General features: G+C 37.3%; 3 protein-coding genes across 5 annotated transcripts; 1 reads left to right on the top strand and 2 right to left on the bottom strand.

Moving 5' to 3' along the window:
- Positions 1-2,510: 2,510 nt before the first annotated feature.
- Positions 2,511-6,609, bottom strand: LOC108682687 (procathepsin L-like). The gene is made up of 7 exons (XM_047884533.1): positions 6,585-6,609; positions 5,850-5,939; positions 4,721-4,873; positions 4,335-4,544; positions 3,793-3,978; positions 3,213-3,372; positions 2,511-2,824 (listed from the first exon to the last, which is right to left on the bottom strand). The coding sequence occupies exons 1-7, from the start codon at positions 6,585-6,587 to the stop codon at positions 2,607-2,609; spliced, it is 1,020 nt and encodes a 339-aa protein (XP_047740489.1). The 5' UTR covers positions 6,588-6,609; the 3' UTR covers positions 2,511-2,606.
- A 4,381-nt stretch (positions 6,610-10,990) lies between these two features.
- Positions 10,991-14,817, top strand: LOC108682686 (procathepsin L). The gene is made up of 7 exons (XM_047884534.1): positions 10,991-11,015; positions 11,458-11,547; positions 12,246-12,398; positions 12,611-12,820; positions 13,383-13,565; positions 13,822-13,999; positions 14,372-14,817. Exons 1-7 carry the CDS (start codon positions 11,013-11,015, stop codon positions 14,596-14,598), a joined length of 1,044 nt encoding a protein of 347 aa, XP_047740490.1. The 5' UTR covers positions 10,991-11,012; the 3' UTR covers positions 14,599-14,817.
- A 12,090-nt stretch (positions 14,818-26,907) lies between these two features.
- Positions 26,908-84,119, bottom strand: LOC108682689 (proton channel OtopLc). Of its 3 annotated transcripts, none has more exons than XM_018171907.2 (8): positions 84,039-84,119; positions 31,633-31,868; positions 31,148-31,356; positions 30,049-31,033; positions 29,665-29,840; positions 28,824-29,471; positions 28,163-28,591; positions 26,908-28,015 (listed from the first exon to the last, which is right to left on the bottom strand). In XM_018171907.2, exons 1-8 carry the CDS (start codon positions 84,074-84,076, stop codon positions 27,896-27,898), a joined length of 2,841 nt encoding a protein of 946 aa, XP_018027396.1. In that variant the 5' UTR covers positions 84,077-84,119; the 3' UTR covers positions 26,908-27,895. The 3 variants fall into 3 exon arrangements, with proteins under 3 accessions (XP_018027396.1, XP_018027398.1, XP_018027395.1); XM_018171909.2 differs by lacking the exon at positions 84,039-84,119 and adding an exon at positions 83,214-83,245; XM_018171906.2 differs by lacking the exon at positions 84,039-84,119 and adding an exon at positions 36,545-36,923.
- Between the last annotated feature and the right edge of the window lie 60,060 nt (positions 84,120-144,179).

Raw genomic sequence — 144,179 nt, 5'->3', positions numbered from 1 at the left:
GTCGCCGTAGGTCTTTAAATCTTCGTTCACTCTCTGCACAGTTGTGACAATGCAACAAGCCAACAAGTACTGCTCAATCGTATCCACACTACACTGTTCACTATTGCACATATAGTCATAGCCATAGCCCCATAGGGCACATTGATCATGACCAGAGTCGCTCATGTTGAATCTATGTAGATTGTAGATGGCTTCTGACACCCGGCCAGAGGCATGTCCAATTATGAGTCGAGCGGCAGCACACTATATTCTGCAGGACTTTAGGCAAAGCCAGGGTCACAGTCTGGGTTCATCCGAGATGTTGCTCAAAAAAGTCCCCTTCTGGGTGGGCCTGGGCAGTGGACACTGAACAAGCATGGCGAACAAAAGATCTATCAATTGCGGGGGAGAATCGGGTGATTCCATATTTTAGACAGGAAGAAGTTTTGGATAATATTACTAAAAATCGCTGATGAAATAAGAATTGATTTTTTTTTATACCTGGAAGAAATAAGGTCGAGCTTCTGAGAACTGTCGGAGTCCTTGTTGCTTTATCATGTTTATGCACAATGCAGTATTGTTCAATTTGTTCTTTGCCACGTGATTTTTTGAGCGCAGGGAGGTGATTTATATAAAATTATTGATCGATCCATCTACTGGGTGATTTACGATAATTTTATGTTTTGTATTTCGCGCCAAACAGCCAGATGTTAGCATTACTAGCGAGTACGGGCCCCATACACCATAGAGTCCGACTCGCGAGTCTAGCCCGGCTAGCCTCAAAAACTCCCCAAACATGGCGCCAAACGAGCAGAGGTGGGCAAGAAAAGGCGAGCCGAGCCAGGGCTTCCACTGCTGCTGTATTGGGCGGCAGTGGCGGCTGCATACATCCGAGAGGATGTATGCAGCGATGGCGGACTCCAGGCTATTCATGAGCCCCAACTTTTTAACTAAAACAAAGTTCATAGAAGACTACCGCAAACTGCCGTGCCTTTGGAAAGGTCGTTGCTCAGAATATTCCAACATATCAAAAAGAGATAAGGCATGGAACATCTCGTTGGAATTACGCGGAAAAAGTAGTAAATGCAGACCTTAAATTTGTTAAGAAAAAAAGTGGATAATATTCGAGCATCTTTCCGGAAATAATTGAGAAAGATTCGCGAGAGCACGCGATTATATGTACGACCCACTATTACATGTACTTCTATTCTCAATTTTTGCACCCATTTTTACCCAGTTTTACATGTACCAAAAAACTAGGTACATTGTAGGTTTTTTTTTATGATATGATGCATCATGCACGGGTCGCGATTTAATATAAAATGAAAGGAAATTATTCGCATTTCTTGAGTCATTTTTTGTGATATTTTGCAGCTTTAGCTCCATTTAGCCTTCAACCTTCTGAAATTACGGAATACCCTGATTTTCCGCCGCATTCAACGGATGTTTTGTTCGCCGCACTCTTTGCATTCCAGCGTTTTCTGCGCCCTCAGCATTCAAGACTGACCCTTGAGCCCCTACTGCTTCCGGCATTACCCACTAATACATAACTTTCGAACCCATGGTTGAAATGGTTCAACCATGATGAGACGGGTCTGGGTCAGACCCGCGGGATAGTTTTTAGTCGCGTACTAGTCTGGAGCGGTGATGCCAGCTTATACGAACGCTGGTTTTCACACCAGTCATCATCCACTGCATTCTTAAATTCTGGGCTTAATGATTGAATTATACCGTAAAGAGGTGGCCGGTAACCTATTAGTCATTTTCAGAGACGATGTGTCTATGTACATACATGCGTTACAAAAAATATTCATTCACATGTAAAGATAGTTCTTGTGAGTCCCATTTACCCAGAAAAAATACTGTATAGAAATTGTAACTATGGATCTGAAAATATGTGGATAATTTGTACTCTCTATCAATCCGCTAAGGCAAGTTTTACGCCAAGGATGAAAATTCCAAACTGTATCGCAATCGTCAACAACATTGATCGAAAAAATTGATACAATAATTTTAATGTTCACGCATAATCCCTACCCTATTAATGTATTATGTTCCATAATATTGTTTCAACTAACCTAGTGCATGACATCAAGGGGAAACTGAGACAGATAATCCTTGTTACATTTTATTAACATAGTAATGCATGGAAATACAAACCAATTAGAAACTGCGGTATATCAAGCTTAGGTGATTTCGTATGAATTGAAACAAAGTGCCTCTTTAACGCCTTGACTACGATTGCTTCGTTCGGTGCTATTATTAATTTCTAATACTTTCTTGAAACAGGGTTGCCAGACGGTATTTTATCCCCGGACAAATTCCGCGATTTAGTTTTTTCAATTGCGTTGGCCAGCTATTATCTATGATAGGGTTACTTCGTAATTAAATTTAAAAAAACTGTAAAATATTTAATTTTTACACCGGAACTTACAAATATGCTAGTATATGTGTTGGGTTATAGGCCCTATTGGCCTTTTTTGTTCGCGGACTTGGCCAATTTTTCGGCAACCCTGAATTATGTACCACTACGTCCTGGAGAATTTCGTGTTACGCATATTTACCACTTCGGATTCAATGCATTAAAGAGCAAAGTTGCACACCTCAACCTGTTATGTCACTTTATCCTAGTTCCCATGAAACCAAACGTCTGGAATGGAACTCTGGGCGGCGATGAAGCAGGTGTTGTTTTTGTTCCTGGCCATTCTGAAGTATCCTCTTTCCCCCCAATTAACGCCCCACGAATTCTTGATGATCCAATAATCTCCATCGACTTCATCACTGCCGTAGCCCACGAGCAGCACAGCGTGGTTGAGCGCGGCCCGTTTGCTGCACTCGTACACACCTGGGACGAATACTCAAAAATAGTTCCGCAATCGTGAACATACTACATCTACATGAATTACATCTTATTTCGAACTTATACCACTGACAATTACTGATGCGAACAATCAATTCAAAATTATTTTTATGGCGGCATTGAAAATGGTTGTGAATACATTTCTTTGGTAGCGCATCCAACAAAATGTACATGCTGTCCTTGCGAGAAAAAGTAATGCACGACGAGGAATTAATTAGCACATATTAAATAAAATAGTAATGCATGAATAAGATAGGTAGTGATCATGTTAAGCGTGTACAGCACGTATGATAGAAGACATATTCAACCGTGGGAATCAGAATATCCTCCAGGATAGGTATTTAATTTTGAAATAATAATGCTTCTCACTCACCGCGCTTGTAATGAATAAAATCATCAAGTACGGAGAAGGCGACGGAGATGGGGCCATACTTGGAGACGGCCTCCTTCAGCGCCTGCTCGTCGTTCTTCTTGAAAGCGCGATAGCCGTGGTCGACTCCTCCATCCATGTGTCGCATGCTACAGTTTCCTTGCTAAGAAAGAATGTCAGCATTAACATGAACATTCTCAATCAATCGTCAGCTATGGAATGATCGGGTTCCAAAGGCCGGATCCCTTGTGAATCAAGTTACGAAAAGTTCAAGAATCGGCAACAGGCCACGGGCCTATTTCTTCAACGCCGACACTTCTATTCTATTCAATTTTAATACTGCCATATGTCTATAAATAAATATTATTATTTAACTCTATTGACATTTGTATGGGAATCGGACAGGCTATTATAATTCATTACTCTATTCATTAAGTGTGATCGACGACCCTCATAGGTAATTTAACACACATCTTAACTAATGCATATCAATAAAAAAAATTAAAAGTAATGTATGACTTTCGAGGGAGACAGTATACTCATTCCGTTCGTAAACATTATGAAATTAGTATTTAAGGCTCACATAAGTAATGTATGGGTAATCTTCTTCGGTGGCAAGACCACCGGACCTTTCGATTTGCTCGTAAGCCAACGCTGGCAGACCTCCGGCGCACCCCAAAGCGTTTTCAGTGCAGTCCACTACTTGTTGCACTGACAGGCTTCTCAAAACTCCAGTATTCCGGAAAATCTGACCCTCCAATGCTCCTACCTGTGGAATTTCATCGCTTCAGTTAAAAAAGAACTCGACGGTGTAAGACATGGAATCTTTGGTGGTATAACGATAGGAGCTGATTCATGCATGGCTTTGTAACATAGAAGATGCTTAACATTTTTCTGGAGTCCTGTTAGCATTGGAAAAAATTCCATAGACGTGGATCGCTGACTCAAGGCTGCTCACTGAATTGGTTTACCCTGACTATTACATTGGCAATATCGGATTCATTATCGTATTTATGGAGCGACTAGAAAGGGAACATCTGTCATGCTTCGAAATAATTTTTTATACAATAGCTAATCTGAGCAATTCTCAGTCAAACCAAAGATCTGACTTCCATACTAACGTACCGCAGAGAAAGCCCAACACGAGCCACATCTATCCTGGTTCTTGACCGGAGTCACGGCGCCCTTCTCCCTCCAGTCCAGGTAATCAGGGAGACCGTCGTCTTTGACAGCAACAACGGAGGCAGCGACACGACGAGTTTCGCGCTCTAGGTACGCGACGTCGAATTCAGGCAAACTCAAAAGGCCTAGCACTTGCCTGTGCTCGTCGTGAGTCTGTGGTATGAAATTATTAAATTAAAGACAACAAAGCGTTATTGAACCTGCAGTAGACAAGTAGTACATGTAAATGAATAAGTCGTAAATTTCAATCCAAATCTGATAGCAATTTTGTAGTACATTTAAATATTTAAAAGTTTTGAATTCGTAGAAGCCGTATTGAGAAGACTCGCCTGGTCAGCAAACTGAGTTTCGCCAAGCTCGTAGGAGACCTCGCCTCTCGCGAACTTTTCGTTGTGCTGCGACATGCGGAGTTTGTTTTCGAGGAAGACATTGTAGCGGATCGTCTCTTCTACAAACGAGCTGTAAGTTTTCTTATGGGTGATCTGGCGAATAAGTTTTTATAATCATGAGAATGACGACATGAAGTATACAAGTATACTCATCACTATGCTATGAACATATCATATCGTATATAATCATAAAAATATCAATAGAACAATACAATAAAAATATCATTTATAATTGTAAAAATCATGGACATTTTCAGCCATGTACGTCATCGAAAAGTACATGAGTACAGCTACGAATACATATTCTTATGGACGAATTCAAAGCTGTGACTGATATAAACTCTGGGACAATAATTATGATCAATTATTAATTATATTGATCGCATTAGAAATAATCTATTTTATTTTTCAAAACCCCTTGAAAATTTGACTAAATGCATGCAGTGGAAGATAAAATTAATCATGTAATTAAGTGTTCCCTAAATATTTTCTTTCATCGCCAAGTCGAAACAAGTCGAAATTTTCGCACTTCTTCTGCGTTCGCATCTAAAAAAAACCTACGACAGTATAACAAAATGATATTCACTCGACTTTATATATGCACGAGATAAACACTTGGCGTTACTCAGGAGGTAATGTATCTAACAGGTAGAAATAACAGGTTGATAATATTAAATATTCCAATGCTTGCGACTGATCATAACATTCTGATAGTCATGATCACAACTGTTGTTAGGAAAATGTCTGAAGGATGTCGGAATATTTTGTGCAGAAAGAATAGGGTATGCGTGTATATAGAATGAATTAAAATTCTTAAGACCATTCTGACCAATCAGCTCCGAAAAAGTCGCGCAGAAATCCGTTGATCGAAGATGCAGCCATTAGCTAGCATGGGAAACATCAGGAAACAATCTTTGTCTTTCGAATAAGGAAAAGTACTAAACTCAGTCGTAGAATTAGGAAACTAATCTCGCTTGTCGAGCTTCACTTGTCATGTCTCAGCGCCCTAATAGTGTGTCGCGCTTCACACTTCGATAACTACAGATTCAATTCTACGTGATCCACCCACCTTGTAGTTTATGAACTCCTGGTCGAAGATTTGCTTGAAGTGCCACGCAGACGCGATGGCCAAGAGAGACAGGAAAACCGCCAATGTAGCCTGTGTAAGATAAAGTTATTGAAGCTGTCGTGTACAGGGGGAGAGATATTGAAGAATGTGCGAGGGTATCTACGCATGAGGAAATCGCGTTGAGTGTATTAGAATGATGAATAGATTTCATGGTAATCAATAGAAGAATTTTTTTTATAACTCTGATGATTAAATGTTCTGACATATACTAACGGCTAAGCTTGTGTTATTCATGCATAGATCGGGGACTTCAGTGCTATCCAAATGACTGACTCCATTAATCAAATTATAATACTGAACAACATATCGTTTGAGCATAGTTCTTATAAATTTAATCAATTAAATCAAAATCAAATTATTAAATTAAAATCAAATTATTAAATGATATTGTTAGCTGAAGCTGTAAATTGTCCTCATTCATCCGTTCAAATTCATCGAAGAACAATTCAGTTGATAATTTCTTCGCAGATCAAGTTATTTACTTTGTGCTTTTCAAAATGACCAATAGCTTTAAGCATTCAATTTTTAAAGTTAGTTTTAAAAAGTAATCTTTACTGATTTTTTTGCTTTGAGACTAAAAATAAAATGCCGGATTTTTTTTCGGCAGAAAGATGTATTCTGAGTTTTCAGAAACTGCAAATGAATTACTTGCTGTAGTCTAGTCACAGTTCTCACCATTTCTTCAGTGTCTCCACGAACCCACAGTCAGATCAGAAGTGAAGAACTGAGTGCGCCGACCTCCTTTTATAACCGAGGACTCGCCCGAAAATCATCCTCAGTAATCGGAGGCAAAAATTATCAGCCTCGTCGTGAGATAACCGAAAGAGCTGTGATGCTTATCTTGTATTGACAAATGATTTGAACGCCTTAGTATTAAATAGAACAATTAAATATCCTTAGTGCTATACTCTTGCTGACATATGTTATCCTATTATCTGTTTTGTATTTCTCTCTTTTCGAAATCATTGTTTACGGTTTCCGAGATCGATGCTATCGTATAAACATTCGGTCGTTGATTGTGACAATCAATGTCGCATAAATAATAATAATCTTGACTTTTTCGAACCATTTGAGGCATTTTTATCAAAATAGAATAACATTCCTTTGCATCTTTCCCTGACTAACGTATTCATTAACAATTACCACAAAAATATTTAAAATAATGTTTTAAAAATAGACTCCTAGTTTCATCATCAATGTAGATAAAATAGTGTTTAATTATTACGAACAACTTTCACTAAAGTGCCCAACACGTAACAGCCTCCCTGATAGCATCGTTGAAGCTCCGAGTATGAACATCTTCAAAAACAGACTAGACGAAGCTATGCAGGAGCATATGTTCAGTCTTAAAATGCCTAGCAAATTACGGAACAGGCAATAAGTCTAGCAACTATCTCAATCAATCGTCAGCTATAGAAAGATCGGGTTCCAAAGGCCGGATCCCTTGTGAATCAAGTCACGAAAAGTTCAAGAATCGGCAACAGGCCATGGGCCTATTTCTTCAACGCCGACACTTCTATTCTATTCTTTTCTATTCTAACCCGCTGGTAAGCTTCTATACTTCAAAGAGGTCGCCACGCAGACGTCGATAACAGAGGCTTGGAAGCTTCATAATCTTTAATATTTTTTCATAAGGCTTGCCTTTTAATTCCAGAATAATCCTTGTTGCACGTCTTCGAACACTTTCGACTAAATTTTTGTCCTTTTCTAGTTTTGGTGACCACACGGGTTTTCCAAACTCTAGGTTCGAACGCACAACAGCGGCAAACCACATCTTTATCGCTTCAGCTTCTATGTACTCGTAAGAGCGTCTGATTGGTCCAAGTCGTTTATTGGCTTTATTAACTTGAGCTTCAATATGCTTAGAAAACTTCAGCTCATTGTCGACATTAACTCCTAAATCTTTTTCCATTATCGACTTCGACACCATCTCTATGTCGTTGCAACCATGTCTTCAAAAATTTATAACATTGGGAAACATATAATTATTACCAATATAAAAAAATTAGCCAAAACGGTTATTATTACGGTTATTAAAAAATACGGCCATTAAAAAATATAAACTTGAAGAACTGAGTGAACCATCTTTTTCCGCAAATGTGCATATTCTGTTTGCTCTTTACGGGGTTTTAAAGTGTCACAAATCTGGTGAAAAATTCGAACGATTGCCATGGAAGCCGGACTTATCGATTGATTGTAAGCGGAAAAATCTGTATTCGTTAACCGATAAAAAATTATTTTGTAAACTTGTTCATGACTGACCGAGGGAAAATGTTAGCGATCACTCATTTTGCTCAATCATAATAATGGTTAGGCCGCCAAATTAAGCTTTCCTGCTATGTGTAAAGTGCAAGTAAAATCGTTCATTATACTCTATTTGCATAGCTACTAATCGGTTAAAAGGAATAAATGTATTAGCAAATTTTAATTCGTTCGAACTGCTAGTTTCGTTTGATTTAGTGGCCGCCATCATAATACTATATTAGTGGAAAAATCAGTAAAAATAGAATACAAACGAATGTGAGGCTATTAATGTCAATAATTTCAATAGAAAACTAATTTGGCATAGCTAAAATATTCATAATGTACATTTATGGGCGATTGACATTCATTCAAAAAATCATGATCATATTTTTATTACCAAGTAAACCACAGTAAAATTAAATTTTTTGTTCGAAAGAAGTAACATTTTGTAAATTAAAGAAATATTCATACCCTTTAATACTATTTGTCATGAATTCGTAACATTTCCATAATATGAACGCATCAACTGAATTTCTGCCAATTATTTGCACATCTCATCGCAATAGCGAGCATTTCTCATATATAAGCCTAAATTCAGAAGCCCATTGTTCATACAACAAGCGTATACAACAAAGTTCCGAGTCCTGGACCAACGAAATTCAGAAATATTTAGTTTGGGATAACAAAATAATTCTTTCCGTGGCAAACACCTTTGGAAATTTGTATTATCTCGACCTGGAATTTATACATTTAGTTTTTGATAAATCTATTTGAACTATTAAAGTCCTTTATTTACGGGCTTCACCAAACAAGCCTGAGTATTTAATCACCATCATTAATAGGTAAGAGATATTACCGCGGTATCGAAATAGCCGCCTAGATTTAATAATGACAGCGACGTACAGATTGCCTTGAAGGTTTTTCCTTAGTGGACCGGATAGACCGAAATATTGATGACTGAAAGGAGGCCACGTAATGGTTAATTTCAACATGTTCAGGTGCGAATTGGTTTGAATAGAAAATTCAATACATTCTGCGAGTCTGATGGACTGCTGCGGTGTGTAGAACTCGGCCCTTGCGATGATCCTTTAAGGTTCTAGAAATCAAGATCGACACATAATCAGGAAAAATCGATTGAAAGAATGCCATTTTAAATTATAACTTCTTTGGTATTTTGTTATTCCAGCTGTCCAATTATAATTACAATAGTAGGATAAACGAATGGTTGGTGAGATGTTTTACTTACTACATTTCCGTTTGGATAAATTGAAAAACGCGTTGCCTCTACTATTGTACCAATTATTTAACAGCTGGAGCAGCTTAACTCCAAAGAAGATCTCAGTGGCAGTTGCATTCGATTCAATCAAACTTGTCTTAATAGAGGGCTCTACGTTTTTTCGAAATTATTTGCATATGTTCCGTTTTCTATTTAAGTGCAGAAACTTGTTAATTAGTTTACCATAAGAAGACTGAACTCTTTAAGCGTTGGTGCCAAGCCAACTTTGAAAGGGAAAGCTGAACAGTCCCACTGGTTGCACATCTAAAATACGATTGATAAATGACAGTTGTTTCAATGAAAAATATTCTGAAATACATAACTGTCGAATGTGTCACAGATCTTATATGAGTTGCACAAAACTGAAATAAAGTGTTGCTGTGAAATCGCTAGTTTCAACATCATCAATTTGCAATTTCGAATTATCCTGTAACAGTATGAATATATGGTAGTTGAGCGTACAGAACTTGGCAGGCAACTTTTATGATGAATCTGTAGCAGTTTGTTGGTTTAAAAGTTACATGATAAGACTCAATATATGACATATATTCATGCGTGAAGCGATGCCGGCAAAACTTATTCCCAATCCCATAACAATCATATGAATAACAATATTATAAACGTATGCTATAATATATCCGATTCTAATTTTTTCATTNTTCAAGAAACATTTATACTAATGTCTTATAACGTTATTATTTGCAATACTTTAAAACGTGAATGATGGAAAAAGATATTCCATCGTTCCATTTTTGAACGTTTGTATTTTATAAATAACCGCAAAGGCTATTTTTTGGTGTTGGTAATCATAACATGTTTACCAATTGTCATAATACTCTTATTAATCAAAGTTCAAGGTCACTAAATCTTATTTAACTTATTTACGACATTCGAACAGTGAATAAGCATTAACTGGAACGTTTTATACATTATTATTTGCAATATTTTATAGCGTGATTGGAAATGCTCCATATGATTTTGGCAATACATTATATTATACGGAAAAATGCCGTGCACTTTAGTGATAAGCTGTTCGTAATAATTCAAAGCTATTTTCTCTAAATTGATGATGAAATTAGGGATCAAGTTAAAATATTATTTCAAATATTTTGTGCTTATTATTCGTAAATACGCCAGTACTTAAAAAAGGAAAGGAATATTTTTCTATTTCAGATATAATGACCCCAAGAGATTCGAAAGAGCCAAAAGTATAATTTTTAATGGTATTGGATGTTATACAATCAATAACCGAAGATATAGACGATAGAATCGATCTCGGAAACCGCAAACAAAGATTTCGAGAAGAGAGAAATACAAAACAGATAATAGGATAACATATTAGCAACAGTATAGTACTCTGCACCAGATATTTAATACTAAGGAGTATATCAATACGTATATCGAATCGTATGTCAATAGAAGATAATCCTCACAGCCCATGTCTTATCCCTACGAAGAGGCTGATAATTTTTGATGCCGATTACTGTGGATGATGGGCGGGCGAGGCCCGGGTATAAAAGGAGGTCGGCGCACTCAGTTCTTCACTCCTGATCTGACTGTCGGTTCGTGGAGACATTAAAAAAATGGTGAGTTCTTGAGATATAATTTAGTGTACTATTAACCGCCTTTGAGGTGAAATCAGTTAGGTATTGTCTAAACTCTGAAGTTCACCTATGTCACCTATCAAACCTATCAATGTTCTTTTTATTGATACCTTCATAAACAAACACAAAAGAGATTTGTTCAATTAATAATTTTAACAATTCCTGAGAACTGATATGGTCGAGAAGTTTGAGTGATCGACAACAAGTCGAGAAGCTGAATTTAGATTCATTGAAACAGCAACATCGCTGTACGCTGGCCATATCCACAGGAATATTTTCTTGTCAGAATCGGTGTTCAACAAATACCCTTAACCGGTTGATGATAATGCAATAATTATATTTAAAAAGAACGGGTTTCACTAGTGTCCTCAAATGAAGCGCATGTACATTTCAATTCCAATCTCAATGTATTAATATTTAACAGATGTCCATCAAGTTTTTCATGGCCATTTTGGCCGTGGCATCTGCCTGGCCATTCAAGCAGATATTCGACCAGGAGTTCACAAACTTCAAGGTTAGTCAGTTAATTTGTGTAAGTGGTGGCCCAGTGGTTAAGGTTCAGAGTACTAGGATTGGAGCAGAGAGGCGCGGGTTCGATCCCAGCTCTGTGCGCCAGTTTCTGGTCAGAATCGGCAAGGAGGCCGGGCGGTTAAGCACAGCAGAATGGAAGCAGTGAGTTGCGAGTTCGAGACCGCAAAATGCTGTGAATGTTCTGCGATGTTAAGAATCGGCGACAGGCCTACGGCCTAATAAACGCTGAAACCGCTATTATTATTATATTATTATATAACTTTTGTGAAACATTAGATTTTGAAATTTTGTCTAAAATGAGGCGAAAAGACGTAGAAGTGATGATAAGTTATCGTTTCCAGCCTAAGTTGTAGCTGTCGGCGTAATGCTCGATTTACAGAATCTACCAATTATAATTATTTATTTTTTTTATTGAGTAAATAATTGCGTTTAAGCGGAAAATAAAAAAGTACAAGTATTTACAGAAAGGATAAATATGAAATGATTCATTTGTGTCCGTTGATATTTATGCTCATCGCCAATGATTTCAAACCGAGAGTATGATTGTCGCAAGCATTTCTGAGCTACACCGGTTTTGTACTAGAGTGATTTTTTTAAAATTTCGCATTATAATTTAACTTTTTTTTCAGCGAATATTCTCATTTAAGGTCTTTAAAGTCTGGCTTCGGATTTATTCTTCAGATCGAACACAACCGTGCCTACAGCAGCCCTACAGAGGAGAGGTTCCGCTACAATTTGTTCATGCGCAGCAAACTTCGTGTCTCGCTGCATAACGAAAAGTTTGCGCGAGGCGAAGTGCCGTACAAGGTCGGCTTGACTCGGTTCTCTGATATGGTGAGTTCTAAGATTTTGTCTTATACAAATTCCAAAACTTAATCAATATAGCAAGAAAATTGATAATTGGATGATTAAGATCACATCTGTAATTCAAGTGCTACTGATCGTATCACTGATTCAATCGGTAGCCTTTATCTCTGTTATTATATAATTTATGCATAATTGTAAATTATATTGCAATAATTATAATTATACGTATAATTTGACAGACTCGGCAAGAGGCAAGTGAAATGCTCGGGCTGCAACACATGCCGGAACATGAAGCCGCTTACCTGGAACGCGAAACTCGTCGTGTTGCGGCCTCCGTCAGGGCTGTCGAAGATGACGGTCTCCCCGATAAAGTGGACTGGAGAGAGAAGGGTGCCGTGACCCCAGTTAGGGACCAGGGTCATTGCAGGGCAAGCTACGCATTCTCGGCAGTACGTTATTTTTAAACGAGTTCGATTGTAAGGTCAAAAATTATTCGTATCACGGTACGTTCATATCAAAGGAAATTGCTTTGTGTGAGAAATTGTGTTTTCGGATGGAAGAAAATCTTCAAATATAGGTTGTCTTACACGTTTGAAGATTCGTCTTATCGGTGTAGGAAGGAATATATCTTGGCCTGACACTTCAAGTGCACATCTCTTTTTACTACCTTGAATCAAAGTACCAAATATTGTAATTGTGTCATTTTATTTCTGCAGTCACGTCTGTATTGTATGTTTGGTGAAATTCTTTAGGCTCTGTTTACAAATTCAAATATAAAATTAAGTAGTCTTTAACCTTTGTAACTTTAAATAACCAGAAGACGGTTTTATCACTAATTCCAACCAACACACACAACTCAGGGCAATGGTTTGAAACTCCTAATGGTAGAAAATGTTGTAATTTTGTTATCGGACAATCGTTTAATATAGTCCCAGGTTAAGCTGGAGTGCTGCTTCAATGGTATCTCCTTAACCGCCTATGTTGGAGAAGACATAAAATATTGTTTTTCAGGCCGGAGCATTAGAGGGCCAGATGTTCCTGAAGACTGGAGTTCTGCCAGTGCTGTCAACGCAGCAACTGGTGCACTGCTCTCAGTATCGCTACTGTAAAGGTGGTCTTCCTGCACTGTCATATGAATACGTCGAAAGAAACGGGGGCCTGGCTACCGAGGAGCAGTATCCATACCATGGCCCTGTGAGAATAAAAAATTGGTTTTAACTTTATTTTCCTCTTAATATTTTCCTCTCTCAATATTTTGCTAGAGTTGCCGATTTTTTTAAACTATTTTTCATATTAAATGACATGGTTTTGTGGGCATTATATAAATTTGGTCGATTAGTTAATTGAAGGCAGGCGTCCAGATCAGATATCCAATTTTGTAACATGAAATTTAAAATATCTTCTTAATTTTGCAGTCTCCCCATATTAATAATGATGTTTTTATCCTAAGGGAGGACAGTGTCAGAAGAATATCACATCTCAAGCTGCCGTCAGTCACGGTTATCGCGCCTTCAAGAAAAACGACGAGTGGGCGTTGAAGGAAGCCGTGGCTAAGTATGGTCCCGTCACCGTCGGCATTTCGGTTGTTCCTCCGCGTTACGGTCCGGATTTCTACGATTACACCGGAGGTGAGTTAGATTGTCATTTGTAACCAACGCTTGATTTCAATGTCTCTGGTATAATGTTTCCCATCAATGGCTGTTAGTTTTACCTAAGGTTTACTCGAAGAATATTTCACGAACCTCATTTAACAAGGAATTATATAGTTCTTTGTACAGCTGACTAGGTATTTGGAATGCAGATTTTGTTGTGAGTAGTATGAATATATAGAATTCATTTCCAGGAGCCATGTTAACGCGAGAATTAGAACAGTAAATGTCCGGTTTTCATGCATTTGTTTTTCAAACATAAACTGCGATCAGTAGGCTCTGATCAAAACCTGCTGTTTGTTGCACGTATGGACTTGAAAAGTTACAATGATTGTTTACATCTCCTGCCAGGGGTTTTCTATTGCCCAGAGAGAGGCGATATAAACCACTCTGTGCTGGTCGTGGGATACAGCACAAGCGAAAAAGGTTGGGATTATTGGATCGTTAAGAATTCGTGGGGCGAGAAGTGGGGTGAAAATGGATACTTCAAGTTAAAAATGGATACTGAAAATAATGAAAATACCTGCTTCATCGCCGCCCAGAGCTCCATCCCAATCGTGTGGAGTAATGGAAAATGAACCCACGATATTGGATACCGAACGTTCCGTTCTGGTGCAGCGCATTCAGCGGACGGACGACTTTGTGTTCGCTCGATAAGATATTTCTTGTTAGTGATACGAGTTTCTTTCATTTGATTTAAATTTAATACCGGAAGGTCGAAACTTGAACTCACCAGATATATGAATGTTCCTGTGTTTATGTCGGTTAATGCTAGAAATAAAGATTAACTAAACATGTCTCGTTATTTTTTAATCACCCAATGAAGCGGGCGCGATTAAATAAGGCTTTACACAGCATCCTAGAATAAAATAAATAATTTATCTTCTCTTTAAAACTCCTACTAGCCATTTTAACGAGATATCAACCGCTTGAAACCGTGTACAATACAAAATACTCACTAGACGCGAGACTATAAGAGGTGGAAGTATTTTATGCTTACATTGTAAGACCTAAATAAACACAGTCGGTCATTAATTAACAAGTTTCAGTAACATGGAGTTAATTTTTCAGTATATTGAATTTTAATTATTTAGCTTCGTAGCTACGCATCTTTCACAAACAATCTAACTAAAAATAGCCTTAACAATTAAATAGTTTGCACTCCATGCAAGTTCAAGGATGATTTATTAGGTTAAGTTTACGTTTAACTAGGTTCGTGATCAGTGAACTAATTGACTCGGCTTAATTAACAATCACACGAAAGAATAGTGAAGGAGCACGCCATAACGAGCAATGATGTCTCTTTGTCTCGAAATATTTTTTTTTGCTGTTCTGTCATCGAAAATGCTTTTGTCATCGAAAAATACAACAACGAAGCTTAATATAATATGAACTTGCCAAAGTTTGTGTTGGTTGGTGTGAATCCGGCTACCACAAATATTTATAAGGGCTGTTCGGGATCCATATCGTGCCGGGATATACTGGAAATGATCGCGCCCTTGACGGGAAATATCATTCTAACTGGGAGACTAGGAAAAGATTTGGTCAAAAATTAAAATTAAACTTTGCGATTGGTGCAAATAAAATTAATTTAAAAGTTGAATAGTTTTTTCAGAATTTGAAACAAGAGTTAAACGGAAGTTATATCTTCTATGTAAAAAGGTGGTTTGAAAAGTAATAATTAGTATAGGTAAGCTTTATTATAATTACGGGATTAGGTGTTATGAGGATGATAGGATCGGATTCCAAAATTGCAGGACATATCAAGCAAGGCAACGCCGGGCTAACTTGCTAGTTATTATAAAATTAAAACACTAAAATTTGAAGTAACGCGCTAATGGGCATTGAGGAAACTATTGGAAATTATAAATTTTGCATCTTTGCAAATTAGACATTCTCGTAAACAAAATTTCCTAATTTCTTGCTGAATTGAAGAAATATATATATCATTTGCGTGATCTTTAAATTTGAAGAAAGAGAGACAAGGTAAGACAGCCGATGGTGACGCCTTCTTGTATTCTACTGCGATTTTCCCTATTGCTTTCAATTATCTTCTTACGCATGTATGCAACCATTAAGGTAAGGACACTCGAGCTAAAAAAGCTCGTCCAACTCTTATGGCTTTAGAGCAGTGGTTCTTAACTTTTTTGGTGGTACCGAACCCTGCAAGTTCCATACATGTATATATCGAACCCTTCGTAGGTGGTAAAATAAAATATGTTTTTTTTTAATTCAAAACATATGTCTATGCTGTATAACTTTATACTGTATAACTGCATAAACTATACCATGCATCATTTGCACACAAAATCACTTTCTTGAAAGAAAAAACCTACACAACATAAATTTCGCATATAAACAAAAACAAAATGAATATTCATTGCAAATCAATGTGACTTTTGTTGTTGCCTCAGTGCGGCAATTTCAGGAATGCGCGGCTTCACTTTCGCAAGTACCACTCTCGATCATATAATTTTCGCAACAAAGTTTGTTCCTTTTCTTCGTTTTAATGTTTACCATCATCGAAAAGGACTGCTCGCAAAGATATGTTGTAACAAACGGCATGAGAATATCCAGGGCTTTCTTAGCAATAAGGGGGTACGCTGCGATTTAGAGACACCAAAACGTTGAGAGCGTTGTTGTTCTGAAGAGTTGCTGTTGAACCTGGCTCTCCTGTAGTCCAATGATTTCGTCCAGGTATTCATCATTCACGTCTGCGGTCGCAACACTAAACGTGAACGGCTGTCTCACCCATGTCGAGTATGAGATTCTGGTGGAAAAGTATCCGTCGAGAGACTTTGCAAGCTCATCTAAGTGCATTGCAATTTTTGTTCAGTTCCCTGGGTACAGAAATGTCTCCGGTATACCGGACATGTCCTTGATCTTACTTACACAGTAATCCAACAGGTGAAAGTTTGCAACGTTACCATTCTCTGTCCGTCGTTTCCATAGCTGTAGCTTTTTTGAGAAGACTTCAGATTTTCTTCCGCTGCGTTGATGTTGCCTCCACCGCCCTACCGTCGAACCCCAGAAAACGACACACCGAACCCCTAGGGTTTAATCGAACCCAGGTTAACAACCACTGCTTTGGAGTGAAGGCTGCAGGCGCTCATCTGTTGACTATCGGTAAAGTGAAAGGGTTTCAATTAGTGTTAATCCATTGACTTTTCAAAGGTTTTCTATGTAGAGTGGTACGACGTTGGGTCAGCGCACTTTTTTCAATATTTTCAACACAGTAAATCCCGTTAAAATTAGAGGTGCTCGCTGTGAAAGTTTTTCATTGCCCCCTTGAATGTAAAAATGGGAACAAAAATCTGCGGTTTTACGACAAAGAACACAGAAATCTTGTAAAAGAGTTGCATTTCATTTAGCATCGATGCACTAGGATTCATATGCGTTTTTTGGTACTTTAATTATTACAAATAAAAAAAAAATGAATAGGAGCGGTGAGCGAAAGATTAAAAACGGGAAAAATATTTTAACACAAAAGCAGACTTTGATGTAATCCATATCGTTCTACTTTTCGAACAGCCACGTAATGAGTCTGGCTGCTACTCCTGATTGTTAGATTTTGAAATTGAGAGCATATTTTAAAAACTTTTCGAGGACTGACCGATGGGCAACATATTTTTTTAGACTGCCTGGTAGTTCCATAGTATCGTTCTTATCACGGAATTTAGAAGGCTAGCCATTCTTCATCAAAACTAATAAAGGATTTTCAAGCATTTTTTTTATACTGCTTCAGTTGTTATATTATTTATGCTGGGACTTGCTAATGGTTTTTCTTCATTTTGGGCATACAAATTTGATTCAACGAGTATTTTTTATTTGCAGGGGAAACTTCCCTATACAATTAAAGAGATTTGCCTGTCTCCCCATACAGATTACCCACAGGAAAGCAAGGTCCATCTTGCGTCTCTGCATGCAACCATTAAGGTAAGGACACTCGAGCTAAAAAAGCTCGCCCAACTCTTATGGATTCAGAGTGAAGGCTGCAGGCGCTCATCTGTTGACTCTCGGTAAAGTGAAAGGATTTCAATTAGTGTAAATCCATTGACTTGTTGAAAGTTTCCTATGTAGAGCGGTACGACGTTGGGTCTGCGCACTTATTTTCAATGTTTTAAACATATTAAATCTCGTTAAAATTAGAGGGACTCGCTGTGAAAGTTTTTCATTGACCACTTGAATATAAAATGGGAACAAAAATCCTTCGATTGTACGGCAAAGAACACAGAAATCCTGCAAGGGAAGTAGCATTTTATTCACCATTGATGCACTAGGATTCGTATGTGTCTTTTGGTACTTTATTTCGAATGAAAAATGAGTAGGAGAGGTGTGCAAAAGTTTGAAAATGGGAAAAATAGGTGAACACACAAGTAGACTTTGATGTAATTAATATTGTTCTACTTTTTTCGAACATCTACGTAATGAGTAGGTTTGCTACTCCTGATTGTTTGAATTTGAAATCGAGAGAATATCTTATATGACTTTTTCGAGGACTGACTGGTAGTCATAATATTTTTTTAGACTGCCTGGTAGTTCCATAGTATCGTTCTTATCACGAAATTTATAGACTATTTTTGTTATGAAATAGTCCGTAAGTTTAAAACCTAACTTTTTGGTAAGTCGAGGCTGTTGACGTAGGCTCGCCATTCTTCATCAAAACTTATTAGGGGTTTCAAGCTTTTTATTTTGATACTGATTAACTTTTTATATTATTTGGGCTGGGACTTGTTAATGGTTTTTCTTCATTTTGGGCATACAAATTTGATTCAACGAGTATTTTTTATTTGCAGGGGAAACTTCCCTATACAATTAAAGAGATTTGCCCTTTTCGGCGCAAAAAATCTTCCCCAGAAATCACAGACCCGCACAATAGAAAAGAAATAACATCAAGGAAACAACCTCCTCAGTATCGACAAACTTATTTACGACCTGAAGAGCAATTATAATCTATCTTTGTTTGGGAATGTCAGTTTTCAAATCAAGAAATTTATCTAAAAATTAATATTATTTGCGACTGTGGATGGGTATTACTTTGAACTTCGTATGCATTTTTGGTCATTTATGAATGGAAATAATTTGGTTTTGCACTATCACAGAAGGTACTCGTATTTTCCTAAACAACAGTAGAAAATTCGTTCGTGGACTAAAATTTTCAATATTGTCACATGTTTTTTTTGTGTCGGAAACCATGCATGGATTGGAGATAGTGAAGCCAAAATTCAGGTAATGTCTTTTTCCATAAAATTTAGATTGTATAATGATATCTTTACTAGTTCTTTTTTTTTATTGAGCTTTAATGTCAGGAGTTTCCGTGAATCACCCTGTATAAGCCATTCTGGCACCTAGGTATCCACGTTATCTACGCGTCGGTATAAGACCCGGACCCTATTTTTTTGTATGGATTTAATCACAGGTACTGTACGACTGGGTTAAGTAAAGAATTAATGCTTCATTTTTTTAATAGTTGTCAGAAGTGAAATTTTAATTCATCCACATTTATATTTTATTTAAATTTAAAACGAGGGAAATGTGTGATTTTGTTACTTTAAATTATTTTTATTGATAAACATATCTTAGTGTCAGAGAGAAGATTTGACAAGCAGATCACAAAATCACATATATACTGTAGTACCTATAAATAGCAACGCCACGCTAAATTACTGCTGTTAAATGCAGTTGCTAGGTCATCTTTCTAGTCTAAGGTGGTAATTCAATTACGTGTCTACATTCAAAGCTAAACTTGCTTTTATTTAACTTAGTTCATTTGAATTGTGAAAAAATCATTATAAACCAATTGTCGCACTCTCTTTCTCCATGTTAATTCCCTTTACTCGCCAACTAATTAATGAAAAATGTCAGGAATAATTTCTCAATATGTCCAGAACAATCGAACTTGCGATCAGTGATAGATTAATTCACAATGACAAGAGTGACCATAAATATACAAGGGCGCAACAGACCGAGCGGATACGAAATGTAGCGGGAAAATTCCCTGCTACCCCAACACGACTCGAGAAAAAAATCCCACCGAGCCCCACCTCGATTGGTCAAAACTTTCGGGATAAGTCATTAGTTGAAGATTATCAGCATCATCAAACTGGATGATTCGTTGCGGAAAGTTGCATTAAAGTTACCACCTGTAACATAATTGATGGGTTTATCCAGGTTATTCTGGGTAGTTGCATGATTTCACTCTTAAATTGTCTGTGCAGATGTAAAAACTTTCTGGGGAAAGTTTTATTTGCGAAAAAGTGTTCAACCCATAAAAAGCTTTGAATTTCCAGCTCTTCTGATTGATGGAATTTTTTAAGTCATTAAGTGTATCCTGAGCAAAATATTCGTATCTATCTCGATTGTTATTATTAGAATTCGTTTGTACGTTAATTGCCTCAAAAGGATATCAAATAAAGAAATTAATTACTAGAATTGCAGATATTTTCTCCAGTGTGCTAAATTTCAGCCTAGTCTTCCGTTTGAGGGATCACTTAAAATTTAACTACCCTCTGAACACGATATTTCTGAGGAAAGACAGGTCTAAGAGCTACGACACGCATTCATATCAACTCACTTCTTGAGTAAATAGCGTGATTTGGATTTGCATGCGTCGAAAGTGCATGAGATGGAACAGAAGATAAGAAATGAGCCTTTAAGTCATTATACATGCATACTATTGGATTAAATTTATATAGGGCCAATTCGACAATCGCCTGTGCTTATAACGGAGTTCGGCTCGGTTTTAGTGGCTCAAGATACATGAATGATTTTCGCTAATGCGCTCTAGCATCACGCCATTTAGAATTCGGATCAGCACCGATGATGAGACAAACTGTGCAATTTTCGAAATTTCTAGAGAAACTCAAAAACTATACATTTTGTGGCATTATGTAGTGAGAGAAAATAATTTATCGCATGAATTTTATCGTAATTACGAGGCTCTTGTACAGATATCAGGGTAGCTCAGTGACGAATTCAATTTCAACAGAACTCATTTAATGAAAAGCTCTGTGTCACATGATGGTATAGGTAAGATGATTCGAACGCGATCAGCCTGTTTTTCTGCTCGTTTCTAGCGTTTATCCTAACGCATTTATTGAGAGCGACTTATCGTTTCAACGTTATCTCATCTACATAATTGAATAGAGTGTCACAAATAATTTTACAAAGTGTAATTACCGATCGAGTTACACATAATTAAACGTAGGACCACGTGAAAATGAAGGGAAAATAAATAATTTAGAATAATATTAAAGAATTACAATGCAACTTCATTTCACATAACTGTGAAATTTGACAAATTGCAGTAAATTAACTTGAGCGTTCGCACAGCAACATATGTACTGTAAGAACGTCAGTCAATTTCATCGCACAATAAGAAAAAAGTTGGATGAAAGCGAGATCAGCAGGCGGGGAATACCCGGCGAATATTCAGATCAACGTTTCACCTTAGCGGGCATTTGCCTGCACCACAACCTTGTTTGATCCCGAGTCACAAGGCGTGCACAAATCAAATGCATGTACTGGCAACATTTTTTAGAAAGCCAGGATGATGTGCTGAATAGACTTTTACGGCCGACTGCGTCGGCATGCGTTTTTATCACTGGGTTTTTGAAGTTCTTGATAATGCGCTCACGGCAATTTATATTTTTCTCAAGTATAGCTGCTTATATTTTTCATTAATGCTGCTTGTAGTAATTAGATGAGTGTATGCGATCGAAGTGCATTTAACCTATACAATACAACTCATCCAATTATGTTGTTCACAAATAGGCGTTCTTCTTCAGGAGTATGCGCAGTAAACAAAAGCATCTCGTGAACAAATGGTTGTTCAGTGAGCTATCGCTACATTCAACATATAAAGCGATAAAATGACCAATTGTAAAAGTAATGAATAATTTACGAGGACCAAAATTGTGATGGGAAACTTTTTCGTTTCAAACGCCAATATAATGACATTAGTTATAACTTTTATCTTACTACAGCTCGCACGTTGCGACGTGGAAGAAGCGCAACAAGTGTTTTTACCCTAATTTTATTGTGTACTGCGTTTCTACTTGCCAAGGACATCAAGCAGCACTCTTTCATACCTCAACGGCATCGAGTTATACACTATTATACCTCACAAGCATCAAGAACACGCTTTCATACCAATGACATCCAGTAACATGCTGTAATACCCAAATAACATCAAGAAACACGCTTCTATACCACAATGTTTCTGACTCATTTTATCCAATGCGGCGTTTCGGAAAAAAAGGTAAGACTTGGTTTGGAATCTGGCAATTAAATCGGTCATTGCGACGTCATAACTAAAAATGACGTAATTCATTAGAATGAAATTGTAAATTATGACACAACTTTGATTATAGTGACCTTAATAACCTAACCAAATCGGGAAGTAAAAGAGTACGAAAAAAACGAATAATTTATTGGAGAAAATATTGCGAACTATATTGAAATATTAATTTTCGAAGTTGTGCTTACGTTTTTTGGAACAAATATCAAAAACTACAGAAAATATTGATTTTTGTTTAAATCTAAACATTCTGGATTCGAACACTTCCCGACGAGCCCACTTTTTGCGATGTGGGGTTTGGAGATGTCAGCTTCCAAGTTATTGTAATTATAATTGGACTAACTGAATTCCTTGATAAAATAGCGATAACTCCCGCAACGTTTGGAATTCAGTGATATAGAGTGGCCGTAGCTGAATAATAAACAATTTCTTTTTCTTTGTGCACTCCAGTGGCAACAAATGATGACATTAGAAGATCAGTATTTTACGTTAGAAAAATAACAATTTGACTTACAATTTTTATGATAATAAGGTCCGTAAGAAAAACTAATCTTAGATTCAAGTTGGCGAGATCGTTGAGGATGGAGTGACAAAAAACTGAGGATGAAGCACCCAAACGACATTTCTCCGCACCCACCCAAATACAGACTCGACAGCGGCGGAGTGCAATGCAACGACGCACGCTAAAAAGAGCAAATGCCCCATAATTCCAAATTGCTTAATTATTATTTGGCTGTTCCGTCGCTCAACCTTCTGCCGCATGATATGGGTAATGGGAGCAATATTGTCACAAGCCTACTTACCAACAAGGATACGTTCTAAACTTCTAATGAACGCATAATGACTTGCAATGATGGTTGCCGCCACGTACGACGACTTTAAAATGTTTTCTGTTGTGTACAAACGTCCTCAGGTTGCTACACTCGATAGTTTACGTATAATCTAAGTTGAAAGTTGTTATGTTCCCGGAGAGTGACATACGGCGGTAGAGGGTTAAAAGAAGTTGTATCGGTATTATTACGCCGCTGCTAGCATCGCGAGAATTTTTCCTTTTTTGGTTCGCTTCTATGTAATTAAAGCGCAAGTTTTAAACGACCACTCAGCAGGTTAGGATAGATACTGCCATCAACGATGTCGACCATGGGTACTGCCAGGTTTGTTACCTAGCATTCGTAAGTTAACCTAATCTTTACAAATTTTAATTGTTCTATTCTAAAGCGAATCGGAACGAGAAAATTTTTCCAATGCTCGCGCCGGGGCATTAGTACTAATATTCTAATAAGAAAATTTTCTTATTTCAGTTCAGAGTTGGCGGAATTATGAGTGTGGCGCTGGTACCTAACGTGCGCTCTGAGCCTTGATTGTGTGCAGCACAAGTTACATGCTGGTGCGCCACGCTTGCGTCGCGTGATGAAACCTGATTAGATTTTGACTCGTCACTGGAGACTAACTCTTAGCCCTTCTTAATATAGCAACTGGACTCGTATATTTTTTAGCAGTTGAATATTACGAGAAACATTTTCTTGTTCGCAGGTCATGACGCAAACGTGTCTGATTATTTTAAATTAATATATTCCAGCATGAGAGCAAAACGATATTCTAACTTAATTTCAAATATTATGAATAGCATAGTTACGCACAAATTTTTGACAAAAACTCATTTATAAACTGAACAACACTTTTTTACTACTAATAAATCTATGTGTGTAAAATCTATTTTATATTTCTCATATAGACAAATTTATGAATTGTATTTCAAAACCGGGTCCAATTGAATACGCTGGCGCCATCTTGCGGCTGATGTGACAGCAGGTTATATATAGAGTCAGCGTTCAAAAACCATTTATAATGAATGGCATGTAAAATTATATATGTAGAAAGGAGGTAAAAAGCCGGCTGAATGCTAGAAAAGTTGAAATATCCAGTAATTAAACACTAACTATACCATATTAACTAAATTTACTATTTTTGTTAGCGAGCTTCTTGTCGACGAGATGACGACTAAGGTAAACACTTTATGCTGTAAAATTTAGCATCATTACCGCAAAGTGAGTAGTGAGTAGATAGTCCTTGGTCTCCCATATGTACAAGTGAGTACAACTAACTTCTAATTAAGAACTAAATGGTTCATTTACAAATTCCAATTGTCTCCTTAGGTTAATTTTGTTCTTTTAATTTTATTTCTGAATGAATTATATGACATACAGCGCACAGAATTGTAAAATTATACATGTTTTATCCTCAGTGCTAACAGTCGCTTTGCCGTGGTAAGGTCGACGTACTGATGCAGAAGATTAAATTGGTTTAAAGTAACGTTGAGTATAATTCATACGCAAATGTATGAAATATAAAACTATACAGTTTAATTTAACTTATTTATGCAGTAGGTTCTTCTGAAATAAATGCAAGATATTCATCCAAATGATTGAATGCAGTGTCAAAAGCAAAGGAAAAAGCTTCCGAGTCGCCACTGAACAGTCACTGACCTACAAGGCTGCAGTACTGTGGAAACAGTTGATCCGTGATCCCATGAATGGATAAAGTGAAAATTATGAGGTTTTTAAGAGAAATTAGGAAAAATTAGGTATTTTTTAAGAGAAGTGATAATCTGGCCAGTTCTAAAGTTTAATTTGATGTATCGGTGAGCATTTTTTCCATAGTTTGTATTATAGTGATTACGTGATTGGTAAACTGTTAACTAACTGCGTACCTAGTGTTATGGCGATTCAAGAGTTTTCGACGGTGTGTAAGAAACCTGGAAAGAGTGAGAAAATGTCAAGTCCGAAAACATTGATTGCCGTCCGGCAGTATTCAAAAACTACGGAACACTGCAGTCGTTGTCTGCAATAAAACGTAAGTTAAATTATGTTGTTGTTCTTTGAATATTCTAATGACTGCATCGCATTGGTTCTTAAAAATGATTAAGAGACGGAACCATGCCACCATAGATGAAATTGAAAGCTCGTGCTTCAAAATGAATGATAGTTACAGAGTTGTTACTTTGAAGTTTCTATATATTCGTTCTACGGTTCTAGCTATTTTTCAATTGTAATTATTTAATTCTGCCACAATAACTTTGTCATTGAACTAAGCTCCAACTTTGTGCATTGCCGATCGCCTACGTAGCCTTAATTCGCTCACACAGACCTACCGCGCTGCAACTTCGCGTTCGAACCTTCGTTGAGATTTGCTCCGCTTGAGAAATTTGTTGCAAATCTCCTCTACCGTTTTTGTCGGTAAATGTAATTGGATCAATGATTTAAGAAGAAAATGATAACGAACACGTGTCTGTAAAATGTCATGTTCTCGATGTAGTTGAGGCTTTTTTCTGTATTATCGATAAGTTTTTTTTTTGTGGTGGTAAACTTTGTTATTTTTGAACGTGCTTACCATCTCGGTAACTTAGATACGATCTTCAATTTTTCGTGCATCTTTTGGACCTCATATATATGCAGTAGTACCTAACATCTTATGGGCAGTAAGTGGTATTTTATCAATCGTAGTGATTAAATGAAATTTGAATGCAAAAAGGAAGCAAAGATGTAGAAAGTGCAGCCCCAACGTCATAAAAAATTTTTTAATTGTTTTAGGGGGAAAACTGCAAACAATATTTACATGCATAGGCCATAGAAATGGGTGAAATATCGATGAATCACTCGCCGAGCTAACATGCATGATTGTGCCTTGAACTATAGCTTTAGCTATCCATCGTAACCGGTTCGGAAACAGGAATTGGTGCATGAACTCTAGCATTTACAACAACGTTTTTGTCTGCTGCTTTAACACCAGGTATGAGCGACTGAATGTTGATTTCTCGTCCGTAACTTTCCTCCATGTAGCTCGTTATTTTATATCGAAACATATCGAAAAAGCCTTATTGAAGAAATCTGTCATTCATTCTAAACTTTTTTTGCAACATTGAAATAACATTTATGTAAGCGCTTCTGCAATTTGAACATGATTTGACGCGCAGGAAATAGAATAATTTGCATTATTTATCGTAAAATAAACGATAAACTCGCATCCTTTTCTATAAAATCACATTCCCATCATGGATCGTAATCGTATATATATATGATTTTTTTTTCGAGTTCTCTTATTTTAACTCGTGTCCATCTTTCTAAACAAAAATGTTAGCGAAACTTGGAAACAATCGTGCATAGTGTAGGTACCTCAATAAGAATCAAAATTTACCGGTCTAATTTACAAGCTAGTACGTCATTATTTTTGTTATGCAGTAAACGAGAACTATTATTATTTTAATTATTTTGTAATTACGACCTGGAATGGGAAATGTTTGTTGAAATTTAGTTTCCATTTGAGTAAACCCTGTATCCAATTTGCCGCGAGTATCTTACAATGCTAAAGAACTTTGACAGCTCTAAAAAAAACCGAGTATACGACAGCTCCATCACTTTTTAAAGAATTTTTTAATATAAATTTTTGTTTATCATTAAATCTATTATCCAATCACTTTTTCTGAGCGGAGTGTTGTTCGGTAATTATTTAGTGGCGGTTAGGCTATTGAATATCATCTAGCAACACTAATGAAATGAAATTTATAAATTAAAGGGAAAGTACAAAAGAATTATATTTTTATACGTATATTTGCTTTTCAACTATGTATTTGGCATAGTACATCATGGATTCGTACTCTGAATCTCGCTCGAGCTTAATTATTAGGTATAAGATATTCTTATATAAGTGTACACGATGTACCGTCTTGTCATGTGTCTAATGCCCTGTAGCTCTATATATAACATCATCTTCAAAACTGCGTCCACGGTAATCGCAAACTTATCAATGGAAGCCGTACGAAATCACAGTGGGTTCTCAATCACCATCAGCATAAGCGATGACATAAAGCATAAGAAGCCTAACCTAAAAAATCTGAACTATCGAAATCAGGCAATGTATAGTTTGGATCAAAACGTCCCCAAACCTGCATGGAGTGAGCCTTTACACAAGTTCAATCACAATAGATTAGAACCGGGCAGCACTTAGAATCTAAATATCACATTCTAGTGGCCTGGGTATATAATATTTACACATCAATCATAAATACAGGATGATGATCATGTCAAGAGTAGATGAGTGCGAAAAATGATCGCTATGTACAAGAATGATGGCGCTAGTCGTCCAACAAAACCGATACCGCCAACTTGCCCTTATCCTGCACTGGATGTCTACTGGTGCCGTTCAGCCACAATAACCTGCGTAATAAATCTCTAGCTAGTATCTCCCAAGGAGACGTGTGAACCAGCTGGCTTCGTTTGATGAGTTTGAAGCCATCGATATGCGGTTCTTGAATTTAACGAAGGTTATGGATGAAAACACTCCCTGTGGCTGCAGCAGAATTGTACAAGTTCAGCGGCTGCTGGAAGTGCTGAACTAGCGTCAACGATGACTTCAAATCTACAAAGTAGATGAAGAAAAGATCCATATGATAATATATGGCTCTTTAAATTGACTTAGAAGCACATTGAAATCTGCATGCTGTTGAAGCTTTCCTCTTAGCACCGAGCTAGTTGGTTGTTCGAGACGCTGGCCAGCAGCAGGCAGAAGGTGGGAGGAGGCTAGTGTTCACTCTCTGGCTCGTAAGAAGCTTTCCACATATCAGCGAGACACACGGAAGAGTGGAAGCGATAGAATAGAGCCAGAGGCAGCGTCAAGTGAGACAACAGCGTCCACAAATTCTGTTGGAGAAAAAAAATGTTGTTATTAAATCTGTACATTTCATTCTACACATTCATTATAAATGCATTTTCAATTTCATGGTAAACATAACTGTTACAGTATCTATCACGAGAAAGATTCCATTCCTATTTGAGTTAAAATCTTACCTTGCCATAGAATGCATATTTGTCCGCATTCCCTGCATCACTCTTGATTTCGAATGTTTCTAATAGCCAAAGCGCGACATTGGCCACCACCAAGAAAGTGACGACTTCTCGCCCGGGTTTCTTTTGTTGTAAGCTTGAAGAGTTGGAACATCTTCGGAGACCGTCTCCGATGAGGACGGTTTGTAGTACGGTTTGTATGACTTGCATAATATTGACAGCCGCAAACAAAACGCTGCCGTTTAGTACTGAGGGTACTAAGCTGAAGAAAGCGAAGAGCAGAATACAAGGAAGGCATATGATGAGTAGAATGTCATCAACGTTGCTGATGTGATGTTTTATGATGTCCAGGTTCCGGATTGCATGGTAAGCAAATGCCGTGGCGATGGTCATCACCAACAGGATCATCAGCGCGCTGTAGGCGTTCACGTACTGCGGAAAGGAAAAAAACGTACTTTTATTTTCGATGCAAAAAATGTAGTAAAAACAAACGAAAATACTTCATTAATAATCACTCTCAAAAACATGTTATAGCAAGCATACGAAAATATTATGAAGCATCTTTATGCGTCACATTATTTTATGGCAACAGAAGATATTTATAACGTTATATTACTGTAATGAAAGTAATTTGTATTGAGTTATCCCTTGCTTGCAAACTTACCAGACCAAGCATGACATTGTTCTGTGACGACGTGAAGATAAAGAAGAGGATGATTGAGATGACGGTAGCGACTGTCAAAAGGAGACCTGCGAAAAGACCCCGGTTGGACGAGTGGCAGTCCACATAGATGATCATGTTGGAAGAGAAGCCTTTGGTGTTGTCTTCTTCGTATGTTACTTCAACGGACGGGATGTGAGTGTGACGCTCAGTTTTGCCAACGTTCTCCAATATCAGAATCCAAACTCCAACTATCAGGATGTTATACTCAATGCTGAAAGGGTACAAGTACGGAGTCGTGTAATTGATCATCTCGGTCAGTTCGGTCGATTTTTCACAACCGTAGTTGATGCTCCATGATGGAGAAACTGTAGTCCCAGTGTATAGAGCTTTTTGAATTTTTTTCATGGGTTCTTCATCATCATCATCATCCTCATCTGAATCTTTCTCTGCTTTTTTGAAAGATGGCATTGCTAGTGGAGCTTGCGTTGAGCTGTAGGCGGAAGCGTTTGCGTAGTCGGTATCGTAATGTTTGGATGCGATAGCCTGCAACGTTTCTTGCATGATTGTGTAGATCCAGAAGCAAAGAGAAGCGGCAATGCAGTGCATGAGTCCGAAGCGAGAAAGGAGCTTGCGACGATTGATAATGAGCTGTTGAGAAATAAATATTTTAGTTTATTTAAAATACCTAATAGCGCACTACTAAGTAGATACTGTAAGGAGAAAAGACGATTTTTTATAGTATTCAATTTGATTTTGTTCAAGTCATTTATTATGGATCCGATGTAAAATATTATATGATGTTATAAAATAATTTCACGTAAGAATGTTTGCTTTTACTTACATTAGAGTATTTGAAGACGAAGAAAAGGTTATAGAATGCATATATAGGCTGCAGAACAGACATCACGACGTCTGGAGTACATGTGCAGTTCTCGAAAGCTGGATCGTCAGCGGTCAGATATAAGATCTTCTGTCCGAGGTTCAGTCCGGAATGGATCAGGTGACCGAAGCAGAATACTGCAAATAAATGGATTTTCTGTAATATTCGCACTCTCGTTCAATCATCCTAAAACAAAAGTATACTTGATGTTAAATTACATTTTGTAGATTGCAAAATACGTACACACGTTTTCAAACTTATAAAGAAATATTAAATAAATATTAAACTTTTCACACATTGCACACTCATTTTCACAAATCGCACATTATAAAACGTTTAACTTACCAGTAGCTCCGATTTTTAAGTAGAGGGAACCTCCATGTCGCCCTGAAGTGAAGCCATAATGTTGTGGAATAGTTTTCCTAGGTTCCGGCAAGTTGATACGTAGCTGATATTGGCCATCTCCGGTGGGCTCCAGAACGACTTCCTCGCTTTTGCCTTGGTTTCGTTCTCTGGCCTCTTCCATCGCCTTCATGATAGTTTGGATGTAGTGCCGAACATCAATGTGTGCGTATATAAGCCAAGCGAGTTGAACGACTATCAAGAAAATGTTGAAGGATTCAGCGAAGGCGGAGTCATGACCACTGAAAGTGTCAGCTAAGTAGATCACTGTTCCTAAAGTGACAAGGAATATAGCATAGATTAAACTCAAGTTATCAGCCAAAGTTTCAATGGTCCATGCCTTCTTTTCTTCTTCCGAGGTAGGCTCTGATTCATGATCTTCTGCGTCGGGCATGGGGGCAGATGATACTACGCCTAAGCTGTGATCTTTCAGGCCATTTAGGGACCCTTGTGAACCCATCACATTTGCGAGGTGAGCTGAACCTAGATAGCCCGTGTTGTACTGTGTTCCAATTTCACTGTAAATGGACTGATTATCGCTACCAAACTGGCTAAGGTTGGGATAATTGTTTGCATTAGGCGTAGTACTGATGCCAGCTTGGTTTAAAGAGACTAATGACACTGATCTCCCTCCAGGCAGAGTTGAAGCGGATGATCCCTGTATTGTTTCAATTTGGTTCCCGAGGTTCAGTTGAACTACCATGCTATTCTTGCGGTTTCTTGGTAGCGAGCTTGCCTGGGCCGCTGACCCGGTGTATGAAGAAATGACATTTGAGTGAGTTCCCAGCAAGTTAGTATCGGTCATGGATCTGTTCAGAGGTGGAGGTCCATCAACTGCAAGCACCAGGGCTCTGGGCTCGGTGTTAACGTATGCTGCATTGTCCATTCCGCGGCGACGAGAGGACAGTGGAGAGTTCATTCCTGTGCTCTGTTGATAGAAAAAATTGCTATTAATAAATACATTCACAAAATTACTTTCACTTTATTCATATTCGCATAAAAACTCACGAATATATTATCTGTACTATGATGAAGATCTTACCTCAGACTCTGAATCAGAAGTGAAATTGTATTTGTCCTTCTGTCTTTTAGAGTTCTCATTAACAAGATCTTCAACTGAACCGCCAGGCGGGGTGAGGTCGTCTTCGTATTGCGATTGATCCTGTCTCACGTGGCCGTTGACAGGGATAGCCCACGAGGAGTATTCAGAGGTGACTCCGGAGTCGGAACCACTGTAAAGTCCGTCGGAAACTGCGAAGAAAGAGAAGGAAAACGTCACCGTATGATAAAATTAAGGTTATTTTACTTCTTTATTTATTTTTAATCAACCAGGCAGGAAACGAACTTTCTTCTGCGGGATGTGTTCTTACATAAGAAAACTATCATTCTGTATTATTATGTGAGGCTCATTTCTAGAATAACTGGCAGTTTTGTAGTTATTTCGTGCAGTCCTGAGCATGAAAAGCATCGTATAGAGATTGACAAAATAAATCTCTTCATTAGAAAGAACGCGCGCCAAACACTTACAATTATTTCCTGGAGAGATGTTGATGATGTACTCGGAGTGAGGGGAGTCGGTCGAGTCGGTGATCGCACCACCCTGCGCGTGCTTCTTGTTGTGGACGTTGTAGGGTCCGAGGTGTGGCTGTAGTTCTGGGGGTGCGCTGACCTTACGACCGCGACGGTGAGGATGCTTGGTCGGCACCTGCCGACGACGCTGCTGTACTGGCGTGACGCGGGCGCTGCCGCTTGCCTCACTCTCACTGCAACACAGGGAAAAAATACATTATAGCGGGCTTTAAGGGGTGCAATGAAGTTACATTTAGCAGTTACAAATTTAGTAATTGAGCTCAAGAATTAAGAATATTGAATAAGAGAATCAGCGTCATTTGTGAAGCAGTCTGAGCATCAAAAAATGTTGCTGTTAGATGAACGGTGATGATTTATAAACCTGAGTGAGGAGAATAAAAAGGGGCTACATCAATCATGGTCATAATTCAAAAGCAATTGCTGTGTGTGAGCGTGCCATCTGTGAGCTACGGTGTGTACTTCATGCAGGGCTTGATAAGAATCCTGCCAAAGCCCGTGTTTATGCGTTGGATGCAGCCTTATCAAGTGATGCGTAGTGGGCGGCAAGACGGACCTGCTTTGCACCGCAAACATATTGTAATATACAAGCTATTTGGCGATAGTTAGGCGTTAGACTGCATTCATAAGCATTGTTTGTATTCGCAATTCACGTGCGATCAAGATAAATAAAATATTTATGTTTATTTGGAATTTTAATTTGTGAAATAATCCGTTTCGTAAGTGTCTTTTATGGATGCGGCTCTGATGAAAAGTATTATTATTTTAATTGCTTCATTTCTGAGTAGAACAAGTTCCAGGAACGAACGATGCATTAATGAGAGATATGTATCATTTAAATCCTCGTGCAAGCCATCTTGGCTCACTGAGGAACGCAATGTTTGCAGCCAGTTTCCTACGTGTGAGTTTGCAGCCACAAAGCTTCAAACAAAATAGTTCTCTTGAAATTTTAGTTTTGAATAGCCATAAGAATGAGAGCTTTATTAACGAAAATATCAATGATGATGTTAAAAAATCAGACTTCTATTTATTGAGCATCCCATCTTCTTTTGCGTATAGGCATGTTCCTAATATAAACACCTAAATATACTCTGCCTACGATTTATGTTATTTATAACTCAGAGTCGTACGATTTTAGCTGGATCTTCGGCGCAAAAAATCCGCCCGTTGTTCACGATATCATTTATGCGGGAAACTGGAGCGGCTGACTCCAAGGATGAGCGGGTGCAGGAATGCTCGCTGAGCCTCGCACGGCCGAGCTCGCGGCGGCGGCGGTGGCGCGGGAGCTCAAATGCCAAGGCCAAGCGAGCGCAGCACCAGCGGCGGCCACCGCCTCGATAACCAGCAGGGCGCTGATCTATCAGGACAAGCTTTGGCAGGAGGTATCTACCGGACAAAACCCTCGACAGTCTGCTTCTAATTTAATTCTAATTTCCTTCATCATTGTAATTTATCAATTGGCACGCAAATTTTTTTTCATCCTGTACTGAGTGGAAATCTAACTTGGAAGACGTGCTTGGAAGCGTTTGATTAGGATTTTAAAGATATTTAGTAATTGAAATTTGGTCTTGAGATTTAACAATTAAAATTAAAAGAAAAATTTTATGGGGGGACGCTCAGATACGATTTAGAAGTAATAGGTGCGGGTTTAAGCCGTAATGCATTCCGTTCTATACCTAGAAACGCCCATTTTAATAATCAGGCGTTTAGGATATATAGGCTTTGGATTTGGCACGAGTCAGGTATTCGACAACCTTCATGTAAGTCTCCGTTAGCTTTTCCTCTCTATTAATATGGTATTTGAATGTGTACGTGTGATGTGCAGGAGATATTTTCTTGCAGCCAACAATTACTGAGCTCAATGACGAGCTCTGGCCTCGGATAACGAACGGTCGGGCCCCTCCCTGCCCAGCGCCAAAACTCTCTGAATCACCCAGTGACGTAATGACCGTCATTCACCAGCCATCTTAGTGACCGTCATTCACCAGCCATCTTAGTTCCTCGTACACATAAAGAAACTGACCTCAGGGCAACTGGGATATCAGGTTCATTTATAACTTGGCCAGTACCGTATAATGTTCAGTCACGCGAAAAAAATATGGATCAGACTTTAAATTTAATAACCTCTGCATTCGTGTACAAAGCACAAATGTACGCATTCGAGTACATTTATGTAATTCTGTTTAAAACAAAAATTCAATCAAAATGATCTGTGCTTCAAATCTATAAGATATAAATTTCATGTGTTCTGTTACTTATAATTTCGCAGTCACTGTGTAACAGTTTCGGTGCTAAAGGCTTTTTTATAAAATAAACTTTGTAATGTTTTGTGTTCTTAATTTAACTCTTTTAATAACTTGCTCAAAACTTACTCATTTGTTTATTTCCTGTGGGCACAAATCAAGTGACGGGAAACGGAGAATCAATTTCATAGTTTTTAGACCTTCAAGGTGTCGGTACCCAAACGTAGGTAGTATGGCTACGGTAATTTTCAGAATCGCAGCAAATTTGCGAAGTAAAAACTTGTGGCCTTGCGCTCGATACTGCCGCGTGTCCACACGTCTCAATCGGCAAGGTTCTCTCTGTTACTCTAACACGTAAGCCGCACCTACGTCTAAACGTCTAAGTCCTTCTATATTTTTAATTCGAGAAAAGAGCTTCTTCGCCTTATGACCAGTCTACAATACCGATGTTTTTGAATTATAAGAAGAGCAATTATTTTAGTTGCTATACAGAGTTTGGGTTGTTCCATCTGCTTCGCTTTCACATTGATAGCCTTCGACAAGCAAAATACAATTTAGATTTAAATGCTCTCAGAGGATGACTTTTCGACTAATTTTTTTTTAAGTTCGGTCATTAGCTGCAATGCGCTGTTTAAGTGTTGATTGTTGTTATCGTTGCTGCTCACCGCTATTGCAGACCTCTGTATATTGCACAGGCACCGCAGCAGAAAGCTGAGCGTGCGCCTTTATTTTTCGATGATCTCATTTGGCTCGCAGCCACAAGCGAGACTTCCACGAAAGCGTTTGCGGCTCGAAGCTGCTTTTGCTAATCGAAAGCAATTACGGACGCTGGTGTCATCGGTAGCAATTGCTGAAACAATGCCCGGCTTATAATTCCAGGAACATTTTCTGTGAAACTGCTAATTATAATTTCTTCCACGTATTTTAATGAAAACATGGACTGATGGTTTCTTAGTAACATTTAAAATGCACGTGGGACTTTTTCGAAGGAGTTATCCGAATTTGTAAACTGTTACCAGTTAATTGATTTTCACTTCTCGATAGCATAAAAATTAAATCGCATGAATTGCTGAGTATTTAATTGGTCGCCTCCATTATTTTTTTCAAACTGGAGCGGCTCTAATTTCCATTTCCTCCTATTGACGGCGTCAAGGTCCACACTTGCACCTACCTTGAAACTTTAAGGCAACTAACTACGACAGTTCTAGAGCGCTCGGAAGCGAGTGCGCTCAGAACCTGGCCTGTCCTAAGGGGGAGTCCCCTGGCTGGTTCAGTTTTTATTGCAAGTGCACCACTTGCATGGCCAGCCTTCATTTAGCCGTGGGTAGGGGAGAGAATGTGCTAGAACCTGCTGCTCTGTATAAGGAAATGGGTGGTGCGCGAGAGCTCGATGCAGCTCCCCACCTGCTTTTGCCACTAATGCTTTCTATGCAACTAGGCGGGACTCTGCGGACCGTAATGCGCAAGGCTGCGAAGTTGATGAAATACATGCAGAAATATTGTAATATGAGTAGCAGTTGAAGTTGCAACTGTAGCGAAAAGCTCGTCGCTGTCTGAATCTTGTCAGGGAACTTAACTTGCGTCAAAGTTTCGTATTTTGTTGTTTAGTGTAAAGATAAATTTAGGTCAGCATTCAATAACTATTAGTATCACAATAATAGGGGATTACAAATATTAGTTTTGTCAGCAACAAACACGAACAATTCTTGCGACCAGGTAAGCCCGTGGTTGTCGAGCGCGCATATCGTGAAATGAGCCATCTAGGGTAAATGTTGGTGAATAATTGACATTGGCAGTGACACTTAATAAATTATAAAATAGGTAAATAATTGACTTTGGATTTTTATCATTAACATTGATGTACTGATAAATGTAATCTAAAGAGATTTTCTGAACAATTTTTTACTTGAAATATAGGAACTGCGAAGTGAATTAATCGCAATTATTATCTACATACTAGTACGGTTCATGAAGCACAACCTCCAAAATAACGCATTTTGATGCATCAATTTATTTCGTTTACGTTACATTTTGCATGCTCCAAGAGCACTTCTGATAATGTACGTTATTAGTCTCATGTGAGCCTGTCAATAATATAAACACGCCGACTGAGAATATTAGTAATATACCGTATTATGCGATGGCATATTTATTCCGGTGATGCCATGAAATCAATGAACTTGCCCGATTTTATGCCATTTGAAAATCAATTGATCACAGTTGACAAATGGACACTGAAATAATCGCTAATTTTACGAATAAGACAAATTAAACAATAAGCATTTTTGTGATCAGAAACTGCGACAACAAGTGCCAGAGTGGAGTTTTAACTAAATGAACATGAGAATTATTGCTTGCGTGCAGAATATTGTTGTTTATAATTGTGCCTTTGTAAACTTACACAGTCAGATCAGACTTATTAAAGTCTGGATATCGTTTTCACGGCTGGTCGTCTGGATTGCTACTTTTTAGGCACCAAAATTCGGTGACGGAAAACGTGTACATTTCATGCGGTGTTACAGTAACTACTCAAATATTTCGTTGAATCACTGGTTTTTAGACGCCAGTTTTGCTGTCATTGATTGTTGAGAAAGTCTGCGGTCACTCACCCAATATTGTTCAGCACAAGTCTGATGGGTATAGAGGCGATGGTGCCCATTGCCGGGCGCAAAATGCCTTGGGCAATATTCGCAAATGGTACTTCGACTTGCATTTTCACTTTGTTGTTAAACACTTGGAAAGAGAATAAATATTTTCTCTGTTATTGCTTCACGAAACAAGAGAAGGCATTCTCTCGTCTTTATCACTGAAAACGTCACTTTTACAACGTTCGATTAATTGGGGAAACTAATCAACTCGGTGTAATCACTTTCTACACAAATTAAAAAGTTCAAGAATCACTCGGGATATCGCGCAGTTCCCATAAGTACAGTACACCTTTAAATTCTTGCGAGGCTCACGTCCGCGCGCGGCAGCGAGTAGCGAAGTTTTGACGGGACAGCGGGCGCGTTCGTCGTAGTCATGCTGCACTGCAATACTCGTGTGCCGCGGCTCCGCCCCCGTTCTTGAACAGGGGAACTCCCGAGATGCGTTGCATGCTCTACAACCTGCCTCTGCTCCTGCAGCCTCTACTAATTTCAAGGAAAAAACTACGTTAATGGAATGCTGCACTTGCGCTAGACCTCGCCCAATGTTTCCGATTTTTGAGAGCGGCAGTCATCTATGGGTTCATGCCCGTGTTGATTATTTATCTTGCGTGTGTTGTAAGTAATTTAAACTGATGTTACTCATACGCCCAGTTAATCTAAATTAAGGCCCTAACTATACTAGTACGTATAGAGAGAACGTAATTGACTGTGTGAGACTATGAAGAAATAATTCAAACTTCTTCTTTGAATGTATTCTTTGCTGCAAACTTAACATGTAAAATTTATTATAATAATACTGTCGTCAGAGTTACCTGTATGTAGTGTGCAGCGTAAATTACGGGGGATATGTTGAGGCTTAAGAGCGAGAGCAGGAAACAAGCTGCCGCTGTATCCTGCTGGTTATCTCCCGCGCCGCGTAATGTAAATCATAACAACGGTGTGCAGAAAACATACCCCGGGGGATATCACACAATATATTTCCTACAAGATATAATATATGTTTTGGCGGGTAATTCCTCAATGAGTAAAATGCTGCACACTCACGTGGTTACGAACCCTGTTATTATAATTACTGAAATTAGCTTATTCTTCCCGGAATCTCTTCTCGTCGAAATTTGTAAATTCTCTAAGGTTTGCAAGGGAGTAACTTTTTGTTGATATTTGCATCTCACATGGCGATAGACGACTATTTAGCTCTCGTGTGCGGTTCCTGGGATGTTTTTATTATTGAAAATAGTTTTTGATGCATAATTGTCTTATTTTTTAGAAATCGTCCTCGATGCATAATTGCCTTATTTTTTTTAAAAAATTCGTTTCCGATGCACAATTATTTTATTTTTGAAAAGTCGTTTTTGATGCAAAATTTTCTTATTTGAGAAAATCGTTAGTGATACACATACGTGATTTTATTTGTAAAAGTATTTTTTATGAGTAGGTGTCTTCTTGTAAAAGTGGTTTTTAATTCAAATATGAGTGTTATTATTGATGGCTTATAGAACAAACAAATAAATGTGAGATTAAATAAATGACTCGATGACAGCTTTGAAAATGTAACCATGGGTACGTCCGAAGGTTCAATGCAAGCAACTTTCTCCTTCGAATTATTTTTATGTGACATAAGCGGAAAAATTATACATGGGATATGGGAACTTCTCAGGAACCTGGACGTTTGACCTGCGATGAATGTATTGTGTTGCAGTCAACCGATAATATTTTGCAAGGTAAATAACCATATGGCAAGGATACCGAATAGTTCACTGAATTACGTGGTTCTTTTTGCTTACGAACTGTTCTTATCTGCGCTGCCGTTATAAAACCTTCATGTAATGCATTCAATGTCGATGCACTGTAGTACAATACAATTTAATCTTGAACTTAATTAGTCTAGGCAAGCAGTCAGAAATTTTGTTATTCAACAATACGTATTGTTTGCTAGGAAAGAAAGAATCAAAGCGAGAGGCTTATTGTTCACGGATTTGATAACCGTTGAAAAGCAGCGCTTATATCACGTTTTCAATGCATAATTGCGTTATTTTTTATAAATCGTTTTCGATGCTTTATTGTCTTGTCTGTTAAAATCGTTTTTGATGTATAATGATTGATTTATAAAATATATAAATCAATCATTATTGATTTATTGATTTATAAAATTTATAAAAAAATACAATTTCAATGCATATTTGCCTTATTTGTGAAAATCGTATTTGATGCATAATAGTCTTTGATTTGTGAAAAATCGTTTTCGATGCATATAATAGCATTTTTAGCGCATTTTCTCATTTATGGAAAAAATGCACTATTGTGCTCGCCATGTCCGTCTGTCTGTCTGTCCGTCCGTCCGGGACCTCAAGTTTTCGTCGACGAGAAAAATGCGCTCTCTGTCACTCACTGCAGTGAGTACTGAGTTATATTTTTACGTTTTCGATGCGTAAGTGCCCTATTTGTGAAAATCGTTTTCGAGGCAAAATTGTCTTTTGTGCGTGAAAATAGTTTTTGATGCATAATTGTTATATATGTGTAAATCGTTAGTGACACATGCGTGCTTTTATCTGTAAAAGTTTTTTAATGCGTAGGTGTCTTCTTGTAAAAGTGTTTTTTATGCAAGGATAAGTGTTGTGCTTGATGACTTCTAGAACGAACAACAAAAATCTGAGAGTAAATAAGTGACTCGTTGAAACCTTATGTTTGGAACACAAGCTTTTTCGCTTCCTGAATCATAATTTATCTTAAATTTTAAGATACAAAGTCTAGAGATACTTCTTTTCCTTTTCCGAATGATCCGGCCAACGTCTGGCCAATAAAAGACGTATCTTCCAATGAATATTAGAGACCAAATACAATCCATTGGAGGACAAGTTCGCACCTAAAAAATACTCACTGCATTCGTACTGGACGTTCAAAAATATTTTTCTCACTCAGGAAAGTATGAACTGTAACCATGGTGACGTCTAAAGGTTCACTGCACACAACTTTCTCCTTCGAATTCTTTTATGTGACCTGAGCGGAAAAAACATAAGAGATGTGCAGTTCTCAGGAAACCGGATGTTTGACCTGCGATGAACGTATTGTTTGGCAGTTATGTGACAGTATTTTTTAAGGTAAATATCCCTATGCCAAGACTACCGAACAGGTCGCTGAATTACGTGGTTCTTTTTACGAGTACAAACTGTTCTTAACTGCGCTGCCGTTATAAACCTTTGTGTAATGTATCAAATGTCGATTCACTGTAGTACAAAACAATTTAATCTTGAAATTAGACTGGGCAAGCTGTTAAAAAATTTGTTAATTGGTAATATTGTTCGCGAGGCTTTTGACAAAAAATCGAAACGTGAGGCTTTTTGATCACGGGTCTGAAAACCGTTGAAAAGCAGCGATCATATCACGTACAATGCCATCACTTTTTGAGTTAATGTCAAGGCTGCCAGTTTTCGTGACTTTTTTTCAGAGCCAAGTGTCAAATTTCTTTCATACTTTAATCGCGACGTGATGCCGGTAAATTTCTTTCGACACATCACGATCTGATGAAAGCAAAAAGCTGTGACGTGGCAATAACGGTAATTTTTTTTTGAATTGGTGGTACTATCATAAAAGGCCAAAAAATTCCTATTGCGACAGAAAAGACTCGACTGTATTTATGTTAAGCAGAGATATTTTCACTTTTAGTTCTTTCAAATAGTGCATAGAAACAACATTGAAAGAATAACAAACAACAGAGAAACATTCTTCCTCTTTTAAATTTTACAGCGTAGGCTAGCGAAGTCAGCCGAAATAAGTCACAGGCTAACTATGTCTCATTTTAATTGTATAACTTGAGGCATAAATTGGAAACTAATCCGGAAGTTGGTTGGAAATTAAGTATTCATCATGTCTAAGTTAATATTAATTGATAAGAATCATTACGTTAGTTAATTCTTTATTGAATATGCAGGTCAAATGATTAAATTGAATAGCTGATCAAATAGTTGCAGGAATCTATGTAACTCGCAAACTTGTATGAGATACTTAAATAATCACCACGCCTGATGGGTCCATCTGGTGTGAACAAGTTTGTGAGGAATTAAGCTTCCGGTCAAACTCTAAACTACTCTGCCTCTTTTCTCATTTCATCGCAGTATTGTTTTCACAACTACGCCCCACGCTAGGTATTTACCGCGTGCTTACGGATGTTGTGATATTGGTCTTAATTATCGGTAGAGTTTTCAGGGGATACTCGTGCAGAGGCATAAACGCTCGCGGTGCCTACCTTCTAGTTAACAATGACGTCACGAAATTCTTGACGCGTCATGGATGTGCCAACCAATGGCAAGCCCGCACTATTGTAACGTCACTACAAACGGTATTGTTAGTGGCTTCCTTACTGGGAACAACACAATCTTCTCAGCCAATGAGTGACACAGAAATCAATGCTCAGATGACTTACTAAAATAGTTCCCGTTCAATGCAGAGTAATCAGCTAACTGTTCTTACGATTCATAACCAAGGGTTTTTCCGAACAGTTTAGGAATATGATTAGTGAATAAGGAAATATGCTAGTCATCAGCTTTCGCAACCACGCTAGGGACGATCTAGTCGTGGAAGTAATGAACATTAATGCGAGTTTATAAGAATATGAATGAAATCATGTCATTGCATAACCCAATACTTATAGTTACATGATGTTTTTTTAGCTCTGGAAAGGTTCGTGAACCATTTATATTGCAGAAATCTTAATTAATTATACTTGAACAATTGCTGTTAAAGTAAGACTTAATTGAATAAAAATATAGTCTTGCTGTGTTATTTTATTAAAAAAATTAATTTTTTTAAAGTGGAACAAATCCCATTAGATGCCAAAATACTCTTGGCATTACAGCTGTTAGTGAAAATCTAATTTACACCTGAAGCAGAATATTTTATTGTATTTTTATGTGTGCCAACTATTTAAAAATATTTCTAACCTGCAATAGTTTTCTAGTTCGATTTTAAAACACCAGTTTTCTATTCATTCGATTTGAAACACCATCATCAAACTGGTTCCTGTCCGGTAAATTTTTTTGTTCATCGGGTCAAAAAATTTACGGCATCGGTTCTTGTTCGCTGCTTGAAGCAATCATTTGCTACACTATTTTTATTTTTCATCCGGGATAATTTTTTTAGTAGTTGTAAAATTTAAGCACGTTTATCAAAGACGCTTTCGACCCTCCGTGGCAGGCTTTAAACTTACAAGCTTCGGGTCCGCTTGTTTCGCAAGCAGATAATTTACACTAAAATATGAGCTCCCACTGCACCCCGAAAATCTCTGGGAGTTTTCCCTTCCACGATAGGAGATGCCACATGATGTTAGTCATGTCGGCGCTGACCGCTGCACGATATGATGTTTTGTGTGCCGCGATCAAGATGTTGTGGCCAATGTCTGCTCAGCATGGTGGGCAAAACACACCCGTACTGTAGTCACTTCATGGACAGGCAAGTCGAAGGCTTTCAAAAGGTACGCAGCTTTACTCAGGATTGGGTACGAAGTCCATGTCATTTTTAATGCAAGGACAAATACAGTCATATTTGTTTCGTGGTGTGTGTTTTTTTTTCAACTTACTAAGTTATACAGTAATAATCGTGAAAATAGTACTAGTGAAATAACTCAATATATTATGAGTTTTGTATTAGTATGAGTGTTAATTTCCACATTCAAATGGTGAACCTTTGATTCAGAAAATATGGAATATTTTGAAGTCTTGCCTATAATTAGTATTACTCCATCCCGTAGTCTGACTCTTCCATAGCCCATAACTAAATCTGTATTTGTGTCTTAAAATACATATTTATTTTGATATGTATTTTAAATGCGTGGTTCAATACGGTTCAAATACATAGTAAGGACTATTACGGATAATATGTGCTTAATTGGGATGATAATTGGCGTACGTGACTTACTTGATCACCAGATTTGCTTCGCAGACCCGTGAATATCTTGAAATTAGATGCATTAATAAATGTTCAAATATTATGACAAGGCATTGAATTGCGTACGAGCATTCATATACACACCATGAACCCGTGGCAGAGTAACATGGTGATGCGCGGTTGACGTACATATCTATTGGTTAAACGCTAGCCAAGCTGTCTGAAAGTCACATTTCATTTAAGTTACAACTATATTGAAGCATGACTTATACTTTTTAAAGGCGAAATAAACAATAACAAGTTCGGAACCATCAAGCAGCCTTGAATTCGTTGAACTAAAAATAAAGATAACGAAAACTTTATCATGTCCTGAAAATATATCTTTCTTGTGCCTTATTGTTCATTCATGTTTTGACTGTGAAATGACCTCATAATTTTAGACTAAGTTTGCCAGTGAAGTCTTATATTGTTAAATGCAAGTATAGAGAAAATCCATTCTCAATAATTCCTGGAACTAACCCTTTCCAGGAAACCTGTATGATATTTTAACTACAATAATGTCACGTGTCGACATATACAATCATTAGTGATTGTTGAGTGAAGACGCCTGGCTGTCACTGACGACACGAACTTCTTCCGTTACCAGAGTTATATTTTCTCTCGTAATTTTTGGTCTGCGACGACCGCCCGGATACAGGACACAACTAGCATGACACAACTAGTAGGCACAACTAGCCACTAGACACAACTAGCCACAAGACACAACTAGCCACAGGACTCAACTAGCCACAAGACACAACTAGCCACAGGACTCAACTAGCCATCACAGGACACAACTAGTCACAGGACACAACTAGCCACAGGACACAACTAGCCACAGGACACAACTAGTTACAAGACTAGTATTAATCACGTCTGGATTTCAAGGCTTGCTTTTAATTGCGAAGTTTCTAACCCAGCAAAAATTTTTGAGTGAGCGAGTGAAACTGGGATTACGTTTTCTACCCCGTACGAATATTCATGCCTAATATTGATGAAGTGTCAATAGGGTTTTTTTTTTCTTGGAGGCGGTATCCACAAATTCATAAGATTAATGATATAAAATACCTGCAGTTAGAGTACGAAAGTAATGATCTTGGGAAACGGGAAATGCTCCTCGCTACAGTTGTTTGTTATCGAGCGTTCAGTATCCGGACCAACAACTGCTTGGTTTAAAGGCGCCATAAGAAGGAGCGCTTGACTCATGCATAGCTGACAAGCCTAATAACATAACAAATTATTAATAAGTATCAAGAAATTATTTTTAATGCTGTAAAAATTATTCGACACACATAATTACTTAAATTTGTTCCTTTAACGTTCACTTATATTGTCCTAGTGAGGAAATGCAATGTGCTCATTGGCGCAACTGACCCTGAATCACCATGTTTAATCTAAGTTTAAAAAAATTGATTCGCGACAAGTTTTTGAGCACCAGATGCCTATGACTGCTTTGACTTGACGTTAGAGGTCAATTAGCGCAACAATCTGTGGAAAAATGCAAGCTGCGAATTTTACACAAACTCCGACCTCTCCTTGATAAGGACTTAATTACTTGTAAGCAGTCATTACTGATATTCGGCTTATCGTCTGGGGCAAACTTTAAGACCATACATGCTTCCTGCTCCTCACTCTGAACGCAAAAGCCAGTTTTTCTGCACCCCATATGATAGAAATTTGCTGTAATGTAATATATATGCACATAAAAATACATTATAATGGAAGACGAATCTCATAAGGGCTAAAAAATTCAAGAATGTAATTAATTATTCGAATAGCAATGTTGTTTTATTTTTCGCTGGCAGATGATGGCAGAAATGAAACAAAATATTTTTTATTCAATATGCTCAGTCAACCGCCGCAACCATGCGCCGATAGTTTAGTTCGTGTCAGCTGCGCAATTATCCTGAATGAAATTCTACGGAATCATGTAAGGCCCTTCAATTAATTTCAGGGTAGTTTTTTAAAATTTAATTCGGGCTCTGGAGTTTTTACGAAGCTGTCACCGTATCTTGAACACTTGCGGCTCTCCTTGGATGGTCATTTGTAAGAATTTAGCCTCAGTTTATGCCAGGGCGTAAATTAATTCAATTAAGGATAAAAAGCATTTCAATTTGTCCAGTTTTGAGGTGTTTGAAGATAGTGTTATGTGCACATATTAAATGTGTAAACGTTGTTTTGGTCCTGCTGTACCTGATTTTCGAATTAAAATTTAATAATTGTTGCGAAGATGCCAACTAAATTGCAATTATTATCTTAATTAAATTAATCCAATTTCAAACAGTTGTACTGGCTGCTTGGGTTCTTTGAATCGTGTCTGAATTCTCTTCAACTCTATTCCGTGAAATTTGCCTGAATGACGATATGTCTGCAATACATAAGCAGTGTACTCAAAGCTTGATAATTCGATTTTTAGTTTCAAATTCAACTCTAAAAACAAAATCAGAGCCACATAAATGAATGAGATCCATCTGCCGACTCATCGCTGCATGTTCTGCGTCATCGCATGTCAATCTCTGCTCTGCACTTCCGCATCGCTCAGCCTCGACATCCCCCGACCGGTCTCGTCTCGTTTTATCTGCTTATATTCAGTAATGTATTAACTTCGCTGCAATGCCAGTTACTGAGACCATTACGCCGCACGTGAAACTTAGGCTCAAATATTTAGGTCTTGACATGTCACGTAAATTTTCAATTTTATCTGGTGGTTTTTATTCTATTCTAAACTAAACTCTTTTTTGTTTCAAACAAATGAAAATAGTCGTGTTGCAGTGTTTACGCAAAGATTACTAATTTACACAAGGTTTTGCTCTTTGGTGATGGCAGACAAAAGCGTACGCTAAGGATATTTATCGTTTATTTATTGAAATTATTATTCAACAGGTTTGGTCCACAGTTACTTGATTAGGTCCCAGTAACTAAATGTATATCCTGCACGGATTCTTAGGCTTCTACCACATAGAAAAAATAATTAGATCAGTACTCAATGCAGTGAGTGACAGAGAGCGCATTCTTTCTTTTATCCGTCTGTGAAATCGCGGACAGACGGCCGGACGGACAGACTACGGACGGACGGACGGACATGACGAGCACAATAGCGCCTTTTTCCATAAATGAGAAAATCCACTAAAAAGCAGTTGAAATTTTGATATTATGGTATCGTAACAATAGCAGTAGTTATTGCCTATGAGATCGCCCAGCAAATGAATAAGGCCATCGTCGCATGCTGTAATCTAGCGCCACAAAACTAGTCCCACTGATTCATATATACAGTAATTCTAGAATAAATCGCCTAGACATATTCGAAAGTTCGCAGGCTTATTCGAAAAGTTCGCAGGCTTTGGACTGGCCAGAGTAAATTCGGTCAAAACTGAATAAATTCTGCCAACATTCAATAAATTTTGTCTAAACTGAATCAATTGAACAAATATTTTCACCTTGGATAGGCAGACGGAACAGAATTGGTCATGTCAGGTGCATACCCTGCGTCCAGATCTCGGCCCCACCCTGCACGTGACCTTGGGTGTGAACAACTGACGTCATAAGGGGCAGCGATGCTTTAACCCTTTGTCTAGTGATAAATTATTAGCCATTAATTTTAGCTGACTCCAATGCCCTGGTAACTAGCAATGCCTTCAGTAGACATAAGGTCAACTTTGCAACGAAGCTGCATAATCGAGACTTTTATTCGCTTGTCACGATACAAATGTTCTATTTACTGAAATATTTTTATGCTTGAAAGCTTTCACTGTGGTCGATTTTAGATTAAATTTTTCATTTAATATTGTTAATGCAAATTTGGTTAAATTTTAAATTTTTTGATCTGGATGGCTTCACTGATCCTAAAGAATTAAAGCAATGAACGATCTTGTCTATCTCCTGAACAATTTTTGCTTGTATTTATAACCTTGTGTAAAACCATGTATTTTGTAGCTATTTAAAGCCCTTCTTGCTTTAGAGCAATAGTTAGACGTTGCATTATACGGATTATAGGTAATATTAAAATATCTATAACCTACTGCCAATATTTTATAAACAAGAATGATTTCGTTTGTATCCAAATAATTCCTAAAACAAATTGCACGTTGAATAGAGCAATTCCTTGTCGAGTTAGTTCACCCAGGAGCGGTGATGCAAGTTAACCATACAGGAATCTTTGAAAGTAACGATGCTCTGAAATTTCTACAGTAAATATTTTAAATTCGATACAAATATCAACAAGAAATGCATGCCACTATCTGTGTATCTATAAATTTTACATATCATTCAATATATAGAGGTTTAAATTATCTCAAAAGTTAGATTTTCACTTCAAGTATCATGAAGCTGTCAAGACTGTTCAAATATGCACGTGACTAACATAGATTTGTCAATTTTTTCGCACAAAACATCATCACTGCGTATTTCATTGAATTTCTCCTTTTGCGCTTCGCTGGTGCGATTTTTTTACAACTTAACCGTAGATTCATATGATAGTTCATCACGGATTCACTTGACACAGAACGGAAAATATGACACTGTGACACCATGCATACATGTATTACCTCTTATGCCAATATTAAAGGATGAACCACACCAGGCTACCACTAGCCCCAATACTTCGTAAAGCACTAAAGAGAGCGAGCAACGCGACTGGGGCGACAGCCACGGCCCTTTTGCTCAGCGACCCCACCTTGCTCCATATCCTTGACATATGCCGACGTACATCAAACATCGCAGTGACCTTTACCCGCGCCTGCCTCTATACTGACCCGCGCCTACCTCTACTGCGTCCGCGGGACCTGCGCCTACCTCTACTGTGTCCGCGGGACCCGCGCCTGCCTCTACTGTGTCCGAGTGACCGACTGATTAACTGTAGATTGTTAGGAATTTCATCATTTTGTTCATATTAAATCCTAATTGTGGATAATTCAAAAAATGATTACTTCAAAATGATTAAATTCGCGTGACATCCCATTTTTATCCATAGGATGGCTATAGTTATGAGAATGCCCGAAACTTGTGAAATGCAATCCATGAGCATCTAACCAGGTTTATACTGAATATATTCAACAATAATTGATTGTTGATTTCATCGTACATTAGTTATTCAAATGATAAACTGGTTATCATCTAAGGCAGCAACTTTCTTGCGGATTGCGGCGCAACAGCAAAGCTTCGAATGAGGCCTCTATGGCCATACAATCGAAGCCCACATATTAGTTCAAGGCAGCGACTCATCCATGCTCGCTTCCGAACACTTCAGTGCCTTTTCCGTTTGCTCACAGGAGCTGACTTTTGCAGTGGGTATGGGCAACGCCTTGTCTTCTTATGTGACCTCTTCATGATTTATCGGCAATTCAACTCCAGCTATCCTTACTTTCTCCTCAGCTATTTGTGCAGTTTTGCTTAAGAATTTTGTTGCCGGAGTATATGTATATTATGTATATAATATTATATATATATAAGTGTATTATTTTTTCCTTGTATTTAGTTATTGAATATTTTCATACTTTTTCAAATGTAACAAAACATTCATATTGTCTTATGCCTCTTCTAAAGTGACCAAAAGGGCCCTCTAAGGAACTAAAGAAGCTAGCTTCTTCTGAGACATGTTCCGCAAGGCACGAAGTCTTCAATTTAAGAAAGTGAATTTAGTTTTTTGTGGTAAAAGTCTGTGTTGAATGCTTTGATGGTTCATAAATCACTGTCAACATGGCAGCTTTCAGACGAAGAGATAATGAATCACCGAAACGCTTAATCTCTGAAAGTAAGTCGTGGCAACACGCGAGGCTAACAAGCCGTCGTAGCCTCGAACTGCTCGCCGACAGTAGTGATCGTTTTTATGCTGGAGCATGACTCACTTAAATTCGTATCATTAAAGTTTTAATTACACTTTTAAGGGTCAATCTGCAATTTGTCAAAAGGTTCAAGACCCACCCTTGTAGTGGATCACGAATAAAAAATGTGTTGATTATAAAATTTAGACCGAGAAAATAACTAAAAATAAATGTGACTGGAAATAATCGCCTGGAGCACATGTACTCATTTGCCTGATATGGCTCCACTAATAGATTGACGAGAAGCCTACACAATCTCGCCGCCAGAGCCACGCTAAAATGTAGCAGGTGACATGCCACTTCCGTAGGATTGACCTTAACCAAGCCAGACGTACCAAATATGCTTCATCGTACGCCATTCAATGGCAGTATTGTTATACGCGGTCCAAGGCGTTGGTTGAGTTCTGAATTATTGATGTCGCCGAACAGAAATTAGCTCGGCATTTCTCTCCATTGAAAAATATGATACAACATCCGACATGTTTTGCTATTTTTAAAATTAGAAATATTTATTTTCTAAAATTTCGGACAACTTGAATGCATAGTTTTCCTAGTATATTTAGTCGGTAATGAGGGGAATTACTTTATTTGCCTATGATTCTTTATTACTTTATTCTTCTCTTGATTAGATTGACAGATTTACAAATACGGGTGCCTACACAAGTAAACTCAACAAACCTCCAGTAATATTTGTTTACAAATCCGTATTCCTGAGTTGCGAAGTGGAGGGAGTGATGCCGGCATCCTGCTCGGCAACGGACTGAGCATGTAACCCTATAGCCTATATTATCCCAGCTCTTGCATGATTCTCCCTTATTGGAGTAAAGGTATTGCAGGCTGACTTGCCATTCAATTTCAGCAGTACCGGTATTGTACAACTCCCATTAAATAACAGGGGCATTGCAACATTACTTGCCATTCAATGGCTATAGCAAATTGGTGTTGCACGAGAGGGCGCCGGATGGCTCAGGCTGGCACTCCTGATGAGTGCATGACCAGCTTATCTCAGATCACGATTGCGGAGTCTGCATTTTTAGCGCATTTTCTCATTTTTGAAAAAATGCACTATTGTGCTCGCCATGTCCGTCCGTCCGTCCGTCTGCCTGTCTGTCTGTCTGTCTGTCTGTCTGTCTGTCCGTCCGTGACTTCATGTTCTCGTCGGCGAGAAAATGCGCTCTCTGTCACTCACTGCAGTGAGTACTGAGTTATATTTTTTAATCGTTAGTCTCGCGCCGTGTAATGAATCATGGCCGGATAATTGAACTCGTGTACATTCTGCAAAGTTTGTTCCCCGGCACATTATGGAAAGTAGTTTTGGAAGCTTAACCTTAAATAATTTTAAGCCTATTAGATTTATAGTCATGTGAAGCTATATTTTTGATCAAAAATAAATGGAATCAATCGTTCGAAAACTTTGCAATGCCGATCACATGTAGGATTGGTTTATAATTATAATTCGAAATTGTGATCCTGCTTTATCCTTCGATTCATTGTGGATAACAAGCTTAAAGACTTAAAGTTTGATGAGGGTCTAACTAGGAATCTAAGTTTAGTAGTTCAAAAAAGAATCAACGCTGTAAATAATTGCTTAATGTAATCGCACAACATCACAATTTTTATGATCAGCTTGATTTATTATCGACTGATATCTGCCTGATTCCGTTTATATTTATTATCTCTGATGGTATATTGATGCTCCAAGGAACTAAAAAACTAACAGCTTTTATATGTGTGGCAGAAAAGACTGGATAGTCAAGTCAGAATGTATACTGGGCATTGAGCTAAATCTCGTACTGTTCTAAGGAAGTACTTTATTTCCATTATTACAGCTGGTATTTTTATTCGCAGAGACCTGATTCTATCTAAATATGAAACCAATGTTTTGTAGGTGCTTAAAATTTTCGAAGTTGAGCACCTTGGCCATTTTTCGCCGCTAAAATTTCATTCAGTGAGTACCTGTTCTTTTTTATAACGCCTGATATTTTCTTTCGCAGTGACATGTTTTTATATAATTATGAAACCAATGTTTCATAGGTGACCGGCATTTTTCATGCAGCCTCCCCCTGTACGAAGTAGGCTGCTATAAGCAGTTCAAGAACACATCCTAGGGTGCAGCTTGCAGGATCTGTACAGGCTTCATCCGTTACGCCTAGTCATCCTGCACTGCTCCTATATATATAAAACTCATTGTAGATTTGCGATTTTCTTAAGAACTTCTCTTCAAGTGAAATATTTTCGATCTAAATGTTTCTTATGCAGGTAATGCTCTTATTTTGATAGACGTACGTACACCGCGAACTGATATATGAATATAGTTTCCTCTATTTCAATTTTCGATTGTCACTCTATTTTATTCAGTATATCGTTTCTCTCTGTAAATGGGTACGTTCTTGTTGGCAAAAGATATTCAACTAACGAAACATGAAGCTTTTCATTTTGTCTATTTCTTTTTTTATTTATCTAACTTCTCGCCCGACGTCCATCATTTGTTTCGACGCTAAAAGAACTCCAGTGGCTTTGTTAAAATGGAACTGCAGATGACGACGAATGAAAATAATAATTATGTCCCTCAATAACAAGCTTTGATCAATAAAAATGATTGGATGTAGGTTCCGGGTAGTTTTAAGGTCATCGAAAATCAATTGTCATAAAATGCTCTGCAGTACTGTCGTCTTATTAAGTTAAGTTTTGTGTCTGAAATTCAAACTGCTAAGATTTTCTTGAAGTTTAATTGATGAACATTAGAGTTTAATTACAGCAGCTCACAGTGGACAAAACCGACTATTGGGATCAGTTTCTTCCATTAACAATTTTTTATCAATAATCTTCGGATCAAGTGTAATTGTGATCTTACATGAATTGTGAGGATGCCCAAAAAGGTCCAATAGCAAACAAGGACAAGCCTTAATTTTAGGTTAAAAAACAATCACCGATATTTACACTGGAGCCATTCGGTCCGGGTTACCAGAAAGATTAGAAGACATTCTTACAACCTTGTTGGTGTGATATTTAATCAGAGGGGATATTTCAAGCAGCAAGTGCACGTCTAGCGTGAACTTTAGCGCATTTATAGGTGGAAGCCTGAGTATTTCCCCTGGTCTCCCCGAGGATATGTTCTTACGATGCCTATTTTGAAAAAGAGTAGAATGTCAGAAGCTTACGAGTTGCCTTCTACACACAGAGTGCATTGTTGGCTTGTGCGATCCTGCCACAAGCGAGTACATGAAATGAATAATGCATTATTTAGAGACAGCTCAATACGTTCAAATGCTAAGAGGTTCCGTGTTGAGTTTTGTTAAATTACGATATATTTTCGTTTCATTAAAAATATTTGCTTTTATAACCGAATGTAGGCATTTGATATTTTTCCATTTCGACCATGGCGTGTTAAAATGAAAAGTCTAGGACACGGATTGAAATTACGCATGCAAAGACGAACCAAAATGGTACCTTTGTTCTTCTGCGAATCTATTTTTGCTAAACTTTGAACGGGCTAATTGGTTTATAAAACGAATGATTGAATAATGCTTATGCATGCGTGTTACGTAATTTTTGGAAAGAATAAATTCAGTATAGATAATAAATAAGAAAATTTGGCATGAATATATATCAGACATCAAGATGCTGGCAAAAAGGTTAAATGACAAGGCAATGCCAGGCTGAACTCCAGGATGTAGAGGAGGGTGTTGGCTGCAAGCACGTCAGGAGAGGAGTCTTGGTAAAACATGCATCGTCCTTCTTCGTGTCACCGAAGCTGCTTTATATTCTGTTTGCCAGGGTGTGTGTCGCGTTACTGCGACTGTCGTATGTTCTCACCTTCTGTCGTTTTTCATCCAGCTCGGGGTGGTTGAGATCAACAAGATTGAACCACAAGTTGGCGGTTCGAGACCTACAACTTGTTATGAAAATTCTGATCGAAATCGGAGAGGTGGTCGGAAGGTTATGAATTGTCTGCTGCCCAACATGGGCAGCAGCTGATACCTTTTTATTATTATTGGTATCATTTGTAAAACTTCAATGAAGATCCAGAACTGAAATCAAACATTCCATGGCATGATAGTAAGGGCGACGATGATCAATATTTTGAGCTCGCGAATAGTGACTGAAAGTTGATACTTCAAATAAAATGGCCAGAAGAAATGAAGATGTTTTATTTATCTGAACGGGCATTTACACATAATCACAATGATTTTGCCCCCTCATTGCCGAAATTATTTCAGTTTATCCAGCCAATACTAATTGCCTCCAGAAGCACACTGATTTGAAACGGATTCACTTTACACAGTCCACCTCCAGAATGCTTACTGTCCGGAACGAAGTTGTAAGTTTGTTATGCGTTTATTTCTCAGCTTGATGTATAAAGTCATATGGTAAAGCTTTTTCCCTAAATTATACTAGTCCTGGAAACTGTTCCATGTCGTCCCTCCTCGACAATACGGGTTATGAGTGATGTCGCACAAGACACAAGCGAGAACGTCGTCAGAATGATGCCACGGGACAGATAGATGGGACCAGAATGTCACCACTGGCAGGAAACGTTATAACGTTATGTCAACATATCTAATTGAAATTGTTCATATTATATATATATTATCGATAACCAATGGCTAGGACGCGTCGAACGAACAAGACTTTGAAAAATTCACTGTTTAGGAAACGAAGAAAGATCACTACCTAATAGGCATTGAGGTTTCTTCTCTAGTCTTTGATTTCAAATGGAGTTTCTTTGAATTGAGAATTGAAAAAATATATAGTCTATGATCTATCAACTTATTGATCTACGATTTACAAGGCGATTTTTGTTCATGTAAGTGCTTCATAACGCTATCAGTTTCATGGCTTAGGGTCATATAAGTGTTTCATGACGCTCTCAGTTACAGGGTTTAGGGTCATGTAAGTGTTTCATAACGCTCTCAGTTGCAAATTTCTAAACTACGATTACTTATGGAAATGCATTACGGAATTGAATGCATTTAATTTAATCCTTCTCTCTCCCCTAAGGTTTAAATTATCCCCTGAGTAGCGATCCACCCAATTTGTCTTTAATGCTATAAATTTAGTTTGTATGTTAAGGCAGTGTTTTCTAAATCTCTTAGCCATTTTTACTGTTTATGCCATGTTCATCATTTGAGCCCCGGTAATAATTTAGTAAAAGCTAGCAAATAAACCATATACTTTTTAGCAACCAAATTAACGATACGTCTAATTTATCATATGAGGCTTGGGCTTTGTCTTGGAAAATTCAAACTTGTTCTTCTGTTATTTTGTTTGAGCTCAATTCTCAACGTGAATAAGTTTCTCGTAGTGAACGGTCAAACTTTCCTCGTCGTCTTGCTATCGTTGATCTGATTCATCAATCACGATGTTATATCCAACTCAAATTCTACGAATAATTTAAAAGATTTTTAATGTTTAGCGAAGTCCATGAACAACTTCAGTTGAACGGTAGAGCAAATTACCTATTGTCTCGGCTCATAACTGTACATGCATCTGCGTAATTTGTTTTGAGAAAATATATGAAGTTCAAACCTTGAGCAAACGGGAAGTATGTGCGTATAAAGTCGGGGAAATGAATTCACCCTTACTTCGGTTCCGAGAGAAAAAAATCCCCATACGCACGTGAAGGCATTCCGGAATGAGCTTCCGGCCAGCGCCAGTAACCACCCGCTTCCTATCTTGGCTTACGATCGAGTGGACTCTTGAAATACAGCGTTAGTAGTACAGGACCTTGCATGCCTATAGGAATCCGTTATTTGAATAGCTTTATGCTCTTCTGGTAGCCTACCATCTCTAATAATCTAAATCAAAATATTTTAACAAATTATCTTATTTTATGTTATCTTATCGTGCTTGTCTTAACTTTTGTTTGGTTAGCACATTTTTTTAAGAATAAAAAGTTTAACTTTTAGAAATAATGTTGACCGTAACAGAACATATCGATATGGCATTGCCACAAGGGATTGCATTGCATAAATGACAGTTATGGTGCCACTGCATGATACTGCACCTATACCACAGTTCAGAGTGGACGGTTTCTTATAAGGCAATATGGCTTAGAATATTCTGGCCCGAACATGTGCTACTGCACACGCAAGCGATGGTTCGCTCAACTATTCTTCAACAATTTTCATGGCCTCACAATTTGCTCCTAAAATCTACGGCATTTTTACGATCACAATTTGCATAAATGTCATTAACATCCTGTCGGACGAAGTTGCCGATTTCAATTATTAATGTTATGTTTTACCTTGATATAGAAATATTAATGCGAATGTGTTGCGGGAATAGTTTGTTGTAGTGTTGCAGGAGTAGTTTGTTGTAGTGTTGCGGGAGTAGTTTGTTGTAGTGTTGCGGGAGTAGTTTGTTGTAGTGTTGCAGAGGTAGTTTGTTGTAGTGTTGCGGGAGTAGTTTGTTGTAGTCTTGCGGGAGTAATTTGTTGTAGTGTTGCAGGAGTAGTTTGTTGTAGTGTTGCAGGAGTAGTTTGTTGTAGTGTTGCAGAGGTAGTTTGTTGTAGTGTTGCGGGAGTATTTGTTGTAGTGTTGCGGGAGAAATACAACACAAAATATAGTTCATGTGTATAAAGAGAGCTCACATGATATGGTCACGGTCATCCGCCGTCGCTGTCAGCTGATGGAATTTTAGATGGTTTCAAGTTCTCAATTGAAGACATCTTGATTTATAGCAGACAATGCAGCAGATAACGTATACAGAGGCGTGAGTAGCGTTTGCACGAAATGGGACAAAATTCCTCCCAACTGGGAGGTAAAATTTGAGAAAATATTATTTATTTGAAGAAGGTATTTTGAACGCTAGTGAAGTACAATTACGTATTGAAAAACGCAACTTTAGGAAATCTTAAATATTCCACTAGTGTATCATTATGACAATTATTTCGTTTGCAGTAAAATGAACATTACTTACATTTCCTGGAGAAAGCCATTAAACTTGGGAAAAATCGAGTTCTGAAATATCGAGGTTGATAAAAGTAGTTAAGCAGCGCCTTCAAGTAAATAAAAGGAAATAATGTCCGACGCTCTCTCAGTGCCAATAAATGAACGTCCATGTTATCATGCAGAACTTCGTATGAAAAGAGAGTCTTGTAAATTTGATGTACGAACTTCTACAGTACTACAAATGAGTTCAATTTGGCCGAGGCTCATTTGAAGGTTGGTTGAATATTATTATGATTTAAAATTCGTATCACGAATGTTATTTTAAAACTTGGATTGCACTGTTTGGGCGGTACATCGATTAATTATTTGAGATATCGACTAAGTAATAGTGTACATTTATTCGGTTCTTTTCCTCGTAAGGTTGACTGTAAAGCACCCGCAGTTTCTGTGCGCAGCTCAAGAACTGAACCGTCCAATTTACTAGTCGGTCCTAAGGCGAGAATTTTTTTCCGACATTTTTTTACAATCAAAACAGGCTTGGGATCGCTGCTCACGTGGCACCAGACGCTACGCACTGAACACACTGAAAATTTCCAGTCGTCGATTAATCATGAATTGCTTAATCAATAATCCTTTAAAATTTACCCTTCCTAAATTATGATAAATTCTATGAAAGGGAATGGCATGAATGATTGAATTTCATGTGCTGCGGGCGACGCATATATGTGAGCTGTAAAAGAATGACCATGCAGGTGCTGGGTGTGCCGGCCGCATGTGTGTGGACCACGAAGCCGGTTCTGGCGGCAGCGGAACCTCGTCACTACAGTGGGCCAAGCATGATCAATTTTAATGGAAGAATCTATTCCGGTCTTCATACGATCATTGTTTCGAATTATTTCGTTAAATATTTCGCATTACGTTTATTGGGTTGAATGTCTTCATAATTAATGATTAATTGTCAATTGTTCAAACAATTCTGACTCGTATTCCAAATTATAACAAGTTTCAAGGTTAGTACCGAACGATTCAGTACAAATTATAAACATTTTCCCTTGCTAATGCAAGGTCCAATTTTTGAAAAAATGGATTTGAAGAAAGATTCATTGAAGAGGCATTAAAAAAACAATTCGAAGGCTCGGTAACAAATGACCAACATGTGACTTATGCAGCGGCTACAATTGATGCATTACAGAGCTCCTTCTCCTGCCGCCTTATCTCCAATCCTTTAAAGGTCAGCCGACCTGAACACGGGAGTTTTGAGCCTCAACTATTGTTTATTTCTCATATTTCGGCTAACAAATGTTTTTTAAATAAAAGAAAATAGAATTTTGAAGCTAGGTTTATAACTTTATTTTGTTATATCGTTTTAATACATGTATTGAAACGATATAACAAAATAAATAAAAAATTCTCTAAATTCTTTTAAAAATAAATAAAAATTCTTTATACATGTTTTACACGTATAAAGAAAAGTATAATCACAAGCATATTTTTAAAATTAATGCAAAGAGTTGACTCTTTCGAATGGATTTGTAGCTTTTCGTTATTCACCTGGCGTCTTATAGAACTGCAGGTAATGTTCGTAAAATTTAATTGCTGACTCTCATGCAAATATATCAGTGTCTAGTAAAAAGACTACGAGAAATATATTATAAAGGTACATACTTTAATTACAATCGTCATTTTCTTATTTTATCATTCAATGAATGCTAAATCAAGAAAATATCCGACATTGGGTTACATAACCATGCTCTACGTTGACGCTGCACGTTCTGGTACAGTTACCCTTTGCGTGACACCCTCACTGATGGTGGCATTCACGGCTCCAGTGGATCGTCGGAGTAGAAACATTAGCGACTGCCAGAGTTATTTGCCCTGTGCATAATGATGAATATCATAGGGAAATAAAATATCAAGACAGTTTCCCCGCTCACTGAGCATGGGCAAGAATTGTTCCCAATTAAAGTCGGACTGTGAGGCCTTGAGAACAAATTTAGATTCGGGGATTTTCGCCGAATTGTGGCTTTAGTATAAAAACAACTATTGGTGCCTGCTCCTTCTCGATCAATAATTCAAGTATGGACACGGATTTTGGATTTATTAGTATCCCGATTGCCTATCTTAAATATTCATTTTTAGCGCATTTTCTTATTCATGGAAAAAATGCACTATTGTGCTCGCCATGTCCGTCTGTCTGTCTGTCCGTCCGTCCGTCCGTCTGTCCGTCCGTCCGTGACCTCAAGTTTTCGTCGACGAGAAAATGCGCTCTCTGTCACTCACTGAAGTGAGTACTGAGTTATATTTTTTTCAGTGAGTCCTGATGAAACATTGCAACCAAGGCAATGTTCTCGTCCAGTGAATTCGTACGTTATAGTTTAAATTTTTAGCTCGAAGTCCCAGCTTTTAGTTCATTTTTGTTGGCTAGACTGTTCGGAAACCCCTCGTTAAAAAAGATCGCTTTCCTATTGCTTTGGTGGGCCGTTGCTAGGATACACATATGGCACTGCCTCACTGACGGGCAACACACTCCATCACTCGTGCACACTCATGACAAACATTCACAGACACACAAAGTGTGTGTGTGGAATGCCTTTCTTCAGGTCCCTTGTTTCGCTGACGTCAGATCAGACCTTGGACAAGTTGTGCCCTTCAAACGAGTTCCCAGCCGTGACATGGCCAATCACTGAGAAGTCTAGAGCTCCGGATGATAGTTTTTTTATGTTGAAATAGTATGACATTCATTTGCGTTATGTATTGACTATATAAAATATTTTAAAAGTTAATCAGGCATAGTTTAAAACATTTATTTCACGTGTCCGTCATTGAAACGGCAGTCATCGGGATAAACCGTGCCAAATGTGTCCAACGGTTTTGGGCTTTTCGGTAGTAGCGTTCATTCTTTAAAAATTATGCAGGTTATCATTTTTATCTTGAAACCTACATATTTATCATTGACAAGACGGAAAATAACGATACGCTCAATGAATGTTTGAAAATTCAAAATTAGGAGGAAATACTTTTAAATAATAAATAATCTCCGACATTTTTATTGAAATATTTTAAAATATTTGCATCAGTAAACCATCAAGCCACATTGGAAATCGAGTTTTTTATGCCTTCAAACTATACAGCATATTTTTTATATAAACTAATGCAGGCGGCTGATTTAAAATAAATGAAACCGCGCCGTAATCAGATGAATTGCCTCGATCGCTCAACATTTGCATTGATATTTGACTTGGTCGGCATTTGACTTTTTATGGGAATGGCTGTGAGATTTTTACGGACCACTGGGCGGTATCGAGAAGAGATCACGCTAAACCGCTCTACCGCAGTCCCACTACATGCAGACGGTCGAACACTGTAAGGTGAAGGCTCAGTCAGAAGTTATGCCTGGTTTAATGTTAAAGCTAATACGTAATCCTGATAACGGTTCTCGTGCAGAACCATTAGGCGCATGCCCTTTGAGCCTATGTAGTATATGTTGAGTTTGACTTGGGGCTGTCATTTCTTCACACACTTTAATGAAAGCTTTTGTTTAGTTTCTTGTTATACTATCAACTATATAATGGTGATATTTGAATTTTTGATATATCAAGGCTTGCCATTGATATGAAAAATATGAATCTGCTGCCCTACTATCTTATAATTTTCTTGAAGACATAGTAAGGGCTGGAAATATTTCGCTTGGTCGGCTTGTAGGTGAACCTCGGTTCATCAGACTGCAGAAGGGTTTTTATTTATATCATTCTAGCTGGTGGGCGATGTCCATATTCACATTGAAGCTCGGCTGGCATTTACCGTCGTACTTGGCACTATATGACATTTCGAATACGTTTCTCAGCGTCCATCGCAGTCCGAATTCAAAATGCTACGAAGGAGGACACAAAGGACCGTGATGATGGATGGACTTTACCGAGCAGAAGTCTTGGCGCCATCTATAGGCCTCTGTTCGATGGATCCCTAATAAAGAAACGGCCTTCACGTCGCCTTCTGTTGCCATCTAAACAAGATCACGGCTTCTCTTTCAGAATATTTTTAGGCTAACCTTTCGTCGTACCAGCTCGTTCTATTTCTGTCTGAAATTAATGCGCAATTTGGTTATGCTAATAGAAATCATGGTTTAAGGATACTGATGCTGATTTATTTGGAGTAGGCTGGGCTTCACACTACAACAAATAAATGTTATTCCAGATAACGAGACGAGACAATCGGTGGGCAAAAAAAAAATAACTGAAAATGATATGTACATTAATGACAAATGAAATGATAGGTACATAATCTACCAGCATTATTGAAAAGTTCAAATTATATATTTATAATAACATAAATTTATTAGTCATTGGCCATTTAAATTATATAATCAATGAACAAACCAATAAACAATGAGTTAGTTACTTATATCATATAATTAGCAATATTCTGACTTCTTATTATAATTGTCACTGTCAACGCATCAGTTACAGTGCATTAGCATATCATTGCAGCGCAGAAATTCTGCACTCAGAAAATCGAATGGGTTATATTCATCAATTATTGACACAATATCTTACCCACAGCACGAGCAGAGAGCGGACTGAGCACTGCATGATCCGCTCATTGACCTGGCGCAATGGGGTCAGTGTGGTCCACGCACGGACAAAGAGTGCATTGCTATTTGGACAGAGGCTCATTTTTATGAGTGTAATGAGCATCATATGATTGACCGGGCCCAACGGGGTCATTGTGGCCCGCGCACGGACAAAGAGTGCATTGCTATTTGGACAGAGTCTGGCTCATTTGTATGAGTGTAATGAGCATCTTATGATGGCGTGGCCTGACTCGTGTTGATCGCAAATGCCATACATGCAAAGCATCGTCCTCGCCGGCACTGTTTTTACTGAATGCTAAGCAGCCGACACATCGCTTCTCTGCAACACTTGCAAGATACTTAGCTTTTTGCACGAATTCTGGCGACTAATTAATTGTACATTGTTAAATGTTGTATCGGCCTACAACTGAATAGGCCTATCAATTAGACCGTGTCTCTTACATGTCGTTACTTTCGCTCATATTCAATTCGAAATTTTAATGTAATTTCTTCTGCTGCTTTGTTCGAGGATACAGAGAGAGAGGCAATAGTGACATCGCTTCTGAGTGTATTCGGTCGGGACATTTTTTCTTAGAATAGGTGTCATGTATTTCAATTAGGAACGATATGATTTTGGTATTTAATTACTAGTTAATTTGCATTGAGAGCTACATGAAAACATATTACTTAGATATTCACGGAAATGAACTATTTTTTGAACTCTCCCAGCCCGATAATTGTCTTTCTTAACCGATTTTAAATGCAATAAAGTCCGATATAGAACTTGAAACTCAATCAATTTCCCCATCTATCAAGGCATTCCGGTCGGCCACACATCATCAAGAATATTAGTTTCCTTGCCAGCCAAAACAAAAGCAGAGAAAGAATGAATATAAATGCGACGGTGCTCGAATTGTCGTCCACTCGGACGAGAAGCTGTGGCTTGTCGTCCTTCGGACTGCGAATTTCTGAGGCCACCCGAAGGTTGCGACGAGTTTTTTGTCCTTTCAAGTTTCTGCAGATTAAAGTTCAAAAGGGATCGGGCGTCGTCTGCACCTCTGCACGATATATTGTTGCTTGTACAGGTTCTCTCTTTACAACTGCACGGACCTACCTCATCTACGACCCATAAGGTATCGGCTGTATTCTGTGACCCCAACAACTCTAACACAATTTGTACTTGTATTGAAGAATTATAAAATAAAATTATCATATCTTGTTTAACTTCTCACTCGTGAAATTTAATAGTCAAGAGGATTTGCTGTTGGAGCTGAATTTTGATATTTTTTGATGGTAGTATTATACTTTACAATTGCGGTATGTTGTTCATAATAGCAGCATGATCGTTTTAGTATATTTTATTCATTCATTTCAGTATAATACGGAAGCTTTGATTCTTCTTCAGAATTTTCTTCACTTCAGTGTAATACTTACTATCTCACTAACTCCTACTAAAATGAAGACTTGTTCACGATTTATATTTCTCTGGAAAGCCTTGGAAAAAATATCGATATGAGAATATGCCACCCTGACGCGGTGAAGTTTCGGACCGATTTCTAAGCAAATAAGGATAAATTGTGCATAAAATTAAGCGAAATTTAATGAGAATAATTTTTTCTTCTCAATGTTTTTGTTGCTGTTATGTGCGTCCTGTATCCCATTCTCCCTTTTATTTTTCGGATGCACGTCGAAAAATAATAATACGCTTCAAAGCTCAAGGAAAATTTTTATAGCTATTCAAAAATTCACGAATGCATTGTTTATAGTCTTCTCATTTTATTATTCATTGTCTTCTTTGGGATATTTCTTCACTTCAGTGTAAACGGAAGCCTTAATTGATTCTTCTTCAGAAAAAGATCAGAGTTATATTCCCCACTTTAATAGTGGATGATGTTTAAATTTTGATATGTTTCGTAATTTGTATTCTATGAGTACGATCGATATTGTCAGAGTTCGGAGTCAAAATTATTATCATTTCTGACTAGTTAGTAATTAAATTGCATAATTGAGTTATTAGATGGTTCAACTATCGAATGTCACGAGAGCAAAACATATGAAAAACAATTAAGTACATTTTTTGAATGAACGTTATCCCTAACTCTGTGTAGAACCTGCTTAAATTTTCAATTATAATATTATCAAATAATTTCAATCATAACATCAATTATAATTCAAATATTCAATGGAGACCTACATCAAACATCTGTAGGTCTTCATTAAATTAAAAACTTTAAGTGCCTCATTATCCGAAGGAGTGGCTTCATGTAGTGTTCCATCATCATCTTGGATCATTAGTACGGCGCTAGGGAGAAGCCATATGATCATATAATTGCGCGCGTAAAAGGCAGTTTTGTGCGCTCGGGAGCAGCGCATGGCAAGATATTTATTAGGAGTGCGATCGCCTGAGAATGCTTGGAAAGGTCCTGAGACCAGGGATCAGCTTAGGAGGTCATCGGGGCAAGGTTCGGGGTGTGCGCCAGTGGACAAATCATAAGTACAAGGAGCGCGATAAGGCCAAATTATGGCATGAGGCCGGCACGCGTTAATAATTTTTCTACTGCATGGAAGTTCAAAGGAAGGTCTCTGAGTTCGACCACTGCATAGAGTTATCTAATTGTGCGTTATAGTACAGAGCTTGATGTGTGTTACGAGATCTGAGAGAGATGAAATCTCGCTCTCAGTCAGGGTTCGCACTTTGCTGTTGATCAATGAGACAGAATTGCCGGCGTAATGTTTTCAATACGTATTCATGCGTAGTTTTGAAGTAATGTTTGTCGTAAAAATGATTGCAATCTGACACAAATATCGTTGAGTACTGTGCTCAAGACTCTTAGCTACATAGGAAGCTATGAAAATGTTTTTTAGATGGAGTATAATATTTTTAGGTGGGTACAGTTGCTCTAAATGGAAACCTCGTGAGATACGATGGGACAAACATACGTTAAAGTGTTTTCCGTACTTCAACGATGTATGCTGGTCATGTTTCAGTCTCTTACAGGAATTATTTTTCAAGTAAATAATAGGTACCGTCTTGTCCGCATAAAACCAAGCCTATATTTGCAATAAATGGTTCTCTGATAATCATGTTATCTATGTTCCAAGCTTTATCTGTTATCTATGTCCTTGTTGTTAAGTTTTATTCTAATTTAGCACTGCTCAACAACTAGCACGGCGTGAGCAACACAGCATGAGTGAGCGCAATGGCAGCCGAGTTTTTGCGGTCCATGCGGGGAATATACCGGGCACCCACAGGCAAGGCCGCTTCATTCGCGCTACTTGCCTGTCCTGCGAGAGCTCGGCTGCCATCATACTTCTTCACATGCCTTGTGATCGTTTACAATGTTTACTTCCAAGCCATTCATTCGCTGAATAGATGTGTTTGAATGGATGTTGCTATTTTTATTTTAGGTTTGCATTTGCAAGTCCCGGCAATCTGCGTACGCGTGAGAGGATGACGAGGCGTTGTACTGGAGAGTTATAATGCTTGGCCTTATGTCACGTCACAGCGTTAATTTATTCATCAATACAAAATTAAAGATAATTTGAAGTTAATTTCGATTATTCGCCCGGAAAATATAAAAATTTTGTAACAAATAACGGTAACAATTTTGTTAGAAATTGAATTGCTCTCTTTCGTTTCGCTGCTGGAGCTAGTGATACAAGATGCAATTTGAGTACCTAATGAATTTAAAATCGAAGGGGAGTGCCACGATGCTATTAGAGCCACGATCTCGGATTAGTATATTTAAGTTCAGGAAAAATTAAATTTTGTTATCACTCATTTGGTAATTCGATTATCGGTTGAAGAGAGGAGCTTCGCTATGCGAGAACTTCCCGTGGCATGGAACGAAATTTTCCTGCACGCTGAAAACCTGTATTTTATCTTGAACAATTTATTATTGAATAACTAAGTCTTAATTGTCAACCGCTTCATTGCAAACGGAGGACGCTCCGAGATAAGCGACCATCAGGATTTTGGAGTAAATAAATTTATCTCGAAAACGAACTTCCATAGCAGAAACTCAGAGCTTCCTTCATTTATTCGGAACAAAGAACTACATCATCCTAACATAATCGGGGTTATTAAATTCCCTCTCTTTATAGGAACCATCAATCATGATTAACATTCGTTACATTACAGGTTAACATTCGTTAACCTGTAATCGCTCTTTATTTTTATACCAATTATCCACCAATGTATACTTGTTATAAACCTCGTAAAATTAGGAAGTTTCATAGGAACGCTTATTTTGACTGACCATTAAGCCCTAAAACCACTTTATTCACTTGAACTTCCAGCGCTTCTTAATCATTGTTTTAAATTCGCGTGAATTAGCTTATTTTCAAATTTCCACTTTTTTAATTCCATGAATTTGGTAGAATTGTCCAGTTCGAGAGGAGAAGGGGGGGGGAAGAATTTAAGGTTGGAATCTGCATGTGAATTTACAAACAGTCCTTCCCTTGCATTCGCCTATACATAGCAGGAAATTCGTTCTGCAGAAAGAGTAAAATTCATTTTCTAATCATACTGGATCTTGGTTGGATGCAAATTTATTGTAACCCCGAGAACGTCATTAGTAAATCGTTTTCTACAGACAACTTTTCAGAATATTATAATTCTTTTATTTTGTAAATTGGTGCCCTAAATCGACCTGGGAACAGGACTCATTTATGAGATTCATGAACACAGAAGTTTAAGATTATCATCCAATTTTCAACATTTTAAATGGATCTTTCAGTGCGTTTATATCCGGAAAATAACATGCATGAAAAATATCAAGCCAAGTAAAATCATCAGCATTTTTCAGAGTTAAATAATCTATCGAAAAAAGAACTTACAAAGCAGAAACTCAGATCTCCCCTTCATTTGTTCTTAGCAAAGAACTACTTCATCCTAACATAAGCGGGGTTTGATTGATTGATTGATTGATTTTTATTCACAAAGGAGCTCTAGTTACAATTCAAAAGAGAAAAAGAAATTAAAGTTATTAAATTCCTATTAATAACTTTACCTTTAATACCTCCTATTAAAGGTATTAAATTAAATTAAAGAAAGAGAAAGTTATTTAATTCCTTCTTTTTATAGGAACTATCGATCACGATTACAGGTTAACATTCGTTAACCTGTAATCGCTCTTTACTTTCATACCAATTATCCACCAATGTACTTGTTATAACCCTCGTAAAATAAGGAAACTTCCTAGAAACGCTTATTTTGATTGATCATTAAGCCCTATAATCACCTAATTTACTTGAACATCCAGCGCTTTTTTATCATTGTTTTGAATTCGCGTGAATCAACTTGATTTCTACCTTTCACGTATTTAATATCATGAATTTGGTATAATTATCCAGTTCGAGGGGGAGAGAGGAATTTGAGGTTGGAATTTGCGTGATAATTTTCAAACAGTCCTTCCCTCTCATTCTTCTATACATATGCAGGGAATGCTGTCTGCAGAAAGAGCAAAATTCATTTTCGCATTAAACTGGATTAAGATTGGGTGCGAATTTATTGTGACCCCGAGAAGAGCATTAGTAAATCGTTTTCAACAGGCAACTTTTTCAACAGGCAACAGGCAAATCGTTTTGAACAGGCAACAGGCAAAAAAAGTCATATTTTGTAAATTGGTGCCTGGTATCAACCTGGGAACACTACTCATTTATGAGATTCATGAACGCAGAAGTTCAAGATTATCATCCAATTTTCAACATTTTAAATGGATCTTTCAGTGCGTTTATATCCGGAAAATAACATGCATGAAAAATATCAAGCCAAGTAAAAAAAATTCTAGGTAGTTTTATCCGTGCTGCCTAATGTTTTGCTAGTTTGTTTTTCATTTGTTAACATTACAAGTTTTCGTGTGTGCTGGTGGCGTTTGAAAAATATCCCATTAAAAACGCAGTTATCCAGACTTATACACTTATAACATTTATGCTTTTGTTTTGCGTTTGTTTTTCTAATAGAAATATATATGAAGCAACATAACATTACGGTCCATAACTGTGCCTTCAAGTCCTGAAACAATGATTAAATGCATCACCCACGCATCATTAACGAAAGTATTTTAGTCTGCATTTCATTTCTCGCAGCAAAGCGTGATAGTTCAGCAAGGAATCTTGACTTTTAAGCGGGCAAAAATTCTGGAAATATCCTAAATTTTTTGCATGTTTTGTGTTGACGTTACACTTGAGCTCTTTGTTGACCACATAGTTCGTAGGGCAGACGCTGCATGAGGTCTTCTTATGCAGCGAACGTAGACAGATCGAAGACTGCCCTTTTATGATGTGCTCTAAAAATATTAATTCTTAAACGGAATGAGCTTCGATGAGCTGACTGAAATTGCAGTCAAGGACTGACGAAAATATCAGCGTAGCTGTGAAAACAAATGTTTTACATTTGTTCGCACGAGTGTAGAATTACCGACGTGAGATTTATTTTTCGGTTAGGCAAAATAAATAAAAGTGGTAGTAAACCTATAGATACTAAAATTTAATTGAACATTCGCCAACATACTGGCTGATAACACCGTAGATAATTGCTTTGTATCAGATTACCAATGTTTCTCCACGCTTTACTGAGGCTATGTGAGAACGTTCCAAACGCTTCTTAATCGGGCGCGATCTCTCAGCAGAAAGGATTTCGATTAATCATACAATATCTTAAGAATTGCAAACTTATTATTTATCCTTCTTTTCTGGTATAAGAGATGATTAATACTGTAGTACTGAACACATTCATATTTGATTCATTAAACCATTCCACTTTTGCTGTTAAAAGCAACACTTTTAATAGACGTTTTAGAGGCACCGGCTAATTTCCTTTCAATAATATCTCAGAAAACTATAACGCAATTTTTCCAGCGCACTTAATTAAATCCCTGACAATTTAATAGCCATGGAACTCCGTGGCATTTGCACTCGGCGTTCGCTTCTAATGAGCATTTAGGCTCCCGCCATCTATTGGCCTATCTCGAGTCCTTATCTTCGATCTAAAATTGCATGCTCCATTGACTCAACATTTGCTCTGAAAATTCCGATAAAACGCCCTACATAAACTGGGACGCAATCTCAGCTGGAAAATATTAAAGTGATACGAGTATCGTATGTTGATAGTTGGTTTACATTGATCGTTTTATTAAAGGATTAATTGATTATCTGTTTTGCATAGCCTAATTTTCGCACTATATTAATAGTAGTTAAATAATAAGAATAGTTGACAAACTGTAACGAATAGATTTGTGTAATATTGCTGTAAGAATTTAGGTGATTAAGTTAAGTTAAGAATTATAATAGAATTTGTTTAGTTTCAGAATTTTAATATTATTAATTCAAATGCGTATTTCTCGAACGAACGTGAATTGTGAGCAGATTTGCATAAATTTATTTGAGACATAAAATATATTAAATTGTACCTTTGTTTGCTTTTTAATGACTATCTTTTTTCGAATTTAGAAACAATTCTAATATTACACACCATCTTTGCACGTCTTTTCTGAAACACCTGTTGAGTTTATCGAAGAAAATCAGGCATCGCGGCTGAGGTTGGTTGTGAAACTAGACTTTCTTGCCATTATATTTGCCTCATTTTTTTAAGTCAGCGCAGAAGCCACAACGGAATTATGGAACGGATTTTGATTGGCTAAAACCTTCTTCAAGACGAGAAAAATCAACGAAAAGTTTACATAAAAATACACGACGAACAAAAAGTATGAGTGGCAGTCTTGGAGCTCGAATACTAATTTCTTGCATGTTTGTCAACAGGACAGAGGAAATAAACGTGCAATTTTATAAATCCAGCGGCTACGCGATTGTACGAACTTGTGATCATCTTAGGAGTTCTGATGCCTGACCTTGTTTTGTATACGAGTGATTGAAGGACTAATCGATATAATAAACGCTGAAAAAATTCATGAAATAGACAGTTTTCTCAGTGGAAGTTAAAACAAACTTCCATATATTTACCGGATATTTTACTTATAAAAACATTTTGAAATTTTAAATACCAACTATATGCCGTGAATTAAATGAAAAAAGTTGAGAAACACGTGTAAAAATTTAGTTCATTTTCCAGGAATCTGTAGCTATCATCCATCCATGTTTGATTGTACTAATACTATTAGATTATGCGCATCGCCTCTGATCCCTACACAATTTTCTACACTATAATAACACATCAACCACACAGCATGCCTAAATTCCATACTATTAACTTCCATAGAATCTCTCCAGTATCTTGATGTAAATATCAACTATAAATATGTAATTTTCTTAACCTTAACAGACGGCTTTGTCGTTCATTATTAGAGCCATAAAACTGCTCAGGTTGCGTTTACTGACGCTCGTACATTGAGAAGTCGAGCTCTATGCTATATGTTCACCATCGATTCGTGCTGAATGGAGTAATCTAAGCTGGTTAAAGAACGGTCAATGGTCGGCACGCAGGCGTCGAGTTTGCTCCAATTTGCGATTGTGTTGAAATCTGACCTGTGATTATTACGTTCAGATTTTCTTTGAATCAAGATAATATTCATGAATTAATTCAATTGTTGACTCGATTTTGCGAGTAGATTAAATCGGCAGGAGTATTAATTGGAAGGAAGAATTGTAAAATTGAATAGAAGTATTCAAGTATTCATTTGTCTTTCACTCCAGGTCTTAAATTTCTTTTCATAAATATTTATCGTATAAACTTTGGAACATGAATAAAATTATTCCATGCCTTTTTTCTAAATCCTGACCAACTGGTTTATCAAGTGATAAGTAGAAATATTATCAGTAGAAATATGCTCGAACTTGGATGCCACATTTTGTATTCTATCATAAATTATTACTTCGCTTTATCTCGAACGATGTTACTTCCAATGACTACAAGAACTAATAAGATACGAGGTTAAGTCCTCGCTAAGTCACATTAAATTCAAATTGAGTTGCGCGAGTCTCGTTCTTGAACTGAGCACGAAACTACATTCGTAAACACCTCGTTTATTGTTCGTTATTTTTGTGCAAGGGAAAATTCTGCAGTTAAACCAAATTGACAGTTTAGAAAATAATTATCAAATATTCTGTATTACCTATGAGCAGGTTTCCTTATCATCATAGGCGTATCTCCTCACATTATAGTTCGAATATATTTTATTATCTTGAAGAGCATAACTTACATTTTACTCATGGTATAACTCAAGGCAGAGCTCAAAATATAAAGTTATATGTTATTTAATATAGATATACAGGTAGCTTTCAGACAAGGTATAACATTCTCGAATATGGAATTAATACTACCGAAGAGACCAGAAACCTGTCGCCTAAATGAAAAGATTTAACATGTCCAAATTGTCTTAAATGGTCAATTAGTCATCCATGAACTTTTATAGTTATTTGGAATGTTGATTTGAATTTTTTGCATGGGTTGTTGTTTTTAAAGTTTTGATAGCCAGCTCTCGGGTCACAGGTTCATTGCTGCCGTAAACCAAGATGGCCTTAAAGCTTCGAACTCGTCGGTAAACGCGGCAGAAATCCAGGGCTACAATCCGGCCTTGTTGGCCAAAATTGAACCCATTTTTTACATATCTTCTTTGTGGAATCTTGTGTAACTTTTATTGTGTTTACGAGGGTCTTGTGTTGCCCAATACAATTATGGGGCTCTGTTGGTAAGGTGAAGAGTCAAAACTATAATGTAGGTCCCGCGTACGCAGTGTAGGTAGTCATGGAAATATGACTTCAGTATTATTGTTAATGTTAAAGGTACACAAGCAATAACGTTATAAGGATCGTTGTGAATCTGCAAAAATGATATTTTGCAGCTTCATTATATATTTTTTAAAAATAATTGAGATGTGTTGGCGTTCAAGTGTGACACGCATGTGCGATCCCAATACTAGAACCTCTCGGGATTGTCAACTCCCACTAATGTTTTTTTTTGTGCAGCTTGTAAATATAGACGCGCAAAATGTCAACTGATAATACTGTCTGCTTTGCGTTCTTATAATCTACTTGCGTTCGAATAAAAACTTTTATGTCAACTGAGTTCATATTTCCTTGATGACTAAAGGCGGCTAAAGAATTGTTCACAATTTTTAATTTCGACGAGAAAAATTTCAGGCTTAACAATATATAGAAATAATTTCCTATTATTTTATACATTGTTATTTATTATAATTTCTAACATTCAATTTCAGATCGACCAGGACGTTTATAATTAATCTTTCTTACTGTTTTTATCATTGTTAAGCTTTACTTGTATGAAACCTGAAATCTCGCTGACAATACACTTTAATCGTTTTCATAATTAGCCTTTAACCAGCCTGTATTATGAGTCTTATACATGCCTCGATATCGATCAATGGCCGGCTCCTAGTCGCCTATAAGTCTTTCCGAATTTTCATCAGGGATCCGAGGACTGCAGCTGCTGTCTTGCAAAGCCTACAACCCAACAGCGACTCGTTGCCTCGAAAAACTCGACAATCTGCTCCTGAAGTGCCATCGTAAACTGAGTGGCGCGAGCTCAGCTGCAGTTTTAAGCAAAAACCAACTTCTTATCCCTGGAACTGTGTTAGCGCTGCTAGGCTGCATTCACTGCAGCCCTTCTCAAGAGAACAGATGTTCTGCTCTGCATTTCGTCGTGGGCTTCTTGGATGGATGTAAGGTTTCATTATTTATTGCTCTGAGTCGCTGGAATAAAATTTTTAATGAGAACCCTGACATTTAATAGTATGGGGTGAGTAGAGAATGGGAGACGACCACTGTTTATTAAACTCTACGGTAAATAGACCCCATATTAGAATGCAGAGATTTAATTTTTTACTGAAGCTTGTTTGGGTGAAGCAATTCTTGAATTTAATTCGTTATACATTGTGCTTACATAATGAAATGCTCGTGTTCCTCTTGTTATGAGTGTTTCTTAAGCATGATTTATAATAGATGGCAAGGTTTTACTCCGAGAAAATTGAGATTTGTCTAGCAACAATAAAAAATTAGTTTGTAGCAATTGGTGTGCCAACAATAGTGATACACTTGTACAAATGATTGCCAAGGTGGCAAGAATAAATAAGAGTACGTTTTACACTGTTTACTTGTTTACGTTTTTGGGGGGTTAAAAACTAGCATTATCCGACATCTATACTTCTTCGATGTAAAGAGTAGAGTTTACCTGTCCTCTGACAGCATGTTTGTAGAGTGGAATCACTACAGTCTGATGTGATTCAATGAAGTGAACATTTATTGATTATTAGTTGCTAATATATATAATTAGCGAAAACCCAATTACTAATTTTCTATAGATTGAAGTAACTGTTAAAGTAACTTTTTCATATCTCACTATCGATTATCAAGAGGCAAGATGGCGCTAATATATATCCATCATTTCCGCAGGCGCTGATGTGAGCTCATAAGGAAATGGAGTTCAAAGACGAGCTCAATGATGTGTTTTTGTGCAGTGCGTGGATCAAACTAGAGGAATTCGTTAGTTGTCGTATACCTTGAGGGTGCAGTTAGGGAGCACAGAAAACGAGTTAGAAAACGGCGCGGGGGTGTGTGCAGAAAACGGCTTAGAAAACTTTGCTGAGAGGGCCAACTACGACTTTCCTCATTTTCTAGAAATTCAGTTAGAAAACTACTTGGGTGACCCAAAACTTTCTATGTTACAGAGAAAATGAATGTAGAAAACAAACGGCGAATAATTCAGGGCAAACTCTGGCTTTCTTCGGCCAAAGAAAACGAATATGACTCTCTATGGGAGACTCTTCACTTCTTAATTTGATTTAATAACATGAGTTCATAATGAGGGCGCTGCACGTCTGATTTTGTGTTGTCTAAACTTTGGCACTATATTTTCAACTTTATTTCTTGATCAAAGAGATTCTTTTCTAATTTACCTTAATAGGTTCCAGAAACATTTATGTGAGTTTGACGTTTTTATTTTCTCAGAGCTTTCATTAGCTGTAGCTGCTAAGCTGCCTACGGGTTCCAGTAGCAAGTTTTATTTGTTGAATTGGCACGATTTTTTGTACTAGATAGCTTTCATCGCGCCGAATCTGTCCACGTTCCGTGTACACGATCCCACATACCTCACGTACGAGTGTCGTCGTTCTATTGCTTGTCAGTTGTCACCCTTCTTCGTCTCTACGTGACGCTAGTGACCAGTGAGCAGTGACCATGCTGCCAGTGCCTCTATTTTGCCTGCTGCAGCGTGCTGGGCACAATGATCCTATCGTGACTTTTTGGTTGGGAACAATTATTGATATAAACTTGTTCTGCAATTTCCTTGTATTACCATAATTTGACTGTGATAGTCATATAATTTATAAGGAAATTAAAAATATTTTCAATAAATAATAAGGAAAATAAAAGAAGTATCTCTTTTGCACTTATTCCTAGGCCCTGCTGCCTGGGCTATGGTGCCAGACAGATGTGCATTTGAAATTCCACTTGATTGTGACACATAATCGTTCTAAATATTAATTAATTTTAACTTAAGATGATTACTGAAGTTCATGATTATTTTAACTTACTGTTTAAGAAGCTTGAAATTTTAGTAATTGAACTAAGAATCGGCATTTATGATTTTTCAGTCGAGGTGACACTATCCTCAAAGCTTTGTCTCGATTAGCGATAGAAATCGAGATGATTTTCAACTCGAGATGACGTGCATTACTTAATTAATATTAATACCTAATACACTTCCGGAACTTGTACTACTTAAAGGGCCAAACGAAGCCCGCTCCCGCCGAAGAGCCTTTGTTTACTATCCTTAATCAAGTCTTGTTACTATAGACCAGGCTTTGAGATGATAATAAAATTGATCACGGCTTATTTTTTTCCAACCAAATAGCATGTCATTCAACAGAAAATCGCGGAAAGACGAGCTTCAGACATTAATTTTTACCAATTTGCATCACAAGTCATTAGTATGGCTTGTTAATAAGATATGTTTCAATTCACGACTCAAGGAATGAGATGGGAAAATGGAGATTGGGACCTGATGTATGCGGAAAAATAATGACAAAGACTGAAATCGTCACATAATCAGCCTGTTGGTGTCATTTAAGGACCCGCATTGGCAGCCTTTATTTTGAAAATACTGGAAGCCAGTAATGGCCTTGCGCATATACTTGCTCACCGATAAATCTAGTGGCATCCAGTGGTGACGGTCACTACTGGCCGCCACAACAGGTCAAATTAAGGTACAATCACTTATATAGACACTGAGTTACCGACAGGCTACTTCCACTAGCTTCAAAATTATATATCTTGGTCATGTCTAATTTTTTTTCTATTTAAGTCTAGCTTTACTACCTAGATGTAGAGATTATCAAGTCTTTAAGTATTAAATTTCTAGATGAGTGGATCAACGTTAATATTATGATATTAATTCAAAAGAAAAGGTACGTATTAAAATTTAATCACTCTTTATATTTTTCCCATTTGATACACTCCTGCATAGGACCGTTATTTGAAGCCAAATAAAATAATAAAATACGACTAATTCGATCCATGAGGTACTTATTCTAAATTAGTAGCAGGATCACCTTCGGGTTTTTTTTATTTATCCTGAGAACATTTCACATTTTCACAATCCACGGTGCGAGGCATTGTTGCTGTACAAAACATTGTTTGTTGTAATAAAATAAAGTATATTTGCTTGGTGGCCTTCATTGGAATTGTTACTAAATATTTATTACCATCTCTATAAGGCAGGTATCTTATATGCTATAACAAAACTTTTTCTTATGGTGAATGCGCGTCTCGGCGCATTCCGTGTCTTGAGCTATCAAGATCAAGCTGTTTCTAATCTCATCATTTGCGGCCATCGTGAGGCGACCGACGCTTGATCTCCGACGCTTGATCTCAGACTTACAGACGACATAGTCTTTAATTTATTTTAGCCTAACATTTACAAGACTGTCATCCCTACAAATTTAGATGTCCGTACGTGCCACTGTAAAAACTTGTGTTTTTACCATAAAACCCATACCATTATATTACCATAAAACCCATACCATAATATATTACCATAAATTGGAAGAGAGTTGAAATTACATCATTGTAAAATTATTTCATATGTTTATTTTGGAACACATTCTTTGTATAATATATGCTCTCCAGTACTCTTAATCAAATGTCATGTGGTACTCCTGTATCCTTGGTATGTTCATTGGTTGAAAGACGAAAATCTTCATGAAAATTCAAATGCTATGAAATACAAAGCTACATATAAATTTATATTAGCTGAGACTGTGGCTTGGCCACATTACTTGTAGCCCTCACACACCGCATGACCAATGCTCTGTTATAGCACATAATTTTTTTCCGTGCTGACGGCTGGATAGAAATGTGTATTGGCTGTGTCAACAACACATCGGTGAGCGGTTGTTTCGTGCGCAAATAAAATCATAAATTTCAAGAAAATTTTGACTTGACAAAATGACGACTTTATAACTTAAGAATCATTCCAGGCTTCTAAATTGCTATCGGGTGTGTTGCTTCTAATTCATGATATAATTTTTGCTACTTGCAAAGTTGCTATCGAGTGTCTTGCTCTTATGAAAATGCATGCATGATTTTTGATACATGTCCATACTTGCAGCTTCAGAATTATTCAATAACTATAGCTAATTAAAAAAACAAATTCAAGATTTTTGTATCTATTGATTTATTTGTATTTTCTTGTACACATAAAATATTGTTTGTGATATTTCGTACTGTAAGGTACAAGAAACCCTTTTATTTATTTCTAATAAAATGTTTAGTAATTTAGTAATAATTTCCCCAAACTCCTGAATGACTTGCAATCACGTATAATTGATTATATTGACAGAGAAATGATGGTAGAAGTTAGGTCGCAGTCCTATCTGTCTGAGGCATCAATTCTGGCGGTTACAAGTACAAAAAAAAAATATATATATATAATTCAGTACTCACTGCAGTGAGTGACAGAGAGCGCATTTTCTCTTTGCCGAGTATCATGGATACTCGGCAACATGACACAGACAGACAGACGGACGGACATGACGAGCACAATAGCGCCTTTTTTCAATAAATGAGAAAATGCGCTAATAATGTCAACAAATGAACGCTAGTCTTGCTTCTCGCACGTTTTTGCATTTGAACGATTTTATTATGATATTAATATGATTATATATAAAGTCTATATTTACATGTTACATATGCGTAATATTTTATTTAACTACCATTTTATTAATTTCTATATACTAACGTTTTCAAGCTTTATGAGAATATCTTCTGTTTTGCAGGTCCACGAGTCGTGTATCGCTGTTCTTCCGTTTACTATTGTTCTATGCATGCATTACTTCAAATTTATTTGTTACGATTGTGTCGGAGGAATAGATCATGTATTGCCACGTGATGACTCAAAAAATTGTCTAGAAGGTGAAGATTTGCCGCGCCTGCTGTCTTTTTGCCTCTTTTTTGATATTTGTCAAATTAGAAATTGTATTTATTTTAATTTTGGTCATTTGTTCATCCATTCTTGAGTATCATAAAATTTTGAAGGCATCCTCAGCCGCTATATCTTGGAACATAATATTCAGCAAATGCATTCAATTCTATGCCAATTAGTGATGTATTGAGGACAGTTTTTTATTCTGAATTCAGAGCGCAAGCTCTGAAAATTGAGCTTTGAAATTTTTGTTTATTTAGTGTTTCAGTATTAAATTATTGTATTATTGTTCAATCAAATAAAAACGATTTCGTAACGGCTATTCTCACCATGGTCACTGTATTCACTAAGTGAACACTGGCATATAATGTAAATGTTTGCTCTCTGTTTGCTCTTCTTGGTGGTGTAGACGCCAGCTATACCTACGTGTGTCTGCTATGCCTGCCCGATGCTATCGTCTTGATTTTAAGTTAATACATGGGGTTTTAATCCAGCTTTTAATTTCTCTCGCCGTCCGCTCATTAATTTGTCTGCTTTCCGGCCTGTTCGTTTATAATATATTTTTTAAGTTAATACATATGGGGTAATATATGGGGTATTAATCCAGCTTTTAATTTCTCTCGCCGTCCGCTCATTAATTTGTCTGCTTTCCGGCCTGTTCGTTTATATTAATATCTTATTTAAGGTGGTAATACATGGGGTAATACATGGGATTAATACATGGGATATTAATCCAGCTTTTAATTTCCCTGCCATCTGTTCATTTGTCCGCCTCCTTTGCTTTTCTGTTTGCATTGTTCTAGTTTTTAATTTCAAACATTGGGCATTAATCCAGTTTTTCATATCGAGGCCATCTGTTCATTTCTCCGCCTCTCCGCCTGTCCGTTTCGGTGGCCGGGAAAGCGGTTTGTGCAAGGCAGGGTGTGTTTGGTGAGCAGCTTTTAGTGTTTGTTATTCGAGTATAAGGCAGGTATTTTATATACTATAACAATACTTTTACTCATGGTGAATGTACGTCTCGGCGCATTCCGTGTCTTGAGCTATCAAGATCAAGCTATATCTAATCTCATCATTTGCAGCCATCGTGAGGAGACCGACGCTTCATCGAGCAGATGTTATCTCAGACTTACAGACATAGTCTTTTATTTATCATAACATTAACAATACGGTCATGCCTATAAATTTAGATGTTCGTATGTGTCACTGTATAAACTTGTGTGTCGTCAGTGTCTTTGCACAGGCTCAAATTGAGTTATTTATTCCATTACATGGGATTAATATATGACCATAAAATGGAAGAGAGTTTAAATTACATTATGGTAAAATGAATTCATTGATGCTTATTTTGAAAAACTCTTGATCAAATTTCTCCTGTATTCTTAATCAAATTGCATGTGGTATTGATATCCATGGTATTGTAATTGGCTGAAGGACGGAAAATCTTCATGAAAATACAAATGCAATGAAATACAAAAATACGGATAAATTTGTTTTGACTTAGGCTGTGGCTTGGCAACATTACGCGTGGCCCTCACACACCGCATGACCAATGCTCTGCTCTAGCACATCATTTTTTACCGTGCAAATGGCTGATGGAAATGTGTAACGGGAAGCCGATGTTTCGTGCGCAAATAAAATCATAAATTTCAAGACATAAAATTTTACTCTACAAAATGAGGACTTTGCAACTTAAGATTCATTCTTCAGGCTTCTAAATTGCTTTCGGGTGTGTTGCATCTAAGTTCATGATATACTATAAATTTAAAAGCGAAGAAAACTCCACAAACATTCAGCTAATCGCTATTGAAAAACGTTTTCAATGGAAATACGCTGAATTTTTATGGAGATTTATTCGCTTTCAAATTTATAGTGAATCTGCGATTCAAGCAATCTAGTGAAATTAATACTTGAGTTCATGATATAATTTTTACTACACGTGACTCTCAATGACAGTTTTTTCACTTAGGATTAATTCAAGGCTTCGAAATTGCTACCGGGTATCTTGCTCGTATGAAAATGCATGCATAATTTTTGATACATATACATAGTTGCAGCTCAAGAATTACGTATTTAAAAACTATTGCTAATGAAAAAACATATTAAAGGTTTTGTATTTATTGATGAATTTGTATTATCTTGTACGTATAAAATATTTTTTGTGATATTTCATACTGAAATGTACAAGAAACCCTTTTATTTGTTACTGATCAAATGTCGAACATTTATTAGTAATAATTCCCTCAAACTGCTGAATGATAAGCAATCGCGTGTGATTGATTATATTGACAGAGAAATGATGTGAGAAGTGAGGTCGGAGTCCTGTCTGTCTGAGGCATTAATGCTGGCGGTCGCAAGCTTGAGCAGTCAAAAAAAAAGAATAATGTTAATATATGAACGCCAATCTTGTTTTTCGCACATTTTTGCATTGAGTGATTGGAGATCGTCTGTATCACAGTTTCAAAGCGTCGGGGTGAACTAAAAATCAGATTATGAATATTTTATTACGAATATAATTAAATTACATATAAAATATATATTTACATTATTCATATAGTATATAATATTTCATTAAACTCGCTGTTTTTCCATTAACTATGTTCTGCATGCATTATTTGTTAGGATTGTGTCAGAGGATTAGAACGTGAATTGCCGCGTGATGACTCGGAAAATTATCTATAAGGTGAGGATTTGCCGCACGTGCTGTCTTATTGCTTCCTTTTTTTTGACATTTGTCAAAAAGATATGTGCATTTTTTAATGGCTCCTCAACCGTTCTATCTTGGAACATAATATTTAGCAAACGCATTCAAATCTATACCAAATACAGCGATACATTGCATACGGTTTTTTATTCTGAATTCAGAGCTATGAATTTTCTTTATATTTCAATCTTCAATTGTATTATTAATCAATTGAATACTATTTCGTAGCAGCTATTCTCAGCACAAAGTGAACACTGCCACATAATGTAAGTGTTTGCTCTCTGTTCGCTTTTCTTGCTTTTATTCTCGTAGACGCCTGTTTTACGTTTGTCTGCTATGTCTGCCCGATGCTATTGTCTTGGATTTTAAGTTTAAACATGGGGTTTTAATCCAGCTTCTAATTTTTCCTGCCGTCCGTTCCGTTCATTTTCCGCCTCTCTGCCTATCTGTTAACAACGTCTTGGTTTTACAGTTCACACATGGAGCTTTGGTCCAGCTTTTAATTTTCTCACCGTCCGCTCATTTGTCCGCTTTTCTGCCTGTTTTTTTATAGTATATATATTTTTTTAAGTTAATAAATGGGGTTTCAATCAAGCTTTTATTTTTTTGCTATTTTGTTCATTTGTCCGCCTCTCTACTTGTCTGTTTACACGTACTGCCTCAGTTTTTAAGTTCAAACATTGGGGTTTAATCCAGCTTTAATTTCGAGGCCATCTGTTCATTTGTCCGCCTCTCCGCCTGTCCGTTTCGGTGACCGGGAAAGCGGTTTGTGCAAGGCAGGGTGTGTTTGGTGAGCAGCTTTTAGTGTTTGTTATTCGAGTGCGTTTGCTCGGTTACTTTCGCTGACCACCAGCCGTGCTGGATCGAATAAAAATAGCTAAGCGTTCGTCAGGTTGAAATCGACAAAAGCGTTTGCTAATACGAGCATTGTTTGGTTTTTTTCTACCGCTGCCACAGAGCAGCAGTCGTGTTATGTTTTTTCGCGAGTAGCTCGAGAATTTTATGGCTTTCCCGCGAACATGATAACGCAACGACGACGAACGACGTCAATACTTTTATGCAAGTCATGCTCTGTTTTAACGATTTCATGCGCTCTAACGGGCCAAAGATATAAAATATTGAAACATACCTCTAATATGAATGATGTTTTGCTTCACTTGAAATTCTTTCTCAGTTAACGTTTGTAAGATAGTCAAATAAGATCTTATTTTGTGACGTCAGGGATGAGAAAATTTCATTACATATCTTTCGTACCAATATAAATGTATCTTGTCCCTTTTATAGCTGGGTTCCTCGAGTGCGCTTGAGCGGAAACAAATGAGCCTGGAAGTGCGAATCTATCCCATCGAGAGGAGCTGTTTTGCATTGCATCGGGACCATCGGCTGAGCGCGTAATGCATTCGGTTTATTTTTAATTTTAAACACATAGGATAATTCTCGACTCAATCCTAAATTTAAAGTATCATGTTAACTTTTATTTTTATGCTGTATAATTATTAGTCATGCATGATTTCTAATTGTTCCCCCGTCGTCCAGTTCGGTGGTGCATAGATGTTGCCGATTGCGTTGAAGAACGATTAAGGAATTTGAAACTTTTTCTAATTAAATTTACCGGATTGAGGCGGCTGTCTTCATAAAAATGTAACACAATAAAAAACGCTTTACAAATATTCTGGGGACCGTGGCGAGGATACTTAATTCAAATTAAAATCCCGCTTAGCTTGGTCTCCTATGTAGGCACAATTTGATTCCCTTGGATTGATGCTGCCAATTAATTTGACTGTTTATGGACGGCTTTCTTTCAATGAATTTAGAATATTCTTCACCTTTACCCTCACGGGAAGGGCAATCGAAGTATGCACAGCAAATTACACAACGTTAATTCTCATCATTTGAGCAGTTGACCTTTCCCTGTACATCGACGGGAATTATCGTAGCATTCCGAGCATTTATCAGATCCCTAATCAGGGTCTTTCCCTTCCAGAGAGGCTAACAAAGGCTCCTTTAATCATGCCTAAGTAGAGTTTCTCGTCTGGAATCGTGATTTGTAAATCAATCCTCAACGGCGGAAAAAATTTGACCGAGACACGGATTGCAAGACCGCGCCCCCCGGACGACGTCTGCACGAGGATGACCACCAGAAAGCGTTTTTGTTGTCACTTAAATTGTTTTGATTTGTACAAACCAACACAGGGACTTCATATTCCAACCCGCTCTGAATATTTAATCTGATATCAGTTATTTACTTCATTTGTACTGACTTTGTCCTCTCAATTTGTTTGGTATGCTTAAATGCGCGTTAAGGAGTTATGAATGTTTCACTTCTGTGAGGCGCAGGAATAGAGCGAACGGATTTTTTCGTTTCCTATCGTGCATGAAAAAGTAACATCAAACGCGCAAGTTTATGCTACGTTGAAAATGAGCAGCAGTTATTGTATGCGCTCTATAATATTTTGCGCCCAACCAACTATCAAAATATGTGTAACTAACTAACTATAGAATGAAATTGAATAATAATGAACAAATGATCAACAATTTCAACCTCTATGATCAACATTTCTTGCTTGCAGAATTTTTGTAGATCATGCATATTTCTTTCCACTTCATTAAAGGTAAAAAAATGTTCGGCGCCACTCCCTAGTAGAAAGGACTACCAGGAGGCAGCTTCTGAAGCTGCCATGCATACAGGTATAATTAGCTTTTCATCCCCTCCATATACTCTTATCCTTACGTGTCTACTGGGGTCTGCACCACGCCTTGCAGTAAGACACTCTGTACGTGCGGGCCCATACAGGCTACGTGGGACCTCCTTACTCTAGTACCTGTCTCTTATACACATCTAGATGTGTATAAGAGACAGGTCCTTCCCTCTCATTCTTCTATACATATGCAGGGAATGCTGTCTNCGTGGGACCTCCTTACTCTAGTATTTACGGGTCAGCGCCGCGCCTTGCTTACTTACTCGGTACGCGCGGGCCCAAACGTTGCGTGGGACCTCCTTACTCTAGTATTTACGGGTCTGCGCCGCGCCTTGCAGTAAAACACTCGGTACGCGCGGGCCCAAGCAGGCTGCAATCGCTGATCTTAAGCACTCGCAAATCCGGCTTAATTACTTCAAGTATTCGGAGCTTAAATGTTTCTCATTGAAACTCAACGGATTTTTGTCCGAGCACAACTATGCCGCGTCAATTTGTTTGGTTAACAATAGAAGAATGTATATTTGGTCTACCGTTTTTATATTAAAGAAATCGAGAGAAAAAATGGTATGCAAAGGAAATCCAGACTTATGAGAAAAATACATATAGATCATGATTATAACGAAAAATACATTCTTTGCCATAAAGGCAAGTATTGAGCAAAGAGATGAGATTCGAAAAATTATATTGAATGCAAATATTATAGATACGGTTCATATACAGTGAAAGGTGCATCATATAATATCCTGATTGTGATCTTAATTCTTTATGCACGAGAGAACGCTCGAAAACTTTTGAAGAGCACCTAATTGACGTTCATGAAGGTAGCGCATTTCCCTCCTTTGCCTTTAAAACATTTTACTATTAGCACATAATTAGTATCTCAAGTGCACATAATTGGCTTAATTTAAGCCCAAATCCAAGATCAAGCGCATGGGTGAGTCTCATGTTCCACTTCGATGAATCCTCAGTATCTCGCAATTAGAAAAACTCGGTGGCTTTGGGTCTCAAATCTGACTTTTTGTACAGTGTCATAGAATGGAGACAGCAGCAGCTGCATTTCTGGAGCAATGAGACAAATCCTTCAAATTGGGATGATTCATAGGGGGAACTGGTTAAGATTTATCCATCAAAAAATGTATCGAGTGATTTTACAATTTTTGCCAGTCAATGGACTATTTTAAATAAATCGAATATTCAAGTCGTCAGAATGGCTCAGTTTCTAAAAATTAAATGTGCTTGCTGCTAAAAATTGTACGTAGTATTACTATGACATGTAGTAATAGTAAGTAATAGTAATACTAATAGTAGTATTACTATTGCAATGAATACTGAGTTATGGTAAAATTTTGATCAGGTCTGCGATATTGATTGTTTGTGAAATGTATATGAATTGAATAAGCATAAAAACATATCAGCTGCCTCTTATTCACTTAGTAATGCATATCTCACTGTATGGGGCAGTATATATGTATTGCCTAGCCCGTTCCTCTCAACAATAGAACATTACGAAATAATCTCCGAGCTACGGCCTTCCTCTATTTCCTGATTAAATCTCGACCCCGCACTTTTTTCGATGGAAGACTAGGTTATATTTCAAACTCTGCATCATTTCACGTGGGCAAGTTCGAGGCTAATCAAGGTCAAGTGAGTTGAGTTTGCGTGTTGATGCCTCAACATGGAAGTCATAGACGTCTAGTGAGCCCGAATAACGAGAGCGCTGCTCAGCCATGCTGCTGTCTGAATGAGCATTAAAACTTCCCGCACAAGACCCCTTCATTACTGACAGCCAGGGCTTTGGTCAGTGTAAGTAATCTTCTTAGTTCTGCGTACCAAAGGAAAGCTTGATTATAAGCTGCAGCTAATGGAAGAGCTCATTGAAAAATTCACTCTATCATGCTTATATTATTTACTTATTCTTTTTTATATGGAAAAATAATATGATAGCGCAGGAGTATACATGAATTAGATCTAGGTATATATACGAATAAGAAATGGGTTTAACAACGATCGTATTATTCCTCGTGTTACACTATCGTCATTTCATTATTATACATAGTTGTATTACCCACTATCAGAGCACCATTTACATTTTCACTGAAACCAATTCTGCGTTATACAGTCGATGTTGCATTCAAACAAATGCTTTGAAAATGAAGATTTACAAAGACATAAAGTAGTTTACAGGTCATACCCTCACGAAAGTGACAATTGAAATTATATGGCATGCTACTTCATACTGAAATCCACACGACCCGATGACACGAATATTAAAAGAAATATTCAACCGAGCACTGATCGATGTGTCACAAACCACTTTTCACTGAATGGCTTCATATGTCAGGTATCACTGTACTTCACTGCTCACATTTGTTCAGAGATTTGTTCTAATAATATGTTTGATCACGTGTCAGGTTCAAATAGTTAGAATATATCACAGCACGTTCTTGATAGCCACCACTTCATTTATGAACACAAAGAACTTCTGCAGCTGTTGACGTGATCACGATAAAAGACTTACCTTTCAAGAAGAATCATAATAACCGCAAAGAAAGTATCCGGTGGCACCTGCATGCTTTAATTTCTAATGCACTGAATGCCGTAGACACACATCCCGGAATTGAATCGTAACTCTCACCTTCCCGGACTGAGGTACATGACTTGTTGAGGTCCTGCCATGAACTAAGTTCCGCTGGAAATTTGGATACCTGCCTCAACTCCGGAACTAGCGAGGGAAGCCATCCCTATTGGTGACCCAGCCCCCTCAGGAACACACTCGGACCGCCCTGTGACCTCCGAGATCCCCTCGACCCGCCCTTCTACCAATTTCATTGCCAGCTCTACCGTAACCCCACAGACTGACTGAGTCAGACAACTCTGACATATGCATAGAAGTTCTAAAATTGCTACCCCTATCCAAGGTGACCGAGCTGTCATAACGTTGCTCAATACACGAACGCACTGCAGGCGTGTTCAGTTAAACGGCCTCCGCACTTCTTTCGATGAGGAAAACACGAAGCCACACCCGTGCTGGAAACTCAGGAAGCTGCAACCAGGATTGCCCGGTGTGTGGTCATATCTCCGCGAGACCGTTATATGACTGCAGCTCTCAGAGATGTTCGTGACGTGCGAAGAAAATCCCACACATGACCAACACAAAAATAAAAAATCCTACTGGCTGGCTCCTCCAACCGCTCTTCACGAAATAATGCCTGTCAATTGAACTTAATCATTTGCATGAACGGCTTCCAGCAGTAAAAATTTATCCACGTTCATTTAGGCCATATATTTTAGCCTCATTAAATAATGGTTGTCAGGTCATTTTAATCAAATTGTATGGACATCTTCAACTACTAACAACTTATCCACGCGCTCAAAACGTATTTTTTTTTGTTTCAAACAATTTTCATTTTTGAATATTCCACTTCCAAGTTGAATTACATGGACTATTACATGAACTTACGTTTCCTCCTGAATGGCCGTTATTCGTAGGTCCGGCATTCTTGGCTCCTTCACTCCACGCTACTACACTCCACACCAGACTGACCTCAACCGCACCGCGGCACCGATTCTCCTTTACGCTTGGCATTTCGCTCGCCTGAACTTGACTACTAAACATCCAACAGGCACGTCCGAAAATTCCTTTCTCTTTCTGGTCTAGCCACCAAAGAAGATCACGGGGATGTTTTTCTGCAGCAGCCATCGAGGACTAAATGTTGGAGGACTGAATCAACCCAATGATGTACGAAGGATACATCAAGGATTTATACTTAATGAATGCGACTTATGAGGAGAAGAAGTAACCATTCACGATTCTCTTGACAAAAATATCTGATTACTGATTTAAATACAATCTTCTAATAGAATAATCTTGCGTTTATTAAGTAAACCTTTGGATACTTTGTTAGAAAAGGACCGGTTCTAGCAGTGGATCGAAAGCCATGGCACAAGTGTTTCGTTTCATCGTTCATTTGAATAATGCATGTGAGGGGACTCGGGGCCGAGGACGAATGCATAATTTTAATTTTGGTTCATATAATTTTAATGTTCTTTAACAATCTTTGCACTGAATTAATAAAATTTGGTTATATTGTTATCAATGAATTGTAATAGGCTTGCCTACACTTTTATTTGACTAGTAATTTCATTCCACGATAACGTGAACATGAATATCACCATATGATAATACATATATAATTTGTAATATAATCATTATTTTGCTAACCATACAACGAAAGAGGCAAAAGTTATCAACCTAGAAAACATTTTATTTTCAAAACCGAAGTTCCCTAGCTAGAAATTGTGGCTGGCAGGTATCGGCGAGAGTAGCTCATACCAGATATGTTATCCTGGGCCACGCCTCGCTTGACCTCACTGCACGATGCCCGCTAACTGTTTCTCAACCAAGAAGCTCAAGCCAAAACCCTGCGCAATTTTCTTTTCTTGGTGCAATGTAATTGGTATTTACGAAGGCTCTCGCATGTCATTAGGATTCTCCTGGCGCCGATATTTTGCTGTAGCAACGTAGCAGTTCTGACATTACTGTAGCTTTGTATATGGGGAGATTTTTGCCAAATAGAATTTGATCGATAAATTTTCGAAATGCTGTGTTCTTGAACGATGTTATTTTTTACGTAAAGTAAGAATAATTTGCTGTTTGGAATTTGGGACTTCAAGAGTTATAAAAAACTATTTTGCATGCCTCATATACACATCGTTCTAAGCTAATGACAGAGTAATGACTTTTGCATAGTATTGACGCCCAACGAGGAAATAACTTTGATGTCATTTGCGTTTGTGGCTGGAAATGGCCTTAGGAAAATAGATAGTAATTGATTCACAGCATAGTTTCAGATATGAGGTAAAATTAAATATTAATATGTAGGTGATTTAAGGCAGTTTTATTCGTGTAACGATTTTTGTGCGTGTGATTTTTTACCATTTCAGTTTATTCGGAAAGTAAAATATACACAGGAAATATAGTCGTGAATTACATTCCAGAAATTTGAGATTAGTAGCAACATTTTAGAGGCATTAGCCAAGGCCATTCCGCTCGCACAATCTTAGCTCATTATAAATTCTGTGATATGTTTTTATACACTTTTTCGCCCTCTCCTTGCTTGGAATGCGACGGTATAATCTATTTCCCGTTATTAAAACGGTTACTAATTCTTTTATCATTATAAGGACTTATCCTCAGGTATCGCGCGCCATCAAAACCAATTTAATGATGTGAGTTTTTTTATATTTTTTTTACGCGAGTTTTTGTATCGCCTGAAATGATATCCTCAGATGCACGGCCTCAACACGTCATTCCTGGGGCTGGGGAGAAGTGAAAGTCTACTCACTGCTTAGTATAAAAAATACAGCTCATTATTGGATAAAAACTATGCAGTGAATTATTTTTAGCGTAAGAAATCAGACGTACTTGCGCTGCGTGGGTCAATTATGTGCAGGAATCTCAGTAATTGTATAATATGACTGCATTTTTCAGTCTGAATCAAATGGAAACATTTTTTTGCCATGTATGTTTTATCAATTTTATCTCATGGGAGTATAATTAGAATTTTTTATGTATATACGTGTTGGGAGAGGGGAACAATGTTATCGTTCTACGGTAAAAAAATAACCGCTTTGCTATGTGATTCTGTGCCTCATGAAGTGCCATATACCATTTGTATTGTGTTTTATAACAACTTTTATCCCATGTTAGGAATAAATATTAATTTTTAAAGTACGAATATCAGTTGTACGATTCCCACCATGATCACCACCAAGTTGCATTTGCTGTGTTATTCATCACTTATAATCCACATGGTATCTTACCTATATTACAAAATAGGCAAAATATTTGTAATCCCAGTTGACATAAAAATTTTTGTATCTTTTTATCTATTATAAGCCAACTAATTCAAAATTATTTATAGTATTTAGGCATGTGACAAAGTTTTGTGGTTCAGAATTGAATTGAAAGTTCGTTTCTTCAAATGTTTCATAATCCTGATGCCTCTCGTTCTGCTGGCTTGTTATCAAGAATCTACATGGAATCTACTCGCTGAAACAACAACTTTCATTTCTAATATTTATTTGGCTCGATAAGTTGTTGACATGTAAGGTAGATAAGATCCTCAACTTGTTCATGTTACCTGTTAACAGCGTCAACGTACTAGAGTCAGAGGCAATATATACCTACTCTACCGTCTACCTGCCACGAGAGAAAATACTTAGCATATGTATACGAGAATAATAAATTATCATCAACTGTAAATTACATATACAATTAGGATTTTCATAAATATTTTTGTCGGTTGAGTTATGAAGGAATGTGTATCCCAACAAGGCTACATATCCCTGGCCAAAGAGAGACTGATGTGTTCAACTGTTTTAGGCAAACTATGATACGACGTTTAATTACTTTTTATAACTAATTGATTTTATAGTCGTGGTTGAGTGGATAAGTTCTTGAATGCAAGATAAGTATTTTTTAATAGTAGTTCATTTGTGATCCTTAAATGAATAAAACAAATGTTTGCACACCGATCTAGGAATTGAAAATTTTGCATTCGATTCTTTGGCTGTGATTTTATTATAACTTATAGCTCAACATGCGTCTACCACGAAAACCGCCGTATGCTCAATTGGCACCACTGACATTCTTATCATGTAACATAAGGGTATTTCTCTAACTGGGTTCCTTTTTGAAATAGATCGCGAGTGCGAAGGAAAACTACTCAGAGAAAAACAGACGACTGGAGCGATTATTTACATACTACCTGATTACCTTGTTGCCTACAAATGATGTATGAGTCCCACAATTCGCTACTGCACTTGGCAACGCTCTCTGAATGAGTAGACACACAAGGTGACTTTTTGATAAATCATAGTTCGTTTCATATGAGATTTTGCCCCGATTCTTCAAAATCACGAAATATATATCCGAAGACTGACTGTGTTGTTGCTAATTTTAATGTTACATTGTTTTATTTTCACAGTTTAAGCTCTGTAATTCTGAGTATTAGCGTATACTCATCATAATTTTCTCGTATACATTTTTGCATCGTTCGATTTTTTTTCGGACCCGGATTGAAAGTATTGACGCGAAATCATTCTGTTCGAATGGGATTGCCTGCATGTGGAGCTCTTATATAGGCAATAAACAAGCTGTACGAGGGTATGAAGATAAGCTATTTTATGTTTTACTTTCACTTCAACCAATTGTGTGCAATATACCTCTCATCTGCTTCGCATTTTATTGCTAAGGTCAGAGAGTTTTACCCGCCATTTTCATTCATTATTAAAAGTTAGTGCCCAATTGTGATGATTGAGTCAGTTGATTGTTCTATAAAGTTTAAACAGGGCCATGACTTGGATAACTGTTTTTAATTTATTTAGGCTACGGGTCCTATTGGTCAACAGTGAGTTATCTCCGAATTTAACTGGGTGAATCCTGCACTCTCAACAAATGGAAACTGTTCAGAAAAATCACGATATCGCCTTGAATAAACCACCTCTGAATAATCTCAAGTTCGTTTTTTTCCGAAAAATACTTCCTTCGGAGTACATTTCATCTTGAATGTGCCGGTTTTCCTCTTGTAATTTAGAAACTTGGATTTCACCTGCAGTGCAGCGATCTAAAAACTGCACTAAACTCTCTGGATTGTTTCTTTAATAACTTGGACTATTACTAGAGTCTTTTTTTAGGAGCCCACTTATGAAGAGGGTAATGTTTTATATCCGATAAACTTTGCACTAAAAAATGAGAATTAACAAATTGTGGAAATTTTTACAAAATTTGCTGTGCAAGATATGTTCACCATGAAAAATCACAAGATCTCTATTTGTCCACTTGAAATTAGTACATATTTTCGTACGCCTGCACTGGCATTAAACTATACGGAGTCGTATATGTCTTGTCCTATTATACGACGGTTGACGGTTACTATATGTAAACATGTTTGTATTTAATCTCTTGATTGTTGCTTAGAACCAATATATATATTCACCTATATATATATATAGGTGAATGTGATATAGATATGTGAATGTTTATAGAAATTGAGCAGAGTTCTGTTCTCTAGTTGACCAGATCAGAGTCATGAAGTGTGTGATAACATCGTAGCATCGACACAAGTACTATCGTATAATACATATCTTGTCGACGGCCTATAGGCCCACACCCGAATTTATTAAACCGTTTATTATTTTAGTATAGGAAGTGAAAGCAAATGAACTATCGCTCGTTTTTTAAATCGAAAAGCAACTGCTTTGCACCATTGTAAAAACTTGAAAGCCTCGCCAAAAAGAGCATATAGTGCACGATAATAACAACTTCTTGATCGGCATGGGGGCTTATATTATTTAAGATATACTGAGGCTATNGAGAGACTGATGTGTTCAACTGTTTTAGGCAAACTATGATACGACGTTTAATTACTTTTTATAACTAATTGATTTTATAGTCGTGGTTGAGTGGATAAGTTCTTGAATGCAAGATAAGTATTTTTTAATAGTAGTTCATTTGTGATCCTTAAATGAATAAAACAAATGTTTGCACACCGATCTAGGAATTGAAAATTTTGCATTCGATTCTTTGGCTGTGATTTTATTATAACTTATAGCTCAACATGCGTCTACCACGAAAACCGCCGTATGCTCAATTGGCACCACTGACATTCTTATCATGTAACATAAGGGTATTTCTCTAACTTAGTTCCTTTTTTAAATAGATCGCGAGTGCGAAGGAAAACTACTCAGAGAAAAACAGACGACTGGAGCGATTATTTACATACTACCTGATTACCTTGTTGCCTACAACTGATATATGAATCCCACTACTCGCTAGTGCACTTGGCAACGCTCTCTGAATGAGTAGACACACAAGGTGACTTTTTGATAAATCATAGTTCGTTTCATATGAGATTTTGCCCCGATTCTTCAAAATCACGAAATATATATCCGAAGACTGACTGTGTTGTTGCTAATTTTAATGTTACATTGTTTTTTTTCACAGTTCAAGCTCTATAATTCTGAGTATTAGCGTATACGCATCACAATTTTCTCGGAAAAATTTTTGCATCGTTCGATTTTTTTTCGGACCCGGATTGAAAGTATTGACGCGAAATCATTCTGTTCGAATAGAATTGCCTGCATGTGGAGCTCTTATATAGGCAATAAACAAGCTGTACGAGGGTACGAAGATAAGCTATTTTATGTTTTACTTTCACCCAACCTATTGTGTGCAATATACCCATCATCTGCTTCGCATTTTATTGCTCCGGTCAGAGAGTTTTACCCGCCATTTTCATTCATTATTAAAAGTTAGTGCCCAATTGTGTTGATTGAGTCAGTTGATTGTTCTCTAAAGTTTGAACAGGGCCAGGACTTGGATAACTGTTATTACTTTATTCATGCCACGGTTCTTATATTGGTCAATGGTGAGTTATCTCCGAAATTGACTGTGTAAAGCCTGCACTCTCAACTAGAGGAAACTGTTCAGAAGTATTACAATGTCCCCTTGAATAAACCCTCTCTGAATAATCCCAACTTCGTTTTTCTTCCGAAAAATCTTTCTTTCGGAATACTTTACTTTATTTTCAATGCGCCGATTTCGTTCTTATAATTTTGAAACTTGGATTTCACCTGCATTGCAGGGATCAAAACACTGCAAAAATAAAGCTTTGTTTCTGGATTATTTCATTAATAACTTGAACTATTACTAGAGCCCATTTTTTAGGAGAGCTCTTATGAAGAAGTTATTGTTCTACACCCAACAAACTGTGCAATAAAAGATAGGAGAATCAACAATTTGTGTAACTTTCTACAAAATTTATGGTGCAAGATATTTTCGATCACCATGAAAAATTGCAAGATCTCTATTTGTCCACTTGACATTAGTACATATTTTTGTATGCCTACACTGGCGTTGTAACTATCCGGAGTCATATATGTCTTGTCCTATTATACGAGAGCTGACGGTTACTATGTAAACATGATTGTATTTAATCTCTTGATAGTTGCTTCGAACCAATATATCAATATGTGAATGTGATATAGATATGTGTATGTTCTGTAATAATTGAGCAGAGTTATATTCTCGAGTTGACCAGATCAGAGTCATGAAGTGTGCGATAACATCGTAGCATCGACACAAGTACTATCGTATAATACATATCTTGTCGACGGCCTATAGGCCAACGCCCGAATTTATGAAACCGTTTATTATTTTAGTATAGTAAGTGAAAGCAAATGAACTATCGCTCGTTTTTTAAATCGAAAAGCAACTGCTTTGCACCATTGTAAAAACTTGAAAGCCTCGCCAAAAAGAGCATATAGTGCACGATAATAACAACTTCTTGATCGGCATGGGGGCTTAAATTATTTAAGATCTACCAAGGCTATGGCATGTGTGGCATAGGAGGCAACCGAATCTGTCGTTAAAGAATAATTCTGAAACGCACGTTGCTACGTATGATATCAACTGCTGCCTTTGACTGGTGAAACAATTTGATGGTGTAATGTACATAATTTCGCTGTTCAGGAAATGTACACTTTGACAAATAACGAAAATAGGCTGGAATATGGTTAACAGTATAATAAATAAATTTAAGTCGAGAAAATGAATCAATATTGGTTGAAATGGATTGAACGAGTATATATTTAAATAGCAGGATGACGAACTTTTCAGCCGCAAAGGTCTGTCTAAGTCTATTAACCGTACGCCTTATTTACTTTTAGTAGCGCTAAGTTTTATTCTTTAAAGTTTGTTCATAGTTACATTGACCTCTCATAAAGCACAGCAAAGAATGCACGACTGCGTTCACTTCGATAGCGGACCCCATACAATGAAGGCGTATGAAGCTAAGGTCGCCACGTCGCACTCTGCTATGCTTTGAAAAACACGTCCAGCTTCATCGCCATCGTATATACGTGCACCATACACCGTACACTCGCTATTATTTCACTCAACGCGCTCGACTTGACGCTTCAGTTGTTCGTAACAATGTTCGTCCTGCTAGCGTCTGTGGATACTCGACTAAGAACTTTGAACGATGTTGTCATCAGGCCTTGGTGATCGCTGTGCGTGATGTGAGAAGTAAACACCGGTTTTTAGTGCATTTTCTCATTTATGGAAAAAATGCACTATTGTGCTCGCCATGTCCGTCCGTCCGTCTGTCTGTCTGTCCGTCCGTCTGTCTGTGACCTCAAGTTTTCGTCGACGAGAAAATGCGCTCTCTGTCACTCACTGCAGTGAGTACTGAGTTATATTTTTTAAATTTATTTCCAGAATGCGAGAATTAAATGCAAAAATGAAATACCAGAATTAAATGAGAATGAATGGAATGCGAGAATGAAATTCAGTAAAAAATTTCCCGATAAATTCCAATTGTAAATTATCTTTCATGGATTAAAGAAAAATAGAAATGAGGGACCCATCAGGAATTATTTTCGCGTTGAACGTTCGTAAAGGGATATTTTTCATTTTTGTTACGTGAAAATAAAGCATATTATTTACTTAATATGAATATTTTATCTTACCGTACCGAGCAAAGGATTCTTATGTGTGAAAAGTATGATTCATGCAGACTCCATTCAGCACGAGATAAGCCCCAATAATCTCATGATGCAATGTTCGTCATGGCAATTCCCTGGAGTATTGCAAGCATTCAGCTAGGCTTGTCTGCGGCTCTTGCATTACGAACGAGCGAACAACTCGGTTGCTCTATGAAAAACTGATGGGTTATACTGTCCAAATAACAACACATTTGCTGCATGTTGCCCCGATACGCATTTTTACTGTGATAAACTGGGTCAAGATGACCCACGTGAATGCAAACGCGCATCACTATTTGCACAAAGTTTCATTCATTTCTCTCAGTGTGGAATCCGAGGCCGACGCAGGCCTGAGCATGACCGCATGGCACCTCAAAAGTAAGGTGAACGATAAATTACGGAAAACCGTCAGCGAAAATTATACTAATCGCTTGGTTACATTAAAAATTTCATAGGTTATATTGTTAAAACATTAACTCAATTTATGTGCGTAGCAAACACGTCTTTCTGCTGGGCAAAATTGGCTCGTGATGACTGGACCCACAGGATGGCAAAATTGCATCGCTGTTTGCATAATGTCTTAATAATTTCTTCGAATTGTGACCTGTTATGACAAATTGTTCAGGACAAAATTTTCAAGATATTGTGTTATGACATTTAATCTTTGTAAGGTTTACATGCTTTAAGCGCATGACTGGTGCAGCATCCTGCCGGACGTCACGGCTAGACAGGAAACGTTGACTTCTCACCACTGCCTTGATCAGCTAACTTCTCGTGCATGATGAGGGTGGAACGCATACACAACACCGTTAATTCTTGTATTATAACCATGCATGTGAAGAATTGACAGGTATTATTTTTTTTAGATATCATTGATGACTTGGGTTCGTACTTTTTGATGGTCGAAGAAAAACCACATGTGCAAAGGATTTTCTACTTAGATCTACTTTAAAGTGGTCTTTAGCTTGGCGTAGCTTGGCTGAGTTTATGCTTCGAATTCCAGGGGCCATACTTTCAAAACTGGCTAAGTGAACGTAGGTACTTACGCACTATTTTCTTGTCTATGATTGGTGGATTTTGCTTGAAAGGCCGTTAATGATTGGCTGATGAACTTACAATCTCTTAACTTTTTTTGAAAGTATGGGCCCAGGATTAATAACTCCCGGATTAACCGGCTACTGGTCCAAGTACAAGGTTGTCAGCCAGCAAGAGATCCGTTAGATACGAAACAATACATTCAGAAGTGAGAAATATAAACATTTTCCCCATCAAATAAATTATTTAATGATAAAAAATGGAGAAATGGTTGCAAAATGTCAATCGTTCATAGAGGAAGCGTGAGATAAATGATGTATTGAATAAATTAATCATTAGGGAAATGTACACGGTCTACCGTACAACTTCTAGTGCCACAATTAAGCATGTTAAACATGTGTGCATACCGTTTCTTTTTATATAAGTTCGCTGCTATAGTGGCTATTGGTAATGCCTGCGTTGTCCTAATGATTGGAACGGCGAAATATTTTCCTATAAATTATTCTAGTAGATTTATTTACTTTTATCGTTCATTTCCAGTATATAATAAACATTTGGCAGTTATTCGAAATAATTTCTGTCTTGTTACCATTTTCAGAAGTAATTATGCTTTCTTTATGCTAACTCACTTCAACTTCATTACGCCAGCATCCATGAGACCTTCAGTTAATTTTTTGCATACTCAATTCATGAAAGGAAGTTTCGAAGCTATTTCATTTCGTGGCTTACCTGATCACGTGGATGCACTCATCGTTGAGAAGAATTCTGAAGGTTGGATTTGGCTGAACCGCCAAAGCCATCACCGACGACAGTTATCACCACTTGTGTTGTTGAACAAATAAAATATCTATCCTGTCTTCTTCACTCTGCATCTAGTACACGTTATTCAAACTAATTCCCTCCCTCTCTTACACTAAATAACAAACTTGATCGTAGTAGCTTCAGGGTCACACGTCTCGACAATTAAAAACCTCAACAACAATGTACTCGTAGAGTCACAAATTGATCTGATTCGATAAGCTTGTTTAGCTTGACACTCAAACGGCACTTGATTTCAATACTCCACCGCAAACATGTCGGTAGTGCCCACAACCTTGCCCGAGGTGTAAATCCTCGCGTTTACATGGCCACGAAATTAAGAGACTGAGAACCTCTTAACCGCGCGGTGTGAGAAGAGAAACTAACCATGGCTTAACCTGCGTCGCATATCGTGTCACGCTCTGCGCCCATTGTCAATCCTTTGTAAGTCGCTGGGGAAATTTCCGGAGCTATTGTTTCGCTGGCTGCCTGGGGCGGGCGAGCGCGTCCATTAATTGCAACATTTGCTTTTCGCAAATACGGCCAAGCTTTTCAAGACGCACGCGCTAAATGAAGCGTAACCAACCCACCCACGCTCGGTCAACGCCTTGTCAGGTTTCGGTTATGCTGCGGCTCGGTCCATGTTTGAATGAAACTATTAAGCGCTCAACGGAATCTCGAAGTTTCTCTATCGTGAAACTATTAAGAGGTTCAAGAAGGCGATTTGAATTACGAGCAAAGGAATATATTAGTGAAGAATACGTTCGTCAAATTTCGTATATTTTGTTCAAGAAGTTGCGTGTTAAAAAATTAAATTGGAGGAAGATATATGAACTGTGAACTCGAAGATAAATTCGGTTTTCTCTTAATCGATTAGAAAAAATGTCGGATGTTATTAAGAATAATCACACCAGTATGACCTAAGAAAACGCACCCTAGTATCTCCTTGTTGATAAAATGTAATTTATTTTTTACATTGAATTGTAATTCTTAAAAAAAATTTTTAAATAGACAAAATTTGTTCGTATTATTCATTCAATTAACCTTGTTCAGAATGCTCACCTCAGGAAAGTTCTTTTTAAAAATAAGCATCCCAGGAACGTCTGCAGGGTGCTTATTCATAACAAGATCCATAAGGCCTATATGAAATTCATTTGTTTGGCAATAAAAACGAAGTAAATAGCCTCTAGCATTCATTTGAGAAAGTCTCCATCTGCACCTTCAAGGAAAGAATTTTTCCACTGAAGCTCATATCTTGCAACTAAAGCTTAATGTTAGACACCGACGAAAAAAGTTGCAGGAAAGTTACCCATACAGGGAAAGTATTTCACAACGCTCACCGCCTAGCAAATTTCTCTCCTTCTCGTACCCGTGAGCAACCAACCTTTGGGTCAATACAGCGCAAACTGGGCTGTGCAAGCTTTATTCTTATCTGCTCAAGTTTCTATTATGGTCTTGAAGTGACCTCTTGGTAAGGCTTTGTATTCTTTAGAAATGAGGTTCCAAATGGAGTAAAAATCAAGTTCGTATTGAGGTGAATGGAAATATATTAAAGGAAATATTCAATGTATGTTTTGACGTTTAACGGGAGTACAAATCAAGTTCGTATTGAAGTGAAAGTAAATATGTTGAAGGATGTTAGAATATTGTTGCCATGGTTACGTGTGAACGATGGACAAATACAGAAATGTAAATTTTCAAGCCATAAGTAACACTTCAATGTTTATTGAAAATACCAGTTAATCTTCTTGCATTATTCGTATGTATTTTATAGATAATTGTAATTGAGTAGGTATCAAAGATCACCATTAAAAATCTCAAAATGCACCATCATTTTGCTTCACTGGCTGATTTATTTACGACGTTCAGGCAATGTTCCGCTCATCGGCTGTGACTTCGTAAGTGCTGTAATAATGAAGTAACTTTGATATCTGCTCAGAATTAATTCACAGAAACCATTATCAGAACATTTCTTCGGAAGAGATGCGAGGAAAAATCACAATATTCTCACACAGTAATTCATCAAAATCGTTGGGCAAACTTGCTCGTTCAGCCGGACGTGGTTCCAAGAAATTCCTATAACATTGCGATAACCTATTTTAGTTTAGCATTAGATACAAAATAAATATAATATTTTTGTTTCTTCGAATAGGTATGAGTTTGCATTATTTTTTTAATTAATGTAACCTCATTCGAAGTTCTGTGCTACAAATCAAATATTGAACTTTCACTACAATTTCTGCGTGGAAAAAGCGATTGGATCACATCACATATGGATCATAGGCAGTTATATGCATGGGATTTTAAGTTGGCGGGTTTCTGCTCTATTTAGTATTAACCAAGATGATTAATTGTCTTATTAAATTGAAAAAAATTATTTACATGAGTAAGTAATAGTATTTACCTAAAAAGTAAATCGAGTATAGGACCAACATTTTTCCGTTTGCGTTTAAAAATGATGAGAGAACATCGAGGCTTTAATTATTTCCTTTCTCTATATTTCAACGTTTCTTTCACAGTTTTTCATCAACTGTTTAGACTGATTTCGACCATTTTCATCATAGTGAAGGAGCTCTGCTGCAAGATATTGTTTTGTGTAAAGCAGCTAACTTTTCACTATTGAAGAATGCTTTATTGCAAGAGAAAAAAATAATCCTTATTTCTGTTGTTATTCGGGTGAAGATTGGTATAGCTGATTTTATTTAAGTTATTGCATATTATACCCTAATTTGCTTGTGCATGGCACAATCAAATCAAATAATCTTTTTTTTTTTTCATCCTAAAGTTTTATTGTCGAAATATTTCATGCATAATTCACTGACATATAATTAGGACATGCAACATGTAATTTTTCTTACAAATTATAGAGCCTGCAACATACAGCGTCACATATATATATATTTCCCGCACGTTTCAGTGCATCTTTTTAAATAACATTGATTATGAAGTATTTCTAGATTCAAATGTACTTTTATGAAATTTACAAAGAGTAAATGGAAGGTTGACGGTTGCCGTAGCACACATACCGAACGTTGCTCAATCGCTTTCCGTACACAGGAAGCCGGAGGTACGTCCGCTTCGTTATTTTAGTTCAGAGTGAAATTATTCGAGGCCGCTAACTTTTAAGCTAGAAGATTGACGTAGTAATTTCCTTTATTTTTATTTGAAATAGAATGTGCGTAATCAGGTGGGTTTATCATAACGAGTTGGGCTCGAAATCCACATTTTTCGCTATAAAATGAAGAGCCTTTCTTCTGCAACTAAATTTTACAGACAACGCCTAAATCTACTTTATTTTCAGGTGAAGATGAACTGTTATTTATTATGAGATGTACATTAAATTGGGAAGAAAATTTACATTTAGGAAAATTTAAAATTTGGGAAAATTTTAATGACGTGATTGATGAATTAACTATTTCAAAAGATCATGAGAATCGCTGAAAGTCAGTTTCAGTGACAGCTTTCCCGATAACAGCTCTCTTTTCAATCAGAGAAATCTAGGTTCATTCTTAGGAAGCAGTTATTTTGCCATTTTTTTTAACAGCCTTCGAGATTTCGTTGTATCAAAGAGTAACGAAATGTCAAGAATTATAGTATATTATACTATAATTATTTTTATACTATAGTAAGAATTATAGTATATTTCAAAGAGGGTAGACGTCCACTTATTTTACGCATGAATAGATTAATTACGTAGATTTTAGGCATAGATTTTATGAATTACTAATGCACCGGTCATCGATTGACAGATGCAGGGCTCGAAACTCGAAGGAAATCGCTTCCTGAACCGTTAGCCCAAGGCCATCCGACTAGGAAGTGACGTCATGCTTATGCCTCCAATTGATCGCGCCCGATTTTCTCGTACTACAACTTTATAATAATATCATAGGCCAGATACAAGCGCCTTCATAGGGCCTTGCATGCGTATATTTGGTCTCTGTAATGATATACTTGAATTCTATGCGCAATACTTGTAATTATCTGCGCCTGGGCAATCTCGTGCAGAGTGTCGTGAGTTTAGACTGCATCATTATTTTCCGGCATCATAACTCCTTGCGTGTTTAAATTTGTTTTAAACAAGTTTGAAATAAATTCGTCAAAGTTATCATTATTATAGTCCATTAGCTAAGAATGAATTCTTCAGCTAATTTCCCTATCTCGAATAATATTCAGTCAGGTTGGAAAAATGTTATCTACTCCTCTCCGAAGTGTTTGCAGAACCTTTGACCACTGCATTTCGCAGCACAACTATCAAATTAGCATTACAGTAAAGTATTTATTTTTTCACTGTGTAATTCACTTTTATTTTTTATTTATTTTTTCACTGTGTAATTGTGACATTGTTTAACGTTTAGAATTTTCTATAATGATCCTTGGCAAGAATATCCTCGACGCACGCTTCTGTGATCTCCCAAGGTCGGTTCAGATCCAAACCACCATTAAACTGTGCGGCTCAATTTAGTCTGGATCAGTCGAGTTGGTTTTTCTGGATTAGCGCGATATCTAATATGCAAATTTCCTTTATTATCTAATGAATTTACTAAAAATTGGATTATAAATGCTTCTAACACCTAATGCCACTCAGAAGTAAAATTACCATTCGCTTTACCTCTCAGAAAAAAAATTATGGATATATGGTAGATAAAGCAGCGTTCTGACGTTCAGGCAGATGCTGTACGAATTAAATACTCTACGGATAATAGTGAATTTGCTCTGCATTTCTAAAACTCGAAATAAAAATGTTTATTAAGATGCAATTATGGGGCCAACAATGTTAATAGAATTTAATGATAGAAATTTTGCCAAGGCTTAATATTTCCGACGTTTGTTTCCTGGTTATATTAATTTCAATCAATTTAACAATTCCTTTGAACTGCTTAACATATTTTCTTCATTTGTGTGATGCTTTGCATGGACGGTTGCTAAGCGGTGTTGCATGCATATAAAGACTTACGCGTCCCAGACAAAGAGCAAGGTGAGCAGCTTTAGCGAGTTTTTATTTACCATAAACCTGTAGAAATTCAAGCTTAATGCAAAGCACTGATTTTGTAAACAAATAACTTCAATAATTTTCTCTAAGGGGTACTTTTTGTAAAGGGTACTGGCTGTTTGTTTATGCACAGCCTTTTATTTTTACGGCATGGGCAGTAATCTTGTCTTGAATAATTAATTTTTTCAATGTTGAGCCTATCACGTGAAGCCTGTAACAGTAATCGTAAAGAAATTTACCTCTCTGTTTATGTTGAATTTTATAAATATGATCGGACCAAAGTAAAACATTTTTATTATTGATACTTATTTACATCGCGTTATAAAACTTGCTGTTATGTAGATAATAGATTAAACGCAAACGCAAGGCCGCTTTGTTGGATGCAAAGATTATTGAGTAGCAGCACATTATACATTTTCATACTACAATTCGCTTTAGATAGAGAAGCATATTTAATACAATTAGTCCATAGAATTTTTCGAGTGTCTGCAAAAAATGCGACCAGTGATCTATCGCAAATATCCTGCTCGAATATAATGGTAACAAAAATTTCCGACCTGTTCCCATTGGACAGGAGCACGATTTGAGGGCTGACTACCGAAGACGAACATCAATCTACAGAAAGATTATTTCCTATCAGGTCGCCATTATACGTACAAGTAAGCGAGTTAACGTTATTCCTACTTTTTCATTGGAAGCTTCTGATTGGGTAAGCAACTGTCGTCAATTTGATATTTTACGACTTAAATACTTAGACCGGAATCCCTAAGAAATTACGGACTACATTCATTACAGAAATTTTTGCTGTTATGAGCATTGTTGGAAAATGCCAGTCGCACTACCACGTGCAGCAGTGATGAGACATGCCGCTTACCAGTCAGTGTTAGGTCTACCACACTCATGAAATAAATGGGGCATATTGTCCAAATAATCAGGAATTTAAAAGCAAAGAAAATACCACAAAAATTCACCATATCTTTATAAGAAAAAACGTTTCGGAGTCCAGCTCCATCGTCAGTTCATAACACAACATTCTGTTCAGAAAAAAGTCAGTCCTAGAAACACAAATAAATTAATTAGTAAAGTACTATGCAGTCAGGTTTGAAACCTGACTGCATTGTACTTAACTAACTGCTGTGCAAGGTAATGTCGTCTTTGTTAACGATGCGATGCAGCGAACGTCTTAGCCGAAAGAATGAGGGGAATTGGTATTTTCCCCTCGGCCAGCACGTAATTGCAAAACATGTCTATGTAATTTTTATATTCGCGTGTCGTGAACTCCTATCATTGATTTCATTGTAGGGATTGCCTTTTAGATTGCGCAGAAACGCAGTCTGAAACATAAACCATTCTCTTTATTACACTTGAGCAAATGTAAATGCCATCAAGTGATTTTCTTAATGTAATTATTTTTAAGGATGTTATTGATTCAAAAAGTCGCTTTTCGTTCTCTATGCAAAATGTAACTTTCGATGTATATATCAATTTATAATGGAATTTTAATCGTTCTTAAGAAAAACATTAAAAATATTTTATAAAGTTAGCAAAATTCTTAAAAATCATCTAGAACAAGTACGATTCCTGGTATTATGTGAGCGGAATGTTTTTACTCAAAATTTTCAGCGAATATAATTCATCGCCAGTAATAATAATAAATAAATTGAATTCCTAATTACTGAAATTAAATAATTTGTGTGTGATGACACATTTAAGCGTTCCTTGATTACCGTACCGAAGATTCTAACGTAAGCGAATTTTAGTAAACAAATGGGTATTAAATCCTATATCCGAGCAAATCTCGTATTATTCTCGTTCAAATGTAAGAACAATAGGGATAACACCCAAGTTGGAACAACGTAACACGATCGTAATTACCCCTTTCGTAATGGACGAGTTTGATTTGAAGAGAAGAATGTCTCTATAGAAAATCAGCTAGCACTTTTTAATATTCGATATTTCAGTTTTTTAAGAAATTTGAGCGCGAACATAATGTTCAGTGCGATTTTTATTCAATCCGATTTTACAATATTTCACTCTGACGTTCTTTTCCGACAATTTTTTGATGTTTCGTGCCTCTCAAGCTCTTGGGCCAGAAACGTCCAATTTGCCATCAGGTTACGTAATATATATTTTTTGCAGCTTCTCCCTGCAAATACTTCTGGTAAATCAAATGCGTTAACTCTTATGCCTATGTCGTTATTCGATGGAATGCTACTAATACTAGACGGCGATCCATTCAGGCCTGGGATAGCTACGTCCGAAACACATACAGAAGGATAATAATGAATATGGCTCATTTGTATAGAAAAACATATAAGCTCAAGATATTATAGGATTTATTCAGCGTTTCAACTCGAATTTGCTCACCCCCTCAAGCTTAAACCTGAGGCTGGCTTTTAATAAATTTATAAAACGTGGTTTTGTAAATAGCAAATCAGCTTCTAAAATTCATGGCATTATCTAAAATATACTGGACTAATTTGGACATTATCGACTATCTACTTGCAGAGAATATTGTTCGGAGCTCCTCTGAAGACAAAACTACAATAAACGTAGAAATCTAAGGAGACTAAGTCGTCGAAGCAATGTTTATGCCCTGTTTCAAACGTTTATTCAATACCAGATTGTAGATAACATCCCTACTGAAGTTAAAAGTATATGCACTTTCATTAAATTTATAATAGAAGCTTACTGAAATACATATAAGCTCAAGATATTATAGGATTTATTCAGCGTTTCAACTCGAATTTGCTCACCCCCTCAAGCTTAAACCTGAGGCTGATTTTCAAGAAATTTCTAAAACGTGGTTTTGTAAATAGCAAATCAGCTTCTTAACTTCAGGGTATTATAGATTATAGAAAATATACAGGACTAAGTTATACTTTATCTACTATCTACTTGCAGAGAATATTGGTCAGGAGTTTCTCTGATGACAAAACTACAATAGACGTAGAAATTTAAGGAGACTAAGCCGTCGAAGCCATGTTTATGACCAGTTTCAAACGTTTATTTAATACCAGATTTTAGATAACATCCCTACTGACGTTAAAAGTATATGCACTTTCATTAAATTTATAATAGAAGCTTACTGAAACTTTATAGATGAAAAAACTAAACAATATTTTTCACTATATTCAATTATGGTTACGAGTAAAACAATTACTATGTTACAGCCCCTCCAGGCTGAGTTTGTTGTGCTCTGTAAAGGTTAGGTATGGGCCGTGGCGCCGAAAATATGCGTGGGCTAGAGTTCCAGGAACAGTAGCTAATAATAACTACATGAAAACTGCTCTGCTTTTCCTGATCCATTTTTATCTGGGAATCCTTTCCTCAGACTGCATGCATGTGTTTCATCTTTGCGATTCCTTTTCAAAATTTGACTGCTGCCTCATTTTTGCCATTGAAATCTAAGTTTATCTTCAAATTCATTGAAAGCTATGTTGATCTTCAAGTTCGTTTTAATAAGTTTTTCGGATCCTATAATTCCCTCAAACTTACGAGTTCGGTATCAGAATCTAACATATCCATTATAGAGTGATCGCGCTGCAATAAGATTGTCTGAGACGTGTTCTTGATTTGCCCACAATAGGTGCGACTACTGGACGAGTGCTGGCTAATTATTGCGGCCTAGCCCCAGGGAGTCTCAAGGCTATCCAATTTTAGGGGTTCTACTCGAGGCTCGGGTTGCGTCCTTGTCGCAAAACTCGTATAAATCTCCTTATTTACTCACTATCTTTCAGTATTTTGCAAATATCAAGCATGCTGATTGAAATTAAAAAATTTGAAAGCATCTTATAATATTTCGCAGCTAGTTAAAAAATCTTGATATTGTCTTGATTTTATTTTTAGTATGACGTCATAAATGTCAAAATAGTTTACAGGAATGTGTTGAAAATTTAGAATTTTTTGCTTGAGGAGTAGGCACAGGGGACTTGAAAATTGCTCATATCCCAGCAGCGGGAATCAAATGTACAATAGAAATGAATCTAAGGTGTTCCAATCCCTGGGCCTGTCTGCCAGCATATTTGTAAAAAAATATTGAAAATTATTCTCTCTTATTCGATACATGGAAAATTATTTCCTGCAAAAATTTAATCCTCGGGTTTGCAATCCACCAGTTTTTAAGATTCACGAATCTCGTTCCAAATAAGTTACTCTCTGACTTTTCATTCGCCTCAGTTGTAAATCTCATAGATTGCCATCGATTAGTAAATAGTCCTCAAAGAAAAGCTTCTCTTTTTCGGACTCTGTAAAATTTGATAGTTTTTTCCTTGTCTTTGTGGGAGGCGATGTGCGGACCAGCCTGCGCCTGCGGTGTGGGCAGCGCCGCCGTCCGTTGTGTCGGTGGACGTCCGTACCTTGACATTCTGGGAGCCCTGCAGGGGAAGTCCCGTAGCCACGTGAGTTGCTTCCACTTGTGGCTCGTCTTCGCTCAAAAATAATCATGGCGGTTCACACCCATTCCTCTCGGCTGAATTCATTTGAATCAGCAAAAGGTATTTGACGGGGTTTGTCTTCTGTTAATTCTGTGTGGTTATTTTGCGAGCTGAAGGTTATTAAAGATTCGGTAGGTTGCAACTAGATCAAATCTATAATCTTGTTGCACGGTTTCACGATCAAGAAATTTTGTAATTTAACACTTTTCCCGCAATTTTTTATGACCTTAATATTTATTTGGTACTTATGACAAAGTAAATTAATTGGTCTCTAGCAATGAATCTTCGACCAACAAACTTTTCTTGTGCAATAAAGTGCAAATTGGAGACGCTTTTCGCAGTCTTCCAGAAGTTATTAGTGTAGAAGCCGAATAATGTGTTTGAGGCTTTCACTTTTAGGTAACATTTCACTTTTAAGTGCGTCGGCCTGAAAAGTAGGAGTCAATTTCTCGCTAGAATTTTGACCAGCCGTGCATGGCTGCGCTCGGCGACGGGAAATTAACCATAAAAAGCAATCCCCAAAATGCCTTAGCCCTTTGTCTCCAACGCCAGCCTGTGGATTCGTGGAGACTCGTGTCCATTTTAATGGACATGTAGCGCAGAAAAAAGTCCGCGGCCTTCAGATGAAGGTCGTGTTTTTTATTTTACAATCACAAGACCTGATGAATAACCATGCTACGATCTGGTTGTCTGTCTGCTTGTTATCGTTAAACATGAGGATAGTTAGATAAATTTTTAAATATCAACTAAGATTGAATTACCCGGTTTGAAAATTTACCTTGAATCTATTTTTTTTTTCTTGATTAAGCAAATTTGTCCTTCGAGTCATTTTTTCGTATGAAAAAATTATCTTCTAGAATCCAGCGGGACCATACATAACATATGCCCCTTTCATTTTTACTGGACTAAAACCTGCTATCAAGTCTCCTCCACTGTAAATGAAATTTTATATTTAAATAATTTTCAATAACTTTTTTTCATCCAGAATATTCTTAATTATCGCCTGTTTTGGCGCTCTGCGACGAAATCAGCCGCCGTCTCTCGAGGCTCTCGTGGTGGCGCTCGTTCTGACCAGATTGGACTATGGTAATGCCACACTCTATGGACTTCCGACTACGGCACTTTTCAGACTGCAATCCGTAATGAACGCTGCAGCTCGACTCGTATGCAATTAGCGAAAATTCTACCATGTGACGCCGATATTGCGCGATCTTCACTGGCTGTGCAGGCAGCAGCGCACGCAGTTCAAGGTCTCTGTTCTGACGTTCCGATGCCTTCATGGTCTGGCACCTCCTTATCTCACAGAATGTCTGCAGCGCGTGTCGGATCTGCCTTCTAGAAAACGATTGCGTTCCTCTTCAACAGCGGACCTCGCCGTTCCGTCTACATGTCTATCTACCGTCGGCGACAGAGCGTTCCCGGTCGCCCCCGCCAGAACCTGGAACAGTCTGCCGGCTTCCGTAACATTGGCTCCTTCGTTGCAGGTGATGCGTCGACGCCTAAAGACGGAATTATTTCGTAGAGCCTATGAAATAAGGGCTTAGCTACTTTTGTTCGTTCTCATCCTTTCTCGTGTTTATTTATTTTTCGCTTGCTATTAAACTAATGAGCAACGTCCCCTCGAAGTTCGTTTGAACCAGAATTCACGATAACTGCTCCGGAGAACGATAATAATATCGGGCGCACAACTATCGTCTATGTCTAAGAGTACTGATTCGATGAATTTATATTGGTCGCCCCCGCTAGAACCTGGAACAATCTGCCGGCTTCCGTAACGTCGGCTCCTTCGTTGCAGGTGTTTCGTCGACGCCCTTAACGGAACTATTTCGTCGTTTAAGGGCCTATGAATCAGGTGCTTAGTTATTTTTATTCCATCTCATCCTTTCTCATGTCTATTTTTCGCGTGCTGTTAAACTTATGAGCAACGTGCCCTCGAAGTTCGTTTGAACCAGAATTCACGATAACTGCTTCGGAGAACAATAATAATATCGGGCGCACAACTATCGTCTATGTCTAAGAGTACTGATTCGATGAATTTATATGCCTAAACTCATGGGGATATTAGTAATCATGTCCTCGGAGGTTGAAAGTCAAAGGTTTTCTGTGCATACAAGGTTCTGGTGTTGAAGGTTAACTAGCCAAGCCTAAGCAACGGTGCGAGACCTTGACTCACGAGTGCCCTTCAACATGGAAATTAGCGTGAAGTTTTTTTATGAGATTTTGACAGAATAATAGGAGGTTGAGTGTTTATCTGGTTCATAGGGAACTGCCATTCCGCGATTATCATATCGTGCTTACTATTGCTTGCCCAATTGTGCATTACGTATGATCTGGAGCTAACAATTGTTTGCGTGAAATACATTAATTGTAGTAAACAATTTATTAACAAATAATATTTACGACTATATTTCCTCTTACGCGTGTTTTTTTTTAGAACTTAATCCTCAACGCAAAACAAATAGCAAATGATAAGAGCGATGAAACCGATCCAAACGCCGTTTGAATTTATTATAACCAAAAACTGATAGCCGCGAATATGCCAGGCAGTCCGTCAAAGTTGAGCGCTGTTGCCCGTCTGACATTTTCCAACCTGGTCATGCAACCACCGCTCGCCTCGAGCTCACCACCGCCGGCGCCTTGAACTTCGTCTGCTGTGTGGCCTGACCTTCGAGCCGTGCTGTGGCTTATCGTTGCCTTCCCTTCTCAAGTTCTTAAGAGGCAAAACGCTTCTTGTTTGTTTTCCTGTAAAACTCCTAGAGAGTGCATGCCATGTCGCTCTTACTTACGAATATTCGTACTTCGCTCTTATACTTACGAATAAACTTACTTCAAAATTCATAGCTTACAATCACAACTACAATACTTTTTTTTCTTTAATTGTTGGTCTTTTCATTTTAATAATGAATAAAAGAGATGCTTCAGTGGGAGCATGCAAGACCACGCGGGTAATGCTATGCTCAATTATGTCAGCGGTTCAAAATAATTAGGCGTTTGAAATTTTGTCATGATTCCGTCGCATGTTTCTACTTGAAATAGATTGCACTTATAGATGTTCATTAGCCTAATACATTTGACAATTTTGATATAATATGACTGAGTTAAATTTTTTTCATCCTGAATATGTTCATCAAACCCAACATTGAACTTGACCTTCAGGAAAACGAATTTCTTTTGTCCAGCGGCAAGGGCTTACTCCACTTTTTTATGAGTAATAATATTTCTTAATATAATTCCCCGTCATTTATAACTTTAGCTGCGTAGTTACACGAGAGGCACGAGTTGATGGCCCTCACACAAAGTTGTTTCAGGTTTCGCTCTTTGGCCTTTCGGTTTCCATGAGCGAATTCCTGCAGGCGAGACTGATGCTCAAGGATGTTGGAGGCCGCCTTCGTAATGGCAAGGACCGTCCAGCTAATTCTTGCAATTGGAATTTCGAAATATGATATTACAAGTCGTAATTAATCGTCAGTTGCATTTAAATTTCACCTGTCAAATGATGACGGTAATATTTTTTCCTGAAGGAATTAGGCTCAGTCTCACTTTAGCCAGAAGTCAATGATATCCGAAACGCCAATGAGCTTAATTCGCTGCCTATCGACCAATTTATAAAAAGAAAAATCATAAAATATTCGTCTATCTGGTAATCCAAAAAGTATTGTCATTTATTTCGTTTAAATTTGTCATCCTTGAAGATTGAATTACATGAATTCCATGTCGTTCACTCACGCCATTATTTCATGCTGTGCAATCCAGGAGACACTTATACCTGCCAATATTATGCAATTGACGGTTTACGTGACAAGTTTGTATCATCACCTAGGATTTCCGATGACACTCTCATTAACATTCATGTACAGTAGCATGCCGTTTCCACCAGTGAATCATTTTCGTATAGGAAGCGACTAAACTCGTTCTCTTCATATTTTTATCACTTCTTTCTAGCTTTATCAGCCGTTTTACAATCGCTTATATAGGTTTCAACAATAGAAAATTAATATAAACGAATATAAAAAGATAAGCCGGAGCGTCAACGACGTCTTGCCTGCACTCTTGATTTCAAGGTTAGCCGCAGCGCTTGCACATCGCAGGTTCAGCCCTGGCCTTGCACTTCACTTCTGTCAAGGACGGCAGCAGAAAAACGAACGATGTGCAGGACTAAGCGGCTTCATTTTAAGAGACGACTCTTCTTCACGGATGATACAAACCCATGTTTATGAATTTCCACCTTTGCTCTTCAAACCGGAATTTTGATTTGGTAATATGTGATGAAAGACAAAATCCGATATTTTTGATTCTATGTCGAATCTTAAAATAATATGTTGATGATATATTAATTTACAATTGGAACAAATTGGAAAAAATAGTACTTATTGGTTCAAGCTAATTCTAATTTCTGATGAAAATGAGCACCAGACCCATTGAATACCTAAAATTTCCAAAACTATTTTGAGGTTTCACACAAATACTAGTATTTATAGAGGACAAAGAATAAGTAGGTATTATTTCATAACAACTTGTTTTAGTCTACATATTTATACCACCTATTTATTTGTTCTAAGTTCTTCGCTTGGTCTGCTGCATCGAAAGCAAAAGCGCTGTCGGGATCACTTTCATCGGAAAGAGAGGGAAGGTGAAGCCGACATCGGCCTTATTCTCACTCTCATGGGGACGCTGGTGGCAAGCGAAAGGAATTACCCACAAAATGGAGCGATAGAGGCTTGGTATTGTAAAATAACGAATATTTTTCGTTGTATTATACCTGGCGTCAAAATTTCTTTAGTTGTGTTGAATAAAATTTTTTCTTTTATTTAATCTGCGAAATGATGTTGAAAAATAATAATCCCTGGTCGGATTACTTCAGTAAAATTGTACCTCAATTCGGTCCGATTATATCGCTGTAGAATTACGCAGTCTGACGTAGCTTTAATGACGTTTTAAAAATGTTCTCAATTTTATCATGTCATTCCATCATTCTCTTTGACATGAGATTCAATTTTGATCCTTCCTCGTTTCATAAAAATCACATGGACCGAACTAGGGTTTACGGGTTGAGTTGCCGTCTCGTGCGATAACAAGTTCAAGGCTTCGATCTCACGTGCCTAATATGTGGCGGGTGTAATTGGTCCTCGTCTGAATACGAAGGAAAAGTGCCTAGTTTTCCCCACTGGTGAAAGCAACAGTAACTGACGCTGAAATTCATAATTGGACGGCCTAAACTTCAAGCCTTGACTGTGATAACAAGCGGATGCGCTTGGGTTTACTACGTCAGTGTGACACACTAGTCTCGTTGGGCATGTTGCGAACCTTCATCGACTGAAGAAGATATGTTTGAAGATTTGTTTGACATTAGGTTATTTGTGTTGCTTAGCTTGTGACTCTACTAGTAGTAAGATAATTACTTTTTGGGAGTGGGCCACCTTATGTACCTTTTTATAGCTACGCAATAAAATCTTGCAAAGTCTCAACTCTGAACGAATCGGATTTTAATCAATTTTCACTATCGCCAACCTAATAGACGGCGATAGCCTATATATGTTGATAGCTCTCCCGCAACAATGTGGTAAGGCCCTGCTGTGGCCGTGAATGTGGTCATGCTGTAATCATACTGTGTGGTCTTGCTGTGATCATCCAGTGTGGTCCTGGTGTGATCATGTGGTAAGGCCCTGCTGTGGCCGTGAATGTGGTCATGCTGTAATCATACTGTGTGGTCTTGCTGTGATCATCCAGTGTGGTCCTGGTGTGGTCATGTGGTAAGGCCCTGCTGTGGCCGTGAATATGGTCATGCTGTAATCATGCTGTGTGGTCTTGCTGTGATTCTATGTGGTCCTGCACTAGTTTTAATTGTATCCATTCTCCATACGTTTGAAGACACGTTCAAGCTTCTATTACATGCATGGATGCCAGATATGAAAAATGTGTACACTGATACATTAATTCTATTCGTTATTGGAACTATGAGTTAATCTTACAAAATTTATTTCAAGCTGAGAGCAACTTCTTTCTTACGATTAATAAATTATTATCTTATGCATACTTTGTGAGTGCATGTCGCGCACGCTAAAAAATTGAACGATGAAACATTTCTGACCTTCAACTTGAATTAATAATTCTGGTAATAATGTTAATGAGGCTGATAGTTATAATTGAAAATTCCGGAAAGTTTCAATCTTTTAGTAAAATGGAGAACGCCCATGCATAAGATGTTACTATCAGACCTTGAAGTCGTGCCAATAAACCGGTGACATTTCTAAAGGATTTTTTTCAGCCTCATTTTATCCGCTAATGATGATCATATAGAGGCTAACCGTGAACGCCTAACGCGATGCGCCTCCAGCTCGCGCTTACTTGATAACCTTGATACGATCTAGCGTCGTACCCGCCATAATATGCCCTGGTATGTGGGATGTCCGCGAGTCATGCCCGAGACTGTACCTTGATGACAACTACCTACGAAAGAAACAATCAGGGACGTGGCATGTGGGATGTCCACGAGTCATGCCTCAGACTGTACCTGATAACTACCCACGAAAGAAACAATCAGGGACGTGGCATTTGTGATGTCCACGAGTCATGTCCCAGACTGTACCTTGATAACAACCACCCGCGAAAGAAACAAAGAATCAGGGCAGGAGATGCTGCCTCGCCAACTATGGTTACCCGACAGTCCAAGAATATTTTTTATTAGATGCATGTGGTGTGAATTTATTAATAGTTATTAATTCATTTATCTATTTGGTTTGGATTTTGTTTATCATGTATCTTCAAAGGTCTTAGAAATCTCATAGTGGTTGTTTTTTTATGAAATCAAGCTTACTTTGCAAAGTTTGAGAGAAAACGATTCCTAACAACTCAGATTTCTTGCCTGCTCAGGGTGAAACCCCTTTTACCCTGCTTTGTACATCGTTATGTTAGTTACTATATGCCCAACGTGTGGCATTAAGTCTAATTGTAGTGTGCGATGGCAAGCATGGTTCTGTCTCCCGTCTATTGAGTGTCATCACTACAAGCATGGTCGGAGGTCCTACCTCCCGTCTATTGACTGTTAGTATTCTGGTCCTGTCTCCCGTCTATTGACTGTCATCACTACAAGCATTGTCCTGTCTCCCGTCTATTGACTGTCGCCACTTCAAGCACGGTTCCGTCTTCCATCTATTCGATGCAGAGGTTTACCTCAAACCCAGCAAACTGCGTCCACGCCCTGAGCCGGGAAAATCCCACGTCTTGGGCTGGGCTCGACGACTTGTTTCCAGGCAGGACTACAGGTTTCAGGCTAACTTTTATTCAGTAATTAGTAGATAAATACACCATATTGAGCCTGACTGCCGCGAGAAAAAGTCGAAGTTGGTTTTAATTTTGCTATCGAAAGGACAGAATTACTTCGGGATTTTAATTATATTTGATTGTTAATTATATTCAAATAAATGATTTTGTTCATGTTTTCTTCGCATTTTTAAACATATAAGTTACTAATAAGTGGTGGTAAAAATATTGCAAATACAACATCCTATTAGGCGCACGTACAATTATTTTTATTGTATTTATTCATAGGTATTTATCAATGAAATTATAAATGTTCTGAATTTAATTGAATCACGATGCAAGATTGTTATTTAATTATTCGAAAGTGTAATAGTAAAGCTAACAATTCCTCATAATTCAAATAAATTGAATTGATTTATTCGATTAGAAATAATTCATGTCACGTTTTTGTCTTGTGTAGTCGCAAGAAACTTGAATGATAAATTTTTCTATATATATGAAGCCCTCTTACATTTATGTACAGAAAAGTCTATAGTAGAAGTTAATACTAGGCAAATATTTCCACGAATATATTACTGCATCCAACAAAGTTACTAATTATATTTTTCCTTTGTATTTTGCTTGCTGAGAAATGCTCTGTCTAATTACAGGTGCTAATTTTACACATGTGCTGCAAAGGAAACAATCACTTGAACGCGTGGAGACGCTTGCGTGCTCTCACAACTGCACCTCGTTTTACGAGTGCCGCAAGCTGAAGGATAACCGCACATTGTGGTTGCAGTGTCTCAGAAAATAACTCAGCAAGTCGTGTAGCATTTTCAGAGCTGTCTCATCAGCATACCGCGACCATAGCGAGCGACAGACAAGCTCCTATGAGCCGCTCTCTATGCGATCTATTGACATGCTCGCGACGTGAACTTTTGTATGGAGCTGAGATGCAATCGCCCGTGTCAGAGATTAAAGTTCTTAGTTTGCTTTGCTGTCCCAGGGTCTATGCACTTGTATTTTTATTGCAGTTTCATCTGTTAATTTTCATTTCATCTTTTCTCTTCTCTATTTAAGAGTATCTTGCATTGCTCAACAGAAAAATGTGTGTTTGCAAAAAAGTCGATTTTTCAACACAGAAATTGTTTACTTCAACTATTTGCCCTAAGGTTCAACTAAACAAAGTTTGTTCTTCTCCAACCAATAATTATATTTTCAGAGATTGTCTTTGCATTCTATTAGATCTCGATATTTAAAACTTTTATTTTCATCATAAGACTCTGAAGCAGATCAATTGCTCAGATTTATTCGCCATTCTTGGGGTTATTGCGATCTCAAACGGAGACTGCCCTCGTGATAGCAATCAGAAGTCATAGCCAGTTTCCCGTCGTGTGTCTTTATCTGAAGACAAGATCTAGATTGCAGCGAGTGTGCTGGCGACAGGAGATCATAACATTGTTTCTATACGGATGAAGGGAGCTCGAAAACAGATCCTTTCTCTGTAGCATCGCCCGCCGGCTTGCTCTGACATTGCAGAGATGCTGAAATTATTGTCTCTGCAGGGTCGCGTGCAGAGCTGCTCTGACGTTGAAGCGATTAAAAAAATATAACTCGGTACTCGCTGCAGTGAGTGACAGAAAGCGCATTTTCTCGTCGACCAAAACGAGCAGTCACGGACGGACAGACAGACAGACGGACATGACGAGCGCAGTAGTGTATTTTTTCCATAAATGAGAAAATGCGCTAAAAATGCTTCACGTGTACACGCGAACATTAGTCAAATTTATAGTATTATTTTGGCATTTATCAAACCTAAAAAAATTGTATATCCGATAAAGGATTCAGTTTATTTTAATTGGTAATTTTACTATAGTGTAACGAGACAAATTATCTCATATTGATTGTATGAACCGTTATAAGCGTGAAAATCGCTTTAATTTCATTCTAAATTTTCGATGGAAATCGCTCTCACTATTTTTGACATGCGTAATAAAATTAAGTGATGAATTTTTGACGAGACCGTCAATATCCGAAGCGTTAATAAACTGAATATGTTAATTCGAGTTAGCTGTGTGCTGTGTGTGTTGTTCGTTTAATTTTAGGAAGTTAAAGATGATTCATTGTTGATTATATTTGGTTTCATGGTCAGGTATGATTGCACAACGCTTGCCGTAATGTGGATTATATAGATGTTTGAAATGATTCAAAATAAGGTTAGTTAATTGCATGAAATTCCTTTGCGAATGCGTAAGTCGCGAATGCAGTATACCTTCATGCTTCCAGGGATAATAAAGAATAGGTCCTGCGCATGTACCCATTTAAGGAGTAGATAATGAGATCTATTATGCCTATGCTATGTATACTCTTTGCGCATGTATTCGGCACACGTAAAGTTCGTTCAATTTCACAGCCAGCACCAATAAATTATTGTGCTGTGGTCATCCAGAATAGCGTGCGAGGAAAATTTATTGCCAATTGATGACTCGAAATAAATACAAGCTTGTAATTAGAGCGTGTTGCTAGTAAAATACAACCCTTCTGAAATGCTCGGATTTGAAACTCGTTTATTTTTCTCACTGAAATGGATTTAACTGTGGAAGTGCTGTAGTGGGATGTAAATCGGTTTTTGGAATGCTTGTAATCTTACGCTACTCATTCCGATTGAAATGTTGCTTAATTATTGTACGTGGTGTGCTGCTCGAAACATAATTTTATTCATTACAAGATTATACATTTATATGAAGAAACATCTGCTACTCATTCCAGTTTATAAATAAGTTATTAGAGAATCAGATTGAGATTTAATGCCTGCATGGGTGGGCAACAGCAACCAGTTCAGGCTCCGTCATGGCGAACTGAGTCGCCACTTCGATGTCAACAAATCCACGGAACTAACACATCAGATGTCGCAGAATTGTACGGCTACGTGTTTAAAGTTCATCGCTGTTTTGATTATGTGAACTGTATACTCGAATGGCAATAGTTATTTTGCTTTAAATGCGTTAGTTCAATAGTTAGATATTGAACCTTGTGTAGATTTGGATTGTTTCAGGCAGTCACGAGGGAGTTTGCTTCAGCTCATTTTCAAGCACCCCGGAACTGTTCAAGTTTAGAATTTTTTTCTGAAAAATTGATTCTCGCTCGAATTTTTGAGGAAATGAACAACAAAATATATTTTTTTACCATTTGCTGTAGCTGTGCTTGCAAGTCTTTTGAACTTTGATTCAATCATATAAATGACAGCTATAATTCACTGAGAAATAACTGATCAAAATTAGTTTTTCCTGTACAACTTTTTCGTAAGTAAATTTTCAAATTAAGAAAATTCTTTGTTCTGTTTGGTTAATATTTCTTGAAGAAGCTGATATTTTATTGTACTAAATTAGATGAAATGATTGTGCGCATTGTAAGATATTCCATGCCATAGATGGCTTAAAAAGCTGACAAGGTGAATGAATATATTTTATCTTCGATAAAAATATATATCTTATCTTCGATAAAAATATATATTTTATCTTCGATAAAAATATATTCATATATCCCGGAGAATCAAAATTTGAAAACCGACTCGTTTTGGGAGATGTGATGTCTTGAGAGAATATCTCTGTTAGTTCATCAACCTTAGCATTTTTATCACGGAATGTGTAGCTCATATAATGAGGAGACCCTTGCCAAAGTGCGAACAAGAACTTCAGCAGCATTATAACATAATATCAATACTAATATTATACCATAATGTACTATTACTATTACAGTTACTATACTTCAGTCCGTGTTAAAACAAGCAGCCAGCGCTTTTTTTGTGTGACTTGCAACATATGCCGGTTTCAGCAGGACGAGTAACCGGTCAGGGAGTGTCTGCTCTGAGGCGTCGTCTCGGCTGCTCTGAGGCGTAATCTCGGCTGCTCTGAGGCGTAATCTCGGCTGTTCGTCGTCTCGGCTGCTCTGAGGCGTCGTCTCGGCTGCTCTGAGACGTCGTCTCGGCTGCTCTGAGGCGTCGTCTCGGCTGCTCTGAGGCGTTGTCTCGGCTGCTCTGAGGCGTTGTCTCGGCTGCTCTGAGGCGTAGTCTCGGCTGCTCTGAGGCATTGCCTCTGTCGCTCTGCCATCGAACGCTCAGAGCGTCTCGCCAGAAATGCTCTAACCCGCTTCGCGCACGCATCGCTGCTCGCTTAGAATTTACTGAGTATTGTATTTATTTTTTTCATTATTTCATCAGTAAATTTACTATCTAGGTTCCGAATTTTAAGTTCGTAAAAGACTTCAACTTTAAGAAAAAACATATTTGAACTAATAACAAGAAACATGAAGACTTGTACAATTATATTATCCCTTTAACTTATAGCCGAAGGGCAAGAGGTATTTACGAAGTGATTTGTTTTCGTATCATCTATATTAATCTCAAACATTTTTCAACCAATTTGTTAATTTATCTTCTCACTAATGTTATGAGATTTTTGATGCACGTGGACATTATTTACAATTGCTTGCATTTGAAGGTAGCCGCTTATGACTAAACGCCGTCTGCTTGTTGGTCAGGTTCACAATTAACACTATTTTACTGAGTTGATGTGCACAGCCGCTACCAAAGAAGTTCAAATGAGCAATTAGAGCCAAAAGCTCAGACTCTTGCATTATGCATGGAGAGCTAGAGTGGCTAATAGCTTCACAGGACTCGAGAAAATCCTGCGAGATGCTGCTTATAATTTTTAGTAAATCCATGTTACTTGAGTTGGAAGGATATGGACTTGTGCGATTTTTTCGTCGGTGATAAATAGCCTTTATTATTGCCAGTTGCAATTGATATTTGTTTCTCTAAATGGGAAGAATCTGGCGAAGCTTGAAGACAGAAGCTGGAATTATCTTTGTGCAGTCTCATTATGACGAAATTTTATAAGTTAAAAGGGAAAAACAACGGAAAAGGTCAAGTTTCGTGTTTGGTTATGCATGAAATTTCTGAACATGTGACGCGTGGTTACCAATGAGTACGTTTGTAATGGAATATCGTTTTCATACATACCAAAAAGTGTTGAATGTTTCGACTGTACTATGCGCGATACATTTTTACTTCAATTTCAGAAAATGCACTTTCTGCTAGATCAGCTGTGCCGGCTCTATCACAATTTCTTTGGCATCGCAAATTGACTTGATAAACTTCTTTTAATTGGATTAAATTGAATAACTTCAATTTCGAAGCGAATTTATGTCGGACCATCTCAAAAGTTGGAGTTTTTGTTCAACATCATTAAATTAAATGTTTACTGGATTGTTAGTCTTGTTGTTTGCCTGTGTTGACTTCAATTTACGACGTAATTTCAAACGTCGACCTCGTCAGAAGCACTCGAAGTTTCTGCATCTGTCGAATTCTCTAAATATTTGAGTCTTCCTGCCAGCGTCATGCAACGAAGACGAACTGAACACTCGAAGTTAAGGATTTTACAGACCACCGATAAATTGATAGCAGGTAAGCGATTAAGTGTGACACCGTGGATAACAACGTTGTGCTATCCCATACACTCACGTCCTCGCCAGACCTTAAATCTCTTTAGTTTTTTTTTACTTGGGTCCTTCATAATTCTATTTTTTAAAAGCATTAAAACTGCCTCATTCGCCCAAAAATTGTTTGTGAATACTTTTCATGTGCCCTGGTTTCAGTTCTCAATTTGTTTCTAATATATTTTAAAGCAATTATTTCTTTATGTTTTCCTCATTACTCCTATCATATCGTTTAGGTATATTATATTGGTGGAGAATAATACTGGTGTCATAAATATCCATATCAGTTCAAACACCTCGCAAAGTTATGAGAAAACGAAAAAGGAAAAGATCTTCAATAGTGAACCATTAATGCGACAATCACAAGGAAGTGGGCAAACATAAATTTTATTTTGAATTCCTGATGATAAATTGTTTTTACTGCATTTCGTTTCTTGTATGCAGTTTTATACCCAAGCTAATTTTTATCTTGCTCATAACATGGAAGTGTGTGACCTTCTCATAAAATCATCGCTTTATTCGGAATCTCCTCCTCTCAGTTTGTGAGTTTTGACATGACGGCAGCGCTGGCATTCTTAGACGCCGCCATGCAGGAAGTTCACCTTCGCGATGTTGCAAGACGGACGAAGAATTTGGCGCATGCTTCGCTGCATTTTATTGACACTTCGTTGATTAGAAACAAACTTCTCAATGCAGGGCTATGTGTGCGTTGTTGAAATGCAGTTCTGTTCTGCAGCCTCGCCGTATAATGTGATCGCGGCCTCCAACTAGAGGGTGTGATTTTCGCAGTTTCGTAGTGAAGACTATAATAAGCAAATCTCGAAACTGCAGAACGCGTTTTTTTCTGTTGAAAACATTAAAACTCTGGAACTAAGTTAATTTGAACGAATTCAAATAAATATTTGTATTTGAGATTCCGAATTTATGAAAGCTTACACATTGAACATAGGTTAGTTTGCAAGCATTTGTAGTATCGAAAGTTCGATACTACAAATGCTTGCAAATGAAAAATAACACATCATTAGAATAACCTTTATTCATTTCTAATCGTAATGCATCAAAATCCATTCCAATATGCATGTTCCGAACGTATTTATATCCTCTATCGTGGTATCGGACTAGCGACATGAATCTTACCAGTCAAGAAACGTTTCATGTTCAGTCAGCCTGTCTCATCGATTTCCATGTTGTCGAGAACGAAGGAAATCCTAAAGAAGACCGGCCCGTAGCCCTCCATCTCATCTATCAGGCTCTTGGCGTGTCCATTATAGCTCAGCCCATGTTCCTAGTACTGAACTAAAGAGAATGTTTTAAGCTCTTTTCAGCGAACAAAATCAAAAGAATACACGTTTAACCTTTCAGTTGTTATTTTAACTGACGCCAAAATTGATGGTTTTCAATCATCTCCGTTCTTTTTCACAGAATATATCACATTGTCAGAGACCATATAAAACTTATATTAAAAGCAAAATTTTTTACTGAGCATTTCATATTTTTAAAAGCGTCATGAAGTTTATATTAATACCAGGTTCACTTTTACATCGTATCTCACTATCTCCTAAAATATTTTAGGCGGCACCCTTCTCAGTTAATTTCTTGAATTTTTCAGCGCAATCAATTTCAAATACTTTTACATAGTGAGTTTTTAAGGATTAGCATTTAAAGTAGTGTTGCATAATAAATTATGTCATTCATTTTCTGAACTAAAATCCAGAATAAAATTCATTTGATATTGTATTTTTTATGCGTCCTTCATTTCAGCTAACTTTGTCAACTTGAAGGAAGAAGTGATTAAAAGATTGCTTGTGTTAGTTACGATGATACGCCCGCGCAATACTTTTATTTATTATTATTAACTCTAATACGATGCCAATGGTAATTAAAGTCAATGATAATGCTCGTCTTCATACATAGGCCACGCTAATCAGCCAAGCATCGTCAATTCGTCATTAATCCTGCGCTAATGAAGTGAGCCTTGGCAATATTTTGTAGTGGAGGCCGCATTTTAAAGGCCAGCTGATGACACCAAATTTTAACGAGTAAAAAGTGCTTTTCACGCCGGGTCTCATTGATCGTTCGTTCAAAAAATATTAATTTACGATGCGCGGTTTAATGCAGTTTAAATAAACTACTTGTTGAATTCTTTTTAAACAATCTATTTTAAGTTATTTTTAGTGGAGTGATATTAACAGTAAGATACAAATTGATAGATATGAGTCATATGACTAACACACAGATGTCAATGCTTTAGTATATATTTTAATTTTGATCCGGAGTTAAATTAACATGCCTTGGCTGGTAATCACAACTAGAGTGAATACCTTGACTATAGAGACCTAAATTAATCAGATTCGATAGTTGATGCTCTCATTTTTTCTAAAAACGGAAAACAGTTACAAATGTAAGTCAAAACACTTCAACAAATACTTTGTATTTCTTAGTACTTAAGGCTTGAATAAACAGTTTCGTTGGTTCAATCTTGATCTCGAAGATCAGAGAAGGAGGCACTTTAACATATCAAGCAATTCAAAGTAGGCAATCGTGCTGCAGACTTGAGCCGCACCGTCATCTTCATGCCAGCTATCGGCGAGATTTTTAATTCATTGGCACTAGCCCTCAGAGCAATCTGGGCTGAAATACATCCATTTAGTTCATTTTCTTGGTGTGGGTGCGTTTGCTGTGTGTATGAAGCCTGGTCCCGTGAATATTTAGAGGAATAATGATCGTGTGCCGGATTGTGTTCTATTGGTGTTAACTGAAGTCATGTGGTCATTGCAAATTAGAATAAAGGTGAACGCGGATCCACAATACAGCCTGGATTTCGATGTCTTTTTTCCTGTGGTATCACGAAGAATTGCCAGCTAAAGTGAGGTTAGTTATTCAAATCCCAATTTATTATAATTTTAATAAGATTTAAATTGATTAAATCTTGGTGTGGGTGCATTTGCTGTGTGTATGAAGCCTGGCCTCCGTGAATATTTAGAGGAATAATGGTCGTGTGCCGGATTGTGTTCTATTGGTGTAAACTGAAGTCATGTGGTCATTGCAAATTAGAATAAAGGCGGACGCGTATCCACAATATAGCCTGGATTTCAATGTCTTTTTTCATGTGGTATCACGAAGAATTGCCAGCTAAAGTAAGGTTAGTTATTCAAATCCCAATTTATTACAATTTTAATAAGATTTAAATTGATTAAAAGATGGAAAAATGAGCCGTTCTCCCAAATTCATATCAATAGTTTTTTAAATGGGGGGCAACAACGGATAATTTTTCTAATAAACTTATACTTACCGGTTAAAAATAAAGGCAGGAGAGTTAGATTGCAAATGTGATTTTTACTTTTGCACGTGTAAGTTTTATGACAAATTATTTTCTACAAAAAGTATTTTTTCTATTAAAGTGCTTAATTAGTGTCTGAATTATTAACATGATTCAAGATGAGGAGATTATCATAGTGCACGAGGATTGACTAACAAGGGCAACTACGGGCTAACCTGCTCGCAATTAACTAAACAACCATGAACTACATAGGTGAACTTATTTTCTTCAGCCTGTTCTGCAACACACAAAAAATGTTGCTACTTATCTCAATCTGTTTGAATAATAAAAATGATTATGATCTTTCCTCACCGTCGTGAGCCATTCGATTCTCTGCATAAGGCCTGAATTAACCAACGACTCAAACGACACCTTATTGTATGAGTCAAGTTAAGCATGCCAAGCAATGTAACGCAAATCAGCCTAATGGACGAGACTTGCTCTGTCTCTTATACACATCTAGATGTGTATAAGAGACAGGTGCTACATTATCCTATTTAAACTTGTTACATTAAAAAGTTTGCTGTACTGTGTGAATTATTGCCTGTCTCTTATACACATCTAGATGTGTATAAGAGACAGCAGTTATTCCCNAATTCGTCATTAATCCTGCGCTAATGAAGTGAGCCTTGGCAATATTTTGTAGTGGAGGCCGCATTTTAAAGGCCAGCTTATGACACCAAATTTTAACGAGTAAAAAGTGCTTTTCATGCCGGGTCTCATTGATCGTTCGTTTAAAAAAATTCTAATTCTAATTTTACGATGCGCGGTATAATTCAGTTTAAATAAACCACATGAATTCTTTTCAAACAAGTTATTTATAAGTGAATTTTAGTTGAGTGATATTGATAGTGTCACACAGATCCCACACAGATGTCAATGCTTTAGTATATATTTTAATTTTGATCTGGAGTTATAAACATCCCTCGGCTGGTAATCACAACTAGAGTGAATACCTTGACTATAGAGACCTAAATTAATCAGATTCGATAGTTGATGCTCTCATTTTTTCTAAAAACGGAAAACAGTTACAAATGTAAGTCAAAACACTTCAACAAATACTTTGTATTTCTTAGTACTTAAGGCTTGAATAAACAGTTTCGTTGGTTCAATCTTGATCTCGAAGATCAGAGAAGGAGGCACTTTATTATATCAAGCAATTCAATGGCGTAGGCAATCTTGATGGAGACTTGAGCCACGCCGTCTTCTCCGTGCCAGCTATCGGCGAGATTTTTAATTCATTGGCACTAGCCCTCAGAGCAATCTGGGCTGAAATACATCCATTTAGTTCATTTTCTTGGTGTGGGTGCGTTTGCTGTGTGTATGAAGCCTGGTCCCGTGAATATTTAGAGGAATAATGATCGTGTGCCGGATTGTGTTCTATTGGTGTTAACTGAAGTCATGTGGTCATTGCAAATTAGAATAAAGGTGAACGCGGATCCACAATACAGCCTGGATTTCGATGTCTTTTTTCCTGTGGTATCACGAAGAATTGCCAGCTAAAGTGAGGTTAGTTATTCAAATCCCAATTTATTATAATTTTAATAAGATTTAAATTGATTAAAGGATGGAAAAATGAGCTGTTCTCCCAAATTCATATTAATAGTTTTTTAAATGGGGGGGCAAAAACGGATAATTTTTCAAATAAACTTATACTTACCGGATATGGACGATTTTTCTTCGCCCGTGGAAAATCTTCTATTTAAGGCGATTATATAAATATCCCGAAACAAACCCTGGACAATATGCTTAGTTGGATAGCCAACGCGATGCGGTACGTGGAACTAATGAAAGAAAAAAACCATGTGACAGAAAAATATATTATATATTGGTTATATATATATATTTTTTAATCAGTGTGGTTGAAGCCTGTCACTGGGAACAAGTTGCGGGCTGATCGGGCGAGATACTCATTGTACGTGTCGGGATATTTACTGAAAATATATTTTCTTAATTTGTTGTGAAATCATGGGACAATACAAAATAAAGGCAGTAGAGTTAGATTGCATATGTGATTTTTACTTATGCACGTGTAAGTTTTATGAAAAATTATTTTCTACAAAAAGTATTTTTTTTTTCAATTAAAGTGCTTAATTATAGTGTCTGAATTATTAACATGATTTAAGATGAGGAGATTTTCATAGTGGAGGATTGACTAACAAGGGCAATTACGGGCTAACCTGCTCGTAATTAATCTAAACAACCATGAACTGCATAGGTGAACTTGTTTTCTTCAGCCTGTTCTGTAACACACAAAAAATGTTATTACTTCTCTCAATCTGTTTGAATAATAAAAAATTATGATGATCTTTTCTCACCGTCGTGAGCCATTCGATTCTCTGCATAAGGCCTGAATTAACCAACGACTCGAACGACACCTTATTAATTGCATGAGTCAAGTAAAGCATGCCAAGCAATGTAACGCAAATCAGCCTAATGGACGAGACTTGCTGGCAGACTCGTAAACCATGATCGAGGCGTCAAAACCAGCAGCTATTTTGTGCAAACAAACTAGTCATCTGAAAGGGCATCCATTAATGCTACCTAAAGTATACACAAGACAGGCACAGCTTATCGAAAATGCTCTGTCATCACGTAGGCGAAAAACCTCCAGTAACTACAGTAACTGCTGAGCATGTTGATCAGTTTCGCTTCTATGGAGATAGTAGAATTTATTATATGGCAGAGAACATTCAGTCAATGTTAGGCGCCGCAAGGAATCTTGAATCATCTCGAGATGATTGTAGTCTGTGAGCAGTGATGGCTATGTACGAGATTTTGCCCTATTGGTGTAAACTGAAGGCATGTGTTCATCGCGAATCAGAATAAATAATGAATGGGTTAGATGAGAAGTGATACCATGAGGAGAAAACTTAGACTAAGCTGATTCTTTCTTGATGTTGGACAATATTATGGCTCGGTTACTCATGTTGCAATACATATTAGAACATTGATTATTTATCTTTACCTTATATTATCTGCAAAAATAACTTTTAGTTCATTTTGGGACAGTTGGTAATGCTAGGAGGCCCATTTTTGTGTTTATTTGCCACCGTTTGTGTACATCGCCTGTACATACACGTTTGAGTCTAACTTCTCCTGAAATAGAATCTCATAAGCAATATTGATGTTTCAATGGAAAATCGACATCCTTTCATAGAGTTTATTCTTCCTATTCGATTCATTTTTGGCAAAAAATCTAATCAAAACGTATATTTGAGACCGTTCAAGTTGATCATTGAGACAGTTTAATTAAGTTGATCTTTGAGACAGGTTAATCAAGTTTATATTATTTCTTAGCAGGGTTATAACCTTCATATAAACTTAGCTTTTCCCCGAGCTTGTAACACCAAAGGTCCGAGTGCTGTAGGATGATGTTTTAGAAGCTAGCACGAAATATGTTATGCCCTGTCGAGAATGTCATTGACGTTTTCCCCAAGCTTATAACACCAAAGGTCTGAGTGCTGTACGATGATGTTTTAGATGTTAGCACGAAAAATGCAATGCCCTGTCGAGAATGTCATTGACGTTCCCAAAGTGGGTCGAGACTCGGCTGCTCCTCGTGCTGCTTTTTACCGCAAAGAGGAAGTGAGTCTTGCGTAGCCTTACCGCAAAAAGTGGCCTCTGCTCCGACGCAATTCACGTATATAAATAACATGATTCATTCATGATTTTTTTATATTTCCAATTCCGAAAGGTTGTGCACTATAAATACATGAGTCGTTGAAGGAAAGTAGCCAAGTAATTATCATCAATTTATATTTATTTTCATTAAATTGCGATTCTGATGTTGGGGATGTTGAAGCAGAGACTCCCTATCTATACTATTTTGTAAGTAAGCGCTGGCAGTTTCTAAAAATTTCCTCAAGTGAGTAAATCTGTGTTAATTTTGGAATAAACAGTTTTCGAGTGTTGCCTTGCATAATTATAATCAGTAACCAAATTGCAATCGAAAGTTATTTATAATTCTCAATTCAGTAAAATATATTTTAAAGCAATTATTCCTTCATGTTTTCCTCATTAGATACTCTTATCACGTCGCCTAAGTATATTACATTGGATGGAGACTAATATCAGTTATTGGTATCAAAATGATTAACATATTCGACAATGCACAGTCGTTTTATGAATTGGCTGCCCTAATGCCACGAATTTACGTCGCTATTGTGCCTTGGTTTACGAGTTTCTGATCATCGTCGGAGTTGTGTCGTGCGCGGCTATAAATAAAAGATAACATTAGAACAGGGCACGCAATTAGAAGCTCACTTTACGCTCATTATATTATTGTATTTTGCTACTATTTAGACATGCATGACTGTGGTATCGAAATATTCTCGGAAAAATTAATTAACGACTGCGAACCAGCGAAATCCGAAAGAACCAGTTTATTAGATGAGTGTTGGAATTCTTATCGATTAGTGTAGTGGGATTGCAGTTATTTGAATCCGTTAAATGAGCAAGATCTGATTGATTAGCGGAGTGTTCTATGGCCCATAGTAATAAATTATTTATAGTGCAGAGATATTGACTGTATTGTTGGAATATGTGGTAGAAACAAAAATTCTACTTTATTCAGTTCTAAAATGATTTGTCTTTACCGGCCATAATGATATCTTGACGGTGAAGTGAAGCAATCTATTTTACTTTTTTAGTCCATTTTCATTACTCTTCTCACACTAGGTTAATGAGCCCGAACTGTGCATGAAGATGATAATTCTGTAAACTTCACCATTACAAATAGCACATATTTACAAGATATACAACAAGACATGCACCTAGCGTTACCGTGCAGGAGTATCTATATATATGGACCTTCTTTATACCTCGCTTTCATTCACGCTGTGACGTGCTATATTCGTTTACGAAGTGTTTGATGCACGATTTTTCATTGACTCGCCTATTAAAACCGGCTTCTGTTAAATAATAAGTATAGATTGGTAAAAAAGGTAACATTGAATTATTATTTCTTATTATTTATGACATAGAGATAAAATGATCTAATTTGAATATAAAGCGTACATAAATTCGTGTACAAGGTCAGATGAAGCTTCCAAAGGAAAATGCTCACAACAAATAATTTCTTTTATTTCCAACACGCTAATTTAATCGAATATAGTTAATTGAGCTTAACGTGCATGCACCTGGCAAACAAGATATTTAAAACAATTTTTTTGTGCGTTCAAGATGTTCACAAAAAATATTTTTTACCTAGGTATTTAAGCACAGAATTTCAAATCCTTTTGATGTATTTATATTTTTTTGCGCTTTAATTAGTCAGCTGTCTCGAACGCGCATTATGTAAATTATTTCTGAATTTAAGTCATAGAAAAATTGATTGTGCTATTTAACTCATAGAAGAAAATTGCTTTGTCTGCCGACTTGTCAATATTCCCCAAAAAATGGAATAGAAAAACAAAAGCCCGATGGTCGGATCGTATTTTAAGGTTCGTAAAAGTATTGTTTTATGCGAAAAAACTTTCTGCATTGTAGGGAGGGTAAAACTACCCCAGCCATCAGAATCACATTATGAATTGAAATTAAAATTTGCAACTTATTAAAAATCATCGCTATTTTCAGGTGGATATCAAATATGTGATGTTCGCTGGAGTGAATGACGCTCTACAATTCAACATGGTAATTCAGTCCGATGATCTCTGATCTTTGTATTGCCTTTCAACGCCTTTCTTTTGACACATACAAAGAGACCGGCTTATCTACGAATGATATGCATTTCCAGCGACTTCGTCGTGTGCGATATCTTATAAAGGGCAAGCTGGCTTGTCGTGATGGAGCTTTGCATGTTGGGTGCTGACACTCCAACCGCCCCATGTGGTCACCTAGAACTATAAGAGCTTTTGTTCCGGCATGCGGGTGAACAGATTGTATTGATGAGATGTTTCTGGCAAGCATGTGTGTTGTTGGTCTTTGGCATTTAGCTTTAGGATGAGTTAAATCGACTTCGTTAATAAATACAATTGTAAATAATAATAGAATGTCCAATGGTAGTTTTAGTAAAGAAATGACTGTTAGAATTTCATATTTAATTTATAAATGGCTATACCGCCTGGGTTATAAAGCAAGTAACACGAGGGGAGGCATTCATATAGAGGGTTGATGTGTTTATACTCGTATCATTTTATAAAACATATTGCAGAGTATATTTCCTCGAGAAATTATATCTGCAAATGAAGTGTGGGACAGTATATGTCATATTAGTTATTTTATAGCAAAGAAAATTAAGGCAAGGGGTCCAGGGTTACGTATAATTAAGCCCCTTTGGTAACCCGACATTTAAACTCTTAATGAAACACAAAGTGCTCAGTTGAGACGTCACTCCAGATCTGACCGCTATCTGCTATAATGGTTGGATAGAGTTGATTCTTGTGAATTCTTCAGTGTCATAATATTGATATTTATTTGTTAAACTGATTATTTATTGTATACTTGACCACAAGATGCTATCTGTATCTAATTTTTTCCGCATTATATTGAGGTAGATTTGTATGAAATACCGCATTTTTGATAGCCATTACCGGACCATACGAGCTAATAATCAGCTTGCTTGCGTGCCTGGTATTCGCCTATGTGCACGCGTGTACTCGAGACAAACTCTCGAGGTATTTTTACTGTGCCAATTAATGAAACTTTATGCAAAGCCAACGATACTTCCCGCTGTTCAGTAAGTCCAAACCCAACAACGTACGGTCATCAGACCACTCGATCGGTATGCTCTGGATACGTCGGGGATGCACATGTGTTTACAAAAATGTCGCTTTGACCATTCAAAGACGTTCACTACGGCACTTATCTGATTTGTCTTAAATCAAGATCAGGGTTATCAGAAATGTAGCCTTTTGCGTGTATCAGACATCCTGGCAAACAAGTGAGCTTGTCGTATGAGAATCGTGTTGAACCAATGTGTCATTGGGATATTTGCTTTACTCGCAATTGTGAAAGTATGTACAATGTACAAGCATGACTTAACATTGAGCCTTTATATATACTAAGGAGGTGAGAGGAAAAGTTTCAAACTTGGTTTAAATAATGCGTACTTTGAATTCAAATTTTCGTCTATTCTATAGCAATACTTTTCCGTCATTCAAGCTTCGAACAGATCTCAGCTCGGATGCAGTGCCACTTGAATTTAATGCACTATAGCTAAAAGCCAGTCTGCGAGATGCTTAAAAAAGCTTCATTATAAGATTAAAGCAGGTGTGGCAGCTGCAAGGGCCACGCCTCACAGAGCTTTCATGTCTTCAGATATTAGGGACTCGAAACTCAAGTTATAGAAGATTATATTGTATTTTTCACATGCTTGTGAGAATATTTATAATTCAGTGAAAATGAACTGAATTAATACTTGCGTCATTTTTGTTTCTAAAAATGCTACCTACTGAACTCATTATTATACGATTTAGACTCAACCGGAAAAGCAATTTAATTTTTGAACGAAGATTTAAATATTTACTTATTATTACGCAAATATGTGGGTAAAAGGACGGAAAAGTTATTAGTTTTTGAAAAAAAATCAGGTCGATTTTTTCTTGCGTTTTGCACTTTTTTTTGAGAACGAAAACGAACTTACGTGGAAACTTATTGCTAGAACTCCGTCTTTTGTGTCCAGCTTGCCTTGGGTCGAAACTTTAGAATTTAATAACGATGAGTTTTGTGATCACATAACTCATTAATGTTTGATTGTGAAATTTTCTGGCCAAAATTTTACCCTAACTCATTTATTTTCTTTTTTTTCGGAGCTCAGAGAGAGCTCTGATGCCTAACAGTTACGATAATACTCGCATTATCCAATTTCAATCACAATATATCAATCATTACAAGCAGATCATGCATGTGAGCCTCATATGAGCTGCTGATTTAATTTTGCGTGTTTCTTCGCGTCGAGCGATCGATGTTCCATGTAAGGCAAGGATGACGATTTTCTCGTGTGACTTATTACGTGTTTAGGATCAGGTGCCACGGTGGCAACGTGTGGACAACCGCAGCATATCAATCCATGTTTGGCATTTGATTCCCTTGGTGGCAGGTGTGACGCGACCTCGCCTACTGACGCGTGGCAGGAGCAAGAAATATCTACCTCGTATCCAGTCTTATTTATTATAATTGATAGAAGTACTGCCAAGCCAGCAAATCCATATATAGTTCGCTGTATGATTTTGTCTAACTTCTCTTTTAATTAGGCGCAATTAATTGATTTGGCTTTAGATTTTCAATAAAGATGTGGCTTCTGCCACATAATGTTTCAAGGTTCAAGATGTATCCTCGTTGATATCAATATTGTAAATCAACATTGAGATACAATGTGTAAAACGTTATGGGTGCTCAGCAAGAGGTTGTTGAAAAAGACCACATCTGAAAAGAACAAAACGCTCAGATCTGTTCTGCGTAAACGCACACGTGACGATGTTTCTGTCGAAGCTAATGCTCACACTCCTTAAAGTAATGACGTTTGCTCGAAGCTAATTTACGTGCATGCTTATGCAAACTCACAAATCTCAGTTGTTTCAAAAGATGCTCATAATCGTAAATCGAATGCCATACTTGGAATGGGTTGTTTTGAGTAACCTTCTGAGCAACGCCGCTGTGAACATTTCGCTCGTGAAGTGTTTTTTCGCTTGCGCTTCACTATATTTTTTTCCGTATATTATCAACAATTTCTAATTATACTTTACATCAATAGTAAGTCAGATAGATAGATAGATAGATAGGCCAAATTTTATAGTTTTAGTTTTAGACAAGACCTGTTAAGAACAGCCTTCCAAGCACTCAATGAAACAATTACGAGTTACTTTTCCGTCTCTCCTACTTGTAGTCACGACCGTGAATTCTTCAAATAGTTTGCCAAGATTAAGCTTGATTTTTATGCAATTGATGTCTTTCTCTATCAATATCGTATAACGCAACTTTAAATTGAATTTCCAGCGTCTGCATGTGATAGATTTTTTTAATGTTTTGATAGGCCTATAAAGCGACCATCAAAAAGACCATGTTTAATCTTACAGTCCTGGAGCAATAAAGCAATCGTAAAATGATTCTGAACATAAACGAATCGCGCTTGAACATAAACGAAGCGCGTGAAAATTCTGTCAATAAACTGGCGTCTCCAGAGCGCGCAATCGACAAGAATAGCTTTCATATTTTTTCCCAGTTTTAGCAAAAACTTTAGCGCGTCTGAACAAGATCTTGAGTCAATATCCCTCCTTTGATCGGTCAGTTTTAGTTATCGCTCAGCGACCATATTGCGTTCTAATTCACTTCCATGCCGAGTGCGATGGCTCATCATAATCTATTGGTTTTTCGACCTCGTCTTTGCTTCCACGAATTTATGGCAGTCCTCAGGCCTGATGGCGCGCCATAAAGAAGCTACTTCAGGACCAGACGATGTAACACCGCCAGAATTTGTGCTTAATGTTCGCGGATTAATGAACGCCCTTCATATTATCGGACCTGGCAATCAACATCGATGTTGAACGTTTCTCCTCTGACAGTCAAGCCGAGAAAAGATCCGCCTCGAACGCCTCTTAAGATACAGGGAGTGATAAACTGGCAACCACAGCCTGACTAAAATAGTAATTAAATCGTTTCTACAAGATCACCGCCTTGTTTTGTTACATCCAAGATTCTCCATAAAAAGCTGAACTCCATATAGTATATCTTTGATACTAAACTTAGTGTTCGGTGTTCTCTGGGCTAACTGAATTTATGTAGCATGAATACAGAAAATGTGAAGAATTGACGCTTTTATAACTGACATATCTTGCACGTGTGTCCAGTAAAATCCGTGTTCTCTTAATTATTTATGTTAATTTTGGCCATACGATCAAAATTAAGAGGTTTGTTCCGCACGAAATCAGCTTTATTTCTTTCTTAATGTGTAAACTGTCGCTGATAGGAATTTTTGTTGTCATTTATATTCTCTATCTTGTTTAGGTTCTTGACTGGCAAAATTGTTTCCATTCGGTTTTATTTATAGTTTTCCTGCAGTTAGATCACAAAATTACCGGAGGAAGAATGACAGTAGTTAAAAATCAAATCAGCATTCATTATCATATTTCTTCGCATTGCTTTACCTGTATTCCGAAATACAGTATAGTCTTATGTGGTATTTTGATAACAGATAACGATTACGCTTATGCTGACTCAGCCGTCCAATGTGTTCTTTGTGTTGTATAACAATATTCTAAACTTTGTGAACGAAATTGTTGGCTGTTGTGTTGAGCCCGAATATACTGAGCACATTTTCAGGTTTGACTTCCCTGAACACACAATGAATTTTCAACTTGAAGAAATCATGCGGCACTTCACTCCATTTGGTTAACAGCTTTGTCACCTGGTAAGCTATGTGAAGAAACTCCATGCAAAAGACATCAGTTTTTTAGGGAAAAAAATTCATATCCATTTAATATTTATTGAATGAGCTCTTTATAAACAGGCCGTGACCCGTTTTGAAATGAAGTACATTCACAGAAGAATTTTATGTTTATAAGTCATTCATGATTTTTTAAAGAGCCCCACGTAAATTGTCTATCAATAAAACTCGCCTCAGAAAGATCAACATTTTAAAATCATTCAGTTCCACCAATAACATTTTTTCATTAGGTCCCTGCACTTATTTGAAACGATATTCAATTAACTCGTTGCTTGAGTGATATAAAGAGACTGCACCTGCTGTTCAGTAGTCGCAAATAACATTCTTTCATTAGGTAGATTCACTTATTTGAGACGCTACTCAATTAACTCGTTGATTGACTGATCTAAAGAGACAACACTCGTAATTCAGTAGTCTTCTAGCATCAGTACTTGGATCAGAGCCTTCACAGTTGCTTGTCTAATGGAGAATTGACGACGCTCGAGGCACGACTCTTGGTCCAAAGCGTTTTAATGGCTTGCCGCGATTTAGTGTCGAAGTCGAGATGCGCGTAAAGTAAGTGCGAGGTCTAAGTTAAATTGAATGCGAATCATGTGCAAATGTTTATCCCAGTTAAGAAATGTTGAAGGTTTTTAATTATGAGGTGTTACCAGTGATCAGCTGAAATCATAACGCTTGTCACAGCATATCACACTTACAGAACGTCTTCGCTTCGGGTCGATAATTATTTAATCTTGGGCAACTTGATTAATCATAGTAATATGTTGCATATTATTTGTTATATGGAGGCTCTCATTATTTGAGGAGCGCCATTCAAGCACCCACACCATTCAAGCGCCCACACCATTCAAGCGCCCACACCATTCAAGCGCCCACACCATTCAAGCGCCCACACCACTCAAGCGCCCACACCATTCGCACCATTCAAGCGCCCACGCAATTTATGTGACCATAACTATGCGTTCAACAAAAGAGGCATGGAAAAACAATCGTTAAAAATAGTACTTGACATTTATCGAAAGGTTAAAATTCGATTTAACTGCTGCTTTAGAAGCTTTTTTAATACTGCAACGACGTGATACCAATCTAACTGCATTCGATACCAGATGGAAAATTTAAAGGACGTTCATATCATTTTATCTTTTCCGTGCACATATAAGCTTGAAAATTTTTAAATATTTTGAACATTATTCTTGTTGCCTTGACTTAAAATCCAAATGCTACAGTTTAGTTCATTTTTAATTAAACTGTGTTCCAGGATTAACCTCGATTTTTCTTAGTTGTAGGTAATAGAAAAAAGAAACAAAACTGATAGCGAACATTTCACCTCTGAAATTAGCATCTGGTGTTTAATTAACCACAGTGTTCTCAATAATTTTAAAAAAAATTTAGGAACTGAAAATTTTTTATTTCAACCCCTTACACAGTTTTTCCTGGTCTCTATAAGTGTGCTTCTATAATCCTTTTGATTTCGTCACACGCGTTGCTTCAATTATGCTCCCAATTTATATGGGAAAAAAGTTGGTAATTGCAAATTTACGAGACACGTTAATGAGACTTTAAATACGATGCGTACATTTTTACCAGTTGTTATGTACATGAAAAGCTCGCGCGCAGTGCGTCTTGCGCTCGTCGCAATATAATGCTTAGTACGTGCTATGCGAGCTCGCTTCCTCGCTGCCATGGCGGGGCCTCTACATGAACTTTGAAATGAGTTCTTACGACATGATGGAAGCCACTTAGTCGTCATTATATGCTTATTGAAGCTATCCTTGCTGAAATAACTTCCTCCACTCTTGCCTAACAGCGAAATTTGATGCCAGACATGAGCGATTGCAATCTTTTTAGGGCCCGTGACTGATATGCATTTTAATAGCTCCTACATCTTCTGTACGAAACTGCGACAGCCTTTGATAATGGATGAATTCAACTATTGCTGTAATAATTCATGACAAATTTGACAATATATTTGTATCGCTGTATCAAATTGTTACGCTGCCTAGCAACTTATACCTGTACTGCTGTATCAAATTGTTACGCTGCCTATATGGCTACTTATACCTGTACTGCTGTATCAAATTGTTACGCTGCCTATAGCAACTTATACATGTACTGATGTATCAAATTGTTACGCTGCCTAGCAACTTATACCTGTACAGCTGTATCAAATTGTTACGCTGCCTAGCAACTTATACCTGTACTGCTGTATCAAATTGTTACGCTGCCTAGCAACTTATACCTGTACTGCTGTATCAAATTGTTACGCTGCCTAGCTACTTATACCTGTACTGCTGTATCAAATTGTTACGCTGCCTAGCTACTTATACCTGTACTGCTGTATCAAATTGTTACGCTGCCTAGCTACTTATACCTGTACTGCTGTATCAAATTGTTATGCTGCCCATAGCTACTTATACCTGTACTGCTGTATCAAATTGTTACGCTGCCTATAACAGCTTATACCTGTACTGCTGTATCAAATTGTTACGCTGCCTAGCAACTTATACATGTACTGCTGTATCATAGGAATTATAAGCTCTGTTTGTTCTTCGCCCTCCCAGCGAAGCCGCGCGAGGGCGCGTCAGTATTTCTGCCACTGTGACATTTCGATTTCGTTTCGAAACTCGGGAGTTAAACATGGCCACTGTACTTGATACTTCCCGTGTGCTTTTACGATGTCGCTATCAGGGTTACGCTGCTGCAATCTTCGAACAGCCTACCTGAGTTTTGAGATTGAACTACTAAAAGCCTTGGATTTGCCCTCTCAAGTCGAGTTTTGCTCTAGACAAACGATAATTGAGGCCTTAAATGACGAAATGAATTTACTTGGGGACTGCCTCATTCATTTGCATGAGAAGCAGGTGATTACGTTTTTACCGAGTTTATATAAATAATTTTGCTTACGTGTGTCACAATTTTCTGTCTCAATGTCAAGCTTTTCATCGGACTGAATCAATACGGCCCACTGTTCAGGTCGGATAGTTTGCAACTAAATTCATGGCTAAATTTAGTCGTGAAAAGTTATGAATTGATTAAAAAGCTGACATTTCTATCTTAATTACAACAGAATACGTAATGATTGAATACAAATAAGCACTTTGTTTTTCGTTGAATGAATGAATTTAGTGATTATCAAATATTTTCGAGTTTAGTGAGTTTGTCTGTAAAATTACAGCTGCACATTATTGTGCACAATCGGTCTATAGGTTCTACTGGGAGAATTTTTTTCTAGCAACTAATTCGCAAAAATATGGTTTCCCTAGGTTCCCCTGGAAATAACTGTTAGAAATAAGGTTCCCGTAAGAATATTTTCACTGGGAACCTTCCTATCATGCGCGCGGGTGGCGACCTCTGCGCGCAGAGGCCGCGGTCCGCGTCGCGATTTCTCCCGAGACTTGCCGACGATTTCAGAGCAAGGCCTATAAGCTGATTTCTTCTGCAACATTGCAAACTAAATTGTAATTTCTGTGTACTAACATGAGCGGCCAATTTCATAAGTGTTTCTTTATTTCTGCTTTATATGTGGAAATTTATATTTTTTATTATTTCTGCTTGCTTTATTTCTGTTAATAAGCGATTTTGAATTTTATCTAAATCTTCAAAATGTATCGTTTAATTTGCCTGAATTTTAAATTCAGTGCATGATCGGGCTTCATATTTTGTTTAGGCTTTTTTTATTAATCGAACCGCTATTAATTCTCGCGTAAGATGATTCGAACTTGTATTAATCGACAGTTTTGCGGGAAGTTACGGAAAATATGGGAAGTTCGTTGAAGAAATTTTTGGGCACGGCAAATTATTTTCCGCCACTCTCATTCATCTTCTTCTTCATGCATTGTATTTCGTCTAAATCCAGGTAATTTAAATTCACTGAACATTGTCTAAATAATTTGAAAAACAAGTCTCTATTAGTGTTTTCTAGTACCTACGAACAGATTTAACAGGCGTTGACTGGTGTAGATTATTTTTGAGAATACTATCATTCTAAACTCCGTCACCTTGAATCCAGTTAGTAATTTGCAAGTAATGTGCATTATTTAGAGAAGATCCCTTCCAACCATCATGTAGATTAGAACTCATATTCTACTCACCGTTTTTTACATTCGGAGGTAATTTAAATGTGATACTTTCAAATAGAATCTACAACTACCAAATAAAATGTCACACTTTATTTTTTAGATCACCTTCTCTTTCTTCGTTTAGTAGTGTCTGATTTTCCCTTGCAGAACGAAATAGCTCCATAAGGTGAATTAAGGTGAATTACAACTTAGATAGCACCTACGTGGTATCAGGCGTTAATAAAATAAACAAAATTTCTCAAATATATATTAGATAAGCTCTAATACAACATGATTACAACTATGTACGGTACCTAAAAGAGCAAGCAAATTTAAACGAATTGTAATTACTTAGTGACTTTTTTAGGATACCCACATTTATTGCCTGAAACAACGAGTTTTAATATTTAAGCATACAACTAATAATTTTTATTTAATGAATGCTTTTAAAGAGTCTTTTCGTCTTGCGCACTTATATTTATATGATAGAAATTTTAATAGTTGTTTTAATACGCATTGGACATGCAACACCTTGCAGTCTCCCTTGTTCCAATGCAGTCGCTTTGTTCAGACATATATAAAAAGCACTAAAAAGAAGCATTATATGGCTAAGGTGATTGCAAAATACGCATATCTTAAAACAAAATGGCGTGTGCATTGAGTTGGCATTAGGATTGGGATGGGGTGGTGCCAGGGCGGAAGTGAAGGATGCCTTATGCAGGATGCGGAAGCGCAGGTACACGAACGCGTCCTCGAGTGAGCGCAATGTTGCGCATATGAGGTGACTGTGGTGCGCGTGGTGGTGATGATACCGTCATGACATCACTGTTTTGGGTTTGGTTCCAATGCAGGAATGAGGTACATGTGCACTGATATGAAATGTTGGATTTTATTATATTATCTTCGTGAATTCATTGTTATATTTAAATTTATTGGCCTGGATACGGGTTGGAGAGTATAGACGCCATCTTAATAAAATATTCAAAATTTATTTTGGATTCGTAATAATCGATGTAGGATGTGTAAGCCTCATTCGATCAAATAGTGTAGTATTCTGCCATATTTTGGTGACGCTGTCTCGACCCTTAGGGTTCCGTAACAACGGCTCAATCCATGGAAAAAGCTATTAAGCAAATTAATTATTGCTATTGTTAGATGTTCCTCATTGTAGTAAAGGTCTTATATTCCAATGCTATGAAAGACTTTCTAGTGAGACTGATGAATAAATGAATCGGCAGTAAACAAGCTTTGAAAGCAATGTGCATTTCTTTACTTAGTCCAACTAATTTAAACTGCATTCACGGAGAAGTGTCTTCACATTTCCAATCGAAGTAGTAAAATTTAAAATTAGTTCTCATTAAAATTGTTGAATTATTAAAGTTGGTTGTACAGCGTAATACGAATGCCTCCAGCTTATAAGCATAACATAAATGCATTTGTATATATATATATATTAACAATTTAATCCATTAAATAAAAAATATCATGATTTCTCAAGCAAACAATCGTTTTCTTTTTCAAATTTTTTCTCAAATCACACACTTCGATACAATCTGTCGAAGATACTTGGAAAACTACACCGCCGTGACGCCGAAACAATCTTTCGAGTCAAGATGCAAGCCACAATCAAGCCGCACTATCATCGAAATGACGAGGAACATTTCGCTTGAAGTGCCATTTCTTTTGCTTCAAAACACCAAAGCTTCGATAATTACAAGCGTTTCGGATTGCTTCCCATGACTTGAACGTCATCAGGAACCCTTGTTCTCTTCAAGTACAACCTTGACCTCCTCCTCAGCTCGAGCCTGGGAAAAACTGAGCGACCAAGAGATGAGTCTGAGACTAACTTGGAGGCAGAGGAGGAGTCGAGTCTACACCACAGAACCGTAGTAAGACAACTAGTAACCTGTTGTGTCTGAAATGGAGCTACGTGTTTACTCATTGTGGTGCCAGGGTGAGGTGGGTGGGTGAGTTGTACGTGGAATGCATGATTGTAGGTTGAAGCTCTCGGTCTAATTTCTGAGTGGCCGCTTCGTGGTGTTGGTTAACTGGCAACAGAATTATTCAAGCTGTTTTCAACGATGTAGGTATTTCATGAGCAAGCAATATCACTTTTGGGTCTAACTATAAGATATTTAGGAGGAAATTTCTTGCTCATTTTGTTTAATTTATCAAAATAACACCGGAAGAATGATTTATTGTGACTACATCATTCCTTGTTTAGACAAACTGACATTTAAAAACAAAAATTTACATGAAAAGTTTTCAAGTTGTGATGAAAGAATCTTAAAATTTAATATAAAGCTATATACGAATTTTATACTGATTGCGCTGAACAAAAAAGTTAATTCCTTTTCAACTTTTAATTTACTTAAGAATGATGAAATTTGCTTGAATTATTGATATTGCTTTACCTGCGCGTTCTCCAGGTGTAAGGTTTTGGAATTGACTTAGTTGTACGAGTTGCAGATGCATTCCAGAGACTCGCCACATGTGGCCTTGAATTTCTTCACCTCGCCAAGTTGACCCAACATGTGGGAGGACTTCAACTCTTAAGGCGTGGCTTAACTTTTTACTAGTTGAGAGCGTTGAGGGATCGGGGGGTAATGTTCGAGCTGCATACTTGTATGCGCTTATCATTCGTCAATAAAATATTCCAGAAGAAGTTTTTTCGATTACGGGAGGATGTATTTTATTAGCCATTTAATTATTCGTTTTTCGATGGCAAACGGTGGAGAACTAACTTACTTCAGAAAAAATTCATTTACGTATGCGCTCCTTAATTACATTGCGTGCTCCAGTACATATTATCTTAAAATAAATTTCACTCTTATTGCAAATGGATCTATTAAAGGAATGTATACAGCTCGATGTGAAGAAAAGTTAATGTTGCATAAACTTTCAAATCAAATTCTGTGACCAATTCGTAATGTAAAACGTGGGGTCTCCTCCAAGTCGATTTATTTATTTATTGATGTAACTGTACATTGAATTTCAAACAAGTAAAACCTGGGCAATTAATTTGAATATTTCTATTGTCTTTGCTCCTATTAATTATTTTTTTTTTCAACTTTTGATTGAACTAATTATCAAGCCAACATATAGGGAGACTAAATGCTGTATAATTAGTCTATGCGTAAAGATGAAACATACAATTTTTTATTTACTGCGAAGAAAGCAAAATATAGAGCAATCTACAAAAAAGTCTTCAACATCAACTTCAAATTCAGCATTGAATTCAGGAACTCTTGTTTCAAAATCTACTTTATTGATAACAACGAACTATTAGAGCCTCTTGAATTATCCTCTTATTGATCTTTATCTGTGAGTCTCGATGTGAATACAAGTGATGACCTGNCCATCTGTCCGTCCGTCCGTGACCTCAAGTTTTCGTCGACGAGAAAATGCGCTCTCTGTCACTCACTGCAGTGAGTACTGAGTTATATTTTTTGTTGATCTTCTCTTCATTACAGTGTCTTTATAGTTACAAAGACGCTAATTTTGTGTTTTTTTGTCGCTAAGTACTTTATTGTATTTGTCGAAAATCCTGAAAGTGTCGATTGGTGTGAAATTTCATTCGATTTTATTTCCTGTTCCGACGCTCATTGTATAAATTTCATAAATTAATTGCTTTTTCCTATACTTTATTTATTCAATATGCCTTGCTTGCAAGAACGTAATAACAGCTTTTAACGTTAAGGAATTGACCGAAGTGCTTTCAATGTTGAACTTTTTATATGAGCGGCCTTCATGACTTGGACTTCTATGGCTGCATAATGCTACAAACAGCAATTAAGACACAACGCAACTCGACCTGATGAACTAATAAGTAATACTTATACCTTAAGTTCACTTGAATCGCATTTTAAGCAAGAATTTAAAAACAGAGACGTCGCCTAGTAAATTCACTATATATTCATCGGAAAGGTTTCGATGAAGACCAGCTCCATTCATCAGAACTTCAACAACTTGAATAATACAAGTGAAAACATCGGCAACAAGCAAACTGATAAATGAAATTTTTGTGAGAAGCGCGGGATTTCTAGGCCAGAAACATAAAAAAAATGTTTCTTCCGCTAAACTTTATTTTTTGTTTCGTTCGTTAATTGGTTTTTCTTGCATCCGTTAAGGATTTCTTCCTCAATATCTTTGCAATGTATGTCGACTCTGTATTATTTCCTTGAAATATTAACGATTCTACGCATATAAAATAACAAGATAGAATAGAATCTTATTAAATTCCGGCCGCGATATTGTTAATTAGAAGCCGAAATCGATTCAAGGGTCGCTCGACCGTTCAAGCAGTGATCGAGAGTGTTCATGCATTGAAGATCCTGAGAGATGATATTTATTTGCTATTAAAATGCATTGGTAACGCAGTTGGTCCAGTCCTTCCGGCTCATTAATCTTGAAACTGACAGAATAGTTAAATACTTTTAAAGCGTATAGTATGTGTTTCTATTATGTTATAGAAATTAACTTAGAATATTTTTCAAATTTCCTGAAACATTAAGAATATGCTTTTTAAAATTCTTTTTTTTTAAATACCACACTTTTAAAGAGACCTGTTTCTCCGATGTTACACATGCACAATGAATTTATTATTTCATTTTTAAATATTAATTTATTTAATTTACAATTTTTTTCTGTCAATTGATTCATACATTGTCTTCGACTATAAACAAGTGTGCAAAATTTCAGATCGATTGGACAGGTAAAAGTGTGTTGAATATTGATTATAAAATTTGTAGCAGACAGACAGACAAACATGAAGTGAAGTTAGAGAAGTATGGTAAAAATATGCGTTTAAAAGTTACTTTTTAAAGACAATACATCTAAAGAGGTCAGTGTCTCCGATGTTACACATGTACAATGAATTTCTTACTTTATTTTAGAATACTAAAATAATTATTTTTACATTTTTGAATATATAATTTTTTTACTTTTTAAAATTACTTATTATGTCAGGTGATTCATTCATTGTCTCCGAATTTACACAAGTGTGCAAAATTTCAGATCGATTGGACAGGTAGAAGTGTCGATTATAAGATTTTTAGCAGACAAACAACATTAAGAAGTGACGCTATATAGAAGTGTTGTAAAAATGGCTCTGAATTCCAGATAATAAAGAAGTAATTTTGGGGTTAGTACTTTTTTCTCAGCATCTGGACACTTTAGCTAGTGGAATATCTATTTTCTTTACGTACTCATTTTTGCAGTTTGTCATCACACATAAAGATCACACAATAATTAAGAAAATGCTCGAAAGTTTTCGGTAGTATTTCAGTTTTAATATTTTAACATTATGGTCAATATAGGCTGCATCATTTCTGTACACACGACGCAACTTCCCATTGACAGAGGGCGGATATCGCATCAATGATATATGGTCAAAAAACTTCGCGGGTGGCTCCTGATCGCTTGTCTGCACAGCAATTTATTAACAAATGGCCATAGGCTCGATGCATTCATGACCGAGGCAGCGTATGATGTTAAATGGTAATCGCTGATTGATTGCAAGAACACCCACGGTAATTACTGGCCTTTGTCGAGTTACAAACGCGTTTGTGTGATGAGCGGATAAGATATTTCTCTGGCGTGTTATTGCCGGAATTTGATGATAGCTTTAGATAATTTGTGCGCAGTATTCATGAAGAGTTTTTTGACCTATCGGAAGATTATGGTTAGTTTTACTTCAGATTCTTGTAGTACGTACATCAGATCTTGTTTAAAATTATCCCTTTGATACAGATGAAGGAAGTGATCTGAAATCCATGTATTTCCTAGTGAATAAATATGATATTTAGTGAATAAATTTGATATTTCCTATTGAACAAATTCAACATTGAAACGCGCTTACTTCGTAAAGTAAGTAAACACGCTTACTTCGTTACTTTACTAGAACACGTTTGATGACATCAGCCAACTTATTTGAACCTGGCTACCTGAGTAAAGGTTTTATTTTAATTGTTGGAAGCGGCATATAGTAAATGAGCCTATGCACGTAGCGTGCGACAGCGGGCTGTGTAACCACAACTCCCGGAAACCGTACAGGATGCCGTTTCGTGGCCACGCTATGTTCGTTCCGGTAGAACTTGCCATTCTAGTGTCAACTCAACGAACAACTTCGTACGATAAGAATTTGAAAACCAAATAAGCTTATTTTGAATAAGGTGGAAAGGGAAACTTATATAGAAAGCAATCTGTTTTATTGCAAACTATTTACAGTATTCAGTTTCTTGTTAAGCAGGCGCGCCAACCCTTCACAGGAGAGCGCTGTTTTATGAAGTACACGATGTGCGGGAGTCTAATTTAGCGATTGCATAGAATATTAATTATCCGTCTTGCTTCGAAGTCTTGATTTTGGCGTTTCGAGAATTTCAGAACCAATGGCTTATTCTGATTTTCAGTATTATCTGGAAAGTCTGAAGTATTCGCGTTCAAGAACAGACTAGATAAAGCTATGGAAAAATATCTGTTCAGATTTGAAATGCCTAGCTCCTTATCGAACCCGGTGGAAGTCTAGTAGCTTCTTCAAACTATCGTCAGTCATGAAAAGATCCGGTCAAATGACACGAGTTTAGATCTTCTGTGAACAAGGCACGAAAAGGAAAAGAATCGGCGACAGGCCACATCAGGCCTACACTCCAGCGCCGACATCACTATGTTATGTTATGTTATGTTAAGACTTCTCGATGTGAGTAAAGTGATGCGGATTTACGCAAGGATGGCTGTTTACTGGGACGAGCGTCTTCAGATCTTTCATGCTGCATATGTTAACATACAGCTTTAACAAGTAAATATTTCTATGTATTCATCTTATTCATATATTAACACAAAATTCTAGAGCGTTTTTTATCGATGTACTCATTAAAAAACTGCATTAGTCATTTTGTCTTATGCCGAAACTTATTCTTAATTATCAAGTTAAGGAAATATATTCGCTTAGCAAATAAACAATACTAATTAATGATTAGAAAATACCGAATTGATATATTTCCCAGATTTTACGCAAGTAAATAATTTCACAAAAAGAGTTGAAATATAAGCTCCGTTTAAACTGTTGCATCGAAATACAACTTCAATGAATGAAAGTTGAAAATATGTATACATGAAAATCTGACACGTACTGTAATGCTATAATTGGTGTTTAACTAATTGGTCGATATTACTCTTAACATCTAATCCGTTGATGGTTCAAAAACCATGACTAACAAAAATGAGACTTCGCTTTAAAACCAACAACAACAGTTATTATACTTCAATAATATCTTTGTTGTCCTAGCTACGATAAAATAATCATTTTCCAGTAGAAATTGGAGCTTGATAACGCATGTGTATTTTGGTCGATTTAGAGATGACACATCCACTTATAACGCGCGCAATCAGAGAAGTGAGTGAGTTTTTTTCTAAATAACCAGGCACATTTTTGCGATCGTTTGTGTTATCCTGCGCCCACTTTAGTCCGGAAAAGAGGCCGATCATTGTACCGTCCGCTCTATACTCGTGTTATGGGTAAGAAAGTGTGTCATTATTTGAACAATATGACACATTTAATTTTTTGAGTGCGAATATGAATAACACTTGAACGTCTCCCTGCGACGTCTTGTTCTTGTATGCTGCCTGGCTGGGCACTCGAGACGCAGCCAAGCTTTTCCAATGCATTTCCGCACCACGCTTTGCTTGATCTTGCATTCAGAGAAATTAGCGAGATTTTGTTCAAAAATATATGCAATTTTCACCATTGTGTGGGTCATTGTGACTCAGTTTCATCTAGAAAAGGACGTATCAGCGCTACGTGAAGAAAGTTTGTCACTATTTGGGCAATATGACTCATATATTTTTCTGAGTGTAGTTGCACTGGCCCTCCGCTACCCATGCTTTCTGCTTCACTGCAACCTCGTCTTCAGAACAAAGAATTATCGTGCGGACTTTTAAGTAAAGAGCTGTTCAGATTTATCTGTATTTTGCTCTCGCAAAAAATGCAGTGTGGGAACTCTAAGTTAAATCCTTTGTTTTCACTAAAATTTTTAGATGTTCAGTGTGTTCGAGTGTTCGTGGTTGGTTACACGCACTCGGCTCTTCATGTATTGGAAAGTTCAAAATGACAGACTTTACAAGCAACTTTTTTCTTGACATTTCCTTGTCAAGAAAATCTTTCATTTATTAATTTGTCTTGTGCAAATGTCAACGCGGAATTTATGATTGTAACCACAGACTCGAGGAGCCATGAGGGGTCACGATTGAACCTCTGCATCAGCTGCTGCTCTCGCCAGCTGTTGCCTCTCTCACAGAAATGAGTGAGATTTTGTCCAAATTTTGATGCACTTCTTGCCCTTCATCCTCGCCCAGTTAGATCCAACGAAAAGACGGAGATTTCGTTCAAATTTTGATGCACTTCTTGCTCTTGCGTGTGTCATCCTCGTCCAAATTTTGATGCACTTCTTGCTCCTGCGTGTGTCATCCTCGTCCAAATTGTGATGCACTTCTAGCCCTTGGGTGGGTCATCCTCATTCAGTTAGATCCAACGAAAAGACGTATCAGTGCGACATTCTTTCTTCGCTCGGACAGTGGGTAAGAAAGTGTGCCATTATTTGGACAATATAACTCATCGATATTTCTGAGTGTTTGGTAGCAATTTTTAAAGCCTCTAACTGCAATGTTGATTATTTTTAGCCGACTTATATTGCATGCGACGGCGTTTTTTTTTTAAAAGACAAATATTTTTTAAGGAAAATGTAAACATGTTTTCGAAAAACTGGTGTTATTGGCATAAATGTTGCAAAAATTAACAGTTATCAAATAATAATTCAAATTTTCTCCTAACAGATGGAGTTTTATACTTGCTCCCCTGAACCTGAAATAAAGCAAACACAAAAGAAATTGATCTATTCCGTATGAAAAACACCACTGGATTCATTCCCTACGGCCATTCACATGTAAATAATTTACGACGTAAATTCATGATGCAATCGCGATTAAAAGCTTTGCCTGGGCATTACTGTTGACGGGAAAAGCATCAATTAGATGAGACATTGGGATAAGTCCTGCCCCAATACCCCATGCAGATCGAGCAGTGAGCTGATCACCGCAACTTTATTGATCAGCTCAACTTTATTTGACGTTTATGAGGCGCAGCGTCTGCACGCAAATCCCAGCCCACGAGGCTCAGTTTCTCCTATGCAGAAATCAAGTTCAATTTTAGCTGGGTACATTACAGCAAATTTATTATTTATGCTAATTAATTTCTATGCGAAATATGATAATTGATTCTTATTTATGAGCATTTGTCGGTTATTCGTTTCTATATTGAATATCCCAAGCTGCATTGATAATTTGAAGCGTCAATGCATTTTAAGTTTTGGTAAACGAAACTGAAATTAAATACCACCTTATGCTGTGGAGTTTATTATCGGAAATTATCAAGTTATCACGGGGTAATTTAACCGGTAAACTCTGTATCGTATATCAACCATGGTAATTTACAAAATTATTTATGTACTGACTAGTTTTGATAAGAAGTCTGTCCATGACCTCGACAGGCACACACATATATGCCCCATACGCCGGTATGGCGCACGAGGCTTTCGTGTGTATCTGGTGCCGATCGGGACAGGGCGAGCTGTGCTCTTGATTGGATTGCATTCATTTCATGCTGTAGTCAGTCCATAACTTGCATAACTTAAGCCATAAAAGTCCATAGCTTGCTTACCTTAACCCTTAATAGCACGTAGCTTGCTTACCTTAACCCTTAATAGTCCGTAACTTGCTAGCTTCCCTTAATCCTTATAAGTTACAACTTAGTTCTCTTAACCCTTAACAGTCTATAACTTACTCATCTCAACCCTGAGCAATCCTTAAATTGCTTACCTTAACCCTTAACAGTCCATAACTTGCATAGCTTGACCCTGAACTGTCCATGACTCGCTTACCTTCCCTCTTACTAATCCACAAATTGCATATCTTAACAGTCTCTTCATCGCAATCCTTACTTAACTCTCGAGAATTCGCCTCATGTTTTGTACTATATACAAACTACGATTTGCTAAGATTTAATTGAAAGTATCAAAATGAATCCAAGTGTTCCATATAAGCATTTAAGTGATGATTAATTGATTTGGGATTGCCTCAAAAATTTTTGGCACCTGCATGTAAGAATTTATGCAATTCGAAAATATGGGACCATAATATACTAATCGGCATACTCGATAATTTTCTCTGTTGAGTTAAGAAAAAATCTAGGAGAAATGGCGATGTGAGAATAAATTTTAAGCCCAGGGCGTAGGCCCGAAATGT

This window comes from Hyalella azteca, unplaced genomic scaffold, assembly GCF_000764305.2.
Source record: "Hyalella azteca isolate HAZT.00-mixed unplaced genomic scaffold, Hazt_2.0.2 contig15494, whole genome shotgun sequence".
NCBI classification, from domain to species: domain Eukaryota; kingdom Metazoa; phylum Arthropoda; class Malacostraca; order Amphipoda; family Hyalellidae; genus Hyalella; species Hyalella azteca.
This window is presented reverse-complemented; position numbering and strand designations above follow the sequence as displayed.

Bases quoted from the DNA above. Each gene is read 5' to 3' on its own strand.
- LOC108682689 (XM_018171906.2), bottom strand. From the start codon at position 36,648: ATGCAAGTCGAAGTACCATTTGCGAATATTGCCCAAGGCATTTTGCGC. The intron at 31,869-36,544 runs GTGAGTGACCGC...CCTGTGTTGCAG, and splicing joins CTTGTGCTGAACAATATTGG to TGAGAGTGAGGCAAGCGGCA. The intron at 31,357-31,632 runs GTAAGTGTTTGG...CTTTCTTCGCAG, and splicing joins CATCTCTCCAGGAAATAATT to TTTCCGACGGACTTTACAGT.
- LOC108682686 (XM_047884534.1), top strand. The intron at 11,548-12,245 runs GTTAGTCAGTTA...TTTATTCTTCAG, and splicing joins AGGAGTTCACAAACTTCAAG to ATCGAACACAACCGTGCCTA. The intron at 14,000-14,371 runs GTGAGTTAGATT...ATCTCCTGCCAG, and splicing joins TTTCTACGATTACACCGGAG to GGGTTTTCTATTGCCCAGAG.
- LOC108682687 (XM_047884533.1), bottom strand. The intron at 4,874-5,849 runs GTGGGTGGATCA...CTTATTCGCCAG, and splicing joins AGGAGTTCATAAACTACAAG to ATCACCCATAAGAAAACTTA. The intron at 2,825-3,212 runs GTGAGTGAGAAG...TATTCGTCCCAG, and splicing joins TTTTATTCATTACAAGCGCG to GTGTGTACGAGTGCAGCAAA.